Raw genomic sequence first — 144,179 nt, 5'->3', positions numbered from 1 at the left:
ACATTTCAGTTGGAATTAAGCGAGGTGGTTCCTCTACCAATTCTACTGGTGTCAGGGTGTGTCACTGACAAACGTCAAGCAAACCTTCATTCAGCTCCTTTGTTTATGAAACAGTGAGCAATAACAGTATAACCAGCTCCCTCATTTATGAATCAGTGAACAATAACTGTAAAACAAGCTAAGTGAAAGAACTTTCCGAGCTTACAAATGCTGTTTAAACGTGGTAATAATAAAAATGAATACTTTCTTTTATGATCCTTCTTTGAATTCTCTCCTCAACTGTGTCCACACTGGCAACCCACCCGCCAGATCCCCTTACCCTCTAAACTAGAGCTTAATCTGCAATTGTGGAAGAACTTATTCAAGATCCCTCCAAGGGTCCCCCTGGGCTGGGACTGAGGCTTCAGAGATGCCTCAGGTGCAGACAAGGCCCCGAAGGAGCTCACAGAAGGGAGGGGCCAACAGTCCAGGCGATTCCCAAGCCATGTGAAAGGGGCCCTTTGACTGAGCAGAGGGGAGCTGGTACTTCCTGTTGTGAGACTGGGCATCTAAACAGAAGCATCAGCAGCGTCTGCGAGTTTAGCCCTAGGGGAAATGCCTGAGCTTCAGAAACATATGAAAGATTCACGAATTTGGAAATGGTTTGGGGCTTTGGGTGTAGACTACTACCACTGCCACTGTGGTCTCAAGCAAATTATTTAACATCTCTATACCACAATATCTGCATGCTTGTTATTATTATTTAATAATAATAATATCCTCATTATTATTTGGGGATAATAATAGTAGCAATGTCACAGAGGTTTTCTTAGGGACTAAATAAATTAATCCATGTGAATTGCCTAAAATAAACCTGGCATCACTATGAAAACAAAAGAAGTATCAGCTATCACAATTGTTATTAATTACTATTAAGCTCTCAATACTACATCAGGCATTGTGATAAAGAGATCAGGAAAGGGAGGCAGTGAGGGCCAGGCCATTTTCAATATTTTCCCACTTTTACCAATATTCACATCCACGGAGAGAGAAACGGTCTCTGGTCCTCTGGATTTGGGAGGCACTCACCTTCAGGGGTTTTCTCTCTTGCATGTTGGAAGCCTCCTGAGCAGGTTCATCTAAAAGAAGGTGACAAATCAGAATTTTTCTTTGTTGGTACATAGTTCCAAACTGCAGAGAGACTCCTGTAGTATCAGAATTCTGCAGCAGAGGGTTATGAGTCCACTCACTGTCAAGGAGTTACTTTGAGACAAGCCTCTGTATTATAACGGTTTATGCATTTATTTGCAGCATCAATTCATAATTTTCCTTCTGATGGTTTATACAAAGCGAACTAAACCCCATCACTGCCTCATCCTATTCATTACATAGTTCTTACTTGTTTCCCCAAAGAATTAAATTGACTGGTCTTTAACCAAAAATCACTGTATACTTAAAACGGTGAATTTCATAGTATGCCTCAATGAAACTGTTAAGTGTACGATGAACCATGGATGATTTAATCCAGCGGTTCTGGAATGTTTCCAGTATAAGAACACCTCTTTAGTGTCAAAAACTTTGTAGATACTCAAACCACAGGACCGCCAGGGAAGTCCCTTGAATTGAACACCTTTGAATAACCTGTGAACTCTGATTCTTTATTTCCGTTTTATGGACTAGGAACTGGAGCTCAGAGAATTTGGAAGGCTTGCCCCGAGTTACACAGCTTTCATATCGATGAAACTCAAGCCTGTGACTCTGGAAGTCAGGGGTTTTTTTGTATTGTTTTGTTTATTTTTAATTTTTGGCTGTGCCATGCAGCTTGTGGGATCTTAGTTCCCTGACCAGGGATTGAACCTGGGTCCCGGCAGTGAAAGCGCCAAGTCCTAACCACTGGACCACCAGGAAATTCCCTGGACGTCAGTTCTGATGTTTCAGCTGGAGCTGGGTGAGCTCCTCAGCCCAGCCTGGCCCCAGGCCTGTCCAGGATCCATCTCCCACACCTAGCGCATGCACTTGAACATGGCCAGGGAAGCCAGAGGAGTTGTTCCCAAAGAGTTTCCTCTTACCTGATGTTTCCTTGCTCCGCTCAACAGAGGTATCTGCTTCTTTCGGGGGGCACAGTTGATTCTGAGCCTGCTCTGAGCCTGATGTTACTGGTACTAACTTCAAACGACTTTTTTTCTCTTTGTGCTTCACGTTTTCAATCTGAAGGTCACATACAAAGAGTATCAGTGGCATTTCTCGAGTGCTTTAGAGCTTACAAAGTGTCTCTGTGCGCAGTACCTTAGTTAAAGTTCTCAACAAGTCGGGGAGATCATCATATTACCTGTACCTACATTACGAGGAACCTGGGAAGTTAGAAGGAAAAGGAAATGGTCTACATGAAGGGTGTTTCCAGGACTAGAACGCTTGTCTTTACACTCTTTCCAGGCTGACACTCTCGCCAAGAGGGGTCTCCATGTGAGCAGGAGTGTGCTACACGGAAGATTCGGGGAAGCACAACACTCTAACAATCCACGGGGTCTGTGAAGGTGAGGAGGGGCTTCTATAAAATATAAGGGATCGAATATAAGCTAGTAGACAGCTGCTGGGAGAGTAAATGGACCAATGCACAGAAGGGACAAAACACTGCTGGCAAATGGTGTGGGGGGATGAATATAGGGAAGGGAGAAGAAAGGAATGGTTTACGGAAATTCATGTAGACAGCCAAGAAAGTGGTGCCAGGTGTGCCATCCTGTCCTACCCTGGCAAGAACATTTCAGTTGGAATTAAGCGAGGTGGTTCCTCTACCAATTCTACTGGTGTCAGGGTGTGTCACTGACAAACGTCAAGCAAACCTTCATTCAGCTCCTTTGTTTATGAAACAGTGAGCAATAACAGTATAACCAGCTCCCTCATTTATGAATCAGTGAACAATAACTGTAAAACAAGCTAAGTGAAAGAACTTTCCGAGCTTACAAATGCTGTTTAAACGTGGTAATAATAAAAATGAATACTTTCTTTTATGATCCTTCTTTGAATTCTCTCCTCAACTGTGTCCACACTGGCAACCCACCCGCCAGATCCCCTTACCCTCTAAACTAGAGCTTAATCTGCAATTGTGGAAGAACTTATTCAAGATCCCTCCAAGGGTCCCCCTGGGCTGGGACTGAGGCTTCAGAGATGCCTCAGGTGCAGACAAGGCCCCGAAGGAGCTCACAGAAGGGAGGGGCCAACAGTCCAGGCGATTCCCAAGCCATGTGAAAGGGGCCCTTTGACTGAGCAGAGGGGAGCTGGTACTTCCTGTTGTGAGACTGGGCATCTAAACAGAAGCATCAGCAGCGTCTGCGAGTTTAGCCCTAGGGGAAATGCCTGAGCTTCAGAAACATATGAAAGATTCACGAATTTGGAAATGGTTTGGGGCTTTGGGTGTAGACTACTACCACTGCCACTGTGGTCTCAAGCAAATTATTTAACATCTCTATACCACAATATCTGCATGCTTGTTATTATTATTTAATAATAATAATATCCTCATTATTATTTGGGGATAATAATGGTAGCAATGTCACAGAGGTTTTCTTAGGGACTAAATAAATTAATCCATGTGAATTGCCTAAAATAAATCTGGCATCACTATGAAAACAAAAGAAGTATCAGCTATCACAATTGTTATTAATTACTATTAAGCTCTCAATACTACATCAGGCATTGTGATAAAGAGATCAGGAAAGGGAGGCAGTGAGGGCCAGGCCATTTTCAATATTTTCCCACTTTTACCAATATTCACATCCACGGAGAGAGAAACGGTCTCTGGTCCTCTGGATTTGGGAGGCACTCACCTTCAGGGGTTTTCTCTCTTGCATGTTGGAAGCCTCCTGAGCAGGTTCATCTAAAAGAAGGTGACAAATCAGAATTTTTCTTTGTTGGTACATAGTTCCAAACTGCAGCGAGACTCCTGTAGTATCAGAATTCTGCAGCAGAGGGTTATGAGTCCACTCACTGTCAAGGAGTTACTTTGAGACAAGCCTCTGTATTATAACGGTTTATGCATTTATTTGCAGCATCAATTCATAATTTTCCTTCTGATGGTTTATACAAAGCGAACTAAACCCCATCACTGCCTCATCCTATTCATTACATAGTTCTTACTTGTTTCCCCAAAGAATTAAATTGACTGGTCTTTAACCAAAAATCACTGTATACTTAAAACGGTGAATTTCATAGTATGCCTCAATGAAACTGTTAAGTGTACGATGAACCATGGATGATTTAATCCAGCGGTTCTGGAATGTTTCCAGTATAAGAACACCTCTTTAATGTCAAAAACTTTGTAGATACTCAAACCACAGGACCGCCAGGGAAGTCCCTTGAATTGAACACCTTTGAATAACCTGTGAACTCTGATTCTTTATTTCCGTTTTATGGACTAGGAACTGGAGCTCAGAGAATTTGGAAGGCTTGCCCCGAGTTACACAGCTTTCATATCGATGAAACTCAAGTCTGTGACTCTGGAAGTCAGGGTTTTTTTTTGTCTTGTTTTGTTTATTTTTAATTTTTGGCTGTGCCATGCAGCTTGTGGGATCTTAGTTCCCTGACCAGGGATTGAACCTGGGTCCCGGCAGTGAAAGCGCCAAGTCCTAACCACTGGACCACCAGGAAATTCCCTGGACGTCAGTTCTGATGTTTCAGCTGGAGCTGGGTGAGCTCCTCAGCCCAGCCTGGCCCCAGGCCTGTCCAGGATCCATCTCCCACACCTAGCGCATGCACTTGAACATGGCCAGGGAAGCCAGAGGAGTTGTTCCCAAAGAGTTTCCTCTTACCTGATGTTTCCTTGCTCCACTCACCAGAGGTATCTGCTTCTTCCGGGGGGCACAGTTGATTCTGAGCCTGCTCTGAGCCTGATGTTACTGGTACTAACTTCAAACGACTTTTTTTCTCTTTGTGCTTCACCTTTTCAATCTGAAGGTCACATACAAAGAGTATCAGTGGCATTTCTCGAGTGCTTTAGAGCTTACAAAGTGTCTCTGTGCGCAGTACCTTAGTTAAAGTTCTCAACAAGTCGGGGAGATCATCATATTACCTGTACCTACATTACGAGGAACCTGGGAAGTTAGAAGGAAAAGGAAATGGTCTACATGAAGGGTGTTTCCAGGACTAGAACGCTTGTCTTTACACTCTTTCCAGGCTGACACTCTCGCCAAGAGGGGTCTCCATGTGAGCAGGAGTGTGCTACACGGAAGATTCGGGGAAGCACAACACTCTAACAATCCACGGGGTCTGTGAAGGTGAGGAGGGGCTTCTATAAAATATAAGGGATCGAATATAAGCTAGTAGACAGCTGCTGGGAGAGTAAATGGACCAATGCACAGAAGGGACAAAACACTGCTGGCAAATGGTGTGGGGGGATGAATATAGGGAAGGGAGAAGAAAGGAATGGTTTACGGAAATTCATGTAGACAGCCAAGAAAGTGGTGCCAGGTGTGCCATCCTGTCCTACCCTGGCAAGAACATTTCAGTTGGAATTAAGCGAGGTGGTTCCTCTACCAATTCTACTGGTGTCAGGGTGTGTCACTGACAAACGTCAAGCAAACCCTCATTCAGCTCCTTTGTTTATGAAACAGTGAGCAATAACAGTATAACCAGCTCCCTCATTTATGAATCAGTGAACAATAACTGTAAAACAAGCTAAGTGAAAGAACTTTCCGAGCTTACAAGTGCTGTTTAAACGTGGTAATAATAAAAATGAATACTTTCTTTTATGATCCTTCTTTGAATTCTCTCCTCAACTGTGTCCACACTGGCAACCCACCCGCCAGATCCCCTTACCCTCTAAACTAGAGCTTAATCTGCAATTGTGGAAGAACTTATTCAAGATCCCTCCAAGGGTCCCCCTGGGCTGGGACTGAGGCTTCAGAGATGCCTCAGGTGCAGACAAGGCCCCGAAGGAGCTCACAGAAGGGAGGGGCCAACAGTCCAGGCGATTCCCAAGCCATGTGAAAGGGGCCCTTTGACTGAGCAGAGGGGAGCTGGTACTTCCTGTTGTGAGACTGGGCATCTAAACAGAAGCATCAGCAGCGTCTGCGAGTTTAGCCCTAGGGGAAATGCCTGAGCTTCAGAAACATATGAAAGATTCACGAATTTGGAAATGGTTTGGGGCTTTGGGTGTAGACTACTACCACTGCCACTGTGGTCTCAAGCAAATTATTTAACATCTCTATACCACAATATCTGCATGCTTGTTATTATTATTTAATAATAATAATATCCTCATTATTATTTGGGGATAATAATAGTAGCAATGTCACAGAGGTTTTCTTAGGGACTAAATAAATTAATCCATGTGAATTGCCTAAAATAAATCTGGCATCACTATGAAAACAAAAGAAGTATCAGCTATCACAATTGTTATTAATTACTATTAAGCTCTCAATACTACACCAGGCATTGTGATAAAGAGATCAGGAAAGGGAGGCAGTGAGGGCCAGGCCATTTTCAATATTTTCCCACTTTTACCAATATTCACATCCACGGAGAGAGAAACGGTCTCTGGTCCTCTGGATTTGGGAGGCACTCACCTTCAGGGGTTTTCTCTCTTGCATGTTGGAAGCCTCCTGAGCAGGTTCATCTAAAAGAAGGTGACAAATCAGAATTTTTCTTTGTTGGTACATAGTTCCAAACTGCAGCGAGACTCCTGTAGTATCAGAATTCTGCAGCAGAGGGTTATGAGTCCACTCACTGTCAAGGAGTTACTTTGAGACAAGCCTCTGTATTATAACGGTTTATGCATTTATTTGCAGCATCAATTCATAATTTTCCTTCTGATGGTTTATACAAAGCGAACTAAACCCCATCACTGCCTCATCCTATTCATTACATAGTTCTTACTTGTTTCCCCAAAGAATTAAATTGACTGGTCTTTAACCAAAAATCACTGTATACTTAAAACGGTGAATTTCATAGTATGCCTCAATGAAACTGTTAAGTGTACGATGAACCATGGATGATTTAATCCAGCGGTTCTGGAATGTTTCCAGTATAAGAACACCTCTTTAGTGTCAAAAACTTTGTAGATACTCAAACCACAGGACCGCCAGGGAAGTCCCTTGAATTGAACACCTTTGAATAACCTGTGAACTCTGATTCTTTATTTCCGTTTTATGGACTAGGAACTGGAGCTCAGAGAATTTGGAAGGCTTGCCCCGAGTTACACAGCTTTCATATCGATGAAACTCAAGTCTGTGACTCTGGAAGTCAGGGTTTTTTTTTGTCTTGTTTTGTTTATTTTTAATTTTTGGCTGTGCCATGCAGCTTGTGGGATCTTAGTTCCCTGACCAGGGATTGAACCTGGGTCCCGGCAGTGAAAGCGCCAAGTCCTAACCACTGGACCACCAGGAAATTCCCTGGACGTCAGTTCTGATGTTTCAGCTGGAGCTGGGTGAGCTCCTCAGCCCAGCCTGGCCCCAGGCCTGTCCAGGATCCATCTCCCACACCTAGCGCATGCACTTGAACATGGCCAGGGAAGCCAGAGGAGTTGTTCCCAAAGAGTTTCCTCTTACCTGATGTTTCCTTGCTCCGCTCAACAGAGGTATCTGCTTCTTCCGGGGGGCACAGTTGATTCTGAGCCTGCTCTGAGCCTGATGTTTCTGGTACTAACTTCAAACGACTTTTTTTCTCTTTGTGCTTCACCTTTTCAATCTGAAGGTCACATACAAAGAGTATCAGTGGCATTTCTCGAGTGCTTTAGAGCTTACAAAGTGTCTCTGTGCGCAGTACCTTAGTTAAAGTTCTCAACAAGTCGGGGAGATCATCATATTACCTGTACCTACATTACGAGGAACCTGGGAAGTTAGAAGGAAAAGGAAATGGTCTACATGAAGGGTGTTTCCAGGACTAGAACGCTTGTCTTTACACTCTTTCCAGGCTGACACTCTCGCCAAGAGGGGTCTCCATGTGAGCAGGAGTGTGCTACACGGAAGATTCGGGGAAGCACAACACTCTAACAATCCACGGGGTCTGTGAAGGTGAGGAGGGGCTTCTATAAAATATAAGGGATCGAATATAAGCTAGTAGACAGCTGCTGGGAGAGTAAATGGACCAATGCACAGAAGGGACAAAACACTGCTGGCAAATGGTGTGGGGGGATGAATATAGGGAAGGGAGAAGAAAGGAATGGTTTACGGAAATTCATGTAGACAGCCAAGAAAGTGGTGCCAGGTGTGCCATCCTGTCCTACCCTGGCAAGAACATTTCAGTTGGAATTAAGCGAGGTGGTTCCTCTACCAATTCTACTGGTGTCAGGGTGTGTCACTGACAAACGTCAAGCAAACCCTCATTCAGCTCCTTTGTTTATGAAACAGTGAGCAATAACAGTATAACCAGCTCCCTCATTTATGAATCAGTGAACAATAACTGTAAAACAAGCTAAGTGAAAGAACTTTCCGAGCTTACAAATGCTGTTTAAACGTGGTAATAATAAAAATGAATACATTCTTTTATGATCCTTCTTTGAATTCTCTCCTCAACTGTGTCCACACTGGCAACCCACCCGCCAGATCCCCTTACCTCTAAACTAGAGCTTAATCTGCAATTGTGGAAGAACTTATTCAAGATCCCTCCAAGGGTCCCCCTGGGCTGGGACTGAGGCTTCAGAGATGCCTCAGGTGCAGACAAGGCCCCGAAGGAGCTCACAGAAGGGAGGGGCCAACAGTCCAGGCGATTCCCAAGCCATGTGAAAGGGGCCCTTTGACTGAGCAGAGGGGAGCTGGTACTTCCTGTTGTGAGACTGGGCATCTAAACAGAAGCATCAGCAGCGTCTGCGAGTTTAGCCCTAGGGGAAATGCCTGAGCTTCAGAAACATATGAAAGATTCACGAATTTGGAAATGGTTTGGGGCTTTGTGTGTAGACTACTACCACTGCCACTGTGGTCTCAAGCAAATTATTTAACATCTCTATACCACAATATCTGCATGCTTGTTATTATTATTTAATAATAATAATATCCTCATTATTATTTGGGGATAATAATAGTAGCAATGTCACAGAGGTTTTCTTAGGGACTAAATAAATTAATCCATGTGAATTGCCTAAAATAAATCTGGCATCACTATGAAAACAAAAGAAGTATCAGCTATCACAATTGTTATTAATTACTATTAAGCTCTCAATACTACACCAGGCATTGTGATAAAGAGATCAGGAAAGGGAGGCAGTGAGGGCCAGGCCATTTTCAATATTTTCCCACTTTTACCAATATTCACATCCACGGAGAGAGAAACGGTCTCTGGTCCTCTGGATTTGGGAGGCACTCACCTTCAGGGGTTTTCTCTCTTGCATGTTGGAAGCCTCCTGAGCAGGTTCATCTAAAAGAAGGTGACAAATCAGAATTTTTCTTTGTTGGTACATAGTTCCAAACTGCAGCGAGACTCCTGTAGTATCAGAATTCTGCAGCAGAGGGTTATGAGTCCACTCACTGTCAAGGAGTTACTTTGAGACAAGCCTCTGTATTATAACGGTTTATGCATTTATTTGCAGCATCAATTCATAATTTTCCTTCTGATGGTTTATACAAAGCGAACTAAACCCCATCACTGCCTCATCCTATTCATTACATATTTCTTACTTGTTTCCCCAAAGAATTAAATTGACTGGTCTTTAACCAAAAATCACTGTATACTTAAAACGGTGAATTTCATAGTATGCCTCAATGAAACTGTTAAGTGTACGATGAACCATGGATGATTTAATCCAGCGGTTCTGGAATGTTTCCAGTATAAGAACACCTCTTTAATGTCAAAAACTTTGTAGATACTCAAACCACAGGACCGCCAGGGAAGTCCCTTGAATTGAACACCTTTGAATAACCTGTGAACTCTGATTCTTTATTTCCGTTTTATGGACTAGGAACTGGAGCTCAGAGAATTTGGAAGGCTTGCCCCGAGTTACACAGCTTTCATATCGATGAAACTCAAGTCTGTGACTCTGGAAGTCAGGGTTTTTTTTTGTCTTGTTTTGTTTATTTTTAATTTTTGGCTGTGCCATGCAGCTTGTGGGATCTTAGTTCCCTGACCAGGGATTGAACCTGGGTCCCGGCAGTGAAAGCGCCAAGTCCTAACCACTGGACCACCAGGAAATTCCCTGGACGTCAGTTCTGATGTTTCAGCTGGAGCTGGGTGAGCTCCTCAGCCCAGCCTGGCCCCAGGCCTGTCCAGGATCCATCTCCCACACCTAGCGCATGCACTTGAACATGGCCAGGGAAGCCAGAGGAGTTGTTCCCAAAGAGTTTCCTCTTACCTGATGTTTCCTTGCTCCACTCACCAGAGGTATCTGCTTCTTCCGGGGGGCACAGTTGATTCTGAGCCTGCTCTGAGCCTGATGTTACTGGTACTAACTTCAAACGACTTTTTTTCTCTTTGTGCTTCACCTTTTCAATCTGAAGGTCACATACAAAGAGTATCAGTGGCATTTCTCGAGTGCTTTAGAGCTTACAAAGTGTCTCTGTGCGCAGTACCTTAGTTAAAGTTCTCAACAAGTCGGGGAGATCATCATATTACCTGTACCTACATTACGAGGAACCTGGGAAGTTAGAAGGAAAAGGAAATGGTCTACATGAAGGGTGTTTCCAGGACTAGAACGCTTGTCTTTACACTCTTTCCAGGCTGACACTCTCGCCAAGAGGGGTCTCCATGTGAGCAGGAGTGTGCTACACGGAAGATTCGGGGAAGCACAACACTCTAACAATCCACGGGGTCTGTGAAGGTGAGGAGGGGCTTCTATAAAATATAAGGGATCGAATATAAGCTAGTAGACAGCTGCTGGGAGAGTAAATGGACCAATGCACAGAAGGGACAAAACACTGCTGGCAAATGGTGTGGGGGGATGAATATAGGGAAGGGAGAAGAAAGGAATGGTTTACGGAAATTCATGTAGACAGCCAAGAAAGTGGTGCCAGGTGTGCCATCCTGTCCTACCCTGGCAAGAACATTTCAGTTGGAATTAAGCGAGGTGGTTCCTCTACCAATTCTACTGGTGTCAGGGTGTGTCACTGACAAACGTCAAGCAAACCCTCATTCAGCTCCTTTGTTTATGAAACAGTGAGCAATAACAGTATAACCAGCTCCCTCATTTATGAATCAGTGAACAATAACTGTAAAACAAGCTAAGTGAAAGAACTTTCCGAGCTTACAAGTGCTGTTTAAACGTGGTAATAATAAAAATGAATACTTTCTTTTATGATCCTTCTTTGAATTCTCTCCTCAACTGTGTCCACACTGGCAACCCACCCGCCAGATCCCCTTACCCTCTAAACTAGAGCTTAATCTGCAATTGTGGAAGAACTTATTCAAGATCCCTCCAAGGGTCCCCCTGGGCTGGGACTGAGGCTTCAGAGATGCCTCAGGTGCAGACAAGGCCCCGAAGGAGCTCACAGAAGGGAGGGGCCAACAGTCCAGGCGATTCCCAAGCCATGTGAAAGGGGCCCTTTGACTGAGCAGAGGGGAGCTGGTACTTCCTGTTGTGAGACTGGGCATCTAAACAGAAGCATCAGCAGCGTCTGCGAGTTTAGCCCTAGGGGAAATGCCTGAGCTTCAGAAACATATGAAAGATTCACGAATTTGGAAATGGTTTGGGGCTTTGGGTGTAGACTACTACCACTGCCACTGTGGTCTCAAGCAAATTATTTAACATCTCTATACCACAATATCTGCATGCTTGTTATTATTATTTAATAATAATAATATCCTCATTATTATTTGGGGATAATAATAGTAGCAATGTCACAGAGGTTTTCTTAGGGACTAAATAAATTAATCCATGTGAATTGCCTAAAATAAATCTGGCATCACTATGAAAACAAAAGAAGTATCAGCTATCACAATTGTTATTAATTACTATTAAGCTCTCAATACTACACCAGGCATTGTGATAAAGAGATCAGGAAAGGGAGGCAGTGAGGGCCAGGCCATTTTCAATATTTTCCCACTTTTACCAATATTCACATCCACGGAGAGAGAAACGGTCTCTGGTCCTCTGGATTTGGGAGGCACTCACCTTCAGGGGTTTTCTCTCTTGCATGTTGGAAGCCTCCTGAGCAGGTTCATCTAAAAGAAGGTGACAAATCAGAATTTTTCTTTGTTGGTACATAGTTCCAAACTGCAGCGAGACTCCTGTAGTATCAGAATTCTGCAGCAGAGGGTTATGAGTCCACTCACTGTCAAGGAGTTACTTTGAGACAAGCCTCTGTATTATAACGGTTTATGCATTTATTTGCAGCATCAATTCATAATTTTCCTTCTGATGGTTTATACAAAGCGAACTAAACCCCATCACTGCCTCATCCTATTCATTACATAGTTCTTACTTGTTTCCCCAAAGAATTAAATTGACTGGTCTTTAACCAAAAATCACTGTATACTTAAAACGGTGAATTTCACAGTATGCCTCAATGAAACTGTTAAGTGTACGATGAACCATGGATGATTTAATCCAGCGGTTCTGGAATGTTTCCAGTATAAGAACACCTCTTTAATGTCAAAAACTTTGTAGATACTCAAACCACAGGACCGCCAGGGAAGTCCCTTGAATTGAACACCTTTGAATAACCTGTGAACTCTGATTCTTTATTTCCGTTTTATGGACTAGGAACTGGAGCTCAGAGAATTTGGAAGGCTTGCCCCGAGTTACACAGCTTTCATATCGATGAAACTCAAGTCTGTGACTCTGGAAGTCAGGGGTTTTTTTTTGTCTTGTTTTGTTTATTTTTAATTTTTGGCTGTGCCATGCAGCTTGTGGGATCTTAGTTCCCTGACCAGGGATTGAACCTGGGTCCCGGCAGTGAAAGCGCCAAGTCCTAACCACTGGACCACCAGGAAATTCCCTGGACGTCAGTTCTGATGTTTCAGCTGGAGCTGGGTGAGCTCCTCAGCCCAGCCTGGCCCCAGGCCTGTCCAGGATCCATCTCCCACACATAGCGCATGCACTTGAACATGGCCAGGGAAGCCAGAGGAGTTGTTCCCAAAGAGTTTCCTCTTACCTGATGTTTCCTTGCTCCGCTCAACAGAGGTATCTGCTTCTTCCGGGGGGCACAGTTGATTCTGAGCCTGCTCTGAGCCTGATGTTACTGGTACTAACTTCAAACGACTTTTTTTCTCTTTGTGCTTCACCTTTTCAATCTGAAGGTCACATACAAAGAGTATCAGTGGCATTTCTCGAGTGCTTTAGAGCTTACAAAGTGTCTCTGTGCGCAGTACCTTAGTTAAAGTTCTCAACAAGTCGGGGAGATCATCATATTACCTGTACCTACATTACGAGGAACCTGGGAAGTTAGAAGGAAAAGGAAATGGTCTACATGAAGGGTGTTTCCAGGACTAGAACGCTTGTCTTTACACTCTTTCCAGGCTGACACTCTCGCCAAGAGGGGTCTCCATGTGAGCAGGAGTGTGCTACACGGAAGATTCGGGGAAGCACAACACTCTAACAATCCACGGGGTCTGTGAAGGTGAGGAGGGGCTTCTATAAAATATAAGGGATCGAATATAAGCTAGTAGACAGCTGCTGGGAGAGTAAATGGACCAATGCACAGAAGGGACAAAACACTGCTGGCAAATGGTGTGGGGGGATGAATATAGGGAAGGGAGAAGAAAGGAATGGTTTACGGAAATTCATGTAGACAGCCAAGAAAGTGGTGCCAGGTGTGCCATCCTGTCCTACCCTGGCAAGAACATTTCAGTTGGAATTAAGCGAGGTGGTTCCTCTACCAATTCTACTGGTGTCAGGGTGTGTCACTGACAAACGTCAAGCAAACCCTCATTCAGCTCCTTTGTTTATGAAACAGTGAGCAATAACAGTATAACCAGCTCCCTCATTTATGAATCAGTGAACAATAACTGTAAAACAAGCTAAGTGAAAGCACTTTCCGAGCTTACAAATGCTGTTTAAACGTGGTAATAATAAAAATGAATACTTTCTTTTATGATCCTTCTTTGAATTCTCTCCTCAACTGTGTCCACACTGGCAACCCACCCGCCAGATCCCCTTACCCTCTAAACTAGAGCTTAATCTGCAATTGTGGAAGAACTTATTCAAGATCCCTCCAAGGGTCCCCCTGGGCTGGGACTGAGGCTTCAGAGATGCCTCAGGTGCAGACAAGGCCCCGAAGGAGCTCACAGAAGGGAGGGGCCAACAGTCCAGGCGATTCCCAAGCCATGTGAAAGGGGCCCTTTGACTGAGCAGAGGGGAGCTGGTACTTCCTGTTGTGAGACTGGGCATCTAAACAGAAGCATCAGCAGCGTCTGCGAGTTTAGCCCTAGGGGAAATGCCTGAGCTTCAGAAACATATGAAAGATTCACGAATTTGGAAATGGTTTGGGGCTTTGGGTGTAGACTACTACCACTGCCACTGTGGTCTCAAGCAAATTATTTAACATCTCTATACCACAATATCTGCATGCTTGTTATTATTATTTAATAATAATAATATCCTCATTATTATTTGGGGATAATAATAGTAGCAATGTCACAGAGGTTTTCTTAGGGACTAAATAAATTAATCCATGTGAATTGCCTAAAATAAATCTGGCATCACTATGAAAACAAAAGAAGTATCAGCTATCACAATTGTTATTAATTACTATTAAGCTCTCAATACTACACCAGGCATTGTGATAAAGAGATCAGGAAAGGGAGGCAGTGAGGGCCAGGCCATTTTCAATATTTTCCCACTTTTACCAATATTCACATCCACGGAGAGAGAAACGGTCTCTGGTCCTCTGGATTTGGGAGGCACTCACCTTCAGGGGTTTTCTCTCTTGCATGTTGGAAGCCTCCTGAGCAGGTTCATCTAAAAGAAGGTGACAAATCAGAATTTTTCTTTGTTGGTACATAGTTCCAAACTGCAGAGAGACTCCTGTAGTATCAGAATTCTGCAGCAGAGGGTTATGAGTCCACTCACTGTCAAGGAGTTACTTTGAGACAAGCCTCTGTATTATAACGGTTTATGCATTTATTTGCAGCATCAATTCATAATTTTCCTTCTGATGGTTTATACAAAGCGAACTAAACCCCATCACTGCCTCATCCTATTCATTACATAGTTCTTACTTGTTTCCCCAAAGAATTAAATTGACTGGTCTTTAACCAAAAATCACTGTATACTTAAAACGGTGAATTTCATAGTATGCCTCAATGAAACTGTTAAGTGTACGATGAACCATGGATGATTTAATCCAGCGGTTCTGGAATGTTTCCAGTATAAGAACACCTCTTTAATGTCAAAAACTCTGTAGATACTCAAACCACAGGACCGCCAGGGAAGTCCCTTGAATTGAACACCTTTGAATAACCTGTGAACTCTGATTCTTTATTTCCGTTTTATGGACTAGGAACTGGAGCTCAGAGAATTTGGAAGGCTTGCCCCGAGTTACACAGCTTTCATATCGATGAAACTCAAGTCTGTGACTCTGGAAGTCAGGGGGTTTTTTTTGTCTTGTTTTGTTTATTTTTAATTTTTGGCTGTGCCATGCAGCTTGTGGGATCTTAGTTCCCTGACCAGGGATTGAACCTGGGTCCCGGCAGTGAAAGCGCCAAGTCCTAACCACTGGACCACCAGGAAATTCCCTGGACGTCAGTTCTGATGTTTCAGCTGGAGCTGGGTGAGCTCCTCAGCCCAGCCTGGCCCCAGGCCTGTCCAGGATCCATCTCCCACACCTAGCGCATGCACTTGAACATGGCCAGGGAAGCCAGAGGAGTTGTTCCCAAAGAGTTTCCTCTTACCTGATGTTTCCTTGCTCCACTCACCAGAGGTATCTGCTTCTTCCGGGGGGCACAGTTGATTCTGAGCCTGCTCTGAGCCTGATGTTACTGGTACTAACTTCAAACGACTTTTTTTCTCTTTGTGCTTCACCTTTTCAATCTGAAGGTCACATACAAAGAGTATCAGTGGCATTTCTCGAGTGCTTTAGAGCTTACAAAGTGTCTCTGTGCGCAGTACCTTAGTTAAAGTTCTCAACAAGTCGGGGAGATCATCATATTACCTGTACCTACATTACGAGGAACCTGGGAAGTTAGAAGGAAAAGGAAATGGTCTACATGAAGGGTGTTTCCAGGACTAGAACGCTTGTCTTTACACTCTTTCCAGGCTGACACTCTCGCCAAGAGGGGTCTCCATGTGAGCAGGAGTGTGCTACACGGAAGATTCGGGGAAGCACAACACTCTAACAATCCACGGGGTCTGTGAAGGTGAGGAGGGGCTTCTATAAAATATAAGGGATCGAATATAAGCTAGTAGACAGCTGCTGGGAGAGTAAATGGACCAATGCACAGAAGGGACAAAACACTGCTGGCAAATGGTGTGGGGGGATGAATATAGGGAAGGGAGAAGAAAGGAATGGTTTACGGAAATTCATGTAGACAGCCAAGAAAGTGGTGCCAGGTGTGCCATCCTGTCCTACCCTGGCAAGAACATTTCAGTTGGAATTAAGCGAGGTGGTTCCTCTACCAATTCTACTGGTGTCAGGGTGTGTCACTGACAAACGTCAAGCAAACCCTCATTCAGCTCCTTTGTTTATGAAACAGTGAGCAATAACAGTATAACCAGCTCCCTCATTTATGAATCAGTGAACAATAACTGTAAAACAAGCTAAGTGAAAGAACTTTCCGAGCTTACAAATGCTGTTTAAACGTGGTAATAATAAAAATGAATACTTTCTTTTATGATCCTTCTTTGAATTCTCTCCTCAACTGTGTCCACACTGGCAACCCACCCGCCAGATCCCCTTACCCTCTAAACTAGAGCTTAATCTGCAATTGTGGAAGAACTTATTCAAGATCCCTCCAAGGGTCCCCCTGGGCTGGGACTGAGGCTTCAGAGATGCCTCAGGTGCAGACAAGGCCCCGAAGGAGCTCACAGAAGGGAGGGGCCAACAGTCCAGGCGATTCCCAAGCCATGTGAAAGGGGCCCTTTGACTGAGCAGAGGGGAGCTGGTACTTCCTGTTGTGAGACTGGGCATCTAAACAGAAGCATCAGCAGCGTCTGCGAGTTTAGCCCTAGGGGAAATGCCTGAGCTTCAGAAACATATGAAAGATTCACGAATTTGGAAATGGTTTGGGGCTTTGGGTGTAGACTACTACCACTGCCACTGTGGTCTCAAGCAAATTATTTAACATCTCTATACCACAATATCTGCATGCTTGTTATTATTATTTAATAATAATAATATCCTCATTATTATTTGGGGATAATAATAGTAGCAATGTCACAGAGGTTTTCTTAGGGACTAAATAAATTAATCCATGTGAATTGCCTAAAATAAATCTGGCATCACTATGAAAACAAAAGAAGTATCAGCTATCACAATTGTTATTAATTACTATTAAGCTCTCAATACTACACCAGGCATTGTGATAAAGAGATCAGGAAAGGGAGGCAGTGAGGGCCAGGCCATTTTCAATATTTTCCCACTTTTACCAATATTCACATCCACGGAGAGAGAAACGGTCTCTGGTCCTCTGGATTTGGGAGGCACTCACCTTCAGGGGTTTTCTCTCTTGCATGTTGGAAGCCTCCTGAGCAGGTTCATCTAAAAGAAGGTGACAAATCAGAATTTTTCTTTGTTGGTACATAGTTCCAAACTGCAGAGAGACTCCTGTAGTATCAGAATTCTGCAGCAGAGGGTTATGAGTCCACTCACTGTCAAGGAGTTACTTTGAGACAAGCCTCTGTATTATAACGGTTTATGCATTTATTTGCAGCATCAATTCATAATTTTCCTTCTGATGGTTTATACAAAGCGAACTAAACCCCATCACTGCCTCATCCTATTCATTACATAGTTCTTACTTGTTTCCCCAAAGAATTAAATTGACTGGTCTTTAACCAAAAATCACTGTATACTTAAAACGGTGAATTTCATAGTATGCCTCAATGAAACTGTTAAGTGTACGATGAACCATGGATGATTTAATCCAGCGGTTCTGGAATGTTTCCAGTATAAGAACACCTCTTTAATGTCAAAAACTCTGTAGATACTCAAACCACAGGACCGCCAGGGAAGTCCCTTGAATTGAACACCTTTGAATAACCTGTGAACTCTGATTCTTTATTTCCGTTTTATGGACTAGGAACTGGAGCTCAGAGAATTTGGAAGGCTTGCCCCGAGTTACACAGCTTTCATATCGATGAAACTCAAGTCTGTGACTCTGGAAGTCAGGGTTTTTTTTTGTCTTGTTTTGTTTATTTTTAATTTTTGGCTGTGCCATGCAGCTTGTGGGATCTTAGTTCCCTGACCAGGGATTGAACCTGGGTCCCGGCAGTGAAAGCGCCAAGTCCTAACCACTGGACCACCAGGAAATTCCCTGGACGTCAGTTCTGATGTTTCAGCTGGAGCTGGGTGAGCTCCTCAGCCCAGCCTGGCCCCAGGCCTGTCCAGGATCCATCTCCCACACCTAGCGCATGCACTTGAACATGGCCAGGGAAGCCAGAGGAGTTGTTCCCAAAGAGTTTCCTCTTACCTGATGTTTCCTTGCTCCACTCACCAGAGGTATCTGCTTCTTCCGGGGGGCACAGTTGATTCTGAGCCTGCTCTGAGCCTGATGTTACTGGTACTAACTTCAAACGACTTTTTTTCTCTTTGTGCTTCACCTTTTCAATCTGAAGGTCACATACAAAGAGTATCAGTGGCATTTCTCGAGTGCTTTAGAGCTTACAAAGTGTCTCTGTGCGCAGTACCTTAGTTAAAGTTCTCAACAAGTCGGGGAGATCATCATATTACCTGTACCTACATTACGAGGAACCTGGGAAGTTAGAAGGAAAAGGAAATGGTCTACATGAAGGGTGTTTCCAGGACTAGAACGCTTGTCTTTACACTCTTTCCAGGCTGACACTCTCGCCAAGAGGGGTCTCCATGTGAGCAGGAGTGTGCTACACGGAAGATTCGGGGAAGCACAACACTCTAACAATCCACGGGGTCTGTGAAGGTGAGGAGGGGCTTCTATAAAATATAAGGGATCGAATATAAGCTAGTAGACAGCTGCTGGGAGAGTAAATGGACCAATGCACAGAAGGGACAAAACACTGCTGGCAAATGGTGTGGGGGGATGAATATAGGGAAGGGAGAAGAAAGGAATGGTTTACGGAAATTCATGTAGACAGCCAAGAAAGTGGTGCCAGGTGTGCCATCCTGTCCTACCCTGGCAAGAACATTTCAGTTGGAATTAAGCGAGGTGGTTCCTCTACCAATTCTACTGGTGTCAGGGTGTGTCACTGACAAACGTCAAGCAAACCCTCATTCAGCTCCTTTGTTTATGAAACAGTGAGCAATAACAGTATAACCAGCTCCCTCATTTATGAATCAGTGAACAATAACTGTAAAACAAGCTAAGTGAAAGAACTTTCCGAGCTTACAAGTGCTGTTTAAACGTGGTAATAATAAAAATGAATACTTTCTTTTATGATCCTTCTTTGAATTCTCTCCTCAACTGTGTCCACACTGGCAACCCACCCGCCAGATCCCCTTACCCTCTAAACTAGAGCTTAATCTGCAATTGTGGAAGAACTTATTCAAGATCCCTCCAAGGGTCCCCCTGGGCTGGGACTGAGGCTTCAGAGATGCCTCAGGTGCAGACAAGGCCCCGAAGGAGCTCACAGAAGGGAGGGGCCAACAGTCCAGGCGATTCCCAAGCCATGTGAAAGGGGCCCTTTGACTGAGCAGAGGGGAGCTGGTACTTCCTGTTGTGAGACTGGGCATCTAAACAGAAGCATCAGCAGCGTCTGCGAGTTTAGCCCTAGGGGAAATGCCTGAGCTTCAGAAACATATGAAAGATTCACGAATTTGGAAATGGTTTGGGGCTTTGGGTGTAGACTACTACCACTGCCACTGTGGTCTCAAGCAAATTATTTAACATCTCTATACCACAATATCTGCATGCTTGTTATTATTATTTAATAATAATAATATCCTCATTATTATTTGGGGATAATAATAGTAGCAATGTCACAGAGGTTTTCTTAGGGACTAAATAAATTAATCCATGTGAATTGCCTAAAATAAATCTGGCATCACTATGAAAACAAAAGAAGTATCAGCTATCACAATTGTTATTAATTACTATTAAGCTCTCAATACTACACCAGGCATTGTGATAAAGAGATCAGGAAAGGGAGGCAGTGAGGGCCAGGCCATTTTCAATATTTTCCCACTTTTACCAATATTCACATCCACGGAGAGAGAAACGGTCTCTGGTCCTCTGGATTTGGGAGGCACTCACCTTCAGGGGTTTTCTCTCTTGCATGTTGGAAGCCTCCTGAGCAGGTTCATCTAAAAGAAGGTGACAAATCAGAATTTTTCTTTGTTGGTACATAGTTCCAAACTGCAGAGAGACTCCTGTAGTATCAGAATTCTGCAGCAGAGGGTTATGAGTCCACTCACTGTCAAGGAGTTACTTTGAGACAAGCCTCTGTATTATAACGGTTTATGCATTTATTTGCAGCATCAATTCATAATTTTCCTTCTGATGGTTTATACAAAGCGAACTAAACCCCATCACTGCCTCATCCTATTCATTACATAGTTCTTACTTGTTTCCCCAAAGAATTAAATTGACTGGTCTTTAACCAAAAATCACTGTATACTTAAAACGGTGAATTTCATAGTATGCCTCAATGAAACTGTTAAGTGTACGATGAACCATGGATGATTTAATCCAGCGGTTCTGGAATGTTTCCAGTATAAGAACACCTCTTTAGTGTCAAAAACTTTGTAGATACTCAAACCACAGGACCGCCAGGGAAGTCCCTTGAATTGAACACCTTTGAATAACCTGTGAACTCTGATTCTTTATTTCCGTTTTATGGACTAGGAACTGGAGCTCAGAGAATTTGGAAGGCTTGCCCCGAGTTACACAGCTTTCATATCGATGAAACTCAAGTCTGTGACTCTGGAAGTCAGGGTTTCTTTTTGTCTTGTTTTGTTTATTTTTAATTTTTGGCTGTGCCATGCAGCTTGTGGGATCTTAGTTCCCTGACCAGGGATTGAACCTGGGTCCCGGCAGTGAAAGCGCCAAGTCCTAACCACTGGACCACCAGGAAATTCCCTGGACGTCAGTTCTGATGTTTCAGCTGGAGCTGGGTGAGCTCCTCAGCCCAGCCTGGCCCCAGGCCTGTCCAGGATCCATCTCCCACACCTAGCGCATGCACTTGAACATGGCCAGGGAAGCCAGAGGAGTTGTTCCCAAAGAGTTTCCTCTTACCTGATGTTTCCTTGCTCTGCTCAACAGAGGTATCTGCTTCTTCCGGGGGGCACAGTTGATTCTGAGCCTGCTCTGAGCCTGATGTTACTGGTACTAACTTCAAACGACTTTTTTTCTCTTTGTGCTTCACCTTTTCAATCTGAAGGTCACATACAAAGAGTATCAGTGGCATTTCTCGAGTGCTTTAGAGCTTACAAAGTGTCTCTGTGCGCAGTACCTTAGTTAAAGTTCTCAACAAGTCGGGGAGATCATCATATTACCTGTACCTACATTACGAGGAACCTGGGAAGTTAGAAGGAAAAGGAAATGGTCTACATGAAGGGTGTTTCCAGGACTAGAACGCTTGTCTTTACACTCTTTCCAGGCTGACACTCTCGCCAAGAGGGGTCTCCATGTGAGCAGGAGTGTGCTACACGGAAGATTCGGGGAAGCACAACACTCTAACAATCCACGGGGTCTGTGAAGGTGAGGAGGGGCTTCTATAAAATATAAGGGATCGAATATAAGCTAGTAGACAGCTGCTGGGAGAGTAAATGGACCAATGCACAGAAGGGACAAAACACTGCTGGCAAATGGTGTGGGGGGATGAATATAGGGAAGGGAGAAGAAAGGAATGGTTTACGGAAATTCATGTAGACAGCCAAGAAAGTGGTGCCAGGTGTGCCATCCTGTCCTACCCTGGCAAGAACATTTCAGTTGGAATTAAGCGAGGTGGTTCCTCTACCAATTCTACTGGTGTCAGGGTGTGTCACTGACAAACGTCAAGCAAACCCTCATTCAGCTCCTTTGTTTATGAAACAGTGAGCAATAACAGTATAACCAGCTCCCTCATTTATGAATCAGTGAACAATAACTGTAAAACAAGCTAAGTGAAAGCACTTTCCGAGCTTACAAATGCTGTTTAAACGTGGTAATAATAAAAATGAATACTTTCTTTTATGATCCTTCTTTGAATTCTCTCCTCAACTGTGTCCACACTGGCAACCCACCCGCCAGATCCCCTTACCTCTAAACTAGAGCTTAATCTGCAATTGTGGAAGAACTTATTCAAGATCCCTCCAAGGGTCCCCCTGGGCTGGGACTGAGGCTTCAGAGATGCCTCAGGTGCAGACAAGGCCCCGAAGGAGCTCACAGAAGGGAGGGGCCAACAGTCCAGGCGATTCCCAAGCCATGTGAAAGGGGCCCTTTGACTGAGCAGAGGGGAGCTGGTACTTCCTGTTGTGAGACTGGGCATCTAAACAGAAGCATCAGCAGCGTCTGCGAGTTTAGCCCTAGGGGAAATGCCTGAGCTTCAGAAACATATGAAAGATTCACGAATTTGGAAATGGTTTGGGGCTTTGTGTGTAGACTACTACCACTGCCACTGTGGTCTCAAGCAAATTATTTAACATCTCTATACCACAATATCTGCATGCTTGTTATTATTATTTAATAATAATAATATCCTCATTATTATTTGGGGATAATAATAGTAGCAATGTCACAGAGGTTTTCTTAGGGACTAAATAAATTAATCCATGTGAATTGCCTAAAATAAATCTGGCATCACTATGAAAACAAAAGAAGTATCAGCTATCACAATTGTTATTAATTACTATTAAGCTCTCAATACTACATCAGGCATTGTGATAAAGAGATCAGGAAAGGGAGGCAGTGAGGGCCAGGCCATTTTCAATATTTTCCCACTTTTACCAATATTCACATCCACGGAGAGAGAAACGGTCTCTGGTCCTCTGGATTTGGGAGGCACTCACCTTCAGGGGTTTTCTCTCTTGCATGTTGGAAGCCTCCTGAGCAGGTTCATCTAAAAGAAGGTGACAAATCAGAATTTTTCTTTGTTGGTACATAGTTCCAAACTGCAGAGAGACTCCTGTAGTATCAGAATTCTGCAGCAGAGGGTTATGAGTCCACTCACTGTCAAGGAGTTACTTTGAGACAAGCCTCTGTATTATAACGGTTTATGCATTTATTTGCAGCATCAATTCATAATTTTCCTTCTGATGGTTTATACAAAGCGAACTAAACCCCATCACTGCCTCATCCTATTCATTACATATTTCTTACTTGTTTCCCCAAAGAATTAAATTGACTGGTCTTTAACCAAAAATCACTGTATACTTAAAACGGTGAATTTCATAGTATGCCTCAATGAAACTGTTAAGTGTACGATGAACCATGGATGATTTAATCCAGCGGTTCTGGAATGTTTCCAGTATAAGAACACCTCTTTAATGTCAAAAACTTTGTAGATACTCAAACCACAGGACCGCCAGGGAAGTCCCTTGAATTGAACACCTTTGAATAACCTGTGAACTCTGATTCTTTATTTCCGTTTTATGGACTAGGAACTGGAGCTCAGAGAATTTGGAAGGCTTGCCCCGAGTTACACAGCTTTCATATCGATGAAACTCAAGTCTGTGACTCTGGAAGTCAGGGGGTTTTTTTTGTCTTGTTTTGTTTATTTTTAATTTTTGGCTGTGCCATGCAGCTTGTGGGATCTTAGTTCCCTGACCAGGGATTGAACCTGGGTCCCGGCAGTGAAAGCGCCAAGTCCTAACCACTGGACCACCAGGAAATTCCCTGGACGTCAGTTCTGATGTTTCAGCTGGAGCTGGGTGAGCTCCTCAGCCCAGCCTGGCCCCAGGCCTGTCCAGGATCCATCTCCCACACCTAGCGCATGCACTTGAACATGGCCAGGGAAGCCAGAGGAGTTGTTCCCAAAGAGTTTCCTCTTACCTGATGTTTCCTTGCTCCGCTCAACAGAGGTATCTGCTTCTTCCGGGGGGCACAGTTGATTCTGAGCCTGCTCTGAGCCTGATGTTACTGGTACTAACTTCAAACGACTTTTTTTCTCTTTGTGCTTCACGTTTTCAATCTGAAGGTCACATACAAAGAGTATCAGTGGCATTTCTCGAGTGCTTTAGAGCTTACAAAGTGTCTCTGTGCGCAGTACCTTAGTTAAAGTTCTCAACAAGTCGGGGAGATCATCATATTACCTGTACCTACATTACGAGGAACCTGGGAAGTTAGAAGGAAAAGGAAATGGTCTACATGAAGGGTGTTTCCAGGACTAGAACGCTTGTCTTTACACTCTTTCCAGGCTGACACTCTCGCCAAGAGGGGTCTCCATGTGAGCAGGAGTGTGCTACACGGAAGATTCGGGGAAGCACAACACTCTAACAATCCACGGGGTCTGTGAAGGTGAGGAGGGGCTTCTATAAAATATAAGGGATCGAATATAAGCTAGTAGACAGCTGCTGGGAGAGTAAATGGACCAATGCACAGAAGGGACAAAACACTGCTGGCAAATGGTGTGGGGGGATGAATATAGGGAAGGGAGAAGAAAGGAATGGTTTACGGAAATTCATGTAGACAGCCAAGAAAGTGGTGCCAGGTGTGCCATCCTGTCCTACCCTGGCAAGAACATTTCAGTTGGAATTAAGCGAGGTGGTTCCTCTACCAATTCTACTGGTGTCAGGGTGTGTCACTGACAAACGTCAAGCAAACCCTCATTCAGCTCCTTTGTTTATGAAACAGTGAGCAATAACAGTATAACCAGCTCCCTCATTTATGAATCAGTGAACAATAACTGTAAAACAAGCTAAGTGAAAGCACTTTCCGAGCTTACAAATGCTGTTTAAACGTGGTAATAATAAAAATGAATACTTTCTTTTATGATCCTTCTTTGAATTCTCTCCTCAACTGTGTCCACACTGGCAACCCACCCGCCAGATCCCCTTACCCTCTAAACTAGAGCTTAATCTGCAATTGTGGAAGAACTTATTCAAGATCCCTCCAAGGGTCCCCCTGGGCTGGGACTGAGGCTTTAGAGATGCCTCAGGTGCAGACAAGGCCCCGAAGGAGCTCACAGAAGGGAGGGGCCAACAGTCCAGGCGATTCCCAAGCCATGTGAAAGGGGCCCTTTGACTGAGCAGAGGGGAGCTGGTACTTCCTGTTGTGAGACTGGGCATCTAAACAGAAGCATCAGCAGCGTCTGCGAGTTTAGCCCTAGGGGAAATGCCTGAGCTTCAGAAACATATGAAAGATTCACGAATTTGGAAATGGTTTGGGGCTTTGGGTGTAGACTACTACCACTGCCACTGTGGTCTCAAGCAAATTATTTAACATCTCTATACCACAATATCTGCATGCTTGTTATTATTATTTAATAATAATAATATCCTCATTATTATTGGGGGATAATAATAGTAGCAATGTCACAGAGGTTTTCTTAGGGACTAAATAAATTAATCCATGTGAATTGCCTAAAATAAATCTGGCATCACTATGAAAACAAAAGAAGTATCAGCTATCACAATTGTTATTAATTACTATTAAGCTCTCAATACTACACCAGGCATTGTGATAAAGAGATCAGGAAAGGGAGGCAGTGAGGGCCAGGCCATTTTCAATATTTTCCCACTTTTACCAATATTCACATCCACGGAGAGAGAAACGGTCTCTGGTCCTCTGGATTTGGGAGGCACTCACCTTCAGGGGTTTTCTCTCTTGCATGTTGGAAGCCTCCTGAGCAGGTTCATCTAAAAGAAGGTGACAAATCAGAATTTTTCTTTGTTGGTACATAGTTCCAAACTGCAGAGAGACTCCTGTAGTATCAGAATTCTGCAGCAGAGGGTTATGAGTCCACTCACTGTCAAGGAGTTACTTTGAGACAAGCCTCTGTATTATAACGGTTTATGCATTTATTTGCAGCATCAATTCATAATTTTCCTTCTGATGGTTTATACAAAGCGAACTAAACCCCATCACTGCCTCATCCTATTCATTACATAGTTCTTACTTGTTTCCCCAAAGAATTAAATTGACTGGTCTTTAACCAAAAATCACTGTATACTTAAAACGGTGAATTTCATAGTATGCCTCAATGAAACTGTTAAGTGTACGATGAACCATGGATGATTTAATCCAGCGGTTCTGGAATGTTTCCAGTATAAGAACACCTCTTTAATGTCAAAAACTCTGTAGATACTCAAACCACAGGACCGCCAGGGAAGTCCCTTGAATTGAACACCTTTGAATAACCTGTGAACTCTGATTCTTTATTTCCGTTTTATGGACTAGGAACTGGAGCTCAGAGAATTTGGAAGGCTTGCCCCGAGTTACACAGCTTTCATATCGATGAAACTCAAGTCTGTGACTCTGGAAGTCAGGGGGTTTTTTTTGTCTTGTTTTGTTTATTTTTAATTTTTGGCTGTGCCATGCAGCTTGTGGGATCTTAGTTCCCTGACCAGGGATTGAACCTGGGTCCCGGCAGTGAAAGCGCCAAGTCCTAACCACTGGACCACCAGGAAATTCCCTGGACGTCAGTTCTGATGTTTCAGCTGGAGCTGGGTGAGCTCCTCAGCCCAGCCTGGCCCCAGGCCTGTCCAGGATCCATCTCCCACACCTAGCGCATGCACTTGAACATGGCCAGGGAAGCCAGAGGAGTTGTTCCCAAAGAGTTTCCTCTTACCTGATGTTTCCTTGCTCCGCTCAACAGAGGTATCTGCTTCTTCCGGGGGGCACAGTTGATTCTGAGCCTGCTCTGAGCCTGATGTTACTGGTACTAACTTCAAACGACTTTTTTTCTCTTTGTGCTTCACCTTTTCAATCTGAAGGTCACATACAAAGAGTATCAGTGGCATTTCTCGAGTGCTTTAGAGCTTACAAAGTGTCTCTGTGCGCAGTACCTTAGTTAAAGTTCTCAACAAGTCGGGGAGATCATCATATTACCTGTACCTACATTACGAGGAACCTGGGAAGTTAGAAGGAAAAGGAAATGGTCTACATGAAGGGTGTTTCCAGGACTAGAACGCTTGTCTTTACACTCTTTCCAGGCTGACACTCTCGCCAAGAGGGGTCTCCATGTGAGCAGGAGTGTGCTACACGGAAGATTCGGGGAAGCACAACACTCTAACAATCCACGGGGTCTGTGAAGGTGAGGAGGGGCTTCTATAAAATATAAGGGATCGAATATAAGCTAGTAGACAGCTGCTGGGAGAGTAAATGGACCAATGCACAGAAGGGACAAAACACTGCTGGCAAATGGTGTGGGGGGATGAATATAGGGAAGGGAGAAGAAAGGAATGGTTTACGGAAATTCATGTAGACAGCCAAGAAAGTGGTGCCAGGTGTGCCATCCTGTCCTACCCTGGCAAGAACATTTCAGTTGGAATTAAGCGAGGTGGTTCCTCTACCAATTCTACTGGTGTCAGGGTGTGTCACTGACAAACGTCAAGCAAACCCTCATTCAGCTCCTTTGTTTATGAAACAGTGAGCAATAACAGTATAACCAGCTCCCTCATTTATGAATCAGTGAACAATAACTGTAAAACAAGCTAAGTGAAAGCACTTTCCGAGCTTACAAATGCTGTTTAAACGTGGTAATAATAAAAATGAATACTTTCTTTTATGATCCTTCTTTGAATTCTCTCCTCAACTGTGTCCACACTGGCAACCCACCCGCCAGATCCCTTTACCCTCTAAACTAGAGCTTAATCTGCAATTGTGGAAGAACTTATTCAAGATCCCTCCAAGGGTCCCCCTGGGCTGGGACTGAGGCTTCAGAGATGCCTCAGGTGCAGACAAGGCCCCGAAGGAGCTCACAGAAGGGAGGGGCCAACAGTCCAGGCGATTCCCAAGCCATGTGAAAGGGGCCCTTTGACTGAGCAGAGGGGAGCTGGTACTTCCTGTTGTGAGACTGGGCATCTAAACAGAAGCATCAGCAGCGTCTGCGAGTTTAGCCCTAGGGGAAATGCCTGAGCTTCAGAAACATATGAAAGATTCACGAATTTGGAAATGGTTTGGGGCTTTGGGTGTAGACTACTACCACTGCCACTGTGGTCTCAAGCAAATTATTTAACATCTCTATACCACAATATCTGCATGCTTGTTATTATTATTTAATAATAATAATATCCTCATTATTATTTGGGGATAATAATAGTAGCAATGTCACAGAGGTTTTCTTAGGGACTAAATAAATTAATCCATGTGAATTGCCTAAAATAAATCTGGCATCACTATGAAAACAAAAGAAGTATCAGCTATCACAATTGTTATTAATTACTATTAAGCTCTCAATACTACATCAGGCATTGTGATAAAGAGATCAGGAAAGGGAGGCAGTGAGGGCCAGGCCATTTTCAATATTTTCCCACTTTTACCAATATTCACATCCACGGAGAGAGAAACGGTCTCTGGTCCTCTGGATTTGGGAGGCACTCACCTTCAGGGGTTTTCTCTCTTGCATGTTGGAAGCCTCCTGAGCAGGTTCATCTAAAAGAAGGTGACAAATCAGAATTTTTCTTTGTTGGTACATAGTTCCAAACTGCAGAGAGACTCCTGTAGTATCAGAATTCTGCAGCAGAGGGTTATGAGTCCACTCACTGTCAAGGAGTTACTTTGAGACAAGCCTCTGTATTATAACGGTTTATGCATTTATTTGCAGCATCAATTCATAATTTTCCTTCTGATGGTTTATACAAAGCGAACTAAACCCCATCACTGCCTCATCCTATTCATTACATAGTTCTTACTTGTTTCCCCAAAGAATTAAATTGACTGGTCTTTAACCAAAAATCACTGTATACTTAAAACGGTGAATTTCATAGTATGCCTCAATGAAACTGTTAAGTGTACGATGAACCATGGATGATTTAATCCAGCGGTTCTGGAATGTTTCCAGTATAAGAACACCTCTTTAGTGTCAAAAACTTTGTAGATACTCAAACCACAGGACCGCCAGGGAAGTCCCTTGAATTGAACACCTTTGAATAACCTGTGAACTCTGATTCTTTATTTCCGTTTTATGGACTAGGAACTGGAGCTCAGAGAATTTGGAAGGCTTGCCCCGAGTTACACAGCTTTCATATCGATGAAACTCAAGTCTGTGACTCTGGAAGTCAGGGTTTTTTTTTGTCTTGTTTTGTTTATTTTTAATTTTTGGCTGTGCCATGCAGCTTGTGGGATCTTAGTTCCCTGACCAGGGATTGAACCTGGGTCCCGGCAGGGAAAGCGCCAAGTCCTAACCACTGGACCACCAGGAAATTCCCTGGACGTCAGTTCTGATGTTTCAGCTGGAGCTGGGTGAGCTCCTCAGCCCAGCCTGGCCCCAGGCCTGTCCAGGATCCATCTCCCACACCTAGCGCATGCACTTGAACATGGCCAGGGAAGCCAGAGGAGTTGTTCCCAAAGAGTTTCCTCTTACCTGATGTTTCCTTGCTCCGCTCAACAGAGGTATCTGCTTCTTCCGGGGGGCACAGTTGATTCTGAGCCTGCTCTGAGCCTGATGTTACTGGTACTAACTTCAAACGACTTTTTTTCTCTTTGTGCTTCACCTTTTCAATCTGAAGGTCACATACAAAGAGTATCAGTGGCATTTCTCGAGTGCTTTAGAGCTTACAAAGTGTCTCTGTGCGCAGTACCTTAGTTAAAGTTCTCAACAAGTCGGGGAGATCATCATATTACCTGTACCTACATTACGAGGAACCTGGGAAGTTAGAAGGAAAAGGAAATGGTCTACATGAAGGGTGTTTCCAGGACTAGAACGCTTGTCTTTACACTCTTTCCAGGCTGACACTCTCGCCAAGAGGGGTCTCCATGTGAGCAGGAGTGTGCTACACGGAAGATTCGGGGAAGCACAACACTCTAACAATCCACGGGGTCTGTGAAGGTGAGGAGGGGCTTCTATAAAATATAAGGGATCGAATATAAGCTAGTAGACAGCTGCTGGGAGAGTAAATGGACCAATGCACAGAAGGGACAAAACACTGCTGGCAAATGGTGTGGGGGGATGAATATAGGGAAGGGAGAAGAAAGGAATGGTTTACGGAAATTCATGTAGACAGCCAAGAAAGTGGTGCCAGGTGTGCCATCCTGTCCTACCCTGGCAAGAACATTTCAGTTGGAATTAAGCGAGGTGGTTCCTCTACCAATTCTACTGGTGTCAGGGTGTGTCACTGACAAACGTCAAGCAAACCCTCATTCAGCTCCTTTGTTTATGAAACAGTGAGCAATAACAGTATAACCAGCTCCCTCATTTATGAATCAGTGAACAATAACTGTAAAACAAGCTAAGTGAAAGCACTTTCCGAGCTTACAAATGCTGTTTAAACGTGGTAATAATAAAAATGAATACTTTCTTTTATGATCCTTCTTTGAATTCTCTCCTCAACTGTGTCCACACTGGCAACCCACCCGCCAGATCCCTTTACCCTCTAAACTAGAGCTTGATCTGCAATTGTGGAAGAACTTATTCAAGATCCCTCCAAGGGTCCCCCTGGGCTGGGACTGAGGCTTCAGAGATGCCTCAGGTGCAGACAAGGCCCCGAAGGAGCTCACAGAAGGGAGGGGCCAACAGTCCAGGCGATTCCCAAGCCATGTGAAAGGGGCCCTTTGACTGAGCAGAGGGGAGCTGGTACTTCCTGTTGTGAGACTGGGCATCTAAACAGAAGCATCAGCAGCGTCTGCGAGTTTAGCCCTAGGGGAAATGCCTGAGCTTCAGAAACATATGAAAGATTCACGAATTTGGAAATGGTTTGGGGCTTTGGGTGTAGACTACTACCACTGCCACTGTGGTCTCAAGCAAATTATTTAACATCTCTATACCACAATATCTGCATGCTTGTTATTATTATTTAATAATAATAATATCCTCATTATTATTTGGGGATAATAATAGTAGCAATGTCACAGAGGTTTTCTTAGGGACTAAATAAATTAATCCATGTGAATTGCCTAAAATAAATCTGGCATCACTATGAAAACAAAAGAAGTATCAGCTATCACAATTGTTATTAATTACTATTAAGCTCTCAATACTACACCAGGCATTGTGATAAAGAGATCAGGAAAGGGAGGCAGTGAGGGCCAGGCCATTTTCAATATTTTCCCACTTTTACCAATATTCACATCCACGGAGAGAGAAACGGTCTCTGGTCCTCTGGATTTGGGAGGCACTCACCTTCAGGGGTTTTCTCTCTTGCATGTTGGAAGCCTCCTGAGCAGGTTCATCTAAAAGAAGGTGACAGGGTCCTCCCTGGTGGCGCAGTGGTTGAGAGTCCGCCTGCCGATGCAGGGGATACGGGTTCATGCCCCGGTCCGGGAGGATCCCATATGCCGCGGAGCGGCTGGGCCCGTGAGCCATGGCCGCTGAGCCTGCGTGTCCGGAGCCTGTGCTCCGCAACGGGAGAGGCCACAACAGTGAGAGGCCCGCGTACCGCAAAAAAATAAAAAAAAATAAAAATAAAATAAGGTGACAAATCAGAATTTTTCTTTGTTGGTACATAGTTCCAAACTGCAGCGAGACTCCTGTAGTATCAGAATTCTGCAGCAGAGGGTTATGAGTCCACTCACTGTCAAGGAGTTACTTTGAGACAAGCCTCTGTATTATAACGGTTTATGCATTTATTTGCAGCATCAATTCATAATTTTCCTTCTGATGGTTTATACAAAGCGAACTAAACCCCATCACTGCCTCATCCTATTCATTACATAGTTCTTACTTGTTTCCCCAAAGAATTAAATTGACTGGTCTTTAACCAAAAATCACTGTATACTTAAAACGGTGAATTTCATAGTATGCCTCAATGAAACTGTTAAGTGTACGATGAACCATGGATGATTTAATCCAGCGGTTCTGGAATGTTTCCAGTATAAGAACACCTCTTTAATGTCAAAAACTTTGTAGATACTCAAGCACTGGATTTTCAGTCCTCTCGCAGTAATTTGGGGAGCTTGTGGAATCTGCCCTGTTTAGCTGGAGAGTCAAAGGTCTATTGGAGACACTTTGGACATTCTGACCCTGTCTTCTTACAACTGTGCTGTCAGAGCAAAAGAGCAAGCATCCTATCCCCTTTTTAAGTGAGTACATAGACTGCTGAAATTCTCAAAGATATCTAGAGTCTGTCACTTTTTTAACCCTACGTTGCCTCTGCTCACTGACAAGTAGGAAAGGTCAATGTGTGGAGGACTGCTCTCTCAGACTCTCTCTCAAACTCAACCCATAGAATGAGGTTCCATTAGGAGTGAGACAACTATGTGGTTTTGGTAAAAAAACACAGAGAAATAACCATATGCCATTACATAATGTGTTAATCACTTTCTCTCTTAAGATAGTTATCCAATACGTATGCTCTATTATTTTAGAAGTTTTGGGTAGATTTACACTTTAAGTTTTTCTTAATCATCCTGTGATTCATTAATGGTATTTAGCAACAACTAGCTCCTTTAAAAAAGAAATGTTTCAAGCATACAGAAAATTATGGAGAATAATATTGGAAATGTGTGCATCTACTACTGAGTCTAGCTGCATTTCAACATTACCTCACAGCTACTTCAGATCACTCTGAGCTCTTTATTAAAAATATAACAAGGCACTATGAACAAGTCACAGCTGAAACCATCTGTGCAGCCCTCACTGATCCCTGCCCTCCCTCCTTCTCCAGTTATTCACTCCAGAATTTGATGGGTTTTATTCTCATTCAGGTTTTTATACATTTACCATGTACTTACTAGCCATACAATATATATATTCTTGTTTTGCATGTTTTAGGGTTTTATATGAATGGCATCTGACCGTACTTAACCTTCTGCATCCAACTTTTTTCACTCAACCATGATGCTTTTGAGGGAACAAACTCCTGAGAATCTTTCCCCATCTGGACCCCAAAGTAGACAGGCTTCTGGAGACCCTTTCCTGTCACTTACACTGATTCCTGCAGTTCCGACCATTAGAATCATGCCCGTTGGATTCTGCGGCTTGTTTTTTAGGACACATGAAAGTTGGTAGGGTAGCCTTGAGACCTAGAATGATGCAAAATATTTGTTTCTTAACAGGCAACCTGAGAGGAAGGTAGAATGCTGGGACACAGCACCAACAGTAAAGCTAATCAGCTGGGGGAGGGGGGTTCTGAACCAGGGCCAGTGGGAGAGAAATGCACAGGATCCAGGACAGAGCATCTCTGTGGCCACTCCCAGTCCACAGCCTTGCACAGGACATATCAGTAAAAGAGCAGAATGCCTGGAAGCTGCCCTGGGAGTTCTTCCCACGCAAAAGGACAAATGTGGGACAATTGCCACAGCCTAAGAAGAAGCCATGGCATGTAAAGAGGGATGGTCATTTGTTCCCAACCTTGTCTGGACCCAGAACTTCCTGTTACCTAGATTAGTCATGCTGTCATAGCTTCTCTTCATATACACATAGGTGATTTTCTCTGAGTAACCCATATCTGCCCGTTCTTTCTTAGAGAGTTGAGAGTCCTCCTGCTGATGCAGGGGACACGGGTTCGTGCCCCGGTCCGGGAGGGTCCCACGTGCCGCGGAGCGGCTGGGCCCGTGAGCCATGACCGCTGAGCCTGCGCGTCCGGAGCCTGTGCTCCACAACAGGAGAGGCCACAACAGTGAGAGGCCCACGAAAACCACACAGAAAAGGGTAGAAAAGGGCTTCCCTAGTGGCGCAGTGTTTGAGAGTCCGCCTGCCGATGCAGGGGATGCAGGTTCGTGCCCCGGTCCGGGAAGATCCCACATGCCGCAGAGCAGCTGGGCCCGTGAGCCATGGCCGCTGGGCCTGCGCGTCCGGAGCCTGTGCCCCGCAGCGGGAGAGGCCACAGCAATGAGAGGCCCACGTACCGCAAAAAAAAAAAAAAAAAAAGAGGAGTGTAATCAATTAAAATATTGAATCATTATGTTATATGCCTGAAATTAATATAATATTGTAAATCAACTATACCTTGATTTTAAAATGGCTATTACTACGTTATTTGAAAATTATTAGAGTGAAGAGAGCTGGAATCTCTGAGATTGTAGGACCACCTATCACTCAGGCTGAGAATGTAGGAAGTTTCGATGAAGCAGTCTGGCGCACCACAAACTGATGGCATCGGGAGTCTCTTGGGGGGGAGGGTCTTAGGCTAAGAACATTGCTTCTTTATCCCAGAGGAGGCGATAAAAGAGCCCCTTAGGCGGGCTTCCCTGGTGGCGCAGTGGTTGAGAGTCCGCCTGCCGATGCAGGCGACACGGGTTCGTGCCCCGGTCCAGGAAGATCCCACGTGCCGCGGAGCGGCTGGGCCCGTGAGCCATGGCCGCTGAGCCTGCGCGTCCGGAGCCTGTGCCCCGCAGCGGGAGAGGCCACAGCAGTGAGAGGCCCGCGTACCGCAAAAAAAAAAAAAAAAAAAAAAGAGTCCCTTAGGCAAAGGCTATTATCTCTGGTTGAGGAAATGTAGGGGCATCTGGCTGATTTGGGGGTTTCTGGGGTTGAGGGGTGTTTTGCTTCCCTCAGGAAGAGCAATTAGGGAGTCTCACAGACTGAAGACAGTTTTAGTTTTATGTCTGCCTGACGGGGATCACCCCAAAAGGCTTTAAGTGGTCTCTCAGTCCTAACGATCTTGAGGATGTTGGGAGGTACAGAAAATACCCAACCACTTTAATTACCAGCAGGCGCTCTTGGTTTTTCTACTTGCTCCCCCCCTTAACCTGTCTAGGGTGGCCCTCAGAGAGAACTTACCTCAGAGGTGAAGCGGCAGCGAAGCACTACTCGACAACGAGATGAAATCCCAGAATTCAACTGCCCAAGAACAGTCAAGTAATCAGAACAGTTAATGATCAGGGAAGTAGGTGGGGCAAGTGAGGCCGTACTGTGATTTGTCAATTCAGGCTCCGCGCCTTTTCAAAGTCGGCCGAGATTTTGAATATCCCGCTTGAAGTCTGTATGCCCGTTAGCACACATGCTCAGATGTTACTTTTGCATTCAGCTTACATTTTGCTACCTTTTTTTTTTTGCGGTACGCGGGCCTCTCACTGTTGTGGCCTCTCCCGTTGTGGAGCCTGTGCTCCGGACGTGAAGGCTCAGCGGCCATGGCTCACGGGCTCAGCCGCTCCGCGGCACGTGGGATCTTCCTGGACCGGGGCACGAACCTGTGTCCCCTGCATCGGCAGGAGGACTCTCAACCACTGCGCCACCAGGGAAGCCCTGCTGTGTGTTTTTGCTGTTTAATTTTAATAAATGGTATATCTGAGGCAGGCTGCCATCTCAAATCCTTCCCATCAGTCTCCAATTTCCTCAGATATGGGGTCTTTCCTAGGGCCTCCTAGGACCTCTCTAATAACTTAAAAAATTTAATCTTAAAGAAAAAAAATACTGTTTTCGATATGTGCATTTTCGATATGTGCTTTTTCTGGAAGACCCGATAACCAGAAACATGCTTTGTCCCTTAATACTAATATTTACAATAATAGTATTAAAAAGAATACCCATGTAATTGGGGCTTGCTGTGTCCCTCAGGGGGCCCAGAAGTCACATTTTTCTAGGAAGTCTTTCCTACACCCACCCCCAATAGGTCCCCAATAGTGCCTCCAATAGGTCCCCAATACCCCCTGGGCTTTCCATCACAGCCCTGATCTAAGTTCCTCCTCCTTCTTAGGGCAAGGAGGACAGGGCAGTGACCCATGTGCCCAGCACAAAGCCATTTATGTGCATCATCCCATTTAATTTTCACAACTGCCCCTTAAGTTAAGTACTGTTATCATCCCCTGTGTGCAGATGCTGAGACTGAGGTGCTGAGAGTTAAGCAACCTGGTCATGGTCACAGGATCAGTAGGTAGCAGAACTGGAGTTCACCCCCAAGTTGAATTGAGTCCAAAGTCTGTGCTTTTACTTACTCTTCTATATTGCCTCAAATATTTGTTGGTTGGTTGAACGAATGAATGAGTGAATGAATCTTAAAATTACAAAGGACCTTTAACATAATTTACTTAATCTTCTATAATCACACATAATTTTATGTGGCTGCTGTAACAAATTATCATAAACTTTGTGGCATAAAACAATAGAAATGTATGTATGCATTTTTTTTGGTTTTTAAAAACATCTTTATTGGAGTATAATTGCTTCACAACGTTGTGCTAATTTCTGCTGTATAACAAAGTGAATTAGCTATATGTATGCATATATCCCCATATCCCCTCCCTCTTGAGCCTCCCTCCCACCCTCCCTATCCCACCCCTCTAGGTGGTCACAAAGCACCGAGCTGATCTCCCTGTGCTGTACGGCTGCTTCCCACTAGCTGTCTATTTTGCCTTTGGTAGTATATATAAGTCCATGCCACTCTCTCACTTCATCCCAGCTTACCCTTCCCCCTCCCCGTGTCCTCAAGTCCATTCTCTAGTAGGTCTGCATTTTTATTCCCTTCCTGCCCCTAGGTTCTTCATGACCATTTTTAAAAAATTTTTTAGATTCCATATATATGTGTTAGCATACGGTATTTGTTTTTCTCTTTCTGACTTACTTCACTCTGTATGACAGGCTCTAGGTCCACCCACCTCACTACAGATAACTCAATTTCATTTTTATGGTTGAGTAATATTCCATTGTATATATGTGCCACATGTTCTTTATCCATTCATCTGTTGTGTTGACGGACACTTAGGTTTTTTCCATGTATGTATGTTTTTGAATGTTTCAGTGAAATATTCTGACCTTTATTTCTCACAGTTCTGGAGGCCAGAAGTCTGAAATTAGTTTATCTGGGGTGAAATCAAGGACTCAGCTGGGCTGCACTCCTTCCAGAGGCTCTAGGTAAGAACCTTCTTGTTGCCTCTTCCAGCTTCTGGTGGCTGCCAGCATTCTTTGGCTTGTGGCTGCATCATTCTAATCTCTGCCTCCATGGTTATATTGCCTTCTTCCCTCAGTCTGTGCCAAATCCTCCTCTGCTTTCCCCTGACAAGGACACTTATGATACATTTAGGGCCCACCCAGATAATCCAGGATAATCTCCCTGTCTCAAGATTGTTAACGTAATCACATCTGCAAAGTCTTTTCTATTGTTGTTGAAAGGTAATACTCATAGGTTCCAGGAATTAGGATGTGGCTATCTTTTGGGGGGGGCACTCTCTGGTCCCCAAGGATTCATGTCCATCCCACATGCAAAATACATGTACTCCATCCCCAAGTCCCCAAATTCTCAATCCATCGCAGTATCAGCTCAAGTCTAAAATCTCATCTAAATATCATCAGCTCAAGAGTACCAAATCTCATCTTCTAAAATAGGTATGGGTGGTACTCTGGGTATGATCCATCCTGGGGCAAAATTCCTCTTTGGACTTGGACACCAGAAAACAAATTAACTGTTCCTAAAATACAGTGGTGGGACAGACATAGAATAGTAGCTATAGACATTATCGTTTCAAATAGGATAAAATGGAAGAAAGAATGAGTCATTGGCCCTAAGCAATTTTGAAATCTAGCAGGGAAAATTCCATTGGGTTTCAAGGTCTGGGAATAATCCTCTGTGACTTGAGGCTCTGTCCTATGGGCCTACAGCTCTGCCCTCAGAGTCATTCTTCCTTTCTCTTGAAGTGTGGCATATGTTTATAATTGAGTAGTTTTATCAGCCTTTTTGATGCCTGTAGAATTTTGAGAGTCTGGCAGTGTTTCCTTCATTTTTTCTTGCTTCTGTTTCATTCAGTTCAATCTGTCCATGTTTCTGAAGATATAATATCAAAAATTGTGTGGGTCTCCCACGTATGTCCAGAGATTCACACCATTAGACCAGATGGTCCTCTACATATCTTTCCTAGATTATCCTAGTTCTATTCCTGGGTATGGCTGAGATGGTTGAAGAGATTCACGAGTCACACATCTAAATCTCTGAAGTACTAGCAAACACAGCCACACTCTTGACTTTCTCTCCAGAGCGCACCTTCCTGAGAATGAATCTCTTAATTTAATGTCTTTTGCAATCTCGATAGACTGAGAATTCCCCAAATTATCAAATCCTAGATCCCTTTTGCTTAACCATTTTTCCCTCAATTTACCTCATTCCTTTGACATTTTACTATATTCAGCAAGAATAGATCAGACCACACCTTCAACACTTAGCTTGGAAATCTCCTCAGCTAAATATCCAAGTTCATTGCTTATAAGCTCTGATTTCCACACAACTGTAGGACACAATTCAGTAAGTTTTCTGCCAGTGTAACAAGGATTGTCTTTCCTTAAGTTTCCAATAACATGTTCCTCATTTGCTTCTGAGCCCTTATCAACAGCACCTTTAATGTTCATATTTCTACGATTTTGCTTATGACAATATATGTATTCTCTAAGATGATGTAGGTTTTCTCTTCCATGCTCCTCACTTCCTTCTGAGATCTCACCAGAATCACCTTCAAAGTTGTTATTTCTACTGACAGTCTTTTCAGTTCAGTCTAGGACATTTCTATCAAGCTTCTCAATATTCTTCTAGCTTCTAGCCATTAGCCAATTCCAAAGCCACTTTCATATTTTTAGGAATTTGTTACAGCAGCATTCTACTTTTAGGTAGCAAAACCAGGTATTAGTTTCTTTTTTTTTTTTTTTTTTTTTTTCTTTTTGCGGTATGCGGGCCTCTCACCGCTGTGGCCTCTCCCGTTGCGGAGCACAGGCTCCGGACGCGCAGGCTCCGGATGCGCAGGCTCAGCGGCCATGGCCCACGGGCCCAGCCGCTCCGCGGCATATGGGATACTCCCAGACCGGGGCACGAACCCGTATCCCCTGCATCGGCAGGCGGACTCTCAACCACTGCGCCACCAGGGAGGCCCAACCAGGTATTAGTTTCTTGTGGCTGCTGTAACAAGTGACCACAAACTTGGTGACATAAAACAATAGAGCTTTATTTTCTCACAGTCTGGAGGTCATAAACCTGAAATCAGCATCACTGGCCTAAATCAAGGGTGTCAGAAGGGCTGTACTCTATCTACAGGTTCTAGGGAGAATCCATTTTTTGCCTTTTTCAGCTTCTGATTGCTTACATCATTCCTTGGCTTCAGGTGGCATTATTCCAATCTTGAAGGCCAGCATCCTCAGATCTCTCTCTATTCCATCTTCACATTGCCTTCTCCTCTGTGTATCTCTTCAAATCTCTCTCCACCTTTCTTCCTTCCTTCCTTCCTTCCCTTCCTTCCTTGCTCCCTCCCTTCCTCCCTCCCTCCCTTCTTTCCTTCCATGTTCAGTTTTTATTTTCTCTAAAAATTGAGCTAAAGGGAACTCTTTAGAAAAAGAAACAATCTGCATGATTGAAAATGGAGGTCCTAACTTACACAGTGTTACATGTCAATTATATCTCAATAAGGCTGGCAGTTTTTTTTAACCTTAAAAAAAGAACTGGAAAAAGAAAATGGGAAGGTCCAGCTTCATACAGTGGCTTCAGGATGCTCAGAGGAAGGAACTAAAGTTGGCCAAGGTTAGCCAAGATTTTCCTGAGTTTTCTAGACTCAAGAGATGCGACTAGTATTCCAAAGAGAAAAGAGATCAGTCAAAAGTTTGAGTCTTACAGTCCCTGGAAATATGTAACCCTGATGCTCCTGTCGCTTCAGCTGAAACTGTTGGCTGGCATTTCTGGTATTGATGAAGAAATTGCCCCCAATTTCCCAGGCTCTTCTGACTTCCCCATGCCCACCTGGGATCTGCCCAGTCCTCCTGCCGCAAGAGAGCACTCTATTCATGAAATTCTTGGAGAAGAATCCTCTGCAGTTGTGAGCATCTCATGCTGTGAGCCAGCTTCACAAGAGCATCGGGTGTGCCAAGGATTCCGTAAGGGTCAGGAGAATCAGAACAGGGCAGGGTTTGCAACAGCAGTAAACCAGAAGGAAAATCCTTCAGGTTGGTCCTTTTCCTTGGTCCCCTTTCATTATGGCATGGACTTGGCCTGATAAGGCTGTGGCTCTTCCACCAGCTCTACTCCCACTGGATTTCTAGAAGCTCACAGCTGACGTTCCACAGGCACTCAGCCATTTTGTTACTTCAGGCCCTTGGAGATACCCAGATCTTCTTGTGGTCATTGAAGTACTTGGCACTCAGGGGTCCAGGCCCTCAGTTATGGCACAGTGCAGTCTGGTCTGTGCCCCCTTCTCCCACACCAATTTGACAAAGAGGGAGAAGAGCTGCCAGAGCAGGCACAGCAGGAATGAGTATTGGACAAGCTCAGAGTGGACCATGCCTGGGTGCACTGCATAGAGGGTGGCCCCCATCCGTTGGAGCCTCTTGGCCAGCTCCCAAGTAAAAAGTATATTGGCCATCTTGCTGTGGCAATATGCAAAGCCCCAGCTGTAGCACTTCTCACTTTCAAGGTCCTGGAAGCGAATCTTGCCAGCATGGTGAGCCACCAATGACAGGTTCACCATCTGTGCAAGAGCAGACTCCTTCAGCTGCTCCAGGAGAGAGCAAGTGAGAAGGAAGTGGCCCAGGCAGTTGATTCCCAGGTGGGTTTCAAAGCTGTTAGCTGTCTTGGAATATGGACACATCATCATTCCTGTATTGTTGATCAGAATATGGAGCTGCTTTTGCACTGCCAGAAGGCTTTCAGCAAAAGCTCAGATGGATTTGGTATTGGATAGTTCCAGTTTCCACACCAGCACCTTGGAGTTCTTTGTATTAGCTCAGATTTCACTAGCAGCAGATTCCCACTTCAGTACATCTCAGCAGGCAATGCATACTCCTCTGCTAGCGAGCTCTCTGGCCGTCTCCTTACTGATGCCCATGTTGGCTCCGGTGATCACCACTATCTTCCTGGGAAGCTGCACATTTGTTCTCCAAATCCCACCAGCAAAGAACTTCCTAATGGACAGAGCTATCACATACAGGAAAGAAAGGAGGGAGGTGAGTAGTCCTAAGATAACCAGCATCTTTTCAACTTCTTTAGTTGCTGCTGCTTTAGCAAAAGTAGCTTCGACTCCAATCCTGGCTCCAGCCCCTGGTCTGGCTCCAATTCTTGGCTGCTTCTCTCTGCTTCTCCCTCCCACTCCCTTACCTCCTCTCTCTCCTGGACTCTGGGCATCTCTCATGCATCTCTTATGAGGATACATGTAGTTGCATTTAGGACCCACCCAGATAATCCAAGATAATCTCCACATCTCAACAGCCTTAATCATATTTGCAAATAACCATTTTCCAAGTAAGGTAACATTTACAGTGTCCAGGGACTATGACCTAATATCTTTGGGGGCCATTATTCTGCCTACTGCAAGGAGTAAGTCAGATACCTTGTTCTGAAGTTCTGGGGTCACTGGGTTTGGAAAGGAGTGACTGGAGCTCTTTGAGGCCAAATGGGGTGGAAGACAGCGCAGCCTGGTGGGAGGGATGTGGGCTCTGTAGGCAGACAGACCTGAGTTCACTTCCCTGCCCCAACACCTGATGACTGAGTGACCTTGGGCAAGTCACTCAACCTCCTTGACTTTCCATTTCCTCCTCTGTGAAATGAGGTAATAACTGCACCTCCCTCACAGGGCTGTTGTAACTTGTGCCTGTAAAGCACTTAGCATAGGGCTAGGCACATAGTGAGTAATCTACGAACATTAACTGTTGTTATTATTGACTGATGAACATGGTGATAATAATACCATGCATGTATTCTGTGCTAACTCTGTTTTGGGTTCACAAGAAACCCAAACGCTCCCAGGAGCATGTGATATAGATGTCACAGATGTAGATTCAAGAGGCCAGAATTTGCCTAAAGTCAGACAGTCAACAAATAGTAGAGGGAGGAATGAAGACCATGTTTGGCTAATCCTTCACCACAATGCTAGTCTCCACCCCATGAGGAGATTGTAAACCCCAGCAACTGCAGAGAGCACGTGTAAATGATGAATACATCTACAAGCAGGAAAGCCTGTGGCCAGTTGTGTGGGGGGACTTGCTGACTGTCAGGGCTACGGACTATAGTGTGAGAAACCAGGATGGTGGAAGTCTCTGTGCTCAGCACTTTTCCACCAAGGGAACAGGAGAGACTCTCTGTGCTGGTGGTGGTGACAGACCCCTGTGTGAGGGCAAGGCCTGCACCAGGACCCAGGATGCTGTGGACCTTCTGACTCCAGGATGGATGAATGAAAATGCCAGCATTATGTGGCTGTGGGAGTTTCCCATATTGTCTAGAATATTGTTCATTGAGCTGAAGATTCTTTTGCTCTATAGTATATTTCCACTTCTCTTTTAAAAGAGTAAACTTTATATTGAAGTATAACATAAAGATGGAATTTTGCACAAATCATAACTATATCACTTGAGAGAAGTGGGGGAACTCAGAATCTGAGAGTTGGTGTTAAAGATAAATCATTGCTGCCGGGTATGAGATCAGAAAAATATATCTGCCAGTTTTATATCTCAACATCTTAGACTTTCTTGCATGTATTTCTGGCATGACTGATCATACAGATTGCTGCTATCTATGACGTTTTTTAAAAACAGCTTAATTGAGGTATAATTGACATACAGTAAATTGTACATATTAAAAGTACACAATTTGATAAGTTTATATTATATATAAATATATTCACCATAATCAAGTTAGTAAACACATTCATCACTCTCTCATGCCCACTTGCATACACCTAATCAAGCACTGATTTGCTCTCTGTCACTGAAGATTAAGTTGCATTTTATAAGGTTTCGTGTAAATAGAAACATACTCTATGTACCCCTGATTGTCTGGCTTCCTTCACTCAGTATAATTATTTTGAGATTTATCCATGTTGTGTTATATGGACTCCAATTTGTTTATTCAGTCACCTGTTCTTAAAAATATTTATTTATTTATTTATTTGGTTGTGCTGGGTCTTAGTTGCAGCAGGCGGGCTCCTTTGTTGCGGCTCGCCGACTCCTTAGTTGTGGCATGCGAACTCTTAGTTGCAGCATGCATGTGGGATCTGGTTCCCTGACCAGGGATCAAACCCAGGCCCCCTGCATTGGGAGCATGGAGTCTTAAACACTGCACCACCAGGGAAGACCCTCATTCACCTGTTGATGGACATTAAATTGTTTTCAGTTTTTGACTATTAGAAATAAAATTGCCATGCAAATGTTGTACAAGTCTTTATAGGGACATATATTTTCTTTTCTCCTGGGTGAAAACCTAGAAGTGGAATAGCTGTTAAACCCTCCAACTTTGTTTTTATGGTAGGTGTATTGTCAGATTTTAAAGAAACTACCAAACTGTTTTCCAAATTGGTTGTACCATTTTACGTTCCCATCAGCAGTGTATGGGCATTCCAGCTCTTCCACATCTATGCCAACACCTGCTATGGGCAGTCATTTTAATTTTAGCCATTTTAGTAAGTGTGTAGTGGTATGTCTTTATGCTTTAAATTTGTATTCCCCTAATGACAATGGTGCTGAGCACCTTTTCATGTAATTGTCATTTGTATATCTTCTGCTCAAATCTTTTGCCCGTTTTTTATTGGGCTATTTTCATATTGATGAGTTTTGTGAGTCTTTTTTATACTTAGATACATGTTTTTGCAAAGACTTTTCCTAGACTGTGGCTTGTTTTTTTTTTTTTTTTTTTTGCTGTACGCGGGTCTCTCACTTCTGTGGCCTCTCCCGTTGCGGAGCACAGGCTCCGGACGCGCAGGCTCAGCGGCCATGGCTCACGGGCCCAGCCGCTCCGCGGCATGTGGGATCTTCCCGGACTGGGGCACGAACCCGTGTCCCCTGCATCGGCAGGCGGACTCTCAACCACTGCGCCACCAGGGAAGCCCCTGTGGCTTGTTTTTTGTTTTGTTTTAACTATAACAATTTCTTGAGTACTTTATTTATTTATTTATTTATTTATGGCTGCGTTGGGTCTTCGTTGCTGTGCACAGGCTTTCTCTAGTTGCGGTAAGCAGGGGCTACTCTTCATTGTGGTGTGGGCTTCTCATTGCGGTGGCTTCTCTTGTCGCTGAGCATGGGCTCCAGGCGCTAGGGCTTCAGTAGCCGTGGCCCGCGGGCTCCACGGCGCAGGCTCAGCAGCCGCGGCACATGGGCTTAGCTGCTCCACGGCATGTGGGATACTCCCGGACCAGGGTCCCCTGCATTGGCAGGCGGATTCTTAACCACTGCACCACCAGGGAAACCCTGTGTCTTGTTTTTTAATGATCTTAACTGTGTCCTTTAAAGACTGGATTTTTCAGTTTTGGTAAAATCTAATTTATCAATTTGTTCTTTTATGAATCGTTGTTTTGCTGTCAAAACAAAGAAATATTTGCCTAACAATGTCAAAACTTTTTCCTGTGATTTCTTCTAGAAGTTTTATACTTTTAGGTTATACATGTAGGTCTATGATCCATTTTGAGTTAATTTTTGAATATATTGCAAGGTATGGATCCAAGTACATTCTTTTGCAATGAATATCCAATTGCTCCAGCACCGTTTGTTGAAAAGACTATCCTTTCTCCACCACAATGCCTTTGTACCTTAAAAAAATCAGTTGTCTATATACATGTGTGGGTTTTTGTCTGGAGTATCTACTGTGCCCTGTGGACTGGTACACTGCTACAACCAATCTGGAAAACAGTTTGGTAGTTTCTTTAAAATCTAACAATGCACTTACCATAAAAACAAAGCTGGAGGGTTTAACAGCTATTCCACTTCTAGGTTTTCACCCAGGAGAAAAGAAAATATATGTCGCTATGAAGACTTGAACGAGATTTGCATGGCAATTTTATTTCACTGCTTCCCAGCAGTGAAACTGATGTGTTAATGGGGTTGTGTAACCTTGGTTCCTACAACAGCAGCCCAAGTCAGCTGGATCACCAAACCCAGTACTCTTGAAGGGATGCAGTGACGCCCAGGCTCAGCATCCCTTCCAGGTGGATGTTGAGATTCACACTGCCTCTGGGTAGCAAAATCCAGATGCTGGTCCTCAAATCCTGAATAATTCACCAGGTGTTCTTTCTCTGTCCCAGAAGTTCCCATGGCCCCATTGGCCCTTGTACCCTCATTCCTTTCAATCTGCAGAACTGCAAAGCAAAGCAGCTTAGGCCATCTGCCAAGAAATCTGGGACACACAACTCTCCCCTTAGGCTTTTGAATCTGCTGGTGTGGCTGGTGTGTCCTGGTACCTGGCTACCTGGAGACAGGGGGTTGGACAAAATCATCTACTGGGGCATAGACAGCCCAGAGAGGAGACACTTTCCGTAGCCCAGGTCCAAGGGTGTCAGATGTGGGTCCCTCACTCCTGCCTTGAGGATACCCCAGCTGCTCCTGGGCAGAGAGGCAGTTTTTCTGCTTCCCTTAGTCCCTCCCAACCCCCTCCCCAGGCCTGTCCGTGGGAGGAAGGCATCAGCCCACATTCTGATCCTTTTCCTTGGGAGTGTTCTCCGTAGGTTTCGCTGGGCATGTGAATTTATTCTGGAGGGGCGATAGTAGGGACTCAGTAGGACAGATGACAGGGCAAGGGCTTCTCCAGAGAGAGGCCAGGGTAGTCCAATCCCTGACTTAGATTCTTATAGATTCCCCTCCAGTTTTGCCTCTGAGTTGAGTGCACATTCCTTGGGCAGAAGACCCTCCATCCCTGCCTCACCAAGTTGCACACTCTGTCTTTTATCTGCTTATCTCTTTCTGACTCTTTCTCTCTCACAGCCTCTCAGATTCCTCTCTCCCTCCCTCACACTCTCCCTCTTCTTCTGTTTCTCTCTCCTCTTTACCTCTTGTCTAAAGGTGTTTGTGGCACCATCTATAGCCAATGTCCAAACCCTAATACAATCACAAACCAGGGCAGTGACGTTGCCTTTTAGTTGTTGTCATATCTTGGGACCCCAGCAGGACCTGGACACCCTGCTGAGGTCACCAGTGTATCATTTACTTCCAGCCTCGAATGAAACAACTCACTGCAAACCACCCCTGGAGATGTGACATCAACCACCTGGGAGGCAGTGAAGGATGAGGAACTCTCAGCATCATCTTTCCACTTTGGACCAGGCTCCTGAACTGGAAAGGGCCCATCTGCTCAGCCCTCCCCACTCCCCATGCTGCAGGGTTTTGCAATGAAGTTTTTTCTTTCCTGATATCGATAACCTTTCTGCTTTTGCAAAACCAAAATTTTTAAGTTAATTTTGCATAATTAACTAGATTTTATTTACAGGAGAATTTTAATTCATGTTTCTTAGAAAAATAATTTTCTGTAGCCTTTTATTTCCTATTATTGTAGCAAGTACTCTAGAGATAATAACTAAATATTGGCCACACTGGCATACAGGACAAATTTTACCTTTCATTAAACCTAAATTAAATAAAATAGTGAAACTCCTCAGTCCTTAGGCTGAATAAGCCCACAACCAAGAGCTCAGATGAATCCTCTCAACCTTCAACACACCATATCCAGGGAATCCAGTAGGCAGGGATATTTGCAGTCAGGCCTCTAGAGACATTTACTGCAGAAAGGAACTGGAGCATAGACTCACAGGGAACCCCTCTCCCAGGGCCCAACACTTCACTCTGAGCCTGCACATGAGGTAATGAATGAAATTTGTAATCCAAAGGGAGTGGGGTGGGAACGTGGTGGAAAAAAGGGGGAGATGCGGACTAGGACGGAGCAGGAAGCAATATTTCTCTGAGTATACCTTTTTGCAGAGCTTTGAGTCTTAGAACAATAGCCACGTTTCACAGACTCTAGAAAAAAAATAAGGAAAGTAAGAAAGTGGTTGCAAAATAAATAAATTAAAATAAACTAGGATGAGAGGGGAACCCCAAATGGGATGTAAACAGAAATAATGGAACCTAACTGTATTACAGATGAATAATATAGCCACACTGAAGGGCATGGGGGAGAAAATAAATAACCTAAGTAGCTTTGGGAAACAATATTTATTTTGAAGGCTGAAAGCAAAAAGAACTGTACACAAATGTTGTACTTTAGTTAGTAAATTTGTTTTTAAACAGGGGTATGTTTAGGAATTCTGAAACTACCTTATATGAAGATCTGAGCAAACAAATATATTATAGATAACAAGAGTCATGTTTTCCATTGTCAGAGAAGGGCATTTCAAATATGGGAAAGGGATAAGGTTACAATAACCCTGAGGTCTTGGATTGGAATCAGAGATATAAGAATGAATCCAAGGGACAGTCTACAAAACAACCTGCCTATGTTTGACAAAAATGTCAATGTCATAAAAGATGAAGAAAGGCTAGATTTCAAAAAGACTGAAGAAAAAAAAAAGACTGAAAGATGTGACAAGTAAATGCACACACTATCCTGGACTGGATCTGGGAACAGAAAAAAAATGTTTTATTTTGCTAGTAAGGGCATTATTGGGACTATCGGCACATTTTGAAAAAGATTTGCAGATTAGATAATAGTGTTGAGTCGATGTTAATTTCCTGGCTTTGTTTTTGTACTGTAGTTATATAAAATAATGTCTAGCTTTTTAGGAAAAATACACTAGTATTTAGGGACATTTACTTTCAAATGTTTCAGGAAAAAATATAATTACTATTCTTGCAACATTTTCTGTAATTCTGAAATCATTTCCAAATAAAAAGTTAAAATAAATGCAGATTATTGGACCTCAACCTTACCTACTGGATCAGAAAATCTGGGTCTAGGGCTGAGGAATATGCATGAAGGGTATTACTCACTGTGTCAAAAAATTCTTGAGAAGAGCTTTGATTTTTTTAAACATCTTTATTGTAGTATAATTGCGTTACAATGGTGTGTTAGCTTCTGCTTTATAACAAAGTGAATCAGCTATACATATACATATATCCCCATATCTCCTCCATCTTGCGTCTCCCTCCCACCCACCCTATCCCACCCCTCTAGGTGGTCACAAAGCACCGAGCTGATCTCCCTGTGTTATGCGGCTGCTTCCCACTAGCTATCTATTTTATATTTGGTAGTGTATATATGTCCATGCCACTCTCTCACTTTGTCCCAGCTTACCCTTCCCCCTCCCCATATCCTCAAGTCCATTCTCTAGTAGGTCTGTGTCTTTATTCCTGTCTTACCCCTAGGTTCTTCATGACATTTTTTTTCTTAAATTCCATATATATGTGTTAGCATACGGTATTTGTCTTTCTCTTCAAGAGCCAGATTTTTAATCCTTGCTCCCACACTGTCCAGCAGCTGTGTGACCCTGGGCCAGTGCTTCCCCTTCCTTGGACCTCAGTTTCCCGAGCTGTATATTGCAGAGTTTGAATCAAGTGATCTCTAAGGTTCCTTTCAGGTCTGATAGTTGGGGATTCTGGATTATTTATTCTTTTGGAGAATAGAGATGAGAAGTTCAGAAGGGTTTATTCTGGAGGTGCCAAATGAGATTCTAGGATGAGTGGATTGAAATCTTGAGGAAATTTAAAGAGGAGGAATGGCTATGCTAAGGAGCTTGTGGGGCAGCCCCCTGTGCCTTGGAAGGAGAGATGTGCTGGGGTGGGGGGTAGGGGAGTGGGTGGTGTTTGCTCCTGGGATATGGTTTGGCTGAGCTGATTTTGAAAATAAGTCCTGGAGTTAGGTATAAATGGTGAGAAGCTAGTTTCCTTCCTGACCTTCATGTGTTGAGAAGAAGAGGGGGACTCTACCTCAGTCTGAGTTTGAGCAAAAGGCTGTGCAATTAAGGCTGGATTAATGGGGAAGCTGTAGCTTACTAAGGTAACCTCACTGTTTCTGACCTTTGACCTTTTCAGCTTTGTTTTCTGTCCTGAGCTCTCCTCCTATAGTGACAATGTAGTTATATTCTCATTGCTAAGAGGGGTTAGTTTTGTTTGGGGTTACTCCTCTAAGTATATGATAACTGGGGGAGTAACACCCAGTGTCCAGTATGCCCTTGTCTCCCAGTTGAAATGCTTCTCAGGGAGCTTTTGGAAGGCAGAACTGGGCCAAAGCAAGTGAAAGGGGACCCTTGTCTCCCATGCCCTTTGCAGCAGTTGGAGTGATTAAAGAATTACTGCTGACCCATTAAAGGTATGGGTGTGCATGGGGTTGGGTGTGGTCTCCTTTCTAGAACCTACTGGGAAAAAGCACAGGCATAGGAAGGGTTAACCCTAGGCAGGTCTTGCCAGCTGTATTAAGGGTCTGGAAATGGGCAGGAAGAGGTCAGAACAGATAACTGCTTTCCTCCGTGGCTCCGAAGCTCCCCACCTCCACCACCCTCCATCTTTGCCCATGAAGGGACTTCCTAGTGTGTGGAAACCTTGCCTCCTTCACAGCTCCCTCCCATGGGTGCAGGTCCTGTCCCTATTCTTTTGTCTCTGTTTATTCTTTTTTCTTTTGCCCTACCCAGGTACGTGGGGAGTTTCTTACCTTTTGGGAGGTCTGAGGTCTTCTGCCAGCGTTCAGTAGGTGTTCTGTAGGAGTTGTTCCACGTGTAGATGTATTTCTGATGTATCTGTGGGGAGGAAGGTGATCTCCACATCTTACTCCTCTGCCATCTTGAAGGTCTCCCCCCGAGCTTTGATCTTAACTTCATGAAAATTCTTAATTTCCAGGGGTCCTGTCATACCTAGTTTCCGACATAATTGAGAGAACTCTTAAAGATGTACATAGCTTTGTATTATTCTGCTTGGGCTGTCATAACAAAATACCATAGACTGGGTGGCTCAAACAACAGAAGTTTGTTTTTTCACAATTCTGGAGGCCAGAAAGTCCAAGATCAAGATTCTGGCAGGATTTGGCTTCTGGTGAGGGCTCTCTTCCTGGCTTTCAGATGGCAATCTCCTCTCTGTGTCCTCACATGGTGTCTCACAGATGTCTCTGATGACTCTGGTTCTTTTCTAAGGACACCAGTTCTATCAGATCAGGACTCTACCCTCATAACCTTTTTAGTCTTAATCACCTCCTTAAAGGCCCTATGTCCAATACAGTCACATGGGGATTAGGATGTCAACATGTGGGGGGGGGCTCAATTCAGTCCATAGCCACTACTGTATAACACTACTGAAGTCAAGACATGATTGTGGCTTTAGTCAGGACCACACAGAAGATTATGTGTCCCCTGTTGTCCACATTGAATCTGGGTCTTGGGTCAGACTTCTACCATCTATGTCCCTCAGATCTGAACCTTGATCCTGGTCCACTGTTAACTCTTCCTCTCAGGTCTGACTTGCACCTGGTTCTCTGTTCAATTTTCTCTTTACACAGCCTTCTGTTAATACTTCTGCCACTAATGTGCCACTCGTTGGGACATCTAACTTAGGTCTCTGTTAAGTAACTATTTCATCATCAATTCAGTCTGGCGTGAAACCCAAACCCGAGTTCTATTTTTATTTCTTCCTTCATCAATGCCTCTTCTGATCTGTCAGTCAAATCCAAGTTTCTTAACACCATTAGTTCCCCTCTCTGATCTGTATATTAAACCCAGATCACAGTTGTAGATTTTACTACCAATGCCCCTCTTTTCTGACCATGAATCTATCTGTTAAATCTTTAATCATCAGTGACCTTCAGTTTTAATCTCAAACCCAGGGCTCTGTTAAGTATTCCACCATCAGTGTGCCTATGTTTTAGATCTTAAACCTGGGCCTCTGTTAATGTGTCCACCATCAATGCTCCTGTAACCTTGGCCCAGAGTCTCTATTGAGATTTCTATCAATTTCCTTTGTTCTGATCTTGAACCTAGGCCTTTGAAACAATTCTGACATAACAGCTTGAGCCCCTCATTGATGCCCATCTGGTTTGAATTCAAACCTGATCTACCATCAATTGTCTTCCCCTATTAATACACTGTGTCTGAATCAGATTTTCCACCACCATTGACCCTCTGGTTTGACCTCAAAATTAGGCATTATGGTAGATAGAATAATGGTCTCCCAAATATATCCACGTCCCAATCCTCGAAATCTGTAAATATGTTTTCTTACATGGCAATAGGGACATGGTAGATGTGATTAAGTTAAGAATTTTGGGAGTTCCCTGGTGGTCCAGTGGTTAAGTCTCCTGGATCCCACTGCAGGCAGCACAGTTGGGAAACTGAGATCCCTCATGCTGTGCGGTGTGGCCAAAAAAAAAAAAAATAGAAAAGGAAACTTGAGATGGGAAGATTATTGTGGATTATCCAGATGGGTCTAATGTAATCACAAGGCTCCTCATAAGAGAGAGGGAGAGAGGGAGGAGGGTCAGAGTCAGAGAAGGAGGTGTGATGGTGGAAACAGAAGGTCACAGTCAAAGAGAGAGTTGAAGATGCTACATAGCTTGCTTTGAAGATGGAAGAAGGGGTCATTAGCCAAGGAAGCTGGAAAAAGCAAGGAAATGAATTCTCCCTAGAACCTCCAGAGGGAATACAGCCTTGCCAACACATTGACTTCAGCCCAGTGAAACCCACTTTGGACTTCTGACCTCCAGAACTGTAAAGTAATAAACTTGTGTTGGTTTAAGCCAACACAAGTTTGTGGTCATTTGTTAGAGCAGCAATAGGAAACAAATACAGGCATCTTTGAAATATTCCACCACTGATGCCCATCTGGTCAATACTCAAACTATGTCCTTGTTCACTCTTCCACCATCCATGCCCTCTGTGTGATCTCAAATCCCAGCCACTGTTAGCCATTCCACCATAAGAATTCCTTATCTATGTCCTCCCAACCTGGGTCTCTGTTAACTTTTCCAACCTAAATAAATCTCTGATTTTACCTTGAACTCAGGCAACTGTTATCTATTCCACCATTAATGGGTTCTGATCTAGATGTAGAATCTAGGCTTTTGAGGGTAGATAGTTAACAGTCCCTTGTGTCTGTGTATTGCACCTGGAGGTCTGTTCACTTTTTCACTATCAGGGCAATTTATGCGTGAATCTTTTCTCAAGTCTATTAAGTCTTTCCCTATTGTTGCTCCCCAGGGTCTGTACATTGACAACAGGTCTCAGTTAAATCCTCCCCATCTATGCTCCTTTGGTGTGTATGGAAAATCAAACATCTGCTAACTCTTCCATTGTTAGTACCTCTTCTCCTATGTGCATCAACCCCAGCCCTCAGTTAATGCTTGTATCATGAGTGCCCATTACGTGTGACCTTGAAGTCAGGTCTTTGTTAACTCTTCCACCATCATTGCCCCTTTGGTATAGGTTGTGAGTTGTGGGCCACTGTTAATTATACCACTATTAATACTTCTCTGGTCTATTTCAGATTTGGGTCTAAGTTAATATTTCCATTTTCAAAGCCTCTCTGAATGACTTTGGAACTGGGCCACCATTCCACTATCAGGGCCCTCCTAATTTGACCTTGAAAGCAAGATTTTTGTTAAGTTTTCTCCATCCATACACCTTGGCAGAGATCTTGAATCCTAGGACATTCTTAAATACTGCACCATCAGAGATCCTCTATTTTGTAGATATAGAACCTACGCCTTTGTTAACTATTTAATCCCGTTCTGGGCTGACTTCAATCTAGCCCTTTGTTAAGTTTTCTAAAATCAGTGCCCCTTAGGTTTTACCTTGAACCTCTGACTCAACTCTTTGAGCTTTGATATGGGTTGCAAAAGGTCGCTTCTGCCCACTTTAAATGACACGGGTAGAAAGTCCAGGCTGTGAGTGACAGGAGGGGGCGGGCCCTGACCTGAGGAAGGAGCAATAGGAGGGCAGGAGGGCGGTGACGCTAGGCTCGGAGGAGTGCGCCGGGAGTGTGGTCTGAGCCCCCAAGTGAATACAAACATTATGTCAAGGTACTCTTCACTTTCTCCAGACGCTTTAGAAATGAGGCTTCCACAGAACAGTCTTTCAGGTGGTGCTTCCACTCCCCGCCTCGCCCCCCGGTTCCCACCGAACACCCCAACCAGTCGCATCGCCACGCCTTTGCTCAGGCGGGGCCTCCGCTCAGGGCCTGGAATCTACCCCCCGGGACAGTCGCGGCGCTTCCGAGCTTCACACTGCTTTCGAGTACCCTGCCTCGGAAATACCACGGGGACTCCCCGGGCTCCAAAACGCATATATCTTCTGGCTGGAATGGCAGCCCCCAGAAGCCGTGGGAGGCACTAGCCATTTCCCGGCCGGCAAGCGAGTTGCTGGCGCAGAGCGAGTGACGCCATTTTTGTTACTGGCAGAGCTGGGCTCGGCGGCTGGTTCTGATCGGGCGAAAGATAAGCTAATGGGACATCCAGACCCACCGAGGAGGGCTGGAAGGGGAAGGGATTTTCGAGGGATGTTGAGCCCGTTTGTGCAAGCGGGGAGCCAAGCCTGGCTTGAGAAGGAGCTTTTGGGTCCTGAGAGCAGAACCAGGGTGAGGGGCCTGGCTGAGTGATGGGAGTCTGTCTGGTCAGTGATGGGGACATGTGGAAGCTCTAATGAGGGGTCCTTTGGACTGAATGATGTGAACAACAGTGATAGGGGAGTCTGGAGGATCAGGTGTGTGGGGTATGTGATGCGTATTTTATGGGGGTGAGTGATGGGGGATCTGTGAGGTGAGCAATGCTGCCTGTAGGGTGAATGATGGATTTCAAGGGGGTGAGTAAAGGGGGTCTATAGAGTGAGTGAAGGGGGTCTGGGGTGAGTGATGGAGGGTCTGTTGGGTGAGTGATGGGGGATTTGTGAAGTGGACAATAGGAGGTCTATAGGATGAGTGACAAGGGCCCATGGAGACAGGAATGGGAATGTGAAGGGTCATGTTGGGATTCTTTGGGGTCCATGATGGGTGGCTCTTTGAGATCAACAATACATCCATGAATAAACAAAAATCCCAGCCCTTGTGGTGTCAACACTCCAATGGAGGATTCAGACATTGAGGTTTTGATTTATAACCCCTGATGACTACCTTTTCATATATGTATTGATCACTTGGAGATCCTGTTTTGTGAGGTGCCTGTTCAGATCTTTTGCTCATTTTTATGCTACATTGTCTGCCTTTTCCTTACTGATTCATAGGAATTGTTTTCATATATTCAGATACCACACTTTTATTGGTGATATGTGTTTTGCAACTATCTCCTTAACTTTTGGTTTCTCTTTTCCTTATTGTGGCTTTGAATATTAAGATTTTAAGTTAAACTGTAAAGCACAATGTAAATTTAACATTTTGTTATTCTTGAGTTAAAAACCAAACAATGTTTTCTGTAGTTTAGAAGGAGAATTAATTTTTTAGGGCATCTAGAAGCAGACTGAGGGTTGCATCTCTGAAAACAGTGGTGCCACAACAGCTAGGGAGGAGTTCTCTGCTTTTCATTTTCTCACCACCTCACCCTCTAATCACTGGTTGTGTGATCTCAGACAAGTCACTTTTCCTGTCTAGGCCTCAGTATCCTCTCTAGGAAATGAGGATGATAGCAGGGCCTATCCTGTGAGGCTTGGGATGATAATCAAGTGAGTTAATACCTGATTATTATCCATTCCCCATGGTCTTGTAGCACCGATCATGTATATATTTAATGGATCTTCCATGAACTCTATGTCAGAGCTGCTTCTGTGATACCCAAGAAAATCCAATTAAAGAAATTAAATACCAAGGAATAAGATTGTGTCAGGTAGAGTTGAGCCTTGGAGGGCTGCAAACTATTGTAATGTCTTGGGGGACAGATGTTTGTTTGTTATTAAACAATTGGGAGCATGATCTTGTGGCCTGCCTCTTCTTCACTTCACAGCTATCCTTCCGTGCCATTAACTTTATTTCCATAGTAGTTTATTTCCAAACTTAGTTTATTTCTGTGAACCTTTTCAAACATTGAGAACTGTATAATGAAACCCCATTATGCACATCACCCAGTCTCATCAATCATCAACTCTTGGCCAGTCTTATTTCATCTAGACCAGGAGATGGAAAACTGCAGGCAGTGGGCCAAATCTGGCATGCTTTTATACAGCCGTAAGCTTAAGAATGGTTTTCACATTTTTTTAATGGTTGGAAAACAAGTCAAAAGAAGAATAATATTTTGTGAAATGTGAAAATGATACAAAATTCAAATCATAGTGCTCATAAATGAAATATTATTGGAACACAGTCAAGGAGCGTAATTGTTTTGTGTATTGTCTGTGGCTGCTCTCACCCTGCAATGGCAAAGCTGAGTAGTTGCTACAGGAACCATAGGCTTCACAATTCTAAAATATTTGCTATCTGGCTCTTTACAGAAAAAGTTTGCCAACCCCTAACCTAGACTACCCATTCATTTCTTCCTCCCAGATTGTTTTTTTCTTTGTTTTTAATTGAGGTATAACATAAAATGCACAAATATTAAATGCATTCAATAAATTTTTACATGTCTGTTATTATTTGAAACAAGTCCCAGACATATTGTTTTATCCATAAATACTCCATTATGTATCTGTAAACGATAAGGACTTAAAGGTCCATACCATTATTCAAGGTAAAATAATTAACAATAATATCTTCAGATAATTAGTGGTTAAATTCCTTAATATCAAATATCTAGTCAGGGCTCAAACTTTAATGATTATCTCAAAGGTTTTTTGTCTGTTCAAATTAAGATTCCAGACAAGGTTCATACTTCAAATTTGGTTGCTGTGTCTCTTTAGTCTCTTAATCGTCTATAGTGTTACTTTTAATGGTTGCCTGCCTTTCCATCCTTTGGAGGTTCCATAACTTATTCTCTCAGTTCTCAGTGATTGGGCATTTGGGTTATTTTCAATATTATGGTTTTAAAGACAAAGCTGTGATGAAGGTTCCTGCAGTTAAATCTCTGCACACATCCATGATTCTTACCTTAGGACAAAGTTATAGAAATGGAATTGCTGGTCAGATGAGAAACACAAGTTATCAATGAATGAACAAACAACACATTTCACATCCAGCCATTGCAGAGTGGCTAACCCAACTTGGTCTCTGAAGACTCTTCTGTACCCACCCCACCCCCAGTAGCTTTCCAAAGAGGAAAAGAAAATTATTGAGTCTCAGTATGAAGGTTCCTTAAAAAACTACAAATAGAGTCTCAGATAGGTTGTTCGTTTCCCACTTGGTTTTCCCACAGCAAAATGGGAAAGGGCAATTAGTTGAAAATAAGAATTAGAGAAATTTAGAGGGAATAGAAGATCAAAAAGCAGGTAAAGTTTTTGTGAAGAGACACACATCATCTGACCTTAGTTCAGATAAACTGAGCTGAACATTTTATCTGTGAGCTTCATGGCAGCCACAGTGAAAAGGGCAAACATGATCAGTTAGATGATTTGTGCTCTCCATCAAGAGAAATCAGTTCATCACTCCAGCTCCTCAGCAAGTCAAAATTTCTGGGCCTTTAGCCTAAGAAATTTTATTGTTGAGTTTTCCTAAGGGCCAGTGGTTTTCAGTTCTGTGTGGTGTCATCAGTAGTTGTCCCAAAGAGGCTGTTATTAGTTAAAAATTTCTGGCAGAGCCTTGGAGTGTGAGTGGTTTCCTGGTTTTCCATGGCTCCTTTGCTGTCATCTCAGTTTGTGGGGTCATGCTCTAACTCAAGGCCATCTCCTTTGCTCTTCCATTTTTAGTCTTTTTTTTTACCTCTTTATTGGAGTATAATTGCTTAACAATGGTGTGTTAGTTTCTGCTTTATAACAAAATGAATCAGTTATACATATACAGATGTTCCCATATCCCCTCCCTCTTGCGTCTCCCTCCCACCCTCCCTATCCCACCCCTCCAGGCGGTCACAAAGCACCGAGCTGATCTCCCTGTGCTATGCGGCTGCTTCCCACTAGCTATCTACCTTTATTATTTTTTTCTCCTTGAAGGGCAATGCAATGTGGGGCAAAGAATGTAAACAATATAGCAAAGTAAAACAATTAGGAAGTGGAAATATCTCTGTAATCTAACTTCTGCCTTCTTCCCTGGCATAACTAGTATTATGTAATTTGGGGATGATCCTTCCAGACTCTTTTCTTTATACATTTAGCCTCATCCAGGTGTGTAGGTGTGCGTTATAAATATGTGTGAGTGATCTTATTATTTTCATGTATTTTCCTTTACCATACACAAAAAATACACACACTGTATCTTCTGTTCTGCAACTTTCTTTTTTACCTACTGATAAAATATATCCAATAAATGTAGTTTTAGTACATTTTATTACAGAAATTTCAATTTTGAACATCGACAAAAATAGATTTTAGTGAAGCCCTTTGTACTTAACAGCTGCAAATATTATCGACTGGTGGTCAATCTTGCTTTATCTATCATTTATCTCCACACACCCTTATCATCATCATCATCACCATTATCACCATCATCATCACCACCATTATCACCATCATCATCACCTAGCCAGTCCCTTACTAATATTTTATTAATATTAATTAATATTAAAATAATATTTTTAAATCAATACTTTATTAATATTTTGTTTAATCATGTCCTTTGATTTTTACTACTATGCTCATGAGGCATATTGGCCTGTAATTTTCCTTTCTTGTATTATTCTTGTCATGTTCTGGCATCACAGTTATGCTGGCCTCATATAACAATTTGGGAAGTGTTATCTGGAAGAGTTTGGGAAAATTGGTATTATTTCCTCCTTAAATGTTTGGAAGAATAAGTTATTAGGGTGTGGAATTTTCTTCGTGGGTAGGTTTAAAATTATGAATTCGATTTATTTAAAAGATATAATACCATTCAGGTTATCTGTTTCTTTTTATGTCAGACTTGGTAAGTAGTGATTTTCAAGTAATTTGTCCAGTTTGTCTAAGTTAGGGGTCAGTAAACTTTTTCTGTAGACGACCACATAGAAATATTTTTGGCTCTGTGGGCCATATGGTCTCTGTTGCAATTACTCAAATCTGCTATTGTAGGTTGAAAGCAGCTGTAGATAATATGTAAGTCAATGAGGATGGCTGTGATCCAATAATATTTTATTTATGGACACTTGAAAGTTGAATTTCATATAATTTTCACATACTGCAAAATTTTCTTCTTGTTCACATTTTTTCCCCCAACCATTAAAAGTGTAAAAACCATCCTTAGCTTGTGGGCCAGATTTGGCCTGTGAGCCATACTTTACTGTCCCCAGATCTGCACTGTCAAATTTCTTGTCATAAAATTGGTCATAGTATCCTTTTTTTTTTCATATTACACCCTTTATTATTCTTTTTTAAATTAGTTTCTGCTTTACAACAAAGTGAATCAGTCATACATATACATCTGTTCCCACATCCCTTCCCTCATTCATCCCCCTCCCTCCCACCCTCCCCATCCCACCCCTCCAGGCGGTCACAAAGCACCGAGCTGATCTCCCTGTGCTCTGCGGCTGCTTCCCACTATCTATCTACCTTACGTTTGGTAGTGTATATATGTCCATGCCTCTCTTTCGCTTTGTCACAGCTTACCCTTCCCCCTCCCCATATCCTCAAGTCCATTCTCAAGTAGGTCTGTGTCTTTATTCCCGTTTTACCCCTAGGTTCTTCATGACATTTTTTTTTAAATTCCGTATATATGTGTTAGCATACGGTATTTGTCTTTCTCTTTCTGACTTACTTCACTCTGTATGACAGACTCTAGGTCTATCCACCTCATTACAAATAGCTCAGTTTCGTTTCTTTTTATGGCTGAGTAATATTCCATTGTATATATGTGCCACATCTTCTTTATCCATTCATCCGATGATGGACACTTAGGTTGTTTCCATCTCCGGGCTATTGTGAATAGAGCTGCAATGAACATTTTGGTACATGTCTCTTTTTGAATTATGGTTTTCTCAGGGTATATGCCTAGTAGTGGGATTGCTGGGTCATATGGTAGTTCTATTTTTAGTTTTTTAAGGAACCTCCATACTGTTCTCCATAGTGGCTGTACCAATTCACATTCCCACCAGCAGTGCAAGAGTGTTCCCTTTTCTCCACACCCTCTCCAGCATTTATTGTTTCTAGATTTCTTGATGATGGCCATTCTGACTGGTGTGAGATGATAATCTCATTGTAGTTTTGATTTGCATTTCTCTAATGATTAATGATGTTGAGCATTCTTTCATGTGTTTGTTGGCAGTCTGTATATCTTCTTTGGAGAAATGCCTATTTAAGTCTTCTGCCCATTTTTGGATTGGGTTGTTTGTTTTTTTGCTGTTGAGCTGCATGAGCTGTTTATAAATTTTGGAGATTAATCCTTTGTCAGTTGCTTCATTTACAAATATTTTCTCCCATTCTGAGGGTTGTCTTTTGGTCTTGTTTATGGTTTCCTTTGCTGTGCAAAAGCTTTGAAGTTTCATTAGGTCCCATTTGTTTATCTTTGTTTTTATTTCCATTTCTCTAGGAGGTGGGTCCAAAAGGATCTTGCTGTGATTTATGTCATAGAGTGTTCTACCTATGTTTTCCTCTAAGAGTTTGATAGTTTCTGGCCTTACATTTAAGTCTTTAATCCATTTTGAGCTTATTTTTGTGTATGGTGTTAGGGAATGATCTAATCTCAAACTTTTACATGTCCCTGTCCAGTTTTCCCAGCACCACTTATTGAAGAGGCTGTCCTTTCTCCACTGTACATTCCTGCCTCCTTTATCAAAGATAAGTTGGCCGTATGTGCGTGGGTTTATCTCTGGGCTTTCTATCCTGATCCACTGATCTATCTTTCTGTTTTTATGCCAGTACCACACTGTCTTAATTACTCTAGCTTTGTAGTATAGTCTGAAGTCAGGGAGCCTGATTCCTCCAGCTCCGTTTTTCGTTCTCAAGATTGCTTTGGCTATTCGGGGTCTTTTGTTTTTCCAAACAAATTTTGAAATTTTTTGTTCTAGTTCTGTGAAAAATGCCAGTGGTAGTTTGATAGGGATTGCATTGAATCTGTAGATTGCTTTGGGTAGTAGAGTCATTTTCACAATATTGATTCTTCCAATCCAGGAGCATGGTATATCTCTCCATCTATTTGTATCATCTTTAATTTCTTTCATCAGTGTCTTATAATTTTCTGCATACAGGTCTTTTGTCTCCTTAGGTAGGTTTATTCCTAGATATTTTATTCTTTTTGTTGCAATGGTAAATGGGCGTGTTTTCTTGATTTCATTTTCAGATTTTTCATCATTAGTGTACAGGAGTGCCAGAGATTTCTGTACATTAATTTTGTATCCTGCTACTTTACCAAATTCATTGATTAGCTCTAGTAGTTTTTCGGTAGCATCTTTAGGATTCTCTATGTATAGTATCATGTCATCTGCAAACAGTGACATCTTTACTTCTTCTTTTCCAATTTGGATTCCTTTTATTTCCTTTTCTTCTCTGATTGCTGTGGCTAAAACTTCCAAAACTATGTTGAATAAGAGTGGTGAGAGTGGGCAGCCTTGTCTTGTTCCTGATCTTAGTGGAAATGGTTTCAGTTTTTCACCATTGAGGATGATGTTGGCTGTGGGTTTGTCATATATGGCCTTTATTATGTTGAGGAAAGTTCCCTCTATGCCTACTTTCTGCAGGGTTTTTATCATAAATGGGTGTTGAATTTTGTCGAAAGCTTTCTCTGCATCTATTGAGATGATCATATGGTTTTTCTCCTTCAATTTGTTAATATGGTGTATCACATTGATTGATTTGCGTATACTGAAGAATCCTTGCATTCCTGGAATAAACCCCACTTGATCATGGTGTATGATCCTTTTAATGTGCCATAGTATCCTTTTATTAGCCTTTTATTGTTTGTAGGATACGAGGCCCTTGTTAATGGACCTTTTTATTGTTTCTAGTTTTTTCTTTGATATATAATAGTGAGAATAATAGTAAAAATATTCACAGCCACTGTTTATTGAATGCTTACTGTGTGCCAGGCACCATTATAATAAATTCTAATGGAATTGACTCATCTAATTTACCCAGAAACACTTTGTGCTAGGTACTATTATTATCCCCATTTTTCAGATGAAGAAACTGAGGCACAGCTAGTACATGTTCTAGCCAGAAATCTAAAGCAGTGAAGTCATAAATAAGGGAACAACCTTATAAATATATCTTTGTGGGGCTTCCCTGGTGACACAGTGGTTAAGAATCAGCCTGCCAATGCAGGGGATACGGGTTCGAGCCCTGGTCCAGGAAGACCCCACATGCTGCGGAGCAACTAAGCCCGTGCACCACAACTACTGAGCCTGTGCTCGAGAGCCTGCGAGCCACAACTACTGAAGCCCACACACCTAGAGCCTGTGCTCTGCAACAAGAGAAGCCACCACAATGAGAAGCCTGTGCACTGCAACGAAGAGTAGCCCCCGCTCGCCGCAACCAGAGAAAGCTCGCTCACAGCAATGAAGACCCAACGCAGCCATAAATAAATAAATAAATAAATAAATGTATTAAAAATGATATATCTGTATATTTGTCAAGTATTTATATAGGCCAAATTCTTTTAAAAAAATTTTTATTTATTTTATGTTTGCCTGCGTTGGGTCTTCAGTAGCTGCTCGTGGGCTTTTCTCTGGTTGTGGTGAGTGGGGCCTACTCTTCGTTGCTGTGTGCGGGCTTCTCATTTCGGTGGCTTCTCTTGTTGTGGAGCATGGGCTCTAGGTGCATGGGCTTCAGTAGTTGCGGCACGTGGGTTCTCGAGCGCAGGCTCAGTAGTTGTGGTGCACGGGCTTAGTTTCTCCACAGCATGTGGGATCTTCCCGGACCAGGGCTCGAACCCATGCCCCCTGCATTGGCAGGCGGATTCTCAACCACTGTGCCACCAGGGAACCCCATATATGGGCCAAATTCTTAGACATGAGTGTTCTAGGTCAGAGAGCAAGCATGTTTAAAATTTAAAGATTATTTCTCAAATTCTATTTTGATATTGTATAATCAGCTACTACATGTGGCTACAAATCATTTACAAGCAGGACCATTTCCCAATATTTTCCCCACTACCAGATAGCATCAGTGTTTTTCATTCTTGCTGTTTTTATGGTCGAGCATTATATTTTATTTTCATTTGCTTTTCTTTAATGGTTAAACAAGCATCAGCATCTTTTCACATATTTATTTGCCATTTTGTGTTTCTCTGTAAATCTCCCCTTTCCTTCTTTGTCTTTTGCTTATTGCTTTCTAGCAGCTTTTTGTATATGAGTAATATGAATTTTGAAGTACACATTAAACTTTTTTCTTTTGGATAGGTGGTGATTTATCTCTCAACCTTGTTGCCTGTCCTCACTAGAATATAAGATCTTCGAGGGAAGGTATTTTGGCCAGGTTTCTTTCCTGCTGTATCCCCAGTCCTTAGAACAGTGCCTGGTATTCAGCAGGTGCTTAATAACTGCTTGCTGAGTGGATGAATGCTTTTTTCATTTAACAATATCTCTTAGAGATTGTTGCATATCATTGTACGTAGAGCTTACAGGTTGCTTTTTATGGTTCCATATGGTATTTCCTTGTGGGGATTGAAGCATAATTGATTCATCCAGTCCCCCATGAGGCTGTTTACATACTTTTGCTATTGTAAACAGTACTATAGTACAGTATCTTCATATGTGCTGTTTTGCTCACATATATGAGTATTTATGTAGAATAATTTCTAGAAATGGAATTGCTAGTCAGAGGATATGTACATGTAAAATTTTGATGGATATTGCCAAATTAGTTGCTCTTAAAATATATTATACCAGCATATACCCACAATTTGAATGTGCTTGACATCTTCACCAGCTCAGTGACTTATCAAACTCGAATCTTCGATAATATATAAAGGAAATGTGCTGTCTTGTTTTAATTTGCATTTCTCTTCATGTGAATGAAGTTGAACATCATTTTACATGTTTAGAATCCATTTGCATTTCCTTTTCTGTGAATTGATGGTCATGTCCTTTGATTACTATTATTTTTTTAAACATCTTTATTGGAGTATAATTGCTTTACAATGTTGTGTTAGTTTCTGCTGTATAGCAAAGTGAGTCAGCTGCATGTATACATATATCCCCCATACCCCTCCCTCTTGCATCTCCCTCCCACCCTCCCTATCCCACCCCTCTAGGTGGTCACAAAGCACCGAGCTGACCTCCCTGTGCTATGCAGTTGCTTCCCACTAGCTATCTGTTTTACATTTGGTAGTGTATATATGTCCATGCCACTCTCTCACTTCATCCCAACTTCCCCTTCCCCACGCCCTGTGCCCTCAAGTCCATTCTCTAGGTCTGTGTCTTTATTCCTGCCCTGCCACTAGGTTAATCAGTACCACTTTTTAAAATTTCATATATATGCGTTAGCATACGGTATTTGTTTTTCTCTTTCTGACTTACTTCACTCTGTATGACAGTCTCTAGGTCCATCAACCCCACTACAAATAAACCAGTTTCGTTCCTTTTTATGGCTAATATTCCATTGTATATATGTGCCACATCTTCTTTATCCATTCATCTGATGATGGACACTTAGGTTGCTTCCATGTCCTGGCTATTGTAAATAGAGCTGCAATGAACATTTTGGTACATGTCTCTTTTTGAATTATGGTTTTCTCAGGGTATATGCCTAGTAGTGGGATTGCTGGGTCATATGGTAGTTCTATTTGTAGTTTTTTAAGGAACCTCCATACTGTTCTCCACAGTGGCCGTACCAATTCACATTCCCACCAGCAGTGCAAGAGTGTTCCCTTTTTTCCACACCCTCTCCAGCATTTATTGTTTCTAGATTTCTTGATGATGGCCATTCTGACTGGTGTGAGATAATATCTCATTGTAGTTTTGATTTGCATTTCTCTAATGATTAATGATGTTGACCATTCTTTCATGTGTGTGTTGGCAGTCTGTATATCTTCTTTGGAGAAATGTCTATTTAGGTCTTCTGCCCATTTTTGGATTGGGTTGTTTGTTTTTTGGATATTGAGCTGCATGAGGTGCTCGTATATTTTGGAGATCAATCCTTTGTCAGTTAATTTGTTTGCAAATATTTTCTCCCATTCTGAGGCTTGTCTTGTTTATGGTTTCCTTTGCTGTACAAGACTTTTAAGTTTCATTAGGTCCCATTTGCTTATTTTTGTTTTTATTTCCATTTCTCTAGGAGGTAGGTCAAAAAGGACCTTGCTGTGAGTTATGTCATAGAGTGTTCTGCCTATGTTTTCCTCTAAGAGTTTTATAGTTTCTGGCCTTACATTTAGGTCTTTAATCCATTTTTAGTTTATTTTTGTGTATGGTCTTAGGAAGTGTTCTAATTTCATTCTTTTCCATGTAGCTGTCCAGTTTTCCCAGCACCACTTATTGAAGGGGCTGTCTTTTCTCCATTGTATATTCTTGTCTCCTTTATCAAAGATAAGGTGACCATAGGTGCATGGGTTTATCTCTGGGCTTTCTATCCTGTTCCACTGATCTATATTTCTGTTTTTGTGCCAGTACCGTACTGTGTTGATAACTGTAGTTTGTAGTATAGTCTGAAGTCTGGGAGCCTGATTCCTCGAGTTCCATTTTTCTTTCTCAAGATTGCTTTGGTTATTTGGGGTCTTTTGTGTTTCCATACAAATTGTGAAATTTTTTGTTCTAGTTCTGTGAAAAATGCCATTGGTAGTTTGATAGGGATTGCATTGAATCTGTAGATTGCTTTGGGTAGTATAGTCATTTTCACAATGTTGATTCTTCCAATCCAAGAACATGGTATATCTCTCCATCTGTTTGTATCACCTTTTTTTAATTTTTGGCTGTGTTGGGTTTTCATTATTTCACGTGGGCTTTCTCTAGTTGTGATGAGCGGGGGCTACTCTTCGTCACGGTGCATGGACTTCTCACTGCGGTGGCTTCTCTTGTTGCAGAGCACGGGCTCTAGGTGCGCAGGCTTCAGTAGTTGTGTCATGCAGGCTCAGTAGTTGTGGCTCGTGGGCTCTAGAGCGCAGGCTCAGTAGTTGTGGCACACGGGCTTAGGTGCTCCACGGCACGTAGGATCTTCCCGGACCAGGGCTCGAACCCGTGTCCCCTGCATTGGCAGGCAGATTCTTAACCACTGTGCCACCAGGGAAGTCCTCTGTGTATCATCTTTAATTTCTTTCATCAGTGTCTTATAGTTTTATGCATACAGGTCTTTTGTCTCTTTAGGTAGGTTTATTCCTAGGTATTTTATTCTTTTTGTCGGAGTGGTAAATGGGAGTGTATCCTTAATTTCTCTTTCAGATTTTTCATTGTTAGTGTATAGGAATGCAAGAGATTTCTGTGCATTAATTTTGTATCTTGCTACTTTACCAAATTCATTGATTAGCTCTAGTAGTTTTCTGGTAGCATCTTTAGGATTTTCTATGTGTAGTATCTTGTCATCTGCAGACAGTGACAATTTTACTTCTTCTTTTCCTATTTGGATTCCTGATTATTTTTTTTTAAGTTATGTTGTTGGTCTTTTTCTTCTTGCTTTGGAGGAGCTCTCTCTCTCTGTTGAGGACATTAACTCTTTTGTCCATCCTACGTGTCATGCATTTATCTTCTTTCCAGTTCGTTGCTTGTCCTTTGAGTTTGTTTATGATATATTTTGCTGTGCAGTACATGAAGTAGTCAAATTTATCAGTTTCCTTCTGTGGCATCTCAGTTTTGCAGCATGCTTTGTTAGAGGAGTCTTCTCTACTCTAAAATTAGCTTTTTAAAAAACAAATCCATCTCTCCTGTCTTTATTTTATGGCTTCTCTTTTTCTTTGTTTAAAGTTTTGTTAGATCTAAATTTTATTTTTGTGTATAGTATGAAATAGGGAGTCCAACTTTACATTTCTTTCTTTTTTTAAAATAAAGTTATTTATTTTATTTTATTTATTTTTGGCCGCGTTGGGTCTTCGTTGCTGTGTGTGGGGCTTTCTCCAGTTGTGGCGAGTGGGAGCTACTCCTCCTCATGGTGCATGGGCCTCTCATTGCGGTGGCTTCTGTTGTTGCGGAGCATGAGCTCTATGCACGCGGGTTTCAGTAGTTGTGGCACACGGGCTCAGTAGTTGTGGCTTGCAGGCTCTAGAGTGCAGGCTCTGTAGTTGTGTTGCATGGGCTTAGTTGCTCCATGGCATGTGGGATCTTCCCAGACCAGGGATCAAACGCATGTCCCCTGCATTGGCAGGTGGATTCTTAACCACTGTGCCACCAGGGAAGTCCCTTTTTTTAAAAGTAAATTTATTTATTTTATTTTATTTATTTTTGGCTGCATTGGGTCTTCGTTGCTTCATACATTTCTTTCTCATAATTACCCAGTTTTGAGTAATCTATCTTTTTTGCACTTATTTGAAATGCCACCTTTATTATATATTAAATTTCCCACTTTTATTTGCATCCATTTTTAGACTCTCTGCTCTGTTCCACTAACTATTCTTGATAATGGCAGGATTTACATTGTTTTTCTCATTAAGTATGGTACACAAAGTGCAAAGTAGGCATCCTACGGATATTGCTGTGGTAAAAATGATCAGAATGAGCAGATTGTACAGGCATATGCTGTTATAGGAACCAGTGACATTTGAGGATGTGGCTGTGGACTTCACCCAAGAAGAGTGGCAGCATGTGGACCCTGCTCAGAAGACCCTACACAGGGATGTGATGCTGGAAATCTATAGCCACCTGGTCTCCGTAGGTAAGGGCAAATTCTCTGTCTAACAAAGAATCAGGTCCTCTTCATCTTTCAGAACTGTTAAGACCATGACCTATATGATTTTCTGTTAACAGATGTTTTCTTTTATAGTTCCAGTTTTTTATGTTTATATTTTTGTTATATCTGGAATTAATTTTTGTGAATTAAAGATCCATCTTTGCTGGGAGGTCCCTGAAACTGCTTTTTCTCCTCAAGAGTTTCTGAGCTGCCAAAGCCAAGGCCATTGTAATTTTCCCTTAACAGGGTGTTCAGGTATAAAACCGGACATAATCTCCAAGTTGGAACATGGAGAGGACCCATGGATCATAAAGAGTGAGTTGTCAAGGTGGATCTACTCAGGTACGTGAGAATTGGGGAGATGGCTGACAGGGCATTTTCTTCTTCCCTGATATGAGTGGCCTCCTTTCTTTCTTTTTTTTTTTTTTGCGGTATGCGGGCCTCTCACTGTTGTGGCCTCTCCCGTTGCGGAGCACAGGCTCCGGATGCGCAGGCCCAGCGGCCATGGCTCACGGGCCCAGCCGCTCCGCGGCATATGGGATCCTCCCAGACCGGGGCACGAACCCGTATCCCCTGCATCGGCAGGCGGACTCTCAACCACTGCGCCACCAGGGAGGCCCTCCTTTCTTTCTTAAAGTTCATCAGGCCTTCTTCTCTTTTCTTTCTTTTCTTTTCTTTTCTTTTTTTTTTTTTTTTTTTTTTTGCGGTACGCGGGCCTCTCACTGTTGTGGCCTCTCCCATTGCAGGGCACAGGCTCCGGATGCGCAGGCTCAGAGGCCATGGCTCATGGGCCCAGCTGCTCCGCAGCATGTGGGATCTTCCCGGACAGGGGCACAAACCCGTGTCCCCTGCATCAGCAGGCGGACTCTCAACCACTGAGCCACCAGGGAAGCCCAGGCCTTCTTTTTAACATCCATCTTCCATCAGCCACCTTCTTAGAACTTCTGTTCATTGCTATTTTCTTTTTGGTATCTATTTGATTTTACCTTTTTCTTCTTTTTCAGACAAGGAAAAAAACTCTGACTCTTCCCAGCAGATCATTTCTGGAGAACTTTCATTTCAAAGGGAGATATTGGAAAGAGCCCCAAAGGATAATTCATTGCACTCTGTCTTTAAAGTCTGGCATATTGATGGTCAGATAGATAGATATCAAGGAAACCAAGGCAGAGTTTTGAGGCAGATCACAGTCTTCAGCCATGAAACAATGACCAAGAAGAGAGGCCCTAAATGTAATATATTTAGAAAAATATTTAGTGGATGCGTAGACTTTGATCCTTCAAGTGAAACACTCCATCACTTTGATTCGTGTGAAAAGAGCTTGAAATCTAATTTAGACTCACTGACTTGTAATAGGAGCTATGTAAGAAAGAACCCCACTGAGAGATTTGGATGTGGAAGACCACCTAGCTATAGTTCTTCCTGTTCTGCCCCTGAGAAAATTCACATTGGAATGAAATCCCATGGACATAGTCAATGTGAAAAAGTTCTCAATCATAAGCAAGCCCCTATTCAGTATAAGAAAGTTCAAGCTGGGGAGAAATACAGTGTTTGTAGTGTGTATGAGAAGGGCTTTATTAAGTCACAGCTCATTATACATCAAAGAATTCATACTGGAGAGAAACCGTAGGTATGTGGAGATTGTGGAAATGCCTTCAGTGAGAAATCACACCTCATTGTGCATCAGAGGATTCATACTGGGGAGAAACCCTACGAATGTACTGAGTGTGGGAGGGCCTTCTCCCAGAAGTCACCCTTCATTGTTCATCAGAGAGTCCACACTGGAGAGAAACCTTATGAATGTTTGGAATGTCAAAAAGCCTTTTCCCAGAAGTCACATCTCATTATACATCAGCAAGTTCATGCCAAAGAGAAGCCCTTTGAATGCAGTGAATGTGGGAAGGCCTTCTGTGAGAAGTCTCACCTTTTTATACACCAGATAACTCATACTGGGGAAAAACCGTACGAATGTACTGAATGTGGGAAGACCTTCCCTCGGAAAACACAACTTGTCATCCATCAGAGAACGCATACTGGAGAGAAACCCTATAAGTGTGGTGAATGTGGGAAAACCTTTGGTCAGCAGTCCCACCTCATAGGACATCAAAGAATTCATACAGGAGAGAAACCTTATATGTGTGCTGACTGTGGGAAGGCCTTTTCCCAGAAGTCACACCTCACTGGGCACCAAAGGCTTCATACTGGAGAGAAACCTTATATATGTACAGAATGTGGAAAAGCCTTCTCTCAGAAATCACCTCTTATTATACACCAGAGAATTCATACAGGGGAGAAACCGTATGAGTGTAGTGAATGTGGCAAAACGTTTTCTCAGAAATCACCCCTCATTATTCATCAGAGAATTCATACAGGGGAGAAACCATATGAGTGTAGTGAATGTGGCAAAACGTTTTCTCAGAAATCACCCCTCATTATTCATCAGAGAATTCATACAGGGGAGAAACCCTATGAGTGTACTGAGTGTGGAAGGGCCTTTTCCCTGAAGTCACATCTCATTATACATCAGAGAGCTTATACTGGAGAGAAACCGTATGAATGTAGTGAATGTGGAAAGGCCTTCTGTGAGAAGTCTCCACTAGTTGTACATCAGAGAATCCATACTAGGGAGAAACCTTCTGAATCTGCTGAGTATGGGATAACCTTTTCCTGGAAATCACAGATGATCACATACCAGAGAATGCACATGGGGGAGAAACACTCCAAATGCAGTGACTGTGGGAAGGTCTTCTGCCAGCATATACACTTCACTGGACATCAGAATCCACATAAGAGAGAAACCTTATATACATACTGATTGTAGGAAGTTTTTTTTTTCCCCAGAAGTCAGACCTCATTGTGCATGGGAAAACTCACATTGAACAGAAATCCTATGGGTATGTTGGACATGAAAAAATGTGGCACCTCCTTAACTGTAGAATAGACTCAAATATTCCTAAGTATATCTGATTATTCCTCCACAGGATGATCTGGCCAGGCCCTCAGAGTGTTTTCAATATTGTAAATAAGAACAGATTTGTTCACCCTCAAATTTCTCAGTCCCCTTAACAGAATAAATGTCGCAAACAGTTAACATTGCTTTGGTGTTATGTGATCCTTAAAGGTTTTGTAGAATTCTCCTATGAATGTATTTCAGCATGATGCATTATTTGAAGGATATCTCTTTGTCATCTTTCTCTATTTCTTCCATCATTTTTTCTCTGTTTAGATTATATATGTATTTATATTGATATGTCTGTTAATATATAGATACAGATATATGTAGTCCTTGTCATTTTCATAAAAATCATCCATTTCCTCAAAGTTCTCAATATATTTGTGAAATTTTGAGTTAAGTGGTCTCTTGTAATTCACTTAGTTTTCTCCATATATGTGGTTATTTCTCTAGTATCATTTCTCATAGAGTGTATTTGTGATTTCTTTTTCTTCAATTAGGTAAGCTAATGTTAATATTTTATTTATTTTATGCCCCTCACCCAAGACTAGTTCTTGCCTTTATATAATTTTCCTGTTTTCTGATTCATTCATTTGTGCTTTTATTTATTTAAAGTCCTTTCACCTGCTTTTCCATTTTTTCTAACTTCTTTAGTTGACTGTGTAAATCAATTAATCTTACCATTTCTGGTTTATTTATAGATGTATTTTGGGCTATGTATTAATCTGGGAATAATTTTAGCTATTTGTGGTCCAATTTGAGAATATTATGTTTTTTGGTAGGTAAATTCTACTGTTTAGCCCAACTTTGTTTGTAGGTATGACAGATCTATTTATTCCTAAGTGTCCCAGCATATTTCCTGTTGTGTATCCTGTTTTCATTGCTTTTATGTCTTTTAATCTTTCATTATGGGACCCTGATGTACTGGGTTGAATTGTACAAGGTGATGTTCCTTTGTACTACTTTGGATGTGTTACTTGTGTCCCAGAGCATAGCAAAGGGAAGGATGCTTCCAAAGGATTTTCAGGAAGCTAGTGTAATCCTGATATCCATAATCTTGATAATCCATAATACTTGAGAGATGGGATTTGAGGCTGAAAAGAAAAGTGATGGTAGGCCTATGGCTATAAATGTTCAGAGGACCTTTTTTTTAACCTTTCCACTTAATGCCAAGATTTTAGATAATTTCCTTTAAAGTCTTTTGGGCAGAGGTGGTTTTATTTCTATCTCATTCTTTCAGTGAGAGTGAAGACATTTTGTTCCCAGATTTATGTCAGCAGTCTTTACTCACCTTGGGCAGGACATGTTCTTAAAACCTCAGTGTGAGTAACCTGGGTTTGGCAGATGCACTTTAAGTGAAGAGTAGGCAATAGTGGAGTGTCCATGGTTGCTGAGGTTGCTGTGGCTGAGCTTCTGGGGTCTGGTCTCCTGTGGAGTCAGTAACTTGCAGCAAGCCACAGCAAGAGTGGGGAATTTCCTAAAAATGTCCCAGAGTGTGGATAGACATTTCTTCATTTTCAACAAGTCTTTATTGAGCATGTGCTGCATGGCAGGCACTATTTTGAGGATTCTGCAGTGAACAAAGCAGACAAAAACATCTCTGCCTTCATGGAGAGATGGTTAATAAAAAGGCATATATTATATATAAAATATAATACTATTATATAACATAAATAAATATTTTAATTATAATAAAAATAAAATAGAAAATTTAATGTAATATATGTAACTTTTTTATTATCCATCTCTCCATGAAGGCAGGGACTTTTTTGTCTGCTTTGTTGCTTTACTTTCATCCACAGCACTTAAGCACTTATCAGTGGAGGATAGGAGATAGATAGATGATGGATAGATAGATAGAATATGATATATGTATAAATATATAAAATGTTAAATATAATCCTGTACATATAACATATATATGTGTGTATATATATATATATATATATATATATATAAAACTATAGTCATATAGATATCTTCTCTGTTGATAAATGCTTAAGTGCTGTGGATAAAAGTAAAGCAAGACATACACACACTACTATATATAAAATAGATAACCGGAACTTCCCTGGTGGTGCAGTGGTTAAGAATCCGCCTGCCAATGAGGAGGACACGGGTTCTATCCCTCGTCCGGGAAGATCCCACATGCCGCGGAGCAACTAAGCCTGAGTGCTACAACTACTGAGCCTGCACTCTAGAGCCCGTAAGCCACAACTACTGGAGCCCATGTGCCACAGCTACTGAAGTGTGCATGCCTAAAGCCTGTGCTCCGCAACAAGAGAAGCCACCACAATGAGAATCCCACACACCACAATGAAGAGTAGCCCCTGTTCACCACAACTAGAGGAAGCCCACGCTCAGCAGTGAAGACCCAACGCAGCCAAAAACTAAAAAATAAAAAAATAATTTAAAAAAACCCCAACAAGGACCTACTGTGTAGCACAGGGAACTATACTCAATATCTTGTAGTAACCTATAATGGAAGAGAATGTAAAAAAAAAAAAGAATATATTCTAATATATTTTTACATTGTAAGTCAACCATATTTCAGTAAAAATTTTAAAAAAAGAAAGTAAAGCAAAGTAAGGAAACAAGGAGTGGCCTGTAGGGTATGGGGTGGGCAGGGAAGGCCTCAATGACAGGGTGCCATTTGAGCAGAGAGATGAAGAAATTGAGGGCATGTGTGAAGGACAGCATGTCAGGCAGAGGGAACAGGAAGTGTAAAGGCCCTGAAGCAGAGGCATACCTTGAAATCACATCTCCAGTGTATTTCAGAAGTACTTCAGGGATTCACCTTAAGTGGTCCCAGATTGTTGTGACCCCAGGTGCCTGAAAGAAGTGAATATAAATCCACTCTGGTGTAAGCCAGCCACCTTTCAACCCACAGATAAAATTCCAGAATATAAGAGCCAACAGTGGAAAAAAGTTATAAAACACATAAGCAAACAAGACACTATTAGCAAGATCCATAAGAAATAACAAACAGAATCTAACCCATAAAACTTCAGATATTATGGGACTTCCCTGGCGGTCCAGTGGTAACAAAAGAAGGTGTTTGCTAGGGCTGCCATAAGAAAGTACCAGGTGGCTTAAACAAAACATTTCTGGAGGCTAGAATCCAAAATCAAGGTGTTGACAAGGTTGGTTCCCTCTGAGGGATTGTTAGGGAAGGATCTGTCCAGGCCTCTTTCCTTGGCTTGTAGATGGCTATCTTCTCCCTGTGTCCTTCACATGATCTTCCCTCTCTGCATGCTTCTGTGTTTAAATTTCCCCTTTTTGTAAGGACACTAGTCATATTGGATTAGAGCTCAACCTAGTGACCCAGTGACCTTATCTTAACTTGATTACTTCTGTAAAGTCCCTATCTCCAAATAATATCACATTCTGGGGTACTGGGGTTAGGACTTCAACATCTGAATTTTGAGGGGAAACAATTCAACCCATAACAGAGGAATGGAACATATAAGTAGAGAGCAAGAGAATCCAAAGTGACTAAGCAGATTTTTAAAAATTGAAGTATATTTGATTTACACTGTTGTGTTAGTTTCAGGTGTACAGCAAAGTGATTCGTATATATATATAAAACAAGAATATATACATATATATTCCTGTTTTCCCTTATAGGTTATTACAAAATATTGACACCTTGATTTCAGACTTCTAGCATCCAGAACTGTGAGACAATTTTTTTTGTTGTACCCATTGTTTTTTTTTCTATTCTGTTTAATAGCTTTCTATCCACAAAAACAAGGGCAATATATACCTGTGTATAACACACTGTGCTGCATCAGGCATGCTGCTATTATTTTTTGTCCATTACAACCAGGGACTTTCTTAAGCATTCTATCGTCAAGGTTTATAATGACATATAAATCAGTCTGTTGAGAACACTAGACCACACAGTCTGATGGCCTGGTAGTGAGTAGTTCCCGGAAATTCCTTCTCAAATGATATACTTTATAGTAGACGTATCTTGAAAAAACAAGAAGTAAAAGATACTGGCATGTAGAGTTCCATTTAGTCATCAACAATTGGTCCAATTCATCGTTATATGGTACGACCAAAATGTAACCCAGAGTGATGCCACTCAGGTGGCAGGCTTCCATTCAAACTTGTCAGGTTCCAAAAGCAGGGGCAGTCTCAGCAAACATATGGCTTCACCTTTTCAAGCATCTGGTATAATTGTGCTAAGAGACCATATCATTCTCTTGCTCTGAGCTTCTCTCAAGGCACCAATGTAATATTGTATTTCCCTCATTGCATAAACCATTTATTCATTCCTTTTCCCTCAGCTACTATTTCTCCTTTTCTCCATTCGTCACTGATTTTAACCCAAGCGTTTCCACTGCTGGAAGGGATATTAAGGTCAGCTGCTGTGCCGGTCCAGATTGCCAACAGCAGTACCAGTCTAGCAATACACCCTCCCTAGTCTATTCCCATTCATACGGGTAGTGTTACATGGGTACAGAACTAGTGAGCTACTTTGACCAATAGGTAATAGAGCTGTATTAACTGTCAGATCCTGCTGTCTTCACCCAGGTATTCATGATGGTTTCTTGGACCCTTTGTGTCCTTTTCTGCTGAAAAAATAGGAATCTACAATGGTGAGTCACACCTCCTAATTTAGTCCAGTGCTCTGGACATTGATTTGTTGTAGCATGGTAGTAAGGAGTTACTTTTCTTTCTGGCTAAGAGATGTTTCTTTGCCCTTCTGTAAGGCCTCTTCTGTTTTTCCTTGGCTCCCCTAAACTGGGGATTGTGCATGGGAGTTTCCTCAACTCCCCAAACCCATGGATTTGGTGTGGATGTTTCGTTAGCTCCCCAGTCCCTAAAGATAGCATGTGGGGGTTCACATGGCTCTTCACCCCAGAAATTGCACATAGGGGTTCCCTTGGCTCTCTGCCCTGGAGACTGCATGAAGGGTTCCCTCAGCTCTCTAATCTCGGTTTAACTATTTGTAAATCCCATGGGTAACTCATTCTGCCAGGGGTCTTCCCTCCTCTTCTTCCCTGCTTACTACATACTTTACCACTACTGCACTTACTTAGTTGAATATCTTTATAAATAGCAAAATTTACCAAATTTTCCAAAGGCAATTTGGAAGGTCAATGACCTCTTTGGGAAACTTGAGGCCTTCCCAAACTGGCTCATCCAGGACTTGCCCCTTCCCATCACTTCCACTCCTTCTTCCTCCTTTTACTACCTTTAGCTCTTCCCTGCAGCTCCCTTAAGTCCTTTGATCTGTCCCCCTTCAACATCCCTGCCCGACTTTTCTCTTCCCACTCCAGCCCCTCAGCTTGAGCTTTAGGCCTCCTGACTCTACTGGGGGACTCTCAGAGGAAACCTCCTGAGGCTGAAAAAGCTAACTGGAAATAGACTGGCTATTTTATCCACTCAGATGTCTCTGGAGACACCCAGATGGCCGCTGGGTATCTCTTTGGTCCCCCTCCCCATATTTATTCCACAGCCTCCATAAGATTACATATCAGGTCAAAGAAGATGGTGGGAAACTCTAAGCCCTCATATGGAACAGATAACCTCAACTTGGTTCCATCAGTCAGAATAATCCTGATTAATAATATAAAGTGGGGCAAAGACAAGGACCAAAACTCTGTTATATAAACCAGGGAGTTTTGCATTTCTGTGTTTATGCATGACTCAACTAAAATTTTAGAATAAAAGCTATAAGATCTTTATTTGTATCTGTCTGTATGTTTATGTATGTATGTATGTTATGAATATGTGATATTTTCCAACCTTCAGATGGCGTTACCAAATTGTTCAAGTATCCTGACAACTTTTGACATTTTGCCTTCCCCAAATCTAATCCCAATTGGTATCTTTTATACCCAAAATTGACTTCGGGGTTTCCCCGAGGGCCACTGGAAAATCACAAAGGATTTGTTCTTTCATCTTGTAAAAAGAGGTGCTAAAAATAATTAGGTTTATTTAATATTATATAAATGATTATATAATTTGCATGGGAAGTGTTGTCAAAAAATACTTAGACTTCCCTAGATTAAAGTTGTTTGGGTAAAATGTTATTCATATAAATATTTCAAAAATTATACAAAGTTCCTAGAGATTTGTCATTGCGCTCACTGTCCATGATATATTTCTATTTGTGTCCTCATGCTGCTTTACCTTATGTTAGGTAGCAATAGTACAATTTTATGAATCATAATTTCAATTATTTAAAAAATATTAACTTGGTCACAATTTTACTTTTCAAAATCCAGTATATTCTAGGCTAACTGGGGATTCCAATTCCAATTGGAAATTTACATCACTCACCTTTAGAGTTTTATTAATAGATAGATATTTAGGACCTTTTCTTCAGCTCCTAAATCTCATGGTTGTAAAATAAACATGTTCTAGATGCAAGAAGGAGGGGATATGGGGATATATATACACACATATAGCTGATTCACTTTGTTATACAGCAGAAACTAACACAACATTGTAAAGCAGTTATACTCCAATAAAGATATTAAATTAAAAAATCAGTTCAAAGAAGAAAAAAAAATTTCTTACTATCATATGTATGTTTTCTCTCTGGCTTAAAACTTTCCCTTGTAAAAGGGCTGCTGCCACTATGGTTGCTAAACTTGTATCAGGACAGGTGTTCCACACATGGAGAATTCCACTGGCTCTTTCAAGAGACTGAGGGGCCCATTTCACCAGTAAAGTCATCCAAGAAATCCAATGAGTTCTTCCTATATCACAAAAATTACACTGTCTATTATTCCCCACTCATCTGGAATGATAGAGCTAATGGACTATTAAAATGAAAGCTTGCTAAACTGATGGAAGAAGTCAATCTCCCATGGCCTAAGGGTTTTTACCCTTATCCCTGATTGCCCTCTAGTCCTTTCCTGATGGGTTATACCAGCTGTCCCCATGTAAAATTACTGGCTAGCCCATAGAATTCTCTATTCGGTCTGGTCTCTTGAAGACTCTAACCTGGTCAATTCAGACATTCTAAAATATGGTAAGAAATTTATTCATTATTCCCAAACTTCTCTTCAACAGGTGGAAGCTGCTTTTCCTCCATTTCTCCTATGCAAACCACTATATAACCTAGAAACTGGAGACTTAGTTCTCGCAAGGCAACCAGAAAATTAATCTTGATCCCTATTAAAAGGGCCCTTGCATCATCCTCTTTACATCACTAACACTGCTGCCAAACCCCGGGGGGTCAAACCCTGGACCGGTGTTTCTCAACTGAAAAGATATTGAAATCTACTCTAAATGGAAGTCCATCCCAACTGCAGACTCTAAACTGAGGGTCTCCGAAAGCGGTGAGTAAGATGGAAGATGAGGAAGTCCCTGAGAGCTGGGAGGCGGCAGACAGTGGGGAAATCCAAATCTCCTCCAAAGTGCCCATTGTGATTCAGGACGATAGCCTTCCATGGGGCCTCTCCACAGATCCGCATCCTCAAGAGGCCCACCAGCATTGGTGTGGTCAGCAGCCCCAACTCCACCAGCAGGCCAGCCCTTCCCATCAAGTCCCTAGTGCAGCGTGAGGCAGAGTACGCGGAGGCCTGGAAGTGGATCCTGGGCAGCGCCAGCCCAGAAGAGGAGCAAGAGAAACCCATCCTCGACAGGCCAGCCAGGATCTCCCAACCTGAAGACAGCAGGCAGCCCAACAATGTGATCAGACAGCTGTTGGGTCCTGATGGGTTACAAGGCTTCAAACAGCACAGATAAATGCGGGCAGGAAAGGATGCCACCGCCACTGCCTCCGTCACCACTTCTTGGGTCGTCCGCTGTGGGTCGCACTGCTGTGGCAGACAGCTGGACTTGAGCAGAGGGAACAACCTGACTTACTTGCAGTGTGATTCCCTTTGCTCCGCCCACTGTGACCTTGAACCCCATGCACTGTGACCTTCCTCCCCCCACTGTGATTGGCATGTCTAGAAGGGCTGTCCCAAGTCAATGGAAAGGGAAAGGGTGGGGTTAGAGGAGGGTTGGGGGGGACCCACCAAGGACTCAGAGAGTCAGACAGTGCCACCTGGCCACTTGGGGTAAAGCCAGTGCCAGCAATAACAGTTTATCATGCTCGTTAATTTGGGATTTTAAAACACAAATGAGAACTCGCATCCACCCACGCTCAAGTTCATGTTTTCATCACTTAAAAGCAAGTTCCATCTGAAAATATCCTTTTTGTTTCTTTGCTTCCTATTTTTGTTTGTTTATACAATATTTGATTTGCAAAAGTAAAAGTGCATGGGAGGGGTTTTAGCAGTTTAATGAATTTTTAATTGAGAAAGAGTAGTTTGGTAGTCTACGTAAAACTGTTTCTGGGCAATTCACTAGAAACATTAACCAATAGGATTTTGGTGAGCTTAACTTCTGTATTCCTACTGCAGCCCAGAAAAGGGGCAGGGCTCTGCAGCCCCCAGGAGAGATGAGCACCCCATGCCTATACCTCCCTCCCCCCAGCTAAGTCCCAGAGCATCTGGGCACTACCTGAAGACTGGGCTAGCTCTATAGGCTCAGAGAGCCTGGGGAGGGTGCCAACCCCTCACCTCTAGTGTACTTTGGGAGATAGGGAAAGTGAACAGACTTCCCCTTCTAAAGCCTCTCAGGAGTGGTTCCCTACCAGCCAGGCTTACTACTTCTAGAAGTGGGCAGGGAGTGAGGCTGCACTTTGGGGCTTTAGGAATAAGGGCTGCGAGGAACTTCTCTGGTGGTCCAGTGGTTAAGGCTCCGCACTTCCACTGCAGGGGGTGCGGGTTGGATCCCTGTTCGGGGAACTAAGATCCCACATGCCACGTGGTGCGGCCAAAAAGTAGAAAGAAAAAAAAAAGAGTAAGGGCTGCGAGCCTTGCTCAGTATTTTGCTGTCAGCACAAGGAAAGCCAGGAGAGAATCTTGACTCCAGGACTCCGAGCCTTCTGCCGAGTGTGGTCAGAAGGTAGGTAGATCTTCCTGCTCCAGCAAGACTTAGAACTCTCAAGGGTCTGTGGAGTGCCATCCCTGTTGATGGCATCAGCTCCGTAACTCTATCCAGCACATTTCCCTTGTGAAATCACTACCTTGGGAGCAGACCATTCTCAATACATTTGGGAAGAGACAAGCTGTGCATTGCAAAGACTGGTAATGACAGACTGGTTCCCCATAGGCCTAGGCTATCCTCCAGCCCGTCTTCCAGAGCAAGGGCCTGGAATGAAGGCAGTTTCCCCTCTGTCCTTGGAACCTGGAGATTTGCTTTGGTTCTTTGAGGTGGAAGAGACTTAGGGGGCCCTGCCTAGAGCAGCTGTGTGTGTACACTCTGGCCCCTCTCGGGCTTTCTGATCTCTTCCATCGCACTGCACCTTATATCCCTCAGCCAGCCAGATGGCCTCCTCGCTCAGGAGTGGTTGGTGTGACATTTGTGCAAGTCTTGGCCCAGTACATCTTCCCCTAGGAGGAAAGTTCAGCTGTCAGTTGAGTCAGCAATTAGTCCACAGGCTTACAACTACATGAAGGCAGGAAATTGTCCGTGAGCAGAGCTGGAACAAAGCTTCAGTCAGTAAGAACCTGCAGGATGTTGAATGGTGCCCACAGGCTGCTCTGAGGGGAAATGACCTCCAGGAGTGGGGACGGAAGAAGGTTGTTGCTGTCTTTACAGTTCCACTGCCAAGACCAAGTTTCTGCATTCTAAGTGGATAGTGTCCATCCCTCATGTAATAGTGGTTCCTGGCCCAAGATGAAACTATCCTTTTCAGTTGGAGAAGGTACAGGCCAGGTGGGAAGGCCAGAAGTGCTGATTGCTCAGCTGTCGGGACCACCTGTTCTTTCTCCCCTTCTCTAGTGAGAGCCAAGGGGAGGCTGGCTGATGGGTGTCTGTGGATCAAGGATGTAGTAGGGACTGATGCTCCCACCTCCCTCTGGCCAAAGATGGGGCTCTGCCTGCTGTGTGCCTGTCACCACCCACCAGCAGTCATATCCTGGCTTCCTAGATGGAGAGGTGGCAGGCAAAATTTTAAAAAGAAAGAAACGAAAACAGGAAACTATGGTGTTGGGGGGGGTGGGAGGGGAGAGGGGAAGACAGTTTGGATTTTGTGTGTGTGTTTGTGGGTGTTTTTGGTTTTTTTTTTTTTTTTTTTTTTTTGCTGTACGCGGGCCTCTCACTGCTGTGGCCTCTCCCGTTGCGGAGCACAGGCTCCGGACACACAGGCTCCGCGGCCATGGCTCGCGGGCCCAGCCGCTCCGCGGCATGTGGGATCTTCCGGGATCGGGGCACGAACCCGTGTCCCCTGCATCGGCAGGCGGACTCTCAACCACTGCGCCACCAGGGAAGCCCTGTTTTTGGTTTTTGTTATTGTTTTTATGCAGTTGTCTGTAACCTTCCTTAAGTGCTTTTTCTTTTTTTTAATTTTCACATTTTATTCAATACATATAACAATGCTTATTAAAATATTTAACAATAAGATTTTTAATTTTTTGCTTTTATAAATTGCTTTTCTTTTCTTTAAAAAAATTTTTTTTAAAAAGTAAGCTGTAGGCTTTGGCTTGCAAAACACCAGGGGAGTGGGGGGGCAGAAACCTGAGGCTGCTGCCCCTTATCTGCCTTCACGGTACTGTCCCCTTCTCCCAGCTCCTCCCTGACTCTGTGAGCCAGCCCTCAGACCTTCCAGCTAACCGCTTCCCATGAGCCACTACTCTGATGTCAGCCTATAACCAAAGGAGCTGGAGGTCTGGACCTGGCGACCAACCCTTCGCCACCCACTCAGTCAGGGTGCCCCCCACCTGCAGGCAGGAGGGAACATGCTATCTGCTACCATCAGCCCCTTCCAGAGCCCACTGCCCCACCCCTCCCTGTCTAGCCCAGCCATATGCAGCTCTGCCCCATCTGGGGATGCTCTGCTCAGAGATGGGCTGGCAGGGCCGCCCCAGCCTCCCTGGTAGGCAAAGACTCTGGAAACCTCTGGAGTCCTGTGTTCGGCCATGTGATCCCAGGGGTGCACATGGGCCCCTTGGGTATCTGAACAGAAGGGTATGGGAGGGAGGGCCGCACCCCTGCAGTCCTGCTCTGCTGGTCTCATGGGCAGCTGCCCACCCTACCCCACCCCGCATCGCAGGCTCCTGAGTTGGCAGATTAAGCATTTTATTTTTATTTTTATTTTTATTTTATTATTTTTTATTTTTTTTGCTGTACGCGGGCCTCTCACTGTTGTGGCCTCTCCCGTTGCGGAGCACAGGCTCCGGACGCACAGGCTCAGCGGCCATGGCTCATGGGCCCAGCTGCTCCGCGGCATGCGGGATCCCCCCAGGCCGGGGCACGAACCCGCGTCCCCTGCATTGGCAGGCGGACTCTCAATAAGCATTTTATAAATTGCATTTTAAATACATGTTTTAAACTTGAAAAAAAAATAAACTGAGGATCTCTCGAGAGCCCCCAGAAGCAGATGTTGCCACAAGGTAGACTGCTTTCCTAAGAACTTCAGACCAGGTAAGTAGATGACATCATGAGGTGGTCAGCTTCCACCCAAGATGCCAAACAAGACCCTGTAGGATTCTCTTACATACTTCCTAATCTCACCATTTTTACTGTTCTTCTTGCAGTATCATCCCTTTTCTCTATCCCCTCCAGCATCATCTTTGCTATCCACATAACTCCCCCCATTACAACTGCAGCTTTCCATAATGAGCCTTCATTTGTATTATTTCCTCTTCCCCTTAACCCAAGCTGTTCTCCCCTTTAACAATTCTGCCATCCCTGCAAGGACCCCAGAATCTATAGCGTTCCTTCACTCAACTCATAGTACAGTCTCACAACCTTACTTTAGAATGCTGGTTATGTTCTCCCTCTTCTTCGGAAGCCTCCAGCTTCCCTTAAATTCCTATGCCATCTCATATTTAAGGGCATCCCTTGTGCTATCACTCAGGGTCCCTTTAGCTTTTCCCCCTAGACTTCAAAAGGGATCTCCTTCAACCTCAATACTCTTCAAAAAGGGCCATCTATGCTTAACCAGACTGCCTTCTTTTCTCACCTTAACTACTCTATTACCTCTGATTTAAGTTTTCCAGACACTAGATGAGGCAAGAGGTCTACAAAACATGTTACAACTACAAGCTTAGGCAGAAGCCAAGCCCCAGAAGGAGGCTGTGCTCTTCTTGTCTCATCAGGTTCTTAAGAAGCCTTAGAACAAGAGGCTAAGAGACTGGGAGTAAATCTAAAAAACTTGCTGCAACAAGTCAACTATGGGCAACCTGCATGCCTAGAGCTGCTGCAGTGTGGGCCACTTAGAAGTTTACCCAACCACCTGCATCTTCTATGCTCTGCTACAGAAAATAACCATGACTGTGGATCTTACCACTAACATCTAAAACCATTAACATCATTGCCAGAGAACTACAGGAACTCCAATGAATAGATCTTCATAATTGTCTGGCATTGGACACCAGCCTGGCTTCTCAAGGGGGGCACTTTGTAATGATCAGAAGCCATTGCTGTGCATGTGTTCCCTGAAACCTCTCTGATGGATGTGCCATCACCAAAAACAGCCAGACATTCCAGAAAATTCTTCAGATTTCCATTGTCATCTTCACTCCACTATTTGAATACCCTTCAGGCCCAATGTCTAGGAATCTTCTCTACTTGCTCTCTCTGAACCTCAAATCTTGGTTTTACTCGCTTATTCAACCTTTAATAACTTATTTTATTTTATTCCTGAGTATTTCTCTTGTTAAGTGCTTAATCGCTAAGGCCTTCCAACAGCTGTCAGCCTAACAGCAAAATCAACAGATGATACAGTAGTCAGTTCTTCAGGAACAAGAGGAACGTGAAGGCCAGCACCCCCTTGAAAACTATTTGGACCTAACTCAGCTTCCCAATGATTCTTATTCCATCCCTAATAGTGCTCAAGGACAGATTTTGTCTGACTTAAACAACAAGGGGGGACCGACTAAGTGTTCACAATTACCTGTTGCTTACCCTCTGCTTTGTCTTGACCAAACTTTAGTCAGGCTTCTCCCTTCCTACAGGTTCCTGAACTCTGCTTGCCCCCAAGCCTAAGCAAACACAAAAAAGTGAAATTTGCCTCCCTTCTCAGCTTCTCCTGAGAATTGACTGACAACAGCAGGATACTTTCCTGTCAGACCCCACTGGCCATTTCCCCTTGCTTGTCCAACTTCCCTCGAAAGATTCTGCTTATCTCTGCTTGCCTCCTCCTTACCCTGTGAAAGAAAAGCCTTTTTCTGCTTGATTTTGAGACCCTTGTAGACCTTATGGTCATAGCATTCTCCCTATTGCAACCAGCCTTCCCCCATTACAATAGTCCCTTTTCCTCCCTTCCCATAATCCTTCTGAAAAATAGTTTCTCCTTACTAAGTCCTGATTTGTTTTTCTTTGACAACCAACATGCAACAAGACGTGTTAATAAGGGCCCAGGAATAGGTAATCTAGAGCTATGCTGCTAAAGTATGGTGAGATTCAGCCAAGAGTTCAAGTCCTTGGGCAATTTATTTAATTTGTGTGGATAACTCCTAGGACATGACTGGCTGTGTTTCTTTTCATTGTTGTGTGGCGTCCTGCACATACGCTGTTCCTACTGCCCATCCCCTCATCAATTAGTGATCCTAAAGTGATTAGTATCAGGGGAATATTTGGAAAGATTGTGACGTTGGAGAGTTGTGGCTAGTGTGGTTGGTGCAGGGTTCTGCTGCTGAGTAAAAATCTACTGCAATTTTGAGTCAAACCCAGTGTCCAGTGTTGGACAAGGGGAAGCTTATAATAGGGAAAGCCCTTTACCAGGGATTCCCTTACAGGCCCACCAAGGCTCCCATTGTTGCCTATATTCTGTGTTCCTGTGAAGGCAAGTTGTGTGGCTTAGTGCAATTCCAGGTGGTGTTAATAGGAGCTTATAATATTATAGCCAAGTAAATGTGCATGTTATCTACCTCATACTCAGCACCTGAGTCAACTCAATTGGTTATGTGTTCAGCCCATGATTGGCCACATATTTGAAGTTAGTGTTGACCCACAGAATTAGAAGGCACCTGTGAGTCACAAGCCACATCTTAGAACCTGGCTTAGTCAGAATGGGTGTTGCTGGTAGCAGTAGAGATGGAAGGAGGAGGAGTGCTAGCCTCAGTGGTGGTTTCTGTGGTCATGTTAGTAGGACTGACCAACCTGAATGGCCAGCAGCGTGCTTCCCGTGGTCCCCATCCTGACCCATGTTGTGTGTCTCCCACGTTGTGCATGTGGCATGTTGTTTCCAGACCTTGTCAACAGTCGGGTGTAGTTTGCCAGGGGAGGGTGATCCATCAATGGGTGTGTAGTCGACACTGGTGAAGGGAGGAACTTCTCAGGTGTGGAAGGGGCACAGCAACAGAATAGGGGTGAAAGTCAGAGGTCATCTGTGGGCAGCAGTAGGAGTTCTGATTGTCCCTTGGGTATCATCCAAATGGTGTTACCCTGTCCAGGGGTAATTAGTTCCACCTCCTGAGTATCAGGAGCTGGTCCAAGATTGTTCTATGGTGATTTAGTGGAGTATGTGGGCAGCAGATGAGGACGCCTCTCTCTCCAGATAGTGGTGAGTGGTCTGCTCAGCTTACACTGGATGAGGAGCAGAAGCATGCTCAATGTGGTCCCAGAGTTGGTGGTCCACAGCAGGTCCCTATTGGGATCAAGGGAGAAGTGGCTGCTAGGCTCCGGAGTTTCTATGAGGGAGAAGGGAAAAAGGTGGAAGTACCAGGTGGATGTTCATTTGCTGTGGGCAGCATGCAAGGCTCCCATGTCCATGAAAACTGGTAATTGGGTTGTGTCCAGTGTGGATGTGTCCACCAGGAGAGGTCACAGCGTCTCTACAGATGGTCGTTTCATTTGTTGTGAATTTTAATACAGTGCAGTCATGTCTTAGGTCTGCACTTTTGAACTTGATGGACCATCTTCCTCCAGATTCTCTCAGGAGCCCTTGTTTTAAAATACCATTATGCCTTTCTGTGACATCTGCTGCTGTAGGACAACGGAGTAGGTGAAAACTCACACAATGTGATTTTGTAATGCCCGCTGTTGTGTTGCTTTGCAGTGGGAGCCTTGATCTGTTTGTATAACTGGCAGCACTCCCAAGGGCTGTGAGGCTGCGGTGTTAACACTTCAGTAACATTAACAGAGGTTGGGGCCCCACGAGAGCCATCAGTGGAAGGCCTGTGTGGGCACCCACCACTATTAACCATGTGTTAACATATATGTTCCTGCCGCTGCAGGGGGAGGCCCAATGAAATCAATTTGCCGTCTCTGATGTGGCCCTCCTCCTCTGTAAATTGTCCCTCCAGTGAGGTAGGCCCAATGTCTAGACTTCTGGCTTCTGGTACAGCCACTAATGTTTTGTCTCTCTGCTGAGCCGACTCCTCTACTAACAATCCATTTTCATAACCCTGTGATGCCCCAAAGCCCTGACCTCTCATGTGCTCCCTGATAGAAGGGGAGGGTGGCTCCTCCAAAAGGTCTGGAGATCTCCCCCTCCTTCCAGAGCCCTAGCTGCTTTGGTGGTTCAGTTAGCTCATCAGGCTTTGAGTCATAGAGCACTTCCTCTGTGTCTTATTTGGTATGAGCCGAGGTATGGTGCACCCAGATGGGCAGAGTGGGAGCCAGTGTGGCAATTGGCCCCATACCTATTTAGCCCAAATGTCTTGGCTTGTATTTTCCAGCCCTGATTTTGCCAAAGTCCCGACCAAGTAGTTAGCTCATGAACACCAACCAGGAGTCAGTAAAATATGAACCTTGGGAAAATGTTTGTCAAAGGCATACTCTATTGCTAGGACTATTATATGCGGCTCAGCCCATTGGGCACTTTGGTCTGTGCCCCGTATGGATTTGGGGGTGACAGGCTGTGGCTCTCTATTGTCTGGTCCCTTACACCTTGTGCTCAGTCCATCGGTAGGAAGACCGTTGCTTTGCTTGTTTTGAGCGTGCTGACCATCCTCCCTCCAGTCCCCATTGAGCAAGGGGTAGAGGCATTTCTGGGGTTTGGGCGAATTAGCTTCAGTGGCAGGTATGTGGTTACTTCCTCATGGAGTTTGTGACAATCCAGTAGGGCTGGGTTTAGCTCAACCCTGTAGATAGCATTTCCACTTTAATAACAGGGCCTCTGATGCCAATCTGATTTTATGGGGAGTTTTTCTTCCATTACGTAGGGCATACGAGGAATCTCGGTCTGTGGGATAACTGGCTCTGCCCCAGCAAGGGCCTCAGTTTCCATAAGTGCCCTGTATGCTGCTAGAAGTTGCCTCTCCAGTGGCAAATACGTCTGGGCTGAGGCTAGGAGCCCCTTACAGCAAAAGCCCAGGGAGAGGTTTGCCTGTCCATTTGGTCCAAAAGCCCCAGGAAGCAAATTTTGGGGTGGGAGCAGAAACTTCTAAATGTAAGTCCTATCCTTGGGGCACTAGTGGGAGAGCTGAAGTGATAGCCTCCTTTATTTTATCTAGTGCCTGTTGTAGCTCAGGTCCTCACTCAAAATGGAAGACTTACAGGTGACTTAATACGTAGATAGGATCTAGCAAATAGTAGACGTGAGGAACGTGTTGCCACCAGAATCCAAACTTTTCTACCAAATCTTGGGCCTCCTTGCTGATGTGGGAGGTTGGAGCACTAGGAGCTTTTATTTTATTGGATTGGGAAGAGTTTGCCCTTCTCAGTTCTGAATGTAACCCCCCAATTTAACAGAGTGGTAGAGGCCTTATACCTTATGGAGGGAGGCAGTTTCCCATCCCCTTTCAGTGAGGTGTTCACTCAGGGTTGTGACTGCCTGGCCCTCAGTGCCTTGTCATATCCTGTACTATGGCGTGTTTACCACCCACACCAATAACAAAATGGTAACTGGTTCCCATTGGTTGGTGCCCACCAATAGAGTAAAAGCCTTGGGTTTGTTCCATGAAGTTAGCTGTTGACTGAGCCGGTCCAGTAATGGGAACAGGGATAGTCTCCAAGGGAACAACCAGGAAAGAAACATCTTTTAGCAAATCTGGGCCAATTTTAATAGTTAAGTGGGTAATTTTCCTTTTAATTAATTGTCCTCTGAAGTCAGTCACCTCCTTTGGGGGGAGGGGGAGTTCCCTTTAAAGCATGAATGCTCCCTGGGATTAGGAAGGTTTGAGCACCTGTGTCCAACAGAGCCAGCCAGTGTGTTTGTGTTCTGGAGCCCAAACTACAGTTAGTGTGATACAAGGGCGATTCTCTTCCAGGTGGGGCCCTACTTCTGTGACTGCTGGATCCCTCTGTGCGGGCTGTCCTGGCCACTGGTGGAGACCAGAGGCAAGTACTAAAGATGAGGCTGCCTCTGAAAGGGAAGCCTGCCGCAGCTCGTAATCTAACCCTAGTAAGTAATACTATTGCTGCACTGATTTATCAGAGAACCTCCAATTTGGGACTCTCTTGTCCCTTAACCTGTGATGGTTAAGTTTATGTGTCAACTTGACTGGGTCACAAGTGCCAAGACATTTGGTCAAACATTATTCTGGGCATGTCTGTAAGGTTCTGGATGAGATTAACATTTGAATTGGTGGGCTGAGTAAATCAGATCACCCTCCCCAGTGTTGGCGGGTCTCATCCAATTAGCTGAAGGTCTGAATAGAACAAAAAGGTGACCCTCCCATAAGTAAGAGGGAATTTCTTCCTGCCTGACTCCCTTGAGCTGGTACTTTTTTTCCTGCTTTGGGAATCAAATTGAAACATTGGCTCCTCCTAGACCTCAAGCCAGCAAATCTTTGGACTGGAACTATACCATGGTCTCTCCTAGGGCTCCAGCTTGAGGACTGTAGATCTTGGAACTTGCCAGGATAGCCCTGTGAGCCAATTCCTTATGAAAAAAAACCCCTCTTTTTATATATACATCCTATTGGTTCTGCTTCACTGCAAAATTCTGACTAATATATAACCTGTCTTGTTTTCTCAGAGTTCACGCTTAAGCAGAGGCCAAGCTGTAAGTTTGTTTGACTTAGGAGGGGGGAGGCTTCACTCTCGATAGTAATTTTGATTTAGGCCAGGTGGCTTAAACACTTGGATCTGAGTTTGTCTTTCAGGGGTTTCTATTAAATCCAAGGGCAGCTGTGACTTTTGAACTGTTTTCGTGTTAACCATCATTGCCCGTAAAGGGGACTTAGCTTTGTCAGGAGCCTCTCTGAGCAACAACGCTGTGGACTCAGGACTCTATTCACCCTCCTCCCACTTGCCCAGTCATCCTGCTGCACACCATCTGTTACCTGATAAGCCCACTCCAGCATCCCTAGCTGATGGAGGAGATCTTTGGCCTCAGCTGGTGTTTTCCATTGACAGTCTGCCCAGGTGATTATGAGGCCTCATGTGGGGTGGGTGGCCCTCCAAGCCATTAAAAAATCCATATCAACAAGGTATATGTGAACTAGGGTCCAAAGCTGCCTCTGGGGGTCCTTCCTCCCTTCCTCACTAATTGTGCAAGATCCCTTACCAGGGGCCCATTTTTCCATCCCATTCTGTGGCTGCCAATTGTTTAATTCCAGACCCTGTTAGGTGGAATTCTCACTCTCTGCCTGATACATTCTATACAGCCAGGCAGCCCCTTTTTCATTTGGTTCCCGGACTCTGTCCTTATGGAGGACTGGGCCTCAGGGAGAAGGGGGATGTGTCGCTTCCCCCAAGTGAGAACCTGCCCTTTTTTTGGACCTTCCCCTCTTGTGGCTTCTGTCTGTTACTTTGTGGGTGGTCCTGGGTGGAGGGTAGATTCTCCTCACCATGACCATGCTGGCATCGTGCTGCCTGGGCCTCTAGAGGGCACCAGTCCTCTTCTCCAGGGCCCTCCCCTCCATCTGGTCTTCCAACGAGTGTAAGCTCCTACCTCCTCACCAGGCTGTGGCCTGGTGAGAAGCCACCAAGAGGAAGTTCTGGCTTGCCTCTCTCATTCAACAGGATGGCCCCCTGTTTAGGAGTCCTGGGAGAGGCAGGGAGATAACTTCCTTGTCTTTGTCACTTTAAGTAATGCTTTAGCCGCCTCAGCCCAAGAGTTGGGGTCAAGATAGCCCTCCAGGGAAGGGCTAGAATGATGCCACCCGTGACAGCAGATCCAAGTGCAGCAACAGCGTCAGAGTCAGGCTAGCTGTTTGCAAAGGTGCCTCCCCCAACTGCACTTAGGGGACTAACCTTGGCCTGATGCCTCTGCCTTATAGGCTTGTTTAGCTGCCACAGTGGTCCCCAGTGGCAAGGATGTCCTCTCGTCACAGAGTAACCCTGAATCGCTGGCCATTGTCAGGGAGCTCCTTCCATTATAGCCCATTATGGGGTCAGGGGTATCCACCCCTCAGTTCAGAGGTGTGCACCCCTCCCCCTTTTCTGTTCAGGCCCACAGGTCTTACAGTGTCCACCACCTGCCTAATGGATACCCAGGTGGGCAGGCTGACTTCCTACCGCATGCAGCTGGCCCCCCGCAAAATTAGTCCCAGTGGCATGTGTTCACTCAAATACTGATGCTATCACTTGGCCAGGCTATTGAAGCACAGGAGGATACCCCCCAAAATATAGAGTGTAATACAGTACAGAGCAGTGCCACACCAAACCGAAGCAGTGGCATTCCAAATTTTGAATCCCACCCATTTGAGGCCATCCAGGATTTTTGCTAATTGATTTTCCTGCTGACTGGGTGGCCTCCATATCTATTTCCTAATTATCTCCAGAAGTTCTCCCCTTATTGCCACTTACGGGGTTTGAGGTATTTGGGGATTATCAAGAAAAAAATATGACCACGAGGTGGCAGGAGCACACACGAGTGTTACTGGGCTTGCAGGCTGGGGAAGTGCCTCCCAGCAGGAGCCTGTAGGAGGAGGAGCGCAAAGGAAGTGCTGGGGGCTAAGGGGTTAAGAGAGGGAGCTTTTGTGTCTAGGTGATGTCACTCGGCAGCAAAGTGGGGAGTCTCTGGGTCAGAGAGCCCTGCAGGGCAGCAGCAACATGGGTCTTTTACAGCCCGGGCTTACCTTATCTATTGCCAGCAGATGTAGGGTGAGGTTTCGTTGGGTATGCAAAGCAGGTAGGCTCTAAATGGTGAAAAATCTACTTGTTTGGGCTATTTATAAAATAATTGGATGTGTACACATTTAAGTTGGCATCAGCAGGTTTTGAGCTATTGGGTCTCAGCCTGCAGTGAAGAAATAAACAACCGAAGGACCAATACAGAAAGGCCATCTTTGACCTATCTATATAACAGGTGAAGGCACAACCCATCCCATTAGATCCTTAGGAATTCTGGTGGGATCTTAGTTCCCCGACCAGGGATAGAAACTGTGCTCCCTGCAGTGGAAGCACAGAGCCCTAACCACTGGACTGCCAGGGAATTCCCAGAATTCTGGCATCAAGGTTTAAAGGTAGAGTTACAGTTTCTCATTTAGGGATCATCCCTGCTTCTGGCACCTGCAGTTGTAGCCCTGGTCCCAGGAACACTGCATCAGGTTGGAAAGAAGAAAGTTGAGGTGTTGCACGGAAAGAATTGTGTAGTAATAACAGCATCTTCCTGGCCCTCTCTGCCTCAGACCTCACAGAAAAATGGAGGAATCTATCTAGCAGGGACTCTCCCTTGGCCTGTATCATGTTAAATGTGAGCATACATTCATGGAGGGGTGTAAGCTGGTTCTTCATGCCTTTATCTCCCCCACTTTAGGCATCTACCTGTTCCAATTCTCTATCAAACGAATACTCTGAGCTATATATGCAACATTAGATATTCACTTAAGGCACTATCTCTTTGCTCATTTTTGGACACTATGGGCTGTAAAGTGTGTTCTATGGTTTGAAATAATGTAACTCAGTGGTCCCAATTGCTACAGTAGCTTCTATTCCAGTCCTTTTTCTTTTTTTAATGCATCTTTATTGGAGTATAATTGCTTTACATGGTGTGTTAGTTTCTGCTTTATAACAAAGTGAATCAGTTATACATATACATATGTTCCCATATCTCTTCCCTCTTGTATCTCCCTCCCTCCCACCCTCCCTATCCCACCCCTCTAGGTGGTCACAAAGCACCGAGCTGATCTCCCTGTGCTATGTGGCTGCTTCCCACTAGCTATCTGTTTTACGTTTGGTAGTATATATATGTTCATGCCACTCTCTCACTTTGTCACAGCTTATCCTTCCCCCTTCCCATATCCTCAAGTCCATTCTCTAGTAGGTCCGTGTCTTTATTCCTGTCTTGCCCCTAGGTTCTCCATGACCATTTTTTTCTTAGGTTCCATATATATGTGTTAGCATATGGTATTTGTTTTTCCCTTTCTGACTTACTTCACTCTGTATGACAGACTCTAGGTCCATCCACCTCCCTACAAATAACTCAATTTTGTTTCTTTTTATGGCTGAGTAATATTCTATTGTGTGTATGTGCCACATCTTCTTTATCCATTCATCTGTTGATGGACACTTAAGGTTGCTTCCATGTCCTGGCTATTGTAAATAGAGCTGCAGTGAACATTGTGGTACATGACTCTTTTTGAATTATGGTTTTCTCAGGGTATATGCCCAGTAGTGGGATTGCTGGGTCATATGGTAGTTCTATTTTTAGATTTTTCAGGAACCTCCACACTGTTCTCCATAGTGGCTGTATCAATTTACATTCCCACCAACAGTGCAAGAGGGTTCCCTTTTCTCCACACCCTCTCCAGCATTTATTGTTTGTAGATTTTTTGATGATGAGGCCAGTATTAATTGAACATGGTAAATGGGAACTTACTCACGCGCATTGTTAATTTGAAACCGTATAGAATACCAGGTGGACGAAAAGACATAGACCAGGTTCTAATGAGGTATGAAGTTTTCTGCCTCACTCCCTTAAGGTAGAGCTGCAGGCTATAAAACTTCTTAGCTGCAGCATGGCTATAGGTTTCTCAGTAACAGAGCGTCCTATCCTTTCTGTTGCAGTCATCAGGCCCCTTTGTTTTGGTGCTTCCCTGCACAGGGTCTTAGGGAGCTGTAATCTTTGGTTGATCCTTTTGTTTGCTGTCTAAGTAAGTAATAAACAGTCTGAATCTAGAAGGGGCTCATTGTTTCTTTACAGGCTGAATATGTCAGGCCTTGGCCTGGCCTTGCCTTGTGCTTGACAAGAGGATAGAGAGAATGGGGACAGAAGTAATATTTGTAGAAATATTGAGTATTTTCCAACACTAATGGAAGTCATTAGCCCACAGTTTCAGGAAGCACACCAAACCCTGAGTACTAAACACAAATAAAACTACATCTAAACACATCATACTCAAATTGATGAACCCCAAAGTTATAAAGAAAACCTCAGAAGCTGTCCTTAGAAAAAAGGACACAGGAAAAACAATAAGATGAATGGCTGGTTTTTTCAAGAGAAATTCTTGTAACCAGGAGAAAATGGAATGATATCATTGAAGTACTGAAAGGAAACAAAACTCTGCCAACTGAGAATTCTATACCCAATTCTATACCAGTAGTCCAAAAAGGCAAGTGAAATAAATACAAATATTTATTACAAAGCTTACTACAAAGCTAAGAGAATTCATCACCAGTAGACCTATACTACTAGAAATACTAAATATTAAAGTTATTTAATCTGATCCCAAATGGAAGCAAGAAACATAGAAAGGAGCGAAGAAGCACAGAAAGGCTGAACATAAAAAAATGAAAAAAATATATGCAATGCAAACACTAATAGAAAGCTGTTGTAGCTATAATAATAGCAAAGAAAGTAGGCTGTAAGGTAGAAGTAATGCTAAAGATAAAGAGGGAAATTTCATAATGATAAAAGGGTCAGTTCAAGAGAAGATAGAACAATTCTAAAATTTTAATCTACCTGCATTATTAGTTTTTGTTGCTGCTGTAACGAATTACCACAAACTTAGCTGCTTTCATCGGCGCGTAACGGGGTGGGGGGGTGCGTGTGAGGTCATCGCGCAGGCGGGCGGGCGGGGTCAGGCGGTTTGAACAAGACGAAGATGAACCGGAGCCGGGTACAGGCAGTGGACGCGGTCCAGCCGCGGTCCAGCCGAGAGCCGAAGATGGCAGTGAATGTGTACTCAACGTCGGTCACCAGTGATAACCTCAGTCGACATGACATGCTGGCCTGGATCAATGAGTCTCTGCAGTTGAATCTGACAAAGATTGAACAGTTGTGCTCAGGGGCTGCCTACTGTCAGTTTATGGACATGCTGTTCCCTGGCTCCATTGCCTTGAAGAAAGTGAAATTCCAAGCTAAGCTAGAACACGAATACATCCAGAACTTCAAAATACTACAAGCAGGTTTTTTTTTTTTTTTTTTTTTTTTTTTTTTTTTTTAGCAACAAAAACCTGTTTTATTTTTTTCCAAATACAGATACATAAGTTTGCATGTTTTGCAAATATTGCTTCAAAGCAACATTTCTATATACAGCGCCTTCTGTTCTAATAGCGCGTAAACATAGATATGTATCCACAGTGCAATGTTGGCTCATCAAGGGTCCACCTTGCATACACTCATCACTTAAAACAAAATGATTAGTCAAACCAGAACTGTTTTTGTCAAGGCAATTTTTTTTAATAGGTGGATAGTTTTTCTCAAAAGAAAACTTAGGTAGTGTACATATTTCTAAATGGTAACAGTAATATTTGCAAATAACAGTTTCCAGTGCTCCAGCCTGGGGTTAATTCAACTTGACCCAGGAATTGGGGATGGAGCCCCTCAACATGGCTTTAAATTAGGGAAGCACACTGGGGTTATCAGAACTTGGAGTCACCCCCTGCTTCCCTAAGGACAAAGGTCACAATGAGTGAAATGGGATTATTTCCTTTACAAAAAGCATACAGTAAACTCAATAATGGCCACTTGGCAAAATTAGGGTAACTCAGTTTCTTCTTTCATCTTGAAAAAGACATGAGATTGACTCCCTTAAAGTTACAGCTTCCCCAGAAGTTATGCTCAAATGTGTTTTCAGGAAAGAAAAATCAGTAATCTAATAAGTCACCATACCTCACAGTTGTGGCTACAGAAAATAATCCTGTTTCTTCCCCTTTCAGACAAGCTTCACACAGTTCTTATAATGTGGCTGTCTGATAAATTATGCAAAACACAGATGCCATGCATACTCCTTGAGCGTTTCTTCCCACACCAGAAACACCAATATTAGCAATGGGAAACAACCTCTTACAGAGGAATTGTGTCAGCTTTATTACAGATGTCATAGGGAATACACATGTATTCCCTCTGATGGATGAGCTACAGTAGGTCAACTTGTCCTAAATTCATTTTATATCAAATGGTGAGTTAAATTACTAGACAAAGCATACCCTGAAACAGATCTTGGTACAGAGGGCTTTGTGACCGCAATGACCTGTACCTTAAAGCCTAACCATCCCAAAGGTCACTGGAGATACTGTCATTGCTATTGAGATATTGGCTACTTCACGTTTACATAGTAAATATTTGCAGCATATAACATTACAGATTCATAAACCCATAATTAACTTGTGAGTGTTAATGGATAGATGTGCTTTGATTTTTGCCTTTAGTGACAGGAAAACTGAATGGTAAAACGGGTCACTCCTCAAAGCATGGAACATTTTCTTTAACTTTGCCTAGTAAGGAAAAACAAAACAATTACACGTGGAACCGTAACCTGGAAGAGTAACAAATATTGTCTCAGAAGGTACAAACTGTACCTGGACTTTAAGCAGCATAATCACCTTGATCTCACAAAATAATACGAACAGGAAATTTAAAGTGTTAAAGTATATTAAAACAATTCTGAAAATGCCAACTACTGAACATATACCCTTCGGGGAAGGAGAAAAGCGGCAGCAGATGTAGAATCTGGTTTGTTTACAACAATACAAAGTAAGGTAATTCCCCAAACCACATTCTTTGTAACAAATCTTTACAGTGAGAGTTCAAATTTGGGGGAACCATTTTTTGGACATTAAATAGAACTGGTAAGCTGTCAAGAAGTGGGTAGAAAATGCTGTCCTTTGGGTTCCAGACCCTTCCTGCTTCGGTTTGGAATTCCTCCTAGATTCTTATTACAGTGAGATTCTAGTTCTTCCACAGGCTGTATGGGTTCTGCTACAAAAGACATAACCCAGCCAATTCTGGGGTGAAAGCGTACAAAACTTGTCCCCGGTACCATGAAGTCATGCACGAGAGGTGGTGAGAAAGCGAAGAGTTCTAAGGAGGCGGGGCGGCCAAGGCCTCTGCTCCCTCCCAACCTCCACAGAAGGGTGAGGTCACGACATTCCCACGAAGCTGGAAAAATGAAAATGATGCCTGCTGCCTAAATCCATGCCAGGCAGAAAACCAGAAGGCTTGGCATGTGCCCCAACCTGACAGAAAAGTCAATTAAATAAGCTGCAAGTTGAATTTACAACTGTTTCCGACTAAACTTTTTTGGCTCTCATTCCATTTATCATCAGTGGCACGATTTCAAGTGAAGTTTGTGCAAAAAGACTCACTCTCCATTCAACAATGTGCACAGAAGAAGGGAATCCCAAGAGTCTATTTGCTACCTTCTTGGTAGGCTTCGAGATCAGAGTGCCCTCCCTTCCAGCAGCCAAAACGGCCTCTTTGTCCAAGTCCATCACACCCCTGCCCAGATCCCTGAAGTCAGTCGGTGTCACGTGCATTCAGCATGCTAGGTTTATTTATTTAAATATGTGAAGCTCCTCCTGCAGGTGCCCCAGGATTGTGCCCCCAATTAGTGTGGGGTGCCCAGTTTCATGTTGAGCAGCAGAGTGCGATCTGTTGCACCTTGCCCAGGTCTGTCAGCAGCTGCTTGATGCAATGCTTGAGCTGCGGAAGCCTGGCCAGAGGCTCCGGGGGCTCCAGCTCCCCAGTGTAGTCCAGCCAGCTCTCCAACACGTCCAGCTCCTTCTCAATGGAGTCCATCCTATGCGTGACTTCGTCCTGAAGAGACTCCACATGCGTCAGCAGGTTAAACTGCCACTGCTGCTGGGAGCTCAGCAGCCCCTCTCCGCCTCTGTCCAGCAGCTTCCGAGCGGGGGCTTCCTCAGGTAGGACCTTTCTGGAGACATATTCCTTCACCTTTGGGGAGCTGGGTTTGGGGTCACTGTCCCCTCTGCTCCTGTCTTGTTCTAGAGGCCAGCCCAGGCGCGGAGAGAGGGAATCGTCACCATTCTCGTGGAGGGGGTTGACTGCATCGTCAAGGGCAGAGCGCCGGGTCTCCACCACCAGCTTCTGTTCCACAGCAGGGTAGTAGGTGCGGGGCTTCTGGTAGCAGTGCTCGCTGGTGATATATGACTCCTCCACAGACCGGGGCAATGGCAGGGGCAGAGGCTTCTCCACCGCCCCGTTCAAAGTTCTATAGCTTGGGGCTTCCTCCCTGCTCTTGGCTTCAGTGACATGGATGTGTTTGGAATGAGATCTCCCCTCCGCCAGATGCTGTTTCCAAGGCTGACACCACAGCTGCAGATCAGGATGTTCCCGGCTTTGCAAGATGCTCATCTTGAGCTGCAGGCCATGCAGAACCTCGATCACTCTCTGCACATCGCCGAGAAGCTGGTGGGTGGCCACAATCTTCTTGGCATTCTGGTGGGAATAGTTCTCTTCTAAAAATGCCAGGCCATGCATATGTCCCCTGCTCAACCACTCCTTGTCATACCAGTACTTGAAACCAGGTCTCTGACCTGGAGGGTCTTGGCAAACATAACAGGTGTATTTCTCAGGCACATTTTCTTCCAGTAATCCCATGCAGACCCCATGCTGCCAGCACTGGCACTCTTCACACTGAATCATGAAGTCATTTTCCTCCTGAACCTCACAGATGCAGCGGACCACTTCAAAATCATAACGGTCCTCCCCATCAAGTTCCTCATCTGGGTTAGTGGTCACGTCAACGTCTTGGCCATACTCCTCATCACTCCAAAGAAAGCTCTCGGAGGAGGAGTCACTCAGATTATCTTCTTCGGACATTTTCACTTTCCCTTTGTGGTTTCCAGATTCTGAGCCATGGAGCTGTGGGCTCATATGGACCCCGGGCTTGTGTGAGGACCCACACCTGGTGACAGCAAATGCCTTGGGTGGAGAAGGTTCCTGGGAGGCATCACTGATCTCCTCACTGCAGGGGCATTCAGGTTTGGTTTTCTTTTTCTTTTTCTTTTTCTTCTTTGGCTTCACCCTCACAAACTCTTTGAATTTCTTCTCTTTATTCTTCTCCTTGCCTTTTGCAGTTGGGGAACTGGCCGAGACCCGCTTCCTGGTCAGGCTCTCCTGGCTGGCCTTGTCTGAAGCTGAAGAGCCCCTCGTCTGGACATGCCTCTTTCCTGAGTTCTCCTCTGGCTCTGGTGACTTCTCCATTCCGTGGAAATACTTCATGTGATAGTGCAACAGTTTGGCTTTGCGGAAAAATTTTAAACAATCCACAACCTTGCACCTAAACTTGTGATCTAGGTCGACAGCTGGTGCTTTAGATGTCACAAAATCATCTGTTTTCTTACAAGTATTTGTTACTGCCACCGTAGAAATCTCTTGTAACTCAGCAAGGGGAGAAGCCGGTTCCGTTTTCATAGTGTTTTCTCCCATTGACTTGCAGTTCAACTCCAAGCCTGCAGGCCCCAATCCATCCCCAATGGAGTGGCAAGTTAGTGCAGATGAGACCTGGCCAGTTTCCAAAGGAGATTTCAACTGACCTTCTTCAGACTCCTTGGTGCCAGATGTGTTTTGCAAAGGATCAGTAGTAACCGTATCAACCAAATCTGATACAACCAAGCCAGGATCTAGGATCTCGTGGGTCCCATTAGTGGACAGCCTGGAGGACCGTCTCCTTGATAAGTCTTTGTCAGTGTTTTCCGAGTAGTTTTTTGACTTTTCCTGGGATGAATTTTTGTCAAGCCGAGGACGTTTTAAGGGGACTTCACTTCCTTTTGATATCTTCCTTCTTCTCAATTCCAATGTTATTGGTTGCAAAGTTTGAGAGTTTGAATCCACAGCAGTAGGAGCTATGGAAGGGGGTCTGCCTCGCTTTCTTTTTGGCTCCCTCAAGTTTTCTTGTGGACTCTTCACAATGTCATTTTCAGGTTTCTTATCCACTTGAGCATCTCCAGAATACTCTCTGTCATTTTCTGAAATGTTCTCCTTATCTTCCTTCTCGTTCTTGGGAAGGCTCTTCTCTGACACCTTCCCCTTTTCAGAACAGATTAACTTTCCTTCTTTATCAGGCTGTTTGGGTCTCTTTTCTGTCTTTAAGGCTTTGTCCTCTTTGTCTTTCTTCACATTGGCTGTGGCTTTTCTCTGCTCTTTAAACTTCTCTCGTTTATCAAGAGATGATGAAAGACTTTTGTGTTCTGTTTCTTTAGGCCTAGCATTACCCACAATATTCTGATCTTTCGAAAAAGCTTTGACATGAATATGTTTGACAGTCTGAACTACTCCATCATAAAATTTCACAGTGTAAGTACCATCCTTGTTAACAGCAGTGACTTTGGCTGGGTAAAAACGACAATCAGACCAGCAAGCAAGGACCTGCTCATTTATTTGAAATTCAGATGATCCTTCCTCTTCATGTAAGCCCTCTTTCCTCAGCTGTATTTTCTCTAAAGGGCGTAAATAAGGACTGTCCCAGCAGAACCATTCATCATAACGATGGTTCCAACGCTTGAAATGGATGAGTACTTTTCCTTCTTCGTAATCAATATCTTCTATGTGAGCTGGATACCTGTTTTTAAATGCGTGGGCTATCTCTGGAAGGATGATCAAGCAACCCGGTTTGCCTCTTGGGAGGGGAACTGGATAGTTAAGGAACAGTTTTTTAATCGGTCCCGGGCTTCCAACTGGGCTCCCACTTCAAAGCTGATTCCTCGTCTGTTAGGTGGATGCTTTGTCATTTTCAGTCATCAACGGGGGCTGCCTTTATTCTCCTCACAGCCCCGCTCCGGCTGCTCCGCTCCGGGTCCAACCGACTGCAAGCAGGTTTTTAAGAGGATGGGTGTTGACAAAATAATTCCTGTGGACAAATTAGTAAAAGGAAAGTTTCAGGACAATTTTGAATTCGTTCAGTGGTTCAAGAAGTTTTTTGATGCAAACTATGTGGGAAAGACTATGACCCTGTAGCTGCCAGACAAGGTCAAGAAACTGCGGGGGCCTCCTCCCTTGTTGCTCCAGCTCTGAACAAACCGAAGAAACCTCTCAGCTCTAGCAGTGCAGATGATAGTCCCGTCCACCCCAGCGGAAAAAAGGCCACGTCAAAGGACTTATTCCCAGCACGAAAGATCGTGGCTAAAGGTGCTCCACAGAGGCCCATTGCAACACACAGAACTACTGCAACCCCTAAGGCTGGCCCGGGCGTGGTGCGGGAGAATCCTGGTGTGGGGAACGGGGATGACGAAGCAGCCGAATTGATGCAGCAGGTCAACGTACTGAAACTTACCGTCGAAGACTTGGAGAAAGAGAGAGGTTTCTACTTTGGAAAGCTAAGGAACATTGAATTGATTTGCCAGGAGAACGAGGGGGAAAACAACCCTGTACTGCAGAAGACTGTGGACATTCTCTATGCCACAGATGAAGGCTTTGTGCTACCTGATGAAGGGGGCCCGCAGGAGGAACAAGAAGAGTATTAACAGCCTGGACCAGCTGAGCATCATCCGAATTCTTCACTCCAAATCATGTGCTTAACTGTAAAATATTCCCTTTTATTATCCTTAGAGGACTCACTGGTTTCATTTTATAAGCAAAAAGAACCTCTTCTTAAAGTGCACTTTGCAGAAGTTTCACTCCTTTTCCAATAAGTTTGAGTTAGGAGCTTTTACCTTGTAGCAGAGCAGTATTAGCATCTAGTTGGCTCACCCAGGGCACAAAGAGGCTGACCATGGGGCTCACTGTGTGGATGCTGGTAGCACTGATGGCTGGAGAAGGGGGAGGCCTCAGTAGAAAAGTGAAAAGACTGGTTTGAATTTTAAGCTAATGTGAAATCTTGACAGAGAACGTTTTAATAAATAAATGCCTTAAGAGTATTTAAAAGATGCTTCCATATTTCAAAATGTAAAATGTAACATGACAGGAGTTTCTGTATGTTTGACATTATGTCTGGGAAAGAAGGGCCAGAACCTGCAACCTTTGGGACCTGTTGTTCCCAGCCCTCACGGGGCTGCCTGATCCTCATAGGCCCAGACCTTGGCCCAAATGGAAAGTTTGAAAAGTTGCTTTGTTAAAGCCATTTAGTGTCCTTGACCAGTTGCATCCCTGATAAGAAGCAAGAGGCATTGTTGCCTGGATGAATAGAGGGTGTGTTTCAGCCCTGAGACGTGTTGAGTGGAAGAGCTTGATTTTCAGAGGACGTTTTTCTGGTGATTTTTCCAGTTATCCCTGATATTTCTATGTACTGTGTTGTGTTGTTGTGTTGTTTTTTTTTTTAGAAGTGAGGTGTGTCCAGTTTTTAAATCTAACAACTACTTTTGGGGACTTGCCCGCATCTCTGGGATTTGAATGGGGGTTGTGTCCCATTTTACTGTCTTTTAAGTTTACATTTAACATGTTTCTCTTCTCTGTTCCCCTTGCCCACTGGGGACTCCTCTTTGGCTCCTTAAAGTTTGCTGCTTAGAGTGGAAGTTCAGCAGGCAGGTGATCATGCTGCAAGTTCTTTCTGGACCTCTGGCAAAGGGAGTGATCAGTGAAGGAAGGCCACTGCTACCTTGGAATCTGCAAGGCTGGGTGTTTTCGGTACCTGCTGTCCACAGCCCTCCACTGTTATCGGAATACTTTGCCAGTGCACTAATCTCTTTGGAGATAAAAATGTTAGCGTGTTACTAAATGTTAATTTTCTTTTGCAGAAAATACAGTACCATGTCTGAGTTAATTATTAATATTTAAAATATTTCATTCCTTAACTCCCTCATTTGCTTTGCCCACAGCCTATTCAGTTCCTTTGTTCGGCAGAATTCTGCAGAATGTGTTACCCACTACTGAGATTGTTCTGCCCCGGATGTATTTGTATTGATTTGCTTCTGGTGGTAGCTTGTCCTAAAATGTGTGTAGCAAGCAGGTACTTTATGATAAAATTGTTGTGTAGTGCATGCTCTGTGTGGAATTCAGAGGAAAACCCAGATTCAGTGATTAACAATGCCAAAAAATGCAAGTAACTAGCCATTGTTCAAATAACAGTGGTGCTGTTTCTCTTTTGTGGCCTTTTAGACTTTTGTTGCCCTAAAATTCCATTTTATTGGGAACCCATTTTCCACCTGGTCTGTCTTGACAGGGTATTTTTCTACTTTAAACAGTTTCTAAATAAAATTCTGTATTTCAAGAGTGAAAAAAAAAGAAAAAAACTTAGCTGCTTAAAGCAACACCCATTTATTATTTCACAGTTTCCGTGGGGCAGAAGTCCAGGCAAAGTGCGGTTCAGCTGGGTTCTCTTCTTAGGGTTTCATAAGGTTGAAATTATGGTGTTGGCAGTGCTGTGTACCTTTCTGGAGGCTCTGGGGAAGAATCTACTTCCAAAGTCATTCAGTTTGTTGTCATAATTCACTTCTTTTTCACATGGTCCCCTCCATCTTTAAGCTGACAATAGCATGGCAACTTCTTTCTGTGCTTTGAATCTCTGACTTTCCCTTCTGCCTTCCTCTTCCACCCGTGCCCCCGGTATCTGCTTTTAAGGGCTCATGTAATTACGCTGGGCCCATATGGGTAATCTGGGATAATCTCTCTAAATTAAGATCAACTGATTAATAATCTTAATTACATCTGTAAAGTCCCTTTTGTCATGTAACAAAACATTCATGTGCACGGCAACTCATCATATTTAGTTTCTGGGGATTAGGACAGGACATCTTTGGGGGTCCATTATTCTGCCTACTACAACACCTAATAACATAGGTTCAAAATATATAAAGTGAAAGCTGATAGAATTACAAGATGAAGTAGACAAATCCACAACATAGAGATTTTAACACACCTCTCTCAGTAATAGAATAAACAGAAAAAGAAATCAGACATGTTATAGAAGAGTTGAACATCACAGTTAACCAACTTCATATAATTGGCACAACTTCATATAATTACTACACCCAACAACTGAAGAATTCAGTCTTTTCAGGTGCACAGGGAGCATTTATCCAAATAGAACCCATGCTGGGGACTTCCCTGGTGGCGCAGTGGTTAAGAATCTGCCTGCCATGGGCTTCCCTGGTGGCGCAGTGTTTGAGAGTCCGCCTGCCGATGCAGGGGACACGGGTTCGTGCCCCGGTCCGGGGAGATCCCACATGCCGCGGAGCGGCTGGGCCCATGAGCCATGGCCACTGAGCCTGCGCATCCGGAGCCTCTGCCTGCCAGTGCAGGGGACACAGGTTCGAGCCCTGGTCCGGGAAGATCCCACATGCCACGGAGCAGCTAAGCCCGTGCGCCACAACTACTGAGCCTGTTCTCTAAAGCCCGCGAGCCACAACTACTGAAGCCTGTACACCTACAGCCCATGCTCCGCAACAAGGGAAACCACCGCAATGAGAAGCCTGCGCACCGCAACGAAGAGTAGCCCCCGGTCGCCGCAACCAGAGAAAGCCTGTGTGCAGCAACGAAGACCAAACGCAGCCATAAATAAATAAATAGATAGATAGATAGATAGATAGAAAATAAATTTTAAAAAAGAACCCATGTTGGTCCATAAAGAAAGTCTCAACAAATTTCAAAGGATGAAGTTATACAGTGTATATTCTCTGACCACAATGGAATTAAACTACATGTTTATAACAGATAACTAGAAAATCCTCAGATGTTTGAAAATAAGTCATATACTTGTAAATAACCCATGGATCAAGAACAAATCACAGTAGAAATTAGAAAATACCTTGGACCACATGATACCATCTCACTGATGCAGAAAAACCATTTGACAAAATCCAATATCCTTTCATGATGAAAACACTCAACAAACTAGGAATACAAGGGAACTCCCTCAACCTGATAAAGGGCATTTATAGAAAACCCACAGCTACTGTCATACTCAATAGTGAGACTGGAAGCATTTCCCTAAGATCAGGAACAAGACAAGGAGGCCCACTTTTGCCACTTTTACTAAACATTGTACTCGAAGGTCTAGCCAGAGCAATTTTCAGTCAAGAAAAAGAAATAAAAGGCACCCAAATTGGAAAGGAAGTAGACCTATTTCTATTCCCAGATGATATGATTATATATATATATGTGTGTGTGTGTATGTGTATTCCTAAAGAATTCACAAAAAAACTATTAGAGCTCATAACTAAATTCAGCAAAGTGGCAAAATACAAAATCAACATATAATAATCACTTGTATTTCTATACCGTGGCAATGAACAATCTGAAAAGAAAATTAAGAAAAATAATTCTATTTATAATAGAATCATGTGGAGAAATAGGAGGATGTGGAGAAATAGGAGGATGTGGAGAAATTGGACACCTACAATGCTGATGTGGAAAGTAAAATAGTGCAGCCACAGCGGAAAACAGTTTGGTTGTTCCTCAAAACGTTAAACATAGAAATACCATATGATCCAGCGATTCAACCCCTAGGTATATGCCCAATAAAACTGAAAACAGGAGTTCAAACAAAAATTTGTAAACAAATGTTCATAGCAGCACTATTCACAACAGCTAAAAGGTGAAAACAACCCAAATAACTGTCAACTGATGAGTAGATAAACCAAATGTGGTATAGCTCTACAATTTATCCATGAAAAGGAATGAACACTGATACCATGCCATCACATGGATGAATCTTGAAGACATTATGCTAAGTGAAGTAAGCCAGAAACAAAAGGCCACATAATGTATGATTCTATTTATATGAAATATCCAGAATAGGCAAATCCATAGAGACAGAAAGTAGATTAGTGGTAACCATGGGCTGGGGGTAGAGGGGAATGGGAAATGAGTGCTTAGTGGATATGGGGTTTTCTTTTGGGGTGATGAAGATGGTCTGGAACTAGATAGTGGTAATGGTTGCACAGCATTGTGAATGTACTAAATGACACTGAATTGTATACTTTAAAATGATTAAAATAGTAAATTTCATGTTATGTGTATTTTACCACAATAAAAAAGGTGTTAACTCTCTCTCCCTTTCTCAAACACTGTGGTGTGTGTGTGACTGATTCTGTTCCTTGCCATGTCTTTCTTCTCACAGACTTTCAGGATCAAGTGATTCCTGGCCAAGAAACAGAAGCAGAATAGTCCCATTCCTCAATGGATTCAGATTAAACTGGTAATAAAATCAGGTACAACTTCAAGAGGAGACAGTGGAGAAGAACCAAGCTGGGTTCCTGGCACACATGAGATGGCACACATATTTATGCTATATCAAGGTCACTAGCATCTTATCATATCAAGCTGAAAACATCACTGCTATCTGGCCATTTGGACATGTTTTATTAGAAAAGTGACTTCTCTTTGTTTCTATATTCTCTTTGGTTCAGTAATAAATATGTGAGAACTTTTGTTTGAAAAAAAAGGTATTAATATGAAATACAGTGTGTGTGAATGGTGGCCATGAAGCAGAGTGAATGGAAGTGAATAAACAATGGGACTGAATGGAGGAAATCTGGGGCACAGTGGGAGGGAGTAGATTTGAATGATTGGTAGAGGAAGGAGGAATGGGAGCCATGAGAGGCAGGGTGAGCTGGAATGGAGGTGACTGACAGTGTTGCACTTTATATCTGAGGGAGGCCTGTGCTTCTGGAAAGCAGTGATAGTGAAGAAATCCCCCTACCCTTTTGTGTTCCAGGAAAGGGAACTACAAAGGTCTCTGTATTAGTCGGTTCAGGCTGCCATAACAAAATACCATAGACTGGGTGGCTTAAACAACAGAAATTTATTTCTCACAGTTCTGGAGGCTGAGAAGTCCAAGATCAAGGGGTGGCTGATTTGCTTCCTGGGGAGAGCTCTCTTCCTGGCTTACAGAGAGCCACCTTCTCACTATGTCCTCACACAGCCTCTTCTTTATGTAGTTTTCTTATAAGGGCGCAAATCCCATTCAACCTGAGCCCCACCCCGGTGAACCATCATGATGGTTCATGCTGCCATCAAACCCTAATTACCTCCCAAAGGCCCATTCCAAATAATATCACATTGGGGGTTAGGGCTTTAACATATGAATTTTAGGAGGGACACAATTCAGTTCATAGCAGTCCCCAATGCTTCTGCATATTCCAAGATAAGACCTGTCCTCATCCTTCCTCATGACTCAACTATGACTCCTTTTTTACCTGCCTCTATAAAGCCCCAGGTCCCCTTCCTTGCCTTTATCCCTATTGCAATAATCTCCTTTAGTATCACATGCATTTTGCCTTTCACATGCCTAAGTGGTAGAGTATGATTAATATGGTGGAGTGTTTAAGGTTCAGAACCTGAGCACTGGTTTGTCCCCTGTTTGTTCCTCTAGGCCTCACAGAGGCCCAGAGCCCCTCCCCTGATACCAGAGCTCTGACCCTGGTATCTTGGTCACCCCTCATCTTTCTGGGGTAGATTCCCAGGAGGAGGATGTAAAGTGGGCCTGGTGGGTCACCATCAGGTCTGGATTCTCACCTAGTCTCCGATTAGGACCCCACCTTGCCCAAATTCCCCCTGGGCTTCTGTCTCCAACTCTCTCTGCACTTATGTTTACTGGTACCACTTTCTTCACATGTCTCTTTCCCTGAGTACAGAATTGTACCCTGCCCCCCCATCTGCCCCAGTGGTATCTCTTACAGAGGAGTGTACCAACCCGGGCCTTCACCTCTCCTAGCCCAATAGTGTCTATCATAAGGACTGCTTTCCTCCATCTCCCTAATGTTATCTTCTGGAGAGGACTACCACCCCATACCTTCTCCCCATCACCCCAGTGGTACCGATCTCTAGAGGAATGTATCATTCCCGGCTTTGCCTCTCTTCTTCCCAGTAATAGTTCCCAGGGAGACCTGTATTATTCCTGGCCTCCCTCCCGCGTTTCTGCAGTGGTATCTCGCCATGGGGGTCTGTGGTCCTCAGCTGTACATTTGTACATACGAGTTCTCATCAACCCCCCAAAACTTGAGTATAACTCGCCCATCACTAGCCTTTAGGGCTCCACTCTTATCGCAAGTTTTCAAATTCTTCCCAAAATCCCATCTCTTCTAAACTTTAAGAGGCACATTTCTCTGCTGTACAGAGTGGTAACATTTGTAAAGATGTCTGCTCCCTTGACGGTATATTGGTGCGGCCATTTTTCTGGCCAGCCACATACGGTCAAGGCCGTTACAGAACACTACTAGCAACAATGCTATGGGCTACTAGCATCAGTGACATTAGGAAGAGCAACTGTGCATGAGCAGGAAGAGTGACAGACTGTACCGGTGGTGGGGGTCAAGGACCAAGAAAGTAGCTGTTGGAGGAAGTTGTGACTGATTTTGGAAACACCAGGCGGACCTCGCCAGAATAAGAATTCGGTTCTTAACATCAGAGCAGGGGATGAAGGAGGATAGAGGGTTCACTCAGAATGGAAGTGAGACAGGGCTGGTGGTCTGTGGGCAGAGTGAAACGGGTGAGTGTGGGCTTTGTAAAGATGTGAATTTACTGGGTGATTACTTGGAGGGGTGCTCTGAGATGACTAATAAGAGTCTCCAGGGGTGCATGACGAGAGGTCCGTAAGCTGAGTGATGGGGTCTATGGAGTCAGTGACTGGGGTTGTGGTGTGTGTGACGGGGGGCTGTGGGATGAGTGATAGGGTCTGTAAGGTAATTGATGGGTGTGTGTTGGGGGTGTGTGCGATGGTGCATTTGTGGAGTCTGTGATGGGGGAATCTGTAGGGTGAATGATGGGGATATTTGGAGTGATGGGTAGGGTGTGTGATGGGGGGTGGGTCTCTGGAGTCAGTACTGGGTGAGAGTGAGTGTTGGGAGGTTTATGAGGTCTGTGATAGGGTGGTGCTGTTGAATGATGGGGATCTGTGGGAAAAACAAATGTTCTTTCCCATTTTTCTTGGCTACAGCACGGCCACTTTACCAGCTGGCATTTATGGATTTCTAGCCTGATGATTTGGTGAACTTTCGATATGGGTTTTCCATGCCATCCCCGACTCTTCTCTTTTCTTCTCCCCCCCTCTCAATAGATCTGCCTTTTTAGGCCACTGCCCCCGCTCCACAAGTCAAACATAACTTAGTTCCAGGTAAGTTGTTATTTGCTCCTCTTCCTGCGACCTAGGTTAGGACACTTAGAAGCAAGGAAGCAGCAGTAGTTAAGAGCACAGACTCTGGAGCCAAAATGTCCTTAATAGCTTTGTGAGCTTAGGCAAGTCTCTAACCTCTCTGTGCCTTAGTTTCCCCATCTGTAAAATGAGGATGATGATGATGATGATGGTAATAATAATACCTACACCTTTATCATTGTTGTGAAGATCAATTGCATTAATATTAAGTGTTTAGAATAATGCCTGGCACACACATAATGAGCCTTATATCTTTAGTATATTATTATTTATACCATAAAATGTATCTGTATAAACACATAAAAAGTTAGGACTAGGGAAGTAGAGCAAAACTAAAGCAAAATTGAAATGTGTATATGTAGATCATAGGATCCTTCATAATTATGTTGAGCTACAGTTATTTTTCTGAGCTTTCTGGAAGCCATGACATAAAGGGAAGGAAACACAATCATTTGCTTTATTTATCTCACCCATATAGAGAAAGTGAGCCACTTCTCAGAAGCAAATATTTCCTGATGTTGATGTTTCAAGACATTTCTCTGATGGGTTAGCCATATCCTCATCAGCGATCCTGTGATAAATACAGGGATAGTATTGCTCTGTGTGTGACTTAACATGTGTCTTCATGTCAGCCAAAGGTGTCCTGCTGAGGCAGAACTAAAGGGATGCAACTCTTCAGGAAACAAAAGCCATGACAGCACAAGGGGCTCTCTTATGTTCTGGCTCAATTCAGGGAGAAAACTGTGATGATCAGGAAGAATCAGTAAGCCCCATGCCTTTCAGATTATTTTCCAATACATTTTTTTCTCATCTGGGACTTCAGCACAGCCTGAGCAGCCCATAGGTCTGCGCTTCTCCTTTTCAAGCTCGGAATTCATGATGCCCCTGACTATACTCAGTTCTTTCCCTTCTGCCCTTTCAAAAAAATCTTTATTGTTTTGTCACTTTTTCCCCTCTCATATATATCTCATGATATAGAAGTGGCACCATAACTTCAAATTCTTTTAGGAATGTACAACCTGAAAGGAGAAAATATCTCATGATCTCACTCATCCCAAATAACCAATTCTATGGAATATTTGATTAATTTCCATCTACAACTACCTCTCTCTCTCTCCCTTGTTCTTTATGTTTACATACATATATAGTTAACATACGTCTTCCTTTTGCTAAATTTTGCTCATGATATACAAACTGTCTTGCAACTCCCTGTTTTTACTTTATGTAATAATATGGATAATGGTAGTAATAGTAATTATAATGATAATACAGATGATGATGAGAATGATAATATTAGTGGCAGTAACAGGGGCTAACATGTAAAGAGTCTACATTGCACCAGGCACTGTACTAAGCACTTTATATGCATGACCATCTTAATCCTCACAATCACCCTAAGAAGTGAATACCATTATTAGTCACACCTTACAGATGAGGAAACTGAGTCCCAGAGTGGATAAGCAAGTGACAGTGGGGTTGCAAAAAAAAAAAAAAATTGAATGCGTAGTCATTTCCTCACTCTGCTCCACACTACCCACGTTCACTCCACTCTACTGCTCATTCACCTCCCTGCCATCCCCCTTTGTCTCTCCTTGCCCCCATTCATTCCCAATTTGTCCTTCATTCACCATTATTCACCCCCCCCCACCCTCACTGGTCCCACATGTCTCTGTTTAGTGACACATCTGCCAAGACAGAAAAGTCTGATGTATTGTTCGGGATTCAGTTTGGCTGCACATATCAATACCACCCTAAATACCAATAGCTTCAAGAGGATGGAAGGAGATTCCTCTCTTGGAGGCAGGGCTAGAGTGGCAGCTCCAAGCTCACCAGAGAGTTGGCTGCTCCTATGCTGTAGCTCTGCCAAACTCACCTGCTACCTCATGGTCCAAAATGATTGCTCACAATTGGCAACACTTCCACAGTTTTGAGAAAATGTATCTTAAGGGCAGTTGTAATGACTCACCAGCGAGGTGGGGATGGTCTTTGGGTTGGAGTGTCACATCGTGCAGATTCTGTGGTGGGACCAGCTACCTGTCAGCTTTCCACACCCCTTCACCTAGCTACCTGCTGCTTAGGCCACTGAATGAGTTTGTACCTGTAGGGACTGATGGTAGAGGATGCCCAGGACAGAGAGTGGGCATCCTAGTTCCACAGCAGAAAATCTGGTTTCACATAGCTTGTGGATATGCACTGTGAACCCTGGGACAGTTTCTGCAGGGCTGTATCACTGGCTCAGAATATTTTTGGAGCTAGAAATCACTGTACCCCAACACCCACCAACCCTATAGGATTTCCCCCTCCACACAGGGGTGTGTGTATATATATATGTGTGTACAAGGTGGTGGAGAAGTTATATTTACAGGATGGAAGAGGCCAGACTGACAGGGGCCCTAAAGGTCCAGCCCCTCCTATTTTCCACCTCCTAATGCATTAAGAGAGTTGACAAGTTTTGTACCCAGGAGGTACAGATCCTTAAGAGAGCAAGAGACCTGAGTTACTTCCCTGCTTTCTCTCTTTGCTTTGTCTGCTAGGAAGCTCCATCTATATTCCTGGCCCCACCCCCCCAAAAAAATTCCTTGCCTAGTTTTAATGGTTCTGGAATGAGGACCCTCCGTTATTTTCTGGAAGTTCTGTGGGATACTGAATAAACAAAAGAAGAGTATTATTGGGTAGAAGTTAAAGATCCGACCTTGGGAAACTGTGTGACTTTGGGCAAGTTACTTAGTCTCTCTGGGACTCAGTTTCCTCACCTAACAAGATGGGTGGGACCACAGGATTGTTCACAGAAAGTGGGGACTATCTGAGGCAGGTCATGTCATGTGCTTCACACAGTGCCTGGCACACAGGAGATACTGAGCTAGGTCTGAGCCTCCATTATCACTTGCTGGGCCTGTTGGCAGGAGCCTCCTTATTGTTCCTGTTTTCGCCCTTGCCCTCTGCAATCTGTCATCCACAAAGCAGCCTGCAGGTCATCTTTTTATTTTTTTCTTCTTATTAAAAAAAGTTTTATACATACACACGTCTAATTTTATTTTAATCATCATCATCACTTACACAGCACTTGCTGTGTTCCAGGCATTGTTCTAAGCCATTTACAATTATCAGCTCATTTGTCACCACAGCCCTAACGGGGTAGGTGCTGTCATTATCCCCCATTTTATAGATGAGGAAATTTAGCACAGAGGAGTTGAGCCCTGCCCTAGATTACACAGCTGGTAGGTGGGAGTTTGCAACCAGGCTGTCTCCATCACGTTTGTTTGTTTGGTTGGTTCTGTTTTCTCTCCTGCAGTATTCCCAATATCTAGAACACTACCTGGCATACGGGAGGTGCTTAAGCAAATTCCTGCGGAGCTCATGTCCTAGCGGTTCAAGACAGGCAATAAACAAGAGTCTAATATATGTGTATTTTTAAAGTTAATATATAATGCTAGATTGCTTCAGACTGGTGTTTTAAAAGTCTGATCCTCCTTAATGGCATCCCATTATGTCAGAATGAGACATGAGCTCTGTCCCTGGCAGAGGAGGCCCTACAGCATCTGGCATCCACTCACTTCTCCCTTGCCCACACCTTCTATATTCCCAACACACTGACACTGTTTCTGTTCCTCCAACGTGCCAAACCAGGTCCTACTTCGGGGCCTTTGTAACAGCCGCACCCTCCACCACAAAGCTCTTTGCTTCAAATATTTGTGTGGCCAGCTCCTTTTGATCAGCGTAACTGTCACCCCCGACAAAAGGAGATCGTCCCTGCCCATCCTGAGACAACAACATTGTCAGCCACTACTTAACACATCCCCTTCATCCCGGTGTGTGTGTGTACTAGGTGGCCATTTATTTATTCTTCAGCTTCTTGTTTGTCTGCACACCGTCCTTCAAACGCTAGACTGTAAACTCCCAGCCTTAGCCACTGGATGGAGCCAGTGACCTCTCCCTACCTCCTAGCCTTTGTGCATGCTGAGCAATTCTACCACGCATCCCGACTTCCTATTCAATTACACCTGCAAACCCGATACTGCCCTCCAGGTTCGAGACATGAAGTTCCTGCCTGCTAGCATTCTCCTTAATTGGGCCCTTCCCCTCCCTCCATAAGGAAACCGATCTTTGGAGTCTTAGGAATGACGGCCTCCGCAAATCAAAGTAAGCACCTGTTCTACACTGCCGCCCTCGAAGGGAAGAGACGCAGTGGGCGCGGCCACCGTTTCAGAGCAGTGACGTCACCGTAGCGGCCATCTCCACTCTGCGCATGCGCTGCAGCCCCGTCGCATTCGCGTCCGGCAGGCGGGAGGGGTCCCCATGTTGACTATTGGTGTACGCGGGCTCAAAGCCCCCACTGAGCGTGCGCACAGCTGGCCTCTACAGCCCTCTGGGCTGCGGAGCCGGAGTTGGTCCCAAAGCGGAAGTGCTTCTCGGGGCCAGTTTTCGTAGCGGTCTTCTCTGCAGCGAGCACAAAATCTGTGTCGAGAGAGAGGTTGAGGGGGCGAGTAGTAGGGGTGATGGGCTGAGTGATGGGGAGTTCTGGGGGACGAATGAAGCGGGTTTTGGGGGTCACTGATGTGGGAGGTTGTGGGGTGGACCGAGAGGTCAGCGAATGAGGGTTTGTGGGCTTAATGGTAGACAAAGTTATGGGGCTAGTCGGGGTTGAATGGGGCATATTAAACGTTGACTTTTACACATTTTCCAGCACAGTGACCTGCGCTAAGGGTTCATACGCACCCCTCAAGCTCCTCCTTAGGCGCCCCCGCCTCTCCCTCTGTTCCTCTCCCCTTGCCCAAGCCCCGAGGTAGGGGCCTTGTGTGAATGCTCCAGCTGAAGTGAATCTGCACCCGAAGGCTTCCTTCTGGCTCCTGGGCAAGACGTCCCCAGTGAGGTGAGGAGAAGCAAGAAGAGGCACCAGAGAGAACTCACCTGATTAGGGGCCTCGCGCAGAGCCTGGGGCTTGGGAGGCGTGGGCAGGGTCTGGTGTTGTGGGGTCTGGCGGGGGGGGGTAGGTGGTCGGGCTTAAAACGCCTGGGAATAATAGTGTTAAAGTTCAGTGGGGATCTTTTGGCATTTAACACATAAGTAACACATTTGCATTATAGATTGATTAGAAAATAGAGAAGAAAATAAAAAAGAACTAATTTCAGCCCCCTCTGTTTAAATGTTCATTCTTTAGACACTTTTTAGTGTGTATAAGGGATATGCATTTTTAAACATTTAACGTATGGTTTTAAAATGGGTTCCTGAAGTTTGATAACCTGCCTTTTTTTTCATTTAGAAGTTACTGCGATTCAGCTTAAAGATTTATTCTGTAACATTTAAAAAACTTGTAATTTAGATATATGTACAGAAAATACACAGATAATAAGTGTACAGTACCATACAACATTATTTTCAGTAGCTACATAGAATTTAATCCCTTGTATTTCCTTATTAATCCCATATCATGGGTCATAGAGGATCATTTAAGTTTGGCATTGTTCAAGTCAATGCTGAGATGAAGGTACTTAAAGAGAAATTATGCTATATTATTTCATTAAGGAAAATACCTAGAAATACAATTTCTGAGTCAGTACACAAGTATATATAGAAGAAAACCTTTTGTGTTAGATGTTCACATGAGGAAAAGACTCAAGAATACACAAGTGGTTGTTAAAACCACATGGTCGCCCAAACTTCCACAGAGCAGCTTCATGTGAGGGGATTTCTAGGCCGATAATTCTGGGCACTGGAAGCCTGATGGGGTCTCTCATATGCTTTCCACTTCTCCACTCTTTTAGCTCAGGCTTCACACATCTCTGTCTTTTCCCAAGAAGAGCAGGAAATGGCCAAAGCCCAGGTAAGGATATTGTGTGTTCCTTCTTTTATTTTACCATGAATGTGATGAGCGATGTAGGAATCTCAGACATAAAAGAGAAAATTATTTATAAATAAGCATTAGAATCAGGGAAAATGAGACAGCAAGGCCAGGTTAGAATGTAGACAAATGACTTAGGGCAACTGGCAGTTACACAGTACAGTATTAGTTGAGTTGCAAATTTCTCTTTGAGCCTCTGGCAGCCAGAGGTAATCTGGCTCACTTTACTCATCAAGGAGGGAACACATCAAGGCCTCAGGGAAGTAAAGTTTTCCTGCAATCGCCTTTCAAGGCATTTCTTTGCTGAATCTTCGTGTGGATGGTGGAATTGTCTTCAATCACAGCCTAAAGATAAATGCAGTCTCTGGTTTCCTGCAGATATTCCTTATAGCATTCTTCAGTGAGCTGGAGACAATATCTACATGTAATTTGGGAATGAAGTATCTTAGGGAATTTGTTTGTCTTCCAAATGATTTTGCTGAAGTAATTTTCTCAGTTGGACTTTTGATTCTCATTTGGCCAGAGACAAAGTCCTGTAGGCATGCACAGCCCACCATCTTTTTTCTTTCACTTAATTTTTTTTATTTTTCAAATTAGTGTACTGTAAAATTGATTTTGTTGTCCAGGTCGATAAATGTTAACACCTATGTAGATTGTTATAACTAATCTATGGGATAGAGAATAGTTTCATCCCGCCAAAATACTGCCTCATGCAACCCCTTTTAGTCATATCCTCCCCTCCCTGTAACCTCAGGCAACCACAGACCTGTTCTGTGTCACTAGAGTTTTATCTCTTCAGGAGTGTCATATAAATGGTATCATACAGTATATAACTTTCCTTTTTTCAAATTAAACTTTCTTTTGCAACAATTGATTGACATGCAGTTGTAAAAATAATACAGAGAGATCTCATGTATCCTTTACCCAGTTTGCATCAATGGTAGCATCTTGCAAAATTATAGCACAATGTCACAACCAGGATATTCACATTGATATGGTTAAGACACAGTTCCATCACCACAAGGATCCCTTATGTTACCCTTTTATAGCCACATCCATCCCTTTCCCCCCTCACCCTATGCCTAGACTTCTAGCAATTACTGATCTGTTCTCCATTTCTAGAATTTTGTCATTTCAAGAATGTGATATAAATCAAATCACATAGTCTGTAACCTTTTGAGATTGGATTTTTTTTCACTCAGTATGATTCCCTGGAGATTCAGCTAAGTTGTGTGTGTCCATAGTTCTTTCCTATTTAGTGCTGAGTGGCATTCCATGATGTAGGTATACCACAGCTTATTTATCCATTCTCCTTTTGAAAGACATTTGAATTATTTTCAATTTTTGGCAGTTGTGAGTAGAGCTACTTTAAACATTCATATACAGGTTTTTGTGTGAACATATGTTTTCATTTCTCTAGAGTAAATATTGGATTGCTGGGTCATGTGGTAAGTGTATGGCTTAACTTTTTAGGAATCTGCCAAATTGTTTTCTAGGATGGTTGAATTATTTTTCATTTCCACCAGTAATGTTTAAGAATTCCAATTGCTTCACATTTTTGCCAGCACTTTGTATTGTCAGTACAGTTGACACTTGAATAATGCTGGGGTTAGGGGCACTGACTCCCCCAGTGGTTGAAAATCCACCTACAGTCAGCCCTCTGTATGTGTGTATCCAACTAACTTGCAGATCATGTAGTACTGTAGTATGCATTTATTGAAAAAAATCCACGTATAAGTGGACCCATGCAGCTCAAACCCATGTTGTTCAAGGGTCAACTGTTTTTAATTTTACTCATTCTAGTGTGTAGTGTTATCTCATAATGGCTTTAATTTGCATTGCCCTAATGGCCAATGATGTTGAATATCTTTATATATGCTTATTTACTTTTTACATATCGTCTTTGGTTAAGTGTCCAATCAGGTCTTCTGCCCATTTTTAAATTGGATTGTTTGTTTTATCATTACTGAGTTTTTAAAAAATTAATTAATTAATTAATTTTTGGCTGTGTTGGGTCTTCGTTGCCGTGGGCGGGCTTTCTCTAGTTGTGGCGAGCAGGGGGCTACTCTTCGTTGCGGTGTGTGGGCTTCTCATTGCAGTGGTTCTCTTGTTGCAGAGCACAGGCTCTAGGTGCACGGGCTTCAGTAGTTGTGGCACATGGGCTCAGTAGTTGTGTCTCGAGGGCTGTAGAGCTCAGGCTCAGTAGTTGTGGCACACGGGCTTAGTTGCTCTGAGGCATGTGGGATCTTCCCGGACCAGGGCTCAAACCCGTGTCCCCTGCATTGGCAGGCAGATTCTTAACCTCTGCGCCACCAGGGAAGCCCAATCACTACTGAGTTTTGAGAGTTCTTTATATATTCTGTGTACAAGTCCTGTGTCAGATCCATGGTTTGTAAATATTTTCTCCAAGTGTGTAGCTTGTCTTTTCATTTAATAGTGTTGTTCACAGAGCAAGAATTTTTAACTTTGAAAATGTCCAGTTTATAAACCATTTCCCTTATGGGTTGTGCATTTGGTGTCAGGTCTAAGAACTCTTTGCCTAACACTAGGTGAAATGGAAAAACTCTAGTCTTCTACCTCCTATGTAGAGAAAAACCCAGTTCTTTCGTACTGTGTCACTCCTGTGAATCTTCCTTTATTCTCACACAGAACGCTTCACTTCTTTTTTTTTTTTTTTTTAAAGAACAGGAATCTTTTTTTATAGTTTTTTTTGTTTGTTTTTAAATTTATTTATTTATTTTTGGCTGTGTTGGGTCTTTGTTTCTGTGCAAGGGCTTTCTCTAGTTGCAGCAAGTGAGGGCCACTCTTCATTGCGGTGCGCGGGCCTCTCACTATTGCGGCCTCTCTTGTTGTGGAGCACAGGCTCCAGATGCGCAGGCTCAGTAATTGTGGCTCACAGGCCTAGTTGCTCTGCGGCATGTGGGATCTTCCCAAACCAGGGTTTGAACCCATGTCCCCTCCATTGGCAGGCAGATTCTCAACCACTGCGCCACCAGGGAAGCCCAACGCTTCACTTCTGATACTTCTGGTCACCAAATGTGTGGAGCTTTCCCCCCAGAACAAGCAATTCTCTGTGACACCAGCTGGGTGTTCTACAACTTAATTCTGACACTATCTACTTGGAGGTTGTGTCAGATCCCACAGGTTAAGGGTTCAGTTCCACAAGACTGCCCCCACCTCCCAACTTAAGATGCCAGTCAAAAGCCCAGTGCTTATCACCTGTGCTTCTGACCAACCAGCTATTGATTGGAACTTCCAACGACCCCCTCTTTGAGTTCGACTAATTTGCTAGAGTGTCTCACAGAACTCAGGGAAACACGTTTCCCAGTTTATTAAGGGATATGATAAAGGATGCAGATGATCATGCAGATGGAAGAGATGTGTAAGGGCAAAGTATATGGGAAGAGGCGTGGAGCTTCCATACCCTCTCTAGTTCCAGGTGTGTCACTCTCCTAGCACCTCCATGTGTCTACCAATTCAGAAGCTCTCTGAACCCAGTCCTTTTGGGTTTTTATGGAGGCTTCCATAAAAACATAGGCGTGATTGATTAACTCATTGGCGTTGTTGTTATTTATTTATTTATTTGGCAATTGGCTTTTGATTCAACTTCCGGCCCCTCTCCCCTTCCCCGAGGTTGGGCGGTGGGACTAAAAGTTCCAACCTTCTAATCACGTGGTTGGTTCTCCTGTCAGCCAGCTCCCCCTCCTTAAGTGGGGGTCCCAAAGTCATCTCATTAACATAACAAAAGACACCTTTATTGCTTTCCTCACTTAAGAAAATCCAAGGGTTTCAGGAGCTCTTTCTGCCAGAAATTGGGAGCTAAGACCAAAAATATATTTCTTATTATAAATCACAATATCACCCTAGGTCATGAAGATTTTCTCCTATTCTATAAGTTTTACAGTTTTAGGTTTACATTTAGACCTAAGATCCATTTTGCATTAATTTTTATGTAAGGTGTAAGGATTAGGTCGTGGTTCATAATTTTGCAAATGGATTTCTATTTGTTCTAACCCCATTTGTTGAAAGGACCATCTTTTCTCCATTGAATTGATTTTATGGTTTGTCAAAAATCAGTTGGCCATATTTGTGGGGTCTATTTCTCCACTCTCTTCTGTTCTATTGATCTGTATATCTAACCCTCTGCCAGTACCACACCGTCTTCATTACTGAAGCTTTATGGTAAGTCTTGAAATCAGGTAGTATGACTTCTCCAACTTTATTCTGCTTTTTCAAAATTTTTTGGCTCTTCTTTTTCCTTTGCCTTTGTCATTATATATCAATTTTAGAATAATTTAATTTTGTTTGGCTGCGTTGGGTCTCCGTTGCACGGGCTTTCTCTAGTTGTGGCGAGCAGGGGCTACTCTGTTGTGGTGCGTGGGCTTCTCATTGCGGTGCCTTCTCTTGTTGCAGAGCACAGGCTCTAGGCGTGTAGGCTTCAGTAGTTGCAGCACGTGGGCTCAGTAGCTGCGGTGCACGGGCTCTAGGGTGTGCGGGCTTCAGTAGTTGTGACACGCGGGCTCAGTAGTTGTGGCACACAGGCTTAGTTGCTCCGTGGCATGTGGGATCTTCCTGGACCAGGGCTTGAACCCGTGTGCAGGTGGATTCTTAACTTCTGCGCCATCAGGGAAGTCCCCTTGCTAGGATTTTGATAGGAATTGAGTTAAACCTACAGATCAATTTGGGGAGAATTGACATCTTTATCATGTTGTGTCTTCCAGTCCATGAACACAGTATGTCTCTCCATTTATTTCAATCTTTTATTGATTTCATCATCATTTTGTAATTTTCAACATACAGAGCGTATACATTGTGTATTAGTCTGCTCAGGCTGCCATAAAACGCCACAGACTGAGTAGCTTAAACAATAGAAATTTATTTTCTCACAGTTCTGGAGGCTGGAAGTCCCAGATCAGGGTTGGTTTCTGGTGAGAACTTTCTTCCTTGTAGACGGCTGCCTTCTCACTGTCCTCACACAGTCTTTCCTTTGTGCATCTGCAGAGTGAGAGGGAGCTCTGGTGTTTCTTCCTATTTTTAGAAGGACACCAGTCCTCTTGGATTAGGCCCCACTCTTATGGCTTCATTTAACCTTAATTACCTTCTTAAAGGCCCCATCTCCAAATACAGTCACATTGGGGGTTTGGGCATCAACTTAAGAATTTTAGGGGGGGACACAGTTCACTCCATAACAACATGGCATGTTTCATTTTTAAGCCATTGTAAATGGTTTTGTTTTAAAATTTCAGTTGCGAGTATTCGTTGCCATTATATAGAAATATGATTGATTTTTGTTTGTTGACCTTTGCTATGGTCTAGATGTTTGTGTGCCCCCAAAATTCACATGTTGGTATCCTAATGCCCAAGGTAAGTGATGGTGTTAGCAGGTGGGGCTTCCTCTTCTTATTTATTTATTTATATCAGTAATACAGAATTTTTATGGATTTTAATTTTTTTCAGTGGATTATAATCCATTACTGTCACTGTTTATTTTGCTGCTCACTTGTCCCTGAGTTATCCAGTGGGAGTCCCTTTAAGCTGGCTTTTGTGTCCTTTTGTCACATACCGATAATTTTCTGAGCACTTCCTTAGTTTTGACATAATAAGGTGTTCCAGCCTCCATCTTTTACTTTCCCTACCCCAGGCCTAGAATCAGCCGTTTCTTTTTTTTTTTTTTTTTTTTTTTGCGGTATGCAGGCCTCTCACTGTTGTGGCCTCTCCCATTGGGGAGCACAGGCTCCGGACGCACAGGCTCAGTGGCCATGGCTCACGGGCCCAGCCGCTCCGCGGCATGTGGGATCTTCCCGAACCGGGGCACGAACCCATGTCCCCTGCATCGGCAGGTGGATTCTCAACCACTGCGCCACCAGGGAAGCCCAGAATCAGCCACTTCTTCAAGGAGCACTGTTTCCTGTTAGTAAATAATTATTTATAGAAATCAAAATCTGGGTGCTGGGTGTGCTCATTGCTTCTGGGCGTCATTACTTCTAGGCCCTTTCAGTGAACTCTGTGTGTGTGTCTCTATTTATATGTCTGTGTATGTATGTGTGTGTCTGTATATATACACACACATACCTTGAATTCATACAATATCCCAGGAATCTTCTTAGACCTCTCTCATTCCATATTTGCATCTGCCTTCACCAACAGTGAGAGCACTGGATCCTAGCATCAATATATTGACTCATTTGCTCAGTCTTACAATATACAGAAAGTAGAATCAGAATTCCTGCACCACATCTGTGAAAAATCAACCTATTGAGTACAGTACATGATTTGTTTGCATGCCTTTTATACTGAGGATATGTAATCAAAGTACTCTGTTTAGAAGTTACTTGAATTAATTTTTCCTTTTGGTTTTTTTTCTTTTCCTATCTAGTGTGCTTATGTTATTTATTTGGTATACAGTTAGGTTCATTTTTTTCTGTTTGTATTCCATTTTAGATTTTCTTTCTTTCCATTTTTGTTGATTTAATTTTATTCTTTATATGTAAAATGTTAATATGATTCGAAGAGACAAAACTATACAAAAATACATACACATAGTTGTCACCTCTCCCCTGTACCTTCTACCCCATTCTCACTCTACCTTGGAGATAACCAATCTTCTTAGCTTCTGATTTATGCTTATAGTGTTTCTTTTTAAAAGAAACAGATAAAGGTATATTTTAAAAATTTCCCCTTCCTTATTACTCAAAAAGGTAGTATACTTTATTTATAGAGTCTTTTGCACTTTGCTTTTATCCCTTAACAATATAACCTAGAAATTGCTCCATGTATGTTTATAAATATTGTCCTCATTCGTTTTATTTTAATTGAGATATAATTGACATATGACATTATATTAGCTTCAGGTGTACAATACAATGATTTAATATTTGTGTATATTGCAAAATGATCACCACAGTAAGTCTAGTTAACATCCATCATCACAGTTACACGTTTTTTTCTTATGATGAGAACTTTTAAGATTTATTCTGTTAGCAACTTTTATATATACAATACAGTATTATTAACTATAGTCACCATGCTGTGCATTACATCCCCAGGACTTATTTATTTTATAACTGGAAGTTTGTACCTTTTGACCCCCTTTAGCTATTTTGTCTACCCCCCCTCCCCACCACCTGGCTCTGGCAACCACCAATCTGTTCTTGTATTTATGAGGGTTCTTTTGTTTGTTTGTTTAGATTCCACATATAACTGAGATCATATGGTGTTTATCTTTCTCTGACTTACTTCACTTAGCATAATGCTCTAAAGGTCCATCCATGTTGTCACAAATGTAAAGATTTACTTCTTTTTATGACTGAATAATATTCCATTATGTGTGTGTGTGTGTGTGTGTGTGTGTGTATGTGTGTTTGTATGTATCACATTTTCTTTTGTTTTTTTTTTGGCGGTACGCAGGCCCCTCACTGTTGTGGCCTCTCCCGTTGCGGAGCACAGGCTCCAGACACGCAGGCTCAGCGGCCATGGCTCACGGGCCCAGCTGCTCCATGGCATGTGGGATCTTCCTGGACTGGGGCACGAACCCGTGTCCCCTGCATCGGCAGTTGGACTCTCAACCACTGCCCCATCAGGGAAGCCCTATTTTTAATTTTTTGAAGAACCTCTATACTGTTTTCCCTAATGGCTGCACCAATTTACATTCTCACTAACAGTGCACAAGGATTCCCTTTTCTCCACATCCTTGCTGACACTTGCTATTGCTTGTCTCTTTGATAATGGCCATTCTGACAGGTGTGAGATGATAGCTCATTGTAGTTTTGATTTGCATTTCTCTGATGATTAGTGCATCTTTTAATGTGCCTGTTGGCCATCTGTATGTATTCTTTGGAAAAATGTCTATTCAGGTCCTCTGCTTTTTGTTTGTTTGTTTGTTTTTGCCGTACGCGGGCCTCTCACTGTTGCGGCCCCTCCCCTTGCGGAGCACAGGCTCTGGATGTGCAGGCTCAGCGGCCATGGCTCACAGGCCCAGCTGCTCCGCGGCATGTGGGATCTTCCCGAACCGGGGCACAAACCCGTGTCCCCTGCATCGGCAGGCGGACTCTCAACCACTGCGCCACCAGGGAAGCCCCCTCTGCTTATTTTTTAATTGGGTTGTTTGTTTTTTTGACACTGAGTTGTGTGAGTTCTTTATATATTTTGGACATTAACCCCTTTTCAGTTATATGATTTGCAAATGTTTTCTCCTATCTGATAGGTTGCCTTTTCATTTTGTTGATGGATTCCTTTGCTGTACTGAAGCTCTTTATTTTTTATGTAGTCCTATTTGTTGAGTTTTGCTTTTGTTGCCTTGCTTTTGGTGTCAAATCCAAAAAAATCATTACCGAGACCAGTGTCAAGGAGCTTACTACCTATGTTTTATTCTAGGAATTTTATGGTTTGGGGTCTTATGTTCAAGTCTTTAATCCATTTTGAGTTAATTTTTGCACGTAGTATAAGATAGTGTTCCAGTTTCATTCTTTTGCATGTGGCTGTCCAGTTTTCCCAACACAGTTTATTTTAGAATTTATTGAAGAGGCTGTCTTTTCCCCATTGTATAGTCTTGGCTCCTTTGTCATAAATTAATTGACCACGTATGCATGGGATTATTTCTGGGCCTTCTATTCTGTTCCCTTGATCTATGTTCTGTTTTTATGCAAGTACCATACTATTTTGATTACTATAGTTTTGTAATATAGTTTGAAATTAGGGTGTGTGATGCCACCAGCTTTGTTGTCCTTTCTCAAGATTGCTTTGTCTATTCAGGGTCCTTTGTGATTTCATACGAACTTTGGATTGTTCTGTTTATGTGACTCGTTCATTTTTATAGCTGTATAGTATTCTATTAGTGGATGTACCAGTTTGTTCAACCATTCTCCTATGTACATGTGAATTTTGGTTGTTTCAGTATTTTGCAATTAAGAATAATGCTGAAATGAAATATATTGTGCATATGTTGTTTCCTTTTTGTGCAAGTATATGTTCTATGTAAATTCCTACAAGTGGCATTGGTGGGTCAAAGGGTAAACACAATTTATTAGATATTGTTAACTTCCCTTCCATAAGGGTTGTACTTTTTAACATTCCCACCAACAATGTGTGATAGTACCTGTTTCTCTATGGCTGTACCAACAGAGTATATTGACTGGCTTTTAAGTTTTTCCAATCTGCTAGGTAAGAAATGGTATCTCTGTATAGTTTTAATTAGCATTACTATTATTATGAGTAAAGTTGAATGTAATTTCATATATTTAAGAGCCATTTACGGGAGTTCCCTGGCAATCCAGTGGTTAGGACTCAGCGCTTTCACTGCCATGGCCCCAGGTTCAGTTCCTATTTGGGGAACTAAGATCCTGCAAGCTTGCAGTGCAGCCAATAAATAAATAAAATATGTATAAGAGCCATTTTTATATCTCTTGTTAATTGTCTTATGTTTTTTGTCTAATTTTCTATCACATATTTGTTCTTCTTTTCCCTTTGATTTTTAAGAGTTCTTTATATATTAAGGATATTAATCTTTATCTGTGATATATGTTACAGCAATCTTTATTTGTGATATATGTTGCAACAGATTTCCCCACCTGGTTTGTCATTTGTCTTTGGACTTATGTCTTTGGACTTGCCAAAATGTTTTTATATTTTTGTGGTTGTATTTATTAATCTTCTATTACATCTGAATTTTTATTCATAGTTAGAAAGTCTTTCCCTCCATTCAGGTTATATGGACATTCACCCATGCTTTCTTCTAGTACTTTGTTTGGTTTCTGTTTTTTACATTTAGCCCCCTGATCCCTTTGGTGTTTGTACTTGTGTATGTAATGAGGTATGGATCCAATTTAGCCTTTCCCAAATTGCTCTCCAGTTGATCCAGCACCATTTATTAAAAAGTGGGTCTTTCACCCTGTGCTTTAAGAGAATACCTGTATCAGAGTATGTTCTGGTATCTGGTAGGGCTACTCCCTTCCTCACAGTTTTTCTTTTCCAGACTTTTTCTAGCTATTGTTGCACATGTACTTATTTATTTATTTATTTATTTATTTATTTATTTATTTGCGGTATGCAGGCCTCTCACTGTTGTGGCCTCTCCCGTTGCGGAGCACAGGCTCCGGATGCGCAGGCTCAGAGGCCATGGCTCACGGGCCCAGCCGCTTTGTGGCATGTGGGATCCTCCCGGACTGGGGCACGAACCCATGTCCCCTGCATCGGCAGGCGGACTCTCAACCACTGCGCCACCAGGGAAGCCCGCACATTTATTTTTATTTTATTTTATTTTTTTCCGGTACGCGGGCCTCTCACTGTTGTGGCCTCTCCCGTTGCGGAGCACAGGCTCCGGACGCACAGGCTCAGCGGCCATGGCTCACGGGCCCAGCCGCTCTGCAGCATATGGGATCTTCCCTGACCGGGGCACGAACCCGTGTCCCCTGCATCGGCAGGCGGACTCTCAACCACTGCACCACCAGGGAGGCCCACATTTATTTTTTGATATGATCTTTAGTACTACTTTGTTTAGTACCATTAAAAAGCTTGTTTTTTAAATTGGGATCACATTAAATTTATAAATTAACTTAGGGATAACTACATGTTTGTGACTTTCTATCATTCTATCTCTGAAGAGTTGGACAACTCTAAAGTTAGAGGGAACGGTCCCAATAAGAGACCACCCTCACTTCTGATACCAATTACAAGTTTGGGGGTCCCCACTGTCACCCTTAGGTTTGACAGTTCACTGGAGGGACTCACAGAACTCACTGAAAGCTGTTATACTCATGGTTATGGCTTTTTACAGGGAAAGGATACAGATTGGAACCTGCCAAGGGAAGAAGTATATAGGGCAGAGCCCCAGAAAGTACCAAACATGGAGCTTCCGTTTTTCTCTCCCCATGGAGTCAGGGTGCATGACTTTGTGTGGTTGGCATTGATGTGTGATAGCACACATGGAGTTCTGTCAACCAGGGAAGCTCTTGTGAGCCTCGGTGTTCAGAGTTTTTTTTTTGTAAATATTTACTTATTTATTTATTTTGGCTGCACCGGGTCTTAGTTGTGGTACTCGGGATCTTCGCTGCCGCATGCAGAATCTTTTAGTTGCAGCCTGCAGGATCTTTAGTTGTGTTATGTGGGATCTAGTTCCCAGACTAGGGATTGAACCTGGGTCCCCTGCATTTGGAGCATGGAGTCTTAGCCATTGGACCACCAGGGAAGTCCCCCAGAGTTTTTTTTTTTTTTTTTTTTTTTGTGGTATGCGGGCCTCTCACCGTTGCGGCCTCTCCCGTCGCGGAGCACAGGCTCCGGACGTGCAGGCCCAGCGGCCACGGCTCACGGGCCCAGCCACTCTGTGGCACATGGGATCCTCCCAGACTGGGGCACGAACCCATATCCCCTGCATTGGCAGGCGGACTCCCAACCACTGCGCCACCAGGGAGGCCCCCAGAGTTTTTAATTAGGGCTTCATTTTATAGGCATGATTGTCCATGTGGCTGCTGTCTGTCTCCAGCCCCTCTGGGAGTGACCCAAAGCCTCCACCCTAAATCATGTGGTCGATCTTTCTGTTGTGACCAGCCTCCACCTAAAATTGCATCGTTATGCTATTCATGGTGATTCAAGGCCCCTATGTAAAGCATACTTCCTTCCTTCCTTCCTTCCTCCCTCCCTCCCTCCCTCCCTCCCTTTGTTCCTATCTGGTTATTTCAAGGAAATTACCATTTATTCTAATCTTTACTGTTTTTTTTTTAAATTGGGATTGGGTGTTGAATTCTGTTTCAATATTTTTGTATCAGCATTTCTTATATTAATTATATTAATCATGTAAGTTTTCTCTTTAGGTCTGTTTAATGGTGATTCATGTTAATCTTCTAATATTGAACTATCATTGTATGCCTGGAATAAATTTTAATTGGTCATGATGTATTATTGTCTTAATGTGGATCTATTCTTTTTGCTTATACAGTTGACCCTTGGACAACATGGGTTTGAACTGTTCGGGTCCACTTATATGTGGGTGTTTTTCAATAGTAAATACTGCAGTACTACACAGTCCATGTTTGGTGAATCCACAGATGTGGAAAACCACTGATATGGAGAGCTGACTATAAGTTATACGTAGATTAACCCCCATGTTGTTCAAGGGTTAACTATTTTATTTAGGATTTTTTGCACTGTTGTTCATAAGTGAGATTAGTCTGCATTTTCCTATTTTGTACAACCTTAAATGAGTTTATGTGTCAAATTTATTCTCAGTTCTTGTACAAATTTGGAAGCTTTTCATTTTCTATGCTCAGGAAGAATTAGAGCAGTTAGAGTCTTCTAAGGTCTCGTGAGCATGAGTCTTATCCTGGGCATATGTGTGGCTTTCTACATTCCCCTGTACCTGGGTGCTTTTGAATGTCCTAATTTCCCAAAGAATCCCCCCCAGTATTTCCTCTCAGGCCTTAGGCAGTCTGTTGTCTGTCTGGACTGTAATTTTTTGCCCCAGGCATCTCTGGGTTGTTAGTTTGCCTTGCAGCCTTTAAGAGCAATGCCTACTGCTTTCTGGCCTGAGTTCAGAGTTAGGTGAAACAGAGAGGAGCACCTTGCCTCAGTCTTTCTGGTAGCCCCAGACAGGTTAGAACAGACACACACTAATTTGTGAATAAGGTCTACTCTGCTTCCTTTAGAATTAGGGGTTGGGGGTCCCACATGGGGAACATTGGCTGCTGCTGCTTCAAGACTGCTGTCTCTTAGGAGAGGGGCAAGTAAAGATGCCATGATGTTTTCCTGATGTCTTTTTTTTTTTTTGCGGTACGCGGGCCTCTCATTGCTGTGGCCTCTCCCGTTGCGGAGCACAGGCTCCGGATGCGCAGGCTCAGCAGCCGTGGCTCACAGGCCCAGCTGCTCCGCAGCATGTGGGATCCTCCCGGACCGGGGCACGAACCCGTGTCCCCTACATCAGCAGGTGGACTCTCAACCACTGCGCCACCAGGGAAGCCCTCCTGATGTCTTTTAAGTTGCCTTTTTCTTGATTCCATGTGGTTACTGCAAACCTTTGTTTTCCAGAGTTTTGACAAAGTTGGTTCTGACATTTTTCTGCTTGTTTTTTAAATTTTTATTTTGGGGTGGTAGTGGGAGAGAAGCTAAGGGCTGGGAGCTGCCTACTCTGTCATTTTGCTAATGCCATTGTGGGGTGAATATTTTCTCATTTTCTATTCTCAAAGAAGCTTTGAATGGATGCATACTGTTTTCATCTATTTAAGGACAGTGTTGGAGGTTGTGGCGACTTGCACGATTCTTGGCTCAAGAGCCCCCTCTTTTGTTAGTGAGGCAAACTGCAGTTCCCTTAATGGAGACTTTCTTTTGGCACTGTGGAGGGGCCACTTGTGTGTGCTCTGACTTGTTTTAGTTTGTTTAGGTCATTTTTTGTCTCACATGACCTTCAATTTCCCCCTCTAGCTTTTCCCCTTTACAACCCAATCTCCACATGGTCTTCCTCATTCCTTTTTATCATCTGCTCCCTTGGAGGCGATGCTTTTTTGTGACTGCCACCTTGGGTCCCATATACCTTTCTTATAGCTGGTGCTGTGATTGATCTAGCCCATTTTTCAGTGCTTTTATACTTATGGTAGATTTTCTAAGCTTTGATTTCAGCTCATTCTTAGGTTCTCTGCTCCCCTCTCTAGTCTCTTGACTGTTTTCTTCATACCCTTCTCACACTCCAGAAAGGTTTGTGGCAGTAATTTGAAAGCCAGCTGAGCTGGAATTTGTTATTTGTTTTTCAATTATAGGTAATTAGAAATGTGTATAGTACTCTCTATTTTCTATTATAAGTTATACTGAAGGTATAGGCTATGTGTAGTTTTATTCGTTCTTCATATGGATCTGTACAGTTTTTTGGAGGATATGTGAAGAGATTTGGATTTAACTACTTCACCTTTAACAGGTGAAGTTATTCTAAATTACCTGGAGGATCCTCAATTTTTTTAATAAAAAATTAAGGTATAATCTGTATACAGTAAAATAGGCCTTCAGTGTACAGTTCTGCATCTTTTTGCAAACTCTGCAAGTTTTGACACTGCTACAATGAAGATGTAGAACAGTTCTATCGCCTCCCAATACAGTTGACCCTGGGACAACTCGGGGGTTAGTGGTTCCAGCTCCCTGCACAGTTGAAAATTTACGTATAACTTTGGACTCCATCACAATTTAACTGCTAATAGCCTAGTGTTGACCAAAAGCTTTACCAATAACGTAAACAGTCTATTAACACATATTTGGTATGTTATATGTATTAAATACTGTATTCTTACAATAAAGTAAGCTAGAAATAAGGAAATGTCATTAAGAAAATCATAAGGAAGAGAAAATACATGTTCAGCACTGCACTGTATTTGTCGATACTTAAGTTTGTGTCGTCTGTTTACAAGATGAATCACGTCTGCCAGTACCTACATTAATATTGTCTTATATGATACAAAATACTATAGATGTTATACAGATTAACACATCAACAATGAAAATATAATATGAAAAAGAAATTCATCTTTATTTACAGTTATAATGATTCATACATTGATAATGAAGAAGCAGCAATATGATTGCTTTATGGTAGCACAGTGTAGTCGATATGATTGCTTCATGGTAGCTTAGCCTATACACTAGTGAATGAATTGTTATATAATTTTATGGCATACAGTATTATAGTCATATTCATAATACAGTATTGGAAACATTGTTACATTTTTTAAAAACCCACTTACCTGTGATGATAGGCTGATAAGCAGTTTCTCCAATTATGAGAGAGAAGGGCATACTGTACAGTAATAAAATTCTTTGAAAGCAAAGTTATAAAATAGTAGGAAAACTAACACATTATTAATTTTATATAAATATCACCATATGCCTATGTAAGGATAGAATAGTATCTACGTATATTTTATGCTTTCATGACATTCCTAAATTTTTCTTAATATTTTCAATATTTCTAGGCTATGCAATTCATCTGTGAGTTTTTTCAAATTGTTGCAAATCTCCAAAAATTTTTCCAATATATTTACTGAAAGAAATCTGCATATAAGTGGACCCGTGTAGTCAAATCTGTGTTGTCAAATTGTCAATCTGTGTTGTCAAGGGTCAACTGTATTTCCCCTTTGTAGTCAACCCCTTGCCGCACCCTGGCCCCTCGTAATCACTAATATATTTTTGGTCTCTATAGTTTTGCCTTTCCCATGTTATATAAATGGAATAATACAGTATGTAGCTTGTTGAGTCCGGCTTCTTTCACTTAGGGTAATACATTTGAGGCTCACCCATGTTGTTGCATGTATCATTAGTTCTTTCAGTTTTATTGTTGAGTAGTATTACATTGTATAGATTACAGTTGGTTTTTCACTCACTGGTTGAAAAACATTTGGGTTGTTTCCATATTTTGGTGATTACAAATATACCTGCTATATAAATGTTCATGTACAGGTTTTTGGGTTTACATAAGTTTTCTTTCCACTTGGGTAAATATACCTGTGAGTGGGATTGCAGGTCCTATGGGAGTATATGCTTAACTTCATAAGAAACTAGAAAACTGTTCCAAAGCGGCTGTTCCATTTGCATCCCTATCTATGATAAATGAGACTGCCAGTTGTTCCACATCACCAGCACTTGGCATTGTCACTTTCTTTTCCCATTCTAATACGTATTTAGTGGTAGCTCATTGTGGTTTTGATTTGTAGTTTCCTCATGGCTAATGATGTTGAGCATCTTTTTGTATGTGCTTATTTCCCATTTATACATCTTTGGTAAAGTATGTCTCTTTTGCCTTTTTTTTCAGTTTTGAGAGTTCTAGTTCTTATGTATTCTCAATACAACTTCTTTGTCGGGTATATGATTTGTAAATATTTTCTCCCGTTCCATGGCTTTTTATTCTTTTAACAGTGTCTTTTGAATTTTGGTGTCACATCAGAGAAATACTTGGCAAACCTAAGGTTAAAAAGATTTTATCTTATATTTTCTTCTAAAAATTTTATAGGTTTAGATTTTACAGCTAGGTTTGTGATCCTTTTTTTTTTTTTTTTTTTTTTTTTTTGCGTTACACGGGCCTCTCACCGTTGCGGCCTCTCCCATTGCGGAGCACAGGCTCCGGATGCGCAGGCCCAGTGGCCATGGCTCACGGGCCCAGCCGCTCCGCGGCATGTGGGATCCTCCCGGACCGGGGCACGAACCTGTGTCCCCTGCATCAGCAGGAGGACTCTCCACCACTGCGCCACCAGGGAAGCCCATTTTGAGTTAATTTTTATATATGTTGGAGGTATGGATTGAAATTCTTTTTTTTATTTTTTGGCATATGGATATCCAATTTTTCCAACACCATTTGTTGAAATGGGAACTCCCATTTTCCATCAAAGTGCCTTTGCATTTGTCAAAAATAATTTTAAGTATAAAGATATAAAGTACCTTTAATTATAACATACATGAAGTACAGTTTATAAGTGTACAGCTTGATGAATTATTACAAAGTGAACATACTATGGAGCCACCCCCAGGTCAAGGTGAAGATTATAACATAAATCACGACCTAAATCCCCCTTCATGCCCTCTTTCAATCAATATCAGCCTCAAAGGTAATCAGTCTTCTAACTTCTGACATCATGGATTAGGCTTGCCTGTTGTCTTACTGTATATAAATAGAATTATGCAGTATGTGCTGCTTTGTGGCTGGATTCTTTTGCTTATTAGTACAATTGTGACATTCATCTATGTTGGATATGCAGCTGTAGTTCATTCCTTTTCATTACCATATAGTATTCCTTTGAAAGATTGTGCCACAATTTACCTACTGTATTGCTGAGGGACATTTGGATTTTTCCCACAACTTAGTATTAGAAATAGTGCTTCTGTGAACATTCTTGTACTTGTTTTCTAGAGCACATGTGCATGATTTTCTCTAAAGTGTGCACCTAAGAGTAGAATTTCTGGGTCATAGTGTTTGCAAATCATTAACTTTAGTAAATAATGCCAAACTGTTTTCCCAAGCAGTTATACCAGTTTTTAACATTCCTACTAACAGCGTGTGCGAGTTCCCATTTCAACACAATCTTTTGGCATTTTATTTATTTATTTATTTATTTTTGCGGTGCACTGGCCTCTCACTGTTGTGGCCTCTCCCGTTGTGGAGCACAGGCTCCGGACGCGCAGGCTCAGCGGCCATGGCTCACGAGCCTAGCCACTCTGCAGCATGTGGGATCTTCCCGGACCGGGGCATGAACCCGTGTCCCCTGAATTGGCAGGCGGACTCAACCACTGCGCCACCAGGGGAGCCCCATCTTATGGCATTTTAGTCATATAACGTTTCTGGTGGGTGCCAAGTGGTGTCTCAATGTGGCTTAAATTTTCATTTACCTGAGTGCTAACAGGGTTGGGTATATTTTCTTATGGTCATAGAACATATGTCCATATGTTTATTTTTTCTTTTTAGTGAAGTATCTGTTCACATCTCTTGTCTATTTTTCTGCATTGTTTGTATGTTTCTTTTGATTTGTATGGGTTATTTTATATGTTCCAGATCAGAACGCTTTATCACTTATGAAAGCTGCCGATAATCTCCCCATCTATAGCTTGCCTTTACTGCTGTATTTTTAATCTTGTAACATGTGTGTCTTTTCCTTTATGAGTAGTGCTTTTCATGTCTTGTATTTGAATGTTTTCCCTACCCCAAGCTTATGAAAACATTTTCCTATATTATTTTCCAGACACTTCATTGTGTTACCTTTCACATTAGATTTACAAATTACCTGTAGCAGATTTTTGTATATAGTGAGAGTTAGGGGGTTAAATGTCATTTTTGTCCCCATATAGATTTCTGGTAACCCATCCACATTTACTTGAAAATATCATCCTGTCCCCACTATTTTGCAGTTTCAACTTTATTATAACTCAGGTGGCCGTACATATTTGGATTATCTTTTTAGTTCTACTGGACTATATGTCTATCCGTCTATCCTTGTGCTAATGCCACATTGTCTTAAATATTCTGTTATTTAATGTAATAGTTTCTCTACCATGACTTGTGATTTTTTTTCCCCACAAAGTAGGTCACTAACTTGATAGGCATCCTGTATTAAGTTATCATCACGAACTAGGAACCCAGTCAGAAGTTCCCCTACATTCATTCCATCCTTATCACCCAGTGGTAAGCATATTAGAATAAAAGAATGTGCAATTATAGGGACTCATGACATTTGAGGATGTGGCTGTGGATTTCACCCAGGAGGAGTGGCAGTACCTGAACCCTCCACAGAGGAACCTGTACAGAGATGTGATGCTGGAGACCTACAGCAACCTGGTCTCTGTGGGTAAGAATGGCTTCCTCAGGTAATTTTGCTGTTTATGATTATTCTGTCCGATAGAACGCCTTTCCTTTCTCAAGTTTGGAAACTTCCAAGGCCTCTGAACTGATTGAAGAGTTTGTCGTTATATTCCATGGATCAGAGTTCCTTTTCCCCCTTTGCTTTCCTGACAAGGTGTTTGTGAACTCAAAACTCAGGTGAATTGGTTTGACGACCACTGTGTCAAGTTATATATCGCTTGTACTGCCCCAAACTCCACCTTCCTTTTTCTCAGAGGCTCTGAAGACCAAGGAGGTATCGCTGTCATTTCTCATTAGCAGGGCAGCAGGTTACCAAACCAGATCTCATCCTCAAATTGGAGGTAGAAGAGCCATGCCTACCAGAAGGAAAAATCCCAATTTGGAGCTTTCCAGGTAAGTGGGATTGACTCAGGCTATAGGGACAGGAGGTCCCAGCTTGTCAGTCAGGGGTGAGGACCTGTGAAAGGACTTTCAGGAATATCTCAGGAATGGTTGTTGGAGGACAGGGACATGAACACCTAAGACACCCCCTCCCCTATCCTACACCCACCAGACCACTCTCCTTAAGTTGGTGCTCACCGATAAGTTTCTGCACAGCTCCATTTCCCTGTATAAAGTTGTCTTGTAAATGACAGTCCCCTGGTCCCACACCCTGCCACTTCTATCGTTCTTACCTCCCACTGCTCATCTGAAGCCAGGCCCACGTGAGTCACAGGCCTAGGCCCTAATGCTCTAATTCCAGATTGGGTTACCTGATTCCATCCAGTTTAGACATTCCTATCAGATTTGTTCTCCTAAAGCATCTTGATTCTCTCTTTAACAATAGCTTTATTAAGATATAATTAACATACAATAAAATTCACTCTTTTGAAGTGAAACTCAAAAACTCAGGATGTTTAGTATATTCACAGAATATACTGTCTAACCATCACCACTATCTATTCTAGAACATTATCATCACCTTCCAAAGAAACTCCTATCCCTTATCAGTCACTCTCCATTCCCCAACCCTCATCCCCTGACAAGCACTAATCTACTTTCTATCTCTATAGTTTTGCCTATTCTGGACATTTCATATAAATGGAACCATACAAAATGTGGAATTTTATGTCTGGTTTCTTTCATTTGGCATGTTTTCAAGGTTTGTCCATATTGTAGCATGTGTCATCCCTTTTTATGGCAGAATGATATTTCATTGTATGGATATTCCACATTTTGTTTATCCATCTGTTGATGGACATTTAGGTTATTTCCACTTTTTGGGTATTATAGATAATGCTGCTATGAACACTCATGTAGAAGTTTTGAAATGTACATTTTCATTTCTTTTGAGAACATACATAGGAGTGGAGTTGTTAGACCATGTGATAGCTGTTTGTGTTAATATTTTGTGGAACTGCCAAACTGTGTGAATATCCTGTTCCTCCAAAATTTTTACCCGGTGGTTTTAATGTTCACTGATGATTCTTGCCTGAATCAATTATTACTAAGATGGTTGGGAAAATGGTGCATTTTCTATCATTCCTTCTACATTTGTAAGTTGGCATTTTTCTGTAAAGAACTTTCCTTCTTTGTTGATTAGCTGGAATACTTCAATAAAGAGGGATTGCCCTCCATCTATTACAGTTGACCCTTGAAAAACACAGGTTTGAACTCTGCAAGTCCACTTATATGCGTTTTTCAATAGTAATGGTACAGTGCTAGATGATCTGCGGTTGGTTAAATCCACGGATGTGGGACCGCAGACTAGGAGGAGAAACTACCTATATGGAGGGCCAACTATAAGTTACAATTGGATTTTCAACTGTGCAGAGGGTCAGTGCCCCTAACCCCTGCATTGTTCAAGGGTCAACTGTATTTGCTTATATATGAGTTACATGTATTTTTCCATTTCTTTGTCAGTTTTCAAAATGAGTTGGTTTTGTAGCATCATTCAAAGCCTAGTATGTCTTTTTGGAGTATCATTTATGGACTTATGGATTTAAACACTTTTATGTTTTGATCCATTGCCTTATCCTTATTATAAATCAAACTGCTCTACCTCTGGCCAGTGGAAACCCCTTCAAGTTGGGTCCCTAGTCTTTGGTAGCTTCCTTGCTTTCTGTTGTTACAAGATGTTCCAGGCTCATATTATACAGTTCCTTTCTCTGCCTTGGAATCAGCCATTTCTCCAAGGAGCCTTGGTTCTTTTTAGTGGTAAATAATGTTTTGTGACCACAGTTTGGATGTTAGGGAATTGTTTCTAGGCCTTTTCATTGACATATCTAGGAACCACGTAAACAAAGATTTTTAAGAGAAAGACATATCATGTATTCAAATGTATATTTCCAAATCAAATTCTGGACTTAAAGGTTTTTAATTTATTAATCTTACATCTGATGGTAATATTGTAAATATTATTCTGAGACTGCTGAATGTGTATAGTGGGTTGAATCAATTGAGGTAATCATGTTGGTGCCCTTGAGAATCAAGACTTTTTAGCGTGGTTATTAGGAAATACAGATGAGGGGATATTTATTACTATTAGGGAATCCTTTTATTTTCAATTTTGCTTTATGAGTATATAAAATATTTGCAAAATATTAACTTGGTTCCAAAATCAAACCTAGAAAATAAAATCGAATCTAGAAAACAAGGTATATTCAAAGAAGTCCAGCCTCTTTCCCTCTCCATCCTATTCTCTCTCTTCCTTCCCCCATAGGTAACCATTTATTAAAATTTAAAGATTTATCCTTCCATTGTTTTTTATAGTATGAGCCTATATTATTTTAAATATATACTTATATATTTGTTTCCTCCTTAGAAAAATGGTAGGCTACTGTGCTTATTTTTATACACCTTCTTTTTTCAGTTAATTCAAAAACATGTTAAATATACTGAGATAGTCCTTACTTCTTTTTATAGTAATGTAGTGACTTAATCATAATAGTAGTAGCTGTATTGCAGTAGTGGTAGTTGTTGTTCTAGTAAACATTTGAAGTGCTGTACATAAACATTACATTTCAGTGGGCACTGTTATAATTCCTGTTTTCCAGGTGTGAAAGTAAGATGCAAATGGATTAGCTAATATGCCTAAGGTCACAGAACATGTAAAAGTCTGATCCAGGATTTGATCCTGGCCTAGAGAACTTATGACCCTAGCCACATGTGCTATGTTGCTTCTTAACCACCTAAGGAGGTCCAGATTCAGTAGATCCTTGGTGGAGCTTGGGTCCCATCAAATGTATTTTGTAAAAGCTTTTCTTATGATTATGATATTCACTCTCAGTTAAGAACTAGTGCTTTACTATGGAAAGAAAGGAAGTCATAGGAAGAGAAGCCACAGCTGCATGATCCCTTTTAAAATTCAGTATTACTCTCAAATGTTGTTATTAAATCTAAGTGGTAATATGAGTAGTTATTGTACTCTTCTTTCAACTTTTCTGTATGTTTGAAAATTTTCATATAAAATTTTAGGAAAAGGTGAGAAGAAAATTAAACTACAAAAAATAAAAATTCAGTGTATGTGCAAAAAGTATTTACTGTCCAGGATACCATTGGTTTTAAGACACACCACTGAGAAATAAAATTTGCCACCAATTTATAACATGTCGTTGATTGTAAGGTGAATCTGGATTCAGAGGTTTTAAAATGTGGAATAATATGCATCTTATAATTGATGAAGTATGGTATATTTAAGACAAGGCCTTGCAATTTTAACTGTCTAAATGAGTGGTACAGATAACTGACTACTTTAGAAGTTAATGAAAGTTAAAGTTATTGAGGAAGATCAGATTAAGCTTTTTTGAAAAGACTGAACTGCTTCTTGAAAGTTATCTAGATTCTGAATATAGCAAAATATGGAGGACTGGGCTATGTGAGTGACGGAACACGAGGAAGGGTTTGGAGTTAATAATAGATGGAGTTTTTAGTGGAATTAGTGTAGACAGAGGCAGAAGGTGGTGTTGAAGAACTGAATGCAAACTTGGATGAATACAAAGGTGAATCAAATTGGGCAAAGATATTTAGGTTTCTTTGTTTTTGTAAGGCTAATTATTCTAGATATTTCTCTCATTCACTGAGAATGTGGGTTTCAGGATTGTTGTAAGATTTGAGTCCACAAGTCACAGTGTTGTATTTCTGTCTAGGTGGAAATATTGTAAGTCAGGAACAGTTAAGAGTCCATATGATAAATAAAGGGTGATAATATCCCCAGAGTGATGTAAAAGTAGAGGTAAGAAAGACTGAGATGTTAGGGTAAGATTGTTTTTGGTAACAAAAAGGCTAGCAGGTGGGAGTTTAGTAAAAGAACAGGATTTGATGGCTGTGATTCTCTCTCCAGGAACTCATAAAATGAGATATCAGTATCAGCTTTCATATGGCAGGGCATTTCTAAAGAAGGTCCATTCCATAAAGTATAAAGGTGGTTTATTGTACTTCTTTCTAGAAGAAGCCTGCCAGGTTGATGAACAGTTTGAGAGACAGCATCAGGATGACCAAGATAAATATCTGATGCAAGTTGGATTCCCTGACAGGAAAACAGTTACCACCAAGAGTGGCCTTGACTATAATGAATTTGGAAACATACTTCATCTGAGTACAAACCTTGTTGCTTCAATACAAAGGCCCCATAAATATGAGTCATTTGGATATAATATGGTAGATAATTTAGACTTATTTAGTAGAAGCTCTGCAGGAAAGAAGCATGATAATGAATGTGCAAAATTATTCTTCCATACTGAGTATGAGAAAACAACTCCTGGAGTAAAACCCTATGGATATAAAGAGTGTGGGAAGACCCTCAGGCAAAAGAAAGGTCTTAGTCTACATCAGAGAATTAAAAATGGAGAGAAACCCTTTGAATGTACTGCATGTAGGAAAACCTTCAGCAAGAAGTCACACCTCATTGTACATTGGAGGACTCATACAGGAGAGAAACCCTTTGGATGTACAGAATGTGGAAAAGCCTTTAGCCAAAAATCTCAGCTCATTATACACCTGAGAACTCATACAGGAGAGCGACCCTTTGAGTGTCCAGAATGTGGAAAAGCCTTCAGAGAAAAGTCAACTGTCATTATACATTACAGGACTCATACGGGAGAGAAACCTTATGAATGTAACGAATGTGGAAAAGCCTTCACTCAGAAGTCAAACCTCATTGTCCATCAGAAAACCCACACAGGAGAAAAAACTTATGAATGCACCAAATGTGGGGAATCTTTCATACAGAAGCTTGATCTAATTATACATCATAGTACTCATACAGGAAAGAAACCCCATGAATGTAATGAGTGTAAGAAGACTTTCAGTGATAAGTCAACTCTCATTATACATCAAAGAACTCATACGGGAGAGAAACCTCATAAATGTACGGAATGTGGGAAGTCTTTCAACGAGAAGTCAACCCTCATTGTGCATCAGCGAACTCATACAGGAGAGAAACCCTATGAATGTGATGTGTGTGGGAAAACCTTCACCCAAAAGTCAAACCTTGGTGTACATCAAAGGACTCATTCAGGAGAGAAACCCTTTGAATGTAATGAATGTGAGAAAGCATTCTCTCAGAAATCCTATCTCATGCTACACCAGAGAGGTCATACAGGAGAGAAGCCCTATGAATGCAATGAATGTGAAAAAGCATTTTCCCAGAAATCATATCTCATTATACATCAAAGAACACATACAGAAGAAAAACCCTATAAATGTAATGAATGTGGCAAAGCCTTCAGAGAAAAGTCGAAGCTCATTATACATCAGAGAATCCATACAGGAGAGAAGCCCTATGAATGTCCTGTATGTTGGAAAGCTTTCAGCCAGAAGTCACAGCTCATAATACATCAGCGAACACACACAGGAGAGAAACCCTATGCGTGCACTGAGTGTGGCAAAGCCTTCAGAGAAAAATCAACATTCACTGTACATCAGAGAACTCATACTGGAGAGAAACCCTATAAGTGTACAGAATGTGGGAAAGCCTTTACTCAAAAGTCAAATCTTATTGTACATCAGAGAACACATACAGGAAAGAAAGCCCATGGGAAAGGCCATACCCGGAAGTCTAAGCTCATTGCACATTAGAGAGTCAACAATGCAGTTATCTTCACTGAAGGAAAGTTTTGTCAGTTTAAGTAAACATTTTAAAAGTATGTTCTGACTTCTGGTTTAAATATGGGGAGTAAAGTCAGCTTTTTTTTCTTTCCATCTCAGTCTTCGCCCAAAACTACTAGAAGAATAAGAAGTGGACATGTAATCTCTGTATCTGACAAAATTAGGAGATCGCTTTAACCCTGATGAGAGGGCTGCCAGAGGCAGAGGAAATCAAGCACCAGTGCAAGGAGATTTCAAAGGCTAGAGAGGAGTGGTCAAGGCTGCAGATGTGAGATAGCACTGGTAAGGACTCTTAGCCGAGTTTTAGGCTGAGTGCAAGACCAAATAGATACATAACAATGGTAACAGAGAGCATGGGCAGGTGGGACGTTTCCTAGACCCATTTGGAGTCTCAGGAGAGACAGGCAGGGGCCTCAACAAGGAATTGCTCAGACAAGCCGTATTTGCAGAAAGTAGTCTATACTCATGAGAGGAGCAGTTGGCAGGGGCTGGGGAAAGAGAAGGGAGTGTTCTTGTGAAGAACCCAACAGCTGCCCCTATTTACTGACTCTGGAAAGTCAAGTCTGAAAAACCTACCAAATGCAAAAGTAATCCCAGTTAGAAAAACTCTGATCTGCCTAGAATGTGGCCCCATTTCTTCCCTTACATGATCTTCCAGCAAAAAACAAGTCCAGGAAAAACTCTTATTCAATGAGGAATGATTCCAAGGCAATCAAAACCATAAATGTACATGGCTTTTGAGCCAGCAATTCCACTTCTAGGAATGTATATACTCATGCATGTACAAAATGATGAACACACAGAGGTATTCAGTGATGCACTGTTTGTGAAAACAAAAGATTGGAAGCTTTCCACATGGCTCCTGAAATCATGGAATGTTCGCACAGCAACCTTTTAGGTAGACAAAAAAAAAATGGATAAAGAGAACTTGGACACCATTTGTGTAGTGATGTGGGATGACCTCCAATATACATTATTAGAAAAGCAAGGTGCAGGATACTGAGGATAATATGCTACCATTTGTAAGTAAAAAGGAGAACAGGGCCTCCCTGGTGGCGCAGTGGTTGAGAGTCCGCCTGCCGATGCAGGGGATACGGGTTCGTGCCCCGGTCTGGGAGGATCCCATATGCCGCGGAGCGGCTGGGCCCGTGAGCCATGGCCGATGGGCCTGCGCATCCGGAGCCTGTGCTCCGCAACGGGAGAGGCCACAACAGTGAGAGGCCCGCATACCGCAAAAAAAAAAAAAAAAAAAAAAAAAAAAAAAAAAAAAGGAGAACAAATGGTGAATACATAATTGAGTGTATATGCATAAACTATCTCTGGAAAGATATACGAGAAGCTGGGAACCCTTATTACCTCTGGGAAAGGGAAGGGGAAGTGGGTGGCTGGAGGGAAGGAATTGGGAGGGAGACAACTGTATATCCTTTCAGAACTTTTGAAAATTGTACTATGTGGATGTACTACCTTTTCAAAAAATAAAACTTTTTAAAAAGCATATTTTCTATTACTATTCTAATGAAGTCAGATTCTAGATGCAGGATTTCATAACATTTAGTATAGATATGCTCAATGTGGAGTTTAATTTTCTTAGAGTGAGTAAATTGAGTTATCAGTCAGACAAAACATATATCCAGCCAGTTCCAAAGGCACACAAGCATTGCTTTCTTGAGGTTGCCAAATAAAGTGATTCTAAGGTCAGCTGGGACTGCATTATGTAAATCTACAATAATTGAGACTGGAACACATTTCTTCTTTAGTATGCACAGTGACATCTGTGAAAATATCCTGTACTAAAGCCTGCCAATGCCTTTCTGTATCTTAAAATGATTTAAATTACTTCATTCATGCATGTGTATATATTCTTTTTACAAGAGATATAAAGCATAAATCCACAGAAAGGTTGAATAACTTGCCCCCCCCAAATCACACCTCTGCTGGTGACAACATTTTCCAAGGTGAGAGACAGATTGAAAGCCATGATCTTAATGGATACAGCCAAAGTCCATGTAATAGCACTTTTGCTCCAGAAGGAGAGGTCCCACTGTATGAATGACCATATTTGTGGCCCTCACCCTATTGTGGTTTTTCACTGAGGCCATCTCTGTGGTGGAATCAAGCTTAGTAGATGCAAACTATTACATTGAGAATGGATAAACAACAAGGTCTTACTGTATAGCACAGGGAACTATATTCAATATCCTGTGATACACCATAATGGAAAAGAATATGAAAAAGAATGTATATATGTATAACTGAATCACTTTGCTGTATAGCAGAAATTAACATGACATTGTACATCAACTGTACTTCAATAAAATTAAAAAACAAAAGAAACGGTTCATCCTCCTGCTGATAGAGAATATTCCTGGGGTTTCAGGCCCATCAAAGGTCACGGGATGGGTGGTCAGATCTGCCATTTCAGGTTGATCTTGGACTCCTGCTTCCTGGGGCCCAGATGGCAGTCTGATGTGATGGGCCATGTGTGTAAGCAGAGGTGAGTGAGGCAGGGACCCAGAGGGGAAGGGGTGGAAATCTCCAGCAATAGATGGGAATAGCAAAGTGGATCTGGGGGTCATCATTGATAAGAAAGTAGTAGTTAGAGAAAAAATGTGTCTTTGTGGCATTTTACAGCTGCTGTATGAATTTAGGAGAAATAGTATTTCCTGTTAACTTGCACTTGTCTTTATCTGTACCTGGCTGCCTTTTTCTTTCTCACTCTGAGCTGATTTTCACTCTTTGCGTCCCAAAGGAGTTTTTACTCTTCACTACCCCGTTTGGCCAAGGGCAGGTGAGGTCAACTATAGAATATTATTCTGGAAAATTCACATCTTCACCATTGTCTGGGTTACATTGATCTAAAGACGGTTTGGAGAACATAATCTGTAGTTGGACAAATGTCCATTCTTCACATTCCTTCAAAAGCACCTTAGTGTTGCATCATCAGAAAGGACAGTGGCTGCACAGTAGCATTTAGGACTCTGGAGGTCCCACATTTAAACACTGTAACACAAATACTAGGGGAATGATTATACTAAGAATGTGTAGTACACTCCTAAGTCAAGAGCCAAGTTTACCCAAGTAAAGGAAAAGAGCAGATCCCATTCCTAATCTGAAGAGTATGCAGAAGCAGATATTGGTGCACTAGCAAAAATATCAAGATACATTGATTTGCTTGTTTGTTTCTCTGATATTTTTAGTAATGTTAAAGATCCCAGAGAACCTATTGGAATATAGGTACAACATTCTTCCACCTTGAGAGGCCAATATTATATCTAGAGTGGCTGTATGCTCAACCACTGCTTGTCTGATTTCATGAACCTCTCCTGCAAGGAGTTCTATAGCCTTAGTGACCTTGTCTAGTTTTCCTGCTGTTCTCTAAACAATAGTATGTAGAATTTCACCCACTTTTCTGGCCTCTTACAAAGTGTGGAAAGATGAGACTTGGTGACAGAAAAAGGCAGCCCAAAATTCCTCCTGAGTAAAGTCTTTGGACTCAAATCAAGGTCCAGTCTCTCTCCTTCTGGAATCAAATTATCTAAAGACTTCTTTATCTGAAAAGGAAACTTATTGAAGCAAAAGAAACCCTGGGTGATATTAGGGGCTCTTCTGAAGGTAGGCATTAATTTACCAAGATAACAGATGTTGTGCAATTTGCAGTTAATAGTCAGTAGGCATTTATGTCACAAATCCAATACAGTTCCATCAGGGGCCACCAACTGATCTGTCTTTGATCAAGATAACCCCTACGGGGTTGTCAAATGGTATTGTATTGCAGCATTTGACAAGAGTGGTCCCATGCCAAGCATTGACAATTTTAGTAATAGAGACTATTGAGTAGATCTAAGTCAAAAGAACTGGGGCTGCACCTATATAATATGCTTTTTGGTAAGTTGTGTATATGTAAGACAGCCTCATTGCTGTGGCTAGGACATATGGCTCAATGGAACATAATAGAGAACCCAGAAATAAACCCACACACCTACCTCCTCTTCGACAAAGGAGACAAGAATATACAGTGGAGAAAAGACAGTCTCTTCAGCAAGTAGTGTTGGGAAAGCCGGCAGCTGCGTATAAATCAGTGAAGTCAGAACGCTCCCTCACGCCATATACAAAAATAAACTCAAAATGGCTTAAAGACTTATAAGACATGACACCATAAAACTCCTAGAAGAGAAAATAGGCAAAGCATTCTATGAGATAAATCGTAGCAATATTTTCTTAGGTCAGTCTCCCAAGGCAAAAGAAATCAAAGCAAAAATAAACAAATGGGACCTAATCAAACTTGTAAGATTTTGCACATCAAAGGAAACCATAAAGAAAATGAAAAGACAACCTATGGACTGGGAGAAAATATTTTGCAAACAATGCTATCTTTAAAAAAATTTAAAATATAGTATTCACATTTTTAAAGGTTATGCTCCATTTATAATTATTATTAAATATTGGCTATATTCCCTGTGTTGTACAATATATCCTTGTAGCTTATTTTATACCTAATAGTTTGTACCTCTTAATCCCCTACCCCTATATTGCCCTTCCTCAGATCTGTACTATTTTTATTTTGCACTTAAAACATCACGGTATGAAAGTGACTGTGTCCCCACTCCCTCATCAACCTCTTTTTTTTTGCCATTGTCATAGGTAAAGGATAATAACTCGATGTGGTTTAAATATGTTTGAGTTATCTATAGCTGAGTAACAAATTATTCACAATTTAGTGGCTTAAAACAGCAAATAGTTATTATATCACAGTTTCTGTGGGCCATGAATCTGGGATTGGCACAGCCGGGTGCTTCTGACTCAAGATCTCTCAAGAGGGTGCAGTCAGGATGTCACCTTGGGATACAGTCATCTGAAGGATCCACTTTTAAACTAATTCACATGGCTGCTGGACTGAGGGCCTCAGTTCCTTGTGGGCTGATGGACTATGGACCTCAGTCTGCCACACCACGTGGGCCTCACAATAGGGCTGCTCAAAACATGGAATTTTTTTTTTGCCAATGTAAGTTATCCAAGATAGAGAGAGTGCCCAACATAGAAGCCACAGTCTTTTCATATTGGAAGTGATATCCCATCACTTTTGCTGTATTCTCATTAGAAGTGAATCAATACATCTAGCCTCACTCAGGGGGAAGGGATTACACAAGGGAGTGAACAGAATGTGGCTATCGTTGTGGCCATTTAGAAGCTGACGACCACAGTACATATTGGTCTACCTAGTGCTGGTGAAGATGTGGAGCAATTGGAACTCCCATAAATTCCTGGTGGAAGTGTGAAATGGTATAACTACCTTGGAAAACAGTTCAACAGTTTCTTATAAAGCATATACTTACTATGTGACCAACAGTTCTAAATTCTACACCTAAGATGTTTTTGATCATGATCATTCAACTTTTATTTAGCCATTTATGCTGAAATAATTTTAGACACAGAAAAGTTGAAAAAATAGCACAAAGTTCTTATATTCCCTTTGTCCAGTTTCTTCTCATGTTAACATAACCATGATATAATTATGAAAACTAAAAACTAACATTAGAACAATATGATTAACTGACCTACAGACTTTATTCATCAGATTTTACCAGTTTTTCCACTAATGTCCTTTTTTAGTTCCAGAATCCAATCCAAGATACCACATGGCATTTAGTTTTCATGTCTTTTTAGCCTCCTCCAATCTTTGGAAGGCCCTTAGTCTTTTTTTGTCTTTCATGACCTTGACACTTTTAAAGAGTACTAATCAGTTATTTTGTAGAATGTTCCTCAATCTGAGTTTGTCTTGTGTTTTCTTATTATTAGGTCGAAGTTACACATTTTTGACAAGAGTACTACAGAAGTGATGTACCCTTCCCAGGGCTATATATCAGGGGGCACATAATGACTATGTTATTTTCCTGGTGATGTTAAACATTTTTTTTCAGATTTCATAGCTTGTATATTTAGCTCTTATGAAAACAGTGGAAACACTGCACAAAATGAACTCAACTGTTTTTATTTCCCTTCTTGATACATGCACATTCTCTACCTTAGGCTTACTGATGAGCAAGGAAGGACTGAAAGGAAGAGGAATTCTGTGTTGCCTGATCTTTCTTTCCTTTTATATCATTCTCAGTGTAAAGAGCTGGCTCACACAGGGAAGTAATACAAGTGAAAAAGGACATGCCAGAGTTCTTTGGGGTTTTGAGTTTCTTAGAACGCTATTGCAAGCTTTCTTCATTTAGAGCAAGTTCTGGTTCAAATGGAAAGTGTGGACTCTTGGGTAGGGTTTCCAGAGTTAGCAAATAAAAATAGACAAATCTGGATCTCAGACAAACAATAAGTCATTTCTTAGTATAAGTCTGTCCCAAGTATTTCATAGGACATATCCTATCTTGGGGCTGTCAGTGCCCCCTTCTTCCTCAGTTATAGACGTAAGATTACTTTTTTAAAAATTGTGGCAAAATACATGTAACATAAAATTTACCATGTTAATCCCCCATTTTTTTGGCTGTGCTGTGCGCTTGAGGGATCTTAGTTCCTGGACTGGGGATTGAACCCACACCCTCAGCAGTGAAAGCACAGAGTCCTAACCACGGGACCACGAGGAAATTCCCAATATTAACCCAATTTTTTTTTGCCAGTCTGCCTGCTTTTATTTTTTATTTTATTTTTTATTGGAGTATAGTTGCTTTACACTGCTATGTCAGTTTCTGCTGTACAGCCAATATTAACCCATTTTTAAGCATACAGTTCAGTGGCATTAACTACATTCACATTCTTGTGCCACCATGGTGATGTTAACCTTGATTGGTTAACCCAGTGGTGTCTGCCAGGTTTCTCCACTCTAAGTTTACTATTTTCCCTTTGTAATTAACAAATATCTTGGGAAAAATATGTTGAGACTATGCAAATACATTGTTTCCTATCAAACTTTCACCTACTAATTTTAGCACCCGTGGATGGATCTTGTCTGCAACATTTTTTACTGTGGTGTTCTAAAAAAAATAGTGCTTTTATACTCCCCTCATTCCTTTTGCCTTTATTAATTAGAATTATTCTGTAAGTAAGAGTTGTTCCTTTCCCCCATCTATTTATTTATTTATTTATATCAACTTGTACTCATTTATTTTATTCTATGGGTTATAATCTAATAATATGGTTATTTATCTTCTGTCTCAAATTGTTCCACCTTTGGCCATTGCAAGCAGACTCAGGTTGGCTATGGTGCCCTTTTGGTATGCCCGCATCTTTTTTTTTTTTTTTTGAGCACTTCCTTACTTCCTGGAACTACAAGTTGCTCCACCTCATTTTGTATTTTCCCTGCCCCAGTTCAACTATTTCAAGGAACTCTGGTTCCTTTTATTAGAAAATCATATTTAGAAACCTAGATCTGGTTGCAGTGTATGCTCATTGGTACTCATTGGGTTATTATTTCTTCTAGGCCCTCTTAGCTAACTTGGAGGCTTGGAAATACAGTCAGCCCTCCATATCTGTGGGTTCTGCATCGGCAGATACAGAGGGCCAACTGTAAGGGACCTGAGCATCCTCAGATTTTGGTACCTGCAGGAGTCCTGTAACCAATCCCCATGGTTACCCAGGGAGGACTGTATATGAATGTATATTAACTCAAGCTACACACATTTTCTTTTTCTTCTTCCCTCTCTCCCT

General features: G+C 42.7%; 3 protein-coding genes and 3 pseudogenes across 11 annotated transcripts; 4 read left to right on the top strand and 2 right to left on the bottom strand.

Moving 5' to 3' along the window:
• Positions 1–39,910: 39,910 nt before the first annotated feature.
• LOC309796785 (retinol dehydrogenase 12-like) lies at positions 39,911–40,857 on the bottom strand (annotated as a pseudogene). The gene has a single exon. The product of its transcript is annotated as a retinol dehydrogenase 12-like (transcript).
• An 11,648-nt stretch (positions 40,858–52,505) lies between these two features.
• ZNF630 (zinc finger protein 630) lies at positions 52,506–69,314 on the top strand. Its single transcript, XM_082609799.1, has 3 exons — positions 52,506–52,574; positions 66,526–66,621; positions 67,284–69,314. Exon 3 carries the CDS (start codon positions 68,411–68,413, stop codon positions 69,089–69,091), a length of 681 nt encoding a protein of 226 aa, XP_082465925.1. The 5' UTR covers positions 52,506–52,574; positions 66,526–66,621; positions 67,284–68,410; the 3' UTR covers positions 69,092–69,314.
• A 7,141-nt stretch (positions 69,315–76,455) lies between these two features.
• On the top strand, positions 76,456–77,241 carry LOC309797281 (SUZ RNA-binding domain-containing-like; annotated as a pseudogene). Its single transcript has one exon. The product of its transcript is annotated as an SUZ RNA-binding domain-containing-like (transcript).
• A 14,916-nt stretch (positions 77,242–92,157) lies between these two features.
• On the top strand, positions 92,158–98,821 carry LOC309796825 (microtubule-associated protein RP/EB family member 1-like; annotated as a pseudogene). The gene is made up of 2 exons (XR_014296174.1): positions 92,158–92,434; positions 98,088–98,821. The product of XR_014296174.1 is annotated as a microtubule-associated protein RP/EB family member 1-like (transcript).
• Positions 93,367–98,073, bottom strand: LOC309796824 (PHD finger protein 20-like). Its single transcript, XM_082610185.1, is given in 2 exon segments — positions 93,367–97,897; positions 97,900–98,073. Coding segments are annotated over 2 exon segments (3,123 nt in total). The 5' UTR covers positions 98,003–98,073; the 3' UTR covers positions 93,367–94,877.
• Positions 98,822–110,692: 11,871 nt separating the features above from the next.
• On the top strand, positions 110,693–138,032 carry ZNF182 (zinc finger protein 182). 6 transcript variants are annotated; one of them, XM_082609634.1, is made up of 6 exons: positions 110,693–110,770; positions 110,984–111,169; positions 112,062–112,120; positions 130,308–130,434; positions 130,749–130,841; positions 134,851–138,032. In XM_082609634.1, the coding sequence occupies exons 3-6, from the start codon at positions 112,106–112,108 to the stop codon at positions 136,503–136,505; spliced, it is 1,890 nt and encodes a 629-aa protein (XP_082465760.1). In that variant the 5' UTR covers positions 110,693–110,770; positions 110,984–111,169; positions 112,062–112,105; the 3' UTR covers positions 136,506–138,032. The 6 variants fall into 6 exon arrangements, with proteins under 6 accessions (XP_082465760.1, XP_082465762.1, XP_082465761.1 ...); XM_082609636.1 differs by having other exon boundaries at positions 130,746–130,841; positions 134,878–138,032; XM_082609635.1 differs by having other exon boundaries at positions 130,746–130,841; positions 134,875–138,032.
• Positions 138,033–144,179: the final 6,147 nt, after the last annotated feature.

The sequence above is a fragment of the Mesoplodon mirus genome (assembly GCF_964341445.2).
Source record: "Mesoplodon mirus genome assembly, chromosome: X".
Lineage (NCBI taxonomy): Eukaryota > Metazoa > Chordata > Mammalia > Artiodactyla > Ziphiidae > Mesoplodon > Mesoplodon mirus.
This window is presented reverse-complemented; position numbering and strand designations above follow the sequence as displayed.

What these genes read in the sequence shown, in the direction of transcription:
- ZNF182 (XM_082609633.1), top strand. An exon ending in CAGCAACCTGGTCTCTGTGG is followed by an intron (nt 130,435 to 130,745) that starts GTAAGAATGGCT and finishes ATTTCTCATTAG; the next exon opens with CAGGGCAGCAGGTTACCAAA. An exon ending in CCCAATTTGGAGCTTTCCAG is followed by an intron (nt 130,842 to 134,850) that starts GTAAGTGGGATT and finishes TAAAGTATAAAG; the next exon opens with GTGGTTTATTGTACTTCTTT.
- ZNF630 (XM_082609799.1), top strand. Translation starts at nt 68,411, where the DNA reads ATGTGTGCTGACTGTGGGAAGGCCTTTTCCCAGAAGTCACACCTCACT.